General features: G+C 42.5%; 3 protein-coding genes across 4 annotated transcripts; 1 reads left to right on the top strand and 2 right to left on the bottom strand.

Annotated features, from left to right (window-relative positions):
• Window positions 1-819: 819 nt before the first annotated feature.
• Window positions 820-64,765, bottom strand: LOC125889953 (versican core protein-like). Its single transcript, XM_049578261.1, has 14 exons — window positions 64,746-64,765; window positions 62,699-62,903; window positions 61,070-61,133; window positions 59,221-59,604; window positions 57,938-58,112; window positions 57,715-57,842; window positions 55,117-55,410; window positions 7,333-7,446; window positions 6,645-6,758; window positions 4,884-5,042; window positions 4,578-4,660; window positions 2,406-2,550; window positions 2,094-2,276; window positions 820-1,990 (listed from the first exon to the last, which is right to left on the bottom strand). Exons 3-14 carry the CDS (start codon window positions 61,131-61,133, stop codon window positions 1,836-1,838), a joined length of 1,998 nt encoding a protein of 665 aa, XP_049434218.1. The 5' UTR covers window positions 62,699-62,903; window positions 64,746-64,765; the 3' UTR covers window positions 820-1,835.
• Window positions 64,766-74,467: 9,702 nt separating this feature from the next.
• Window positions 74,468-108,128, bottom strand: LOC125890844 (DNA repair protein XRCC4-like). 2 transcript variants are annotated; one of them, XM_049579673.1, is made up of 9 exons: window positions 108,016-108,128; window positions 107,390-107,511; window positions 101,616-101,757; window positions 100,123-100,319; window positions 86,387-86,553; window positions 85,542-85,691; window positions 83,770-83,870; window positions 78,784-78,916; window positions 74,468-75,192 (listed from the first exon to the last, which is right to left on the bottom strand). In XM_049579673.1, exons 3-8 carry the CDS (start codon window positions 101,752-101,754, stop codon window positions 78,792-78,794), a joined length of 879 nt encoding a protein of 292 aa, XP_049435630.1. In that variant the 5' UTR covers window positions 101,755-101,757; window positions 107,390-107,511; window positions 108,016-108,128; the 3' UTR covers window positions 74,468-75,192; window positions 78,784-78,791. The 2 variants fall into 2 exon arrangements, with proteins under 2 accessions (XP_049435630.1, XP_049435631.1); XM_049579674.1 differs by lacking the exon at window positions 107,390-107,511 and having other exon boundaries at window positions 74,469-75,192; window positions 108,016-108,125.
• A 41-nt stretch (window positions 108,129-108,169) lies between these two features.
• On the top strand, window positions 108,170-112,871 carry tmem167a (transmembrane protein 167A). Its single transcript, XM_049579476.1, has 4 exons — window positions 108,170-108,254; window positions 110,051-110,160; window positions 111,769-111,803; window positions 111,926-112,871. The coding sequence occupies exons 1-4, from the start codon at window positions 108,252-108,254 to the stop codon at window positions 111,994-111,996; spliced, it is 219 nt and encodes a 72-aa protein (XP_049435433.1). The 5' UTR covers window positions 108,170-108,251; the 3' UTR covers window positions 111,997-112,871.
• The last annotated feature ends 11,610 nt before the right edge of the window (window positions 112,872-124,481 follow it).

The following is a 124,481-nucleotide window of genomic DNA, read 5'->3' on the forward strand; positions in this document are numbered from 1 at the left end:
ATATAAAATGATATTATATGCACATTAAGACACACACACAGACATTCACAGACAGACAATACAAACTTTCCCAACATTTTTCCATTAAAAAAAATGCCAGAGACACACAACCATCCACATGTACAAATATTTGTTAATGTTACAGAACATTATTGCAGCCGATGGGGCCCTCCATATTCTTTGGTCCACTGTTGGCATTAAAGATGTAAAAATAAAATAAAATAAAAAGGAATAAATCCATTGTACTGTTAAGTAACTTTTCATCTTCAATGCATTCCATTTAGACAGTCTGTGATTGTGGCTGGTCTCCTGTTGCACATACAATAAAAATATATGAAGAGCACTGCTGGGACAGGTGACAGCATCATATTTTACCTGTGAGTACAGAACAAGTAAGGAGATCAAGAGCAGCTTGAAAATAAATTATACGCGTCTGTGCCTAAACAGCCGTTATGTTCAAGTCTTTTTGAGTGTTTCACAAAATACATTCCCTCAAAGTCTGATTTCAGTCGACCACAATAACAGAAAAGTTAAGAGTCCAGAAGAAAAGCATTAAACCGTCACAAGCTACAGCACAACAGCGACAGATGACAGCGAGACTCTTTGGCGTGTAATAATAAACAGCATTGCGTTTTTCATAAACATGCTGTAGCGTCTAATTGTAAGTTATGCGCTGAACACACATTAGCAGAAAATACAGGCTACTTGAGCCACACCTCCCTTCTTTCATTTGAACATAGTTGATGGGCATCGATTTCCATCAGTGGATAAAGGCTTTGTCGGTAAGTACTCAGAGAGCAACCTCTCATTTTAAATTGCAAAAAAAAAAAAAAAAAAAAAAATCACACAAAAGAAATATCAATATGTTTTTAAAAATTCTCTGTATAGAAATCTATTCATAAACATCTATCTTGACAAGACATCGATGACACGCATTGACGGCTGGAGTTAATGAAAGGTGGTAATTTGGTACTTTGAAAGCTGCTGCTACAAAGAAGCTCTCCAGCAGTCAATTGAGCAATTTGGTGAAATTCCCCCAGACATGGGTGTCTTGTTAATCCAAAATCAAAATAGCAACCACGAGCAAAGCTTAGAAACCCTGCTGATTAGGTTTGAACACTGGAGAAAGATTTGTTTTTCTTAAACAAAGGTTTACAGTTCTGAAAGAATGTGATACAATATTCAACTATAAGTCCTTTGTATGGTTAATTATTGCCACCAGTGCCTCCAATTGTGTACTGATCATTTCTTGACATAGAATAAACACACTTAAACATTTGAGGACTTCAGTATATATGCATATGCACGCATGCTCATTAAAATGAAGTCCAGCTTAAAACAGCACGACAACATAATGGATTCCTTTACACAACATAAGCGCTATGATTTCACAACACCTTTCTTTTTTCTATGAATAAGGAACACTTACGGTGATTTTAAATAGCACAGTTGGTGTATAAAGGTATTAGACAACAGGCGTGAGTGTATTATTTGATAAGCTAAGGACACAGAACAAACTCCCGCAGTTAAAAGAACAAAGAGTGTACTTTTTGCTCTTCCAGTAGCCAGCTGAAAGTTTTTTGTATCCGCGTTTGCATTGTTATAAAACAGTGCCCCTTGATAAGGAAAGTCATGTCTCAACATATATTTAAAAGGCACTTCATAAAATTCCATCATCATCATCCAAAATGCAAGAAAACTGCAGGTTATCCTCTTGGTTTCTTTGATGAGTTGTCTCTCGTGCTTTCCTTGGGGAATCCTTCTCCTCTTTCCACACAAGCATCAGCCATGTGTTCTCATCTCGGGGAAGCTGTGCCATGTCACATGGCATTTTACTATCTCTGCCGCTTACGATCAGTCCTGTCTCTTTTTCCCCGGTAGAGCGGATGGTGAAAGTGTAAGGCCTCATCCGGCCTTGGTTTGAAGTTGTGAATACTGTAGAGACTGTTGTGTTGATGTCTTCTGAAGAAGGTCCTCTGGTAGCTCGATGCTGTTAAAACAAAACCATGTGTTAGCTCTAAATCAATGACAGTGTTTGTCAAAGGCCTGTGCACCCAGAACAGTCTGTTGAGAGCAATACTTTTAGTACTTACGGTTCATGCAGGTGATTTTAGGGCTATCCCAATGTCCATCCCCACGACAACGGATAGTTGGGAGGTGCCTTTGAATAAAGCCGGTTCGGCACTGGTACCTCACCAGCGAGTTGATCTCATACCTCTCACGTTTCTTGCCAAAAGTACGGGCATTCTCCACCAGAGGGGGCTGGTTACAGGCCACTGGGAAGCAGAAGCGAAGAAGACTTTAGAGTGAGGAATTTTACAGTAACAGAAGACAGACAGAAGCATTTTTTTCCTCTCTAACCATGCATTCAGTAAAGTAAGAGATGATTCATGCAGTCTTTTTACCTGTGCCTTTTTTACATGTGTAGGTGAGGTGGTAGTTACAAGGAACATCATTCCACTGGCCGTCCTCATGCCATATCATCACGACACAATCCTCGCCGGAAGTGAAGAAGCTGTCAGGCTGGTTGGGCCTCCAGTTTTCATATTGCTGAAAGAAAAGCAGAGCATAAAGAGTGAGACGTCTTAATGACTTTGTCGTTTAGAGAACCTTCTTTGAGTGTAGATGTATCTTAATATACATGTCACAAAAAAAACACAGCGATTTGAACCCTAAGACAGATATAGATGCTATGATTTTAGTGTTTTATTTGTTATTATAACCTATTTTAGGAGCAGCATTTATCTGTTATGTATATTTAGCTTCCCTGATATAGTGCATGACATCACGCTGATGACATCAGTGTTGTAAAGGCTGCCAAACCAGCAAATGATTTTTCACTAGCATCTATCTCCTTCCACAGAGGTGATCCCAAAAATAGAGATCCAGTGCTGTTTTTGGCCGCAGTTTCCCATCACTGTGATTTTAATTAGTGGCCACAAGAGGGAGCAAGAGTGTGTTTCTACTAGCCAACTTAAACTCAGCAACCTAGTGACCTCATCATTGCTCAGTTCTTTAAGGACACTTGCAGGGTCTGTATCACTAACACAAGGTACTGAAAACAGCACATGTTTTAAAGCGGGCTTGTAAAGCATGTTCAACCAATCTCACACTAAGCTGCAGAATGAGCAGCCACAGTTGTGTTTCTAAAAGACAATGAGCAACAATACACTAATGTGTCACTTCATGTGCAAGACATGATCGCTATCCGGTAAATGCTACAGGCACTGGACCAGGGGGCTGCATCATTATGGAAAACTATAACTGTTATGTCATTACATCATACAGTCTGCATGCCGAGCAGTACTGTACATGTGTGATTCTGCACGCACAAAAATCAACACAAACACAGATGTACAGTATATTTACACATCATTACAGTATAGACACAGCTGGAGCGCTGTGGGGCATTCGAACAGGAGTTGATGCTACCTGCAGTCTTTCAGCGCATTCTAGGTTCAAACAGCTTCTTCAAAGCTGTGAACCCCCCACTCCTCCGATCGTGCCCTGAGGCTCTGCTGCTCTGTCATTATGGTTAAAAAACACACACGGACTTCCTGCTCAGCTCACTTCAAGTTAACAAATGTGTGACCCGTCAACTGCACAGCAGGCCTGCATCCTCCTCAAAATAATCAAACAAACTTTGAACACCCACACACCCACAATTAAAGATATGCCAGCTTGGGTGTTTTAGTGTCAGATATTAATCAATTTTCTTAAAATGTTTCCAAATATAAATACATCACAGTTATTTAACAGTAGTCCTATGTATTATAAGTAAACCCATTGGAGGTGACCACCCACCCAGACCTCCTGGGCTGCCTCTACCCAGTATGTTTCTCTTTCTGCAGCTGAGCACAGGTGCTGTCCATCTGTGTGTCTGCCAGACTGGTGGCCCTTCCCCCAGGTGGCTGCCTGCTGGCCGGACCTTCTGATGCGTGCGGGGGTTGAAGAGGGACCATACCTGTCTGCGCCTGCCAAACTCCCCTCTACACAATGTCACTGACACCCTCATCACCCCTCTATCTCCCAGCTGAGCAAGGGTCTCCATAGGCTTTTTTTTTTTTTTTACCCCCAGGCCACCAGTATGCTTCCCCTACCTCTGGTCCTGGATGATTATCTTTGAAGTGAGGGCATCAATCTATACGACACATAGCAATGCACACAGTAATTAGCCACTTTCCTGTCTAGTGAGGGGGATCCTCAGCAGCTACAACCACAACACCAAACACGCTCCCACTTGTGTGCATTTCCCTCCTTACATACTCTTTCACATCAGATTGTCATGTTCTTGCATTGTTGCAGCTATTGGTTTTTCTTGCGCTGGATTCACACTGAGTAAAAGGTGGTGCCTTAAAGTACATGCTACATCAGATTTATGGCCAGAGCACTCGCCCACCAGGGTGTAGCGATATGAAACGGAGAATAGTACGTCATGAGAAAGTCATCACAGCCTCTGAAAAGGCCGACTCTCCCTAGATGACTGTATCTGTCATCGGCAACTTTTCCAAATATTTACACTGCGTCTGTGCCACGTTTGTTGAGACAAAAATATGTGAGAAAGCAACCTATCTTACCACAGGGCTGCCGTCAGTCCAGCGGAAGTCACTGTCAAACATCTTATCATTCAAGCCAATCCACTGGTAGTCCTGTCCAAGACCTGCCATACAGGGTAGAGTGAAACACAGCAGATTATGTTTCTCTGTTGCCATATGTCCTTTTTAGGAATGGTCAGTTACGGAAAGTTCAAGAGGAAGACAGAGATAGCAAAGACATTTTCAGTGCTGTTAACACTGTTTTTATACTCATGTAGGTTTCATACAGTACGACTTGAATAGGTTCCTGTGCATATTGATTGTCTACTATTACGTTGTTTAACTTACGGTTGACAAACTGTTGCTCCTCGTGGGAGATGATGCTGGAAAGATGAGCCCCGTGCATGCGACACTCTCTCTCTGCATTGTCCCAGTTTCTTCTGTGGGGGAAGTACTTGTAGCAGTGGCCCTGAAACTTGTGCCAGCCATAGTCACATGTTTCTGTATCTGATGGGAGAGAAAGCAAGAGGGAATGAGGAATACAGGAAAAACAGTTTTACAACAGATTGACAAGGATTAAATGCATCAACTTCCATCCAATATTAACCCCAGCACCTCAATATTCATGACATTTAGTGTTCTCTTAACACCAGAGTTTACTAACCCTTCAGGCCTGCTATTATCTCTGACTACTGTCTCTTATCATGATGAAAGAGGAACAATGTGATGACTTAGTTCCTAAAGTCTCTGTTATCAGCATGAGACCAAAACAAGCAGGAATCCAATTAAGTGCCAATTTCTACTAAGAGGTGTGATTATCATGCTAAAGCAGACTCTTCTCAGAATACTTCACAGGTATTAATACATGCTAAGCCCAATCAGTAAATTAAGATTCCAAATTATAGTCAAGCAAATTAACAGAGCACGAGCTGTGCAGTGGCAAATAGGTCATTCATGCACAGGGAGTCGAGAGGCGATGAGAGTTAAAATGTGTTTGGGCTAAGATGATGTATTAAAATGGGTGTTGATTTTGTTATTACTGTTCCATAGTTTGAAGGTTTTCTCTGTCACACCTTGATATCACCCTCCTCTTGACCCTACTGATGGTATGTGTCCCAACATACACTGCAGTAACTCAGTCTACAGTCTTTTCCTCCTTCCCCTCCTCAATCCTGCTTCCAAACATTAACAGACAAAAACAGAGGCAGAACCGTTCTCTGGGTTGTTCCTCTTTAAGTTACTCTTTCTCCTGCCAAAAGTTTCCAAGACAGCAGCTGTGTCTGAGGACAGTGAAAGGGTGTGATTCACTGATGAGCGATCACGACAAAATTTAGGGTGTAGACTCTGGTTGAGAGAAATCAGCCAAGGCAGATGATGCCCTGGGTGCAACGCACTTGGGATGAAAGTGGGGCGCAACTGGGAAACTAAAACCTGAGAATAAATGTATCTATTTTTCACGAATGCCTTGATAGATAAGCGTGGTTACATAGAGAGTACCACAGAACGTCAATGTCTAGTAATTGCCTTCCCAAGGCAGACATATCAAGAAGTCACTTGATGTCTAGCAGTCTAGCATACCTGCAGTGCAGTGTGCACCGCATCTGACTTCGCACTGAGAAATGAATGTCTGCAATAGGGTACACTGAAAATGTGTCAACTGTCTGTGCATCTGAAGCTTGTGGAAACTACAGCTCAACCTTCAGGCAATATAAAAACAGACTGTTAAAAAGTGATTATCATGATAAGATAAATATGGCGTTTATGACTCAGATAATGCCCTTGAGAAACCTAAAACAATACTTCTTAATTATAATTCTGTAGTCTGGATGAAATTCAGATGACTCATAGTCTATTTTTTCGATAATTTCCCAGGGACTCAGGTGAGTGATTGTGATGACTGTCTAAACACATTACCAAATGTAAGACTTGCATATGAGATTGTTTATTCTAACATGCCTTTTAACGATAGTTTAAGCTGAGTCCAGACAGTTTAGATGGATAGTTGGAACTACTTACAACACTAATGAAATGAAAACTTTTTGTTAATCTGAAACAGAATACTTAGAAAGAAGTTAAGGAGAGAATCTATAAAATTAACCACAAACTTACCCTCCTCACAATACAGCCCAGAGTAGCTTGGGAGGCACACACATGTGAAGGAAGCCAGCCCATCAACACATGTACCTCCGTTGCGACAGGGGTTTGACTGGCACTCATCAATGTCTATGTAAGAAATGGTCATAATGAATAACGAGACAACCGAAACAACTCAGAGTCACTATGACATTAAAACCAATATTACGATTAATTTGATGCTTCCTGGGTGAAAGTTAAAGGAATAATTCAACCCCCAAATGAGCATTTCTATATCAATTAGTCATCCCATTTTACGTTGAATTCATGAATAAAACTTTGTTCTTCTAGCAAGAATCCAAAAATGGAGAAAAAATATGATGAAGTTCAGTTCCCTTCGGAAAGGGCTGTATTTTTTGTTTAGTACTGTGAAAACAACTGGATAAATGAGACTTGGATTATACTGCAGGAGTTGTGTGGTAGTTTGTAAATTGATCTTTTGATATAGTTTTGTTGTTGTTAAACTGGGACCCCTATGACTTCATTTTATCAAAAATTTTCTCCGCTTTGGATTCTTCTGTTCACCAGAGGCATGTGAGAAAACAAAGTTGTCTTAACAAATTCAACGTAACATGGGGTGACCAATTGACATACATATATTTTGGGGGTGAAGAGCTCCTTTAAGGCAATGAGATATGTGAGAGATATTCTTGATATGTTCTACCTGTTTGGCAGCGATGACCACTGTAACCTGGAGCACAGGTACATGCGTAGATGCTTCCAGTCCTGTAGCAAGATCCTCCATTCAGACAGATATTTTCTGTGCACGAGTAAATTCCTGTTAAGAGATAAAAAAGGAAAGGATAAAAGGAAATTTATTCAGAGCTTACACATTTTGTTGTATTCCAGTGAAAGCCATTTGAAGAAACGTACCTAAAATTTCAACAGTCTCGCCAATGACAGTGTGCCCCAAATCAAGTCCTGTGTCAGCTTTTGCAGTTGTTTCCTCCTCTCTTTGTGGTGTCTCTCCGTTATTGAGTGGTATGTCACTGTGTGGTTTGCCATCCTCTTCAGAAAAAGATGATGGAGTGGTGGCCACAGGTGTAACAAAAACTGGCAGGCTTTGCGCTTGAGCTGGTGTTGTTGTGAACTCTGTGTGAGTCCTGCCGGGTAATTCAGTGTGAGGAGAGACGTCTTCCTCAATTTTGCCCACAACTTCCTCTTTCCCAGAGGTGCTATCAACACTAGCAGACTCCATCTTTGAAGCTGTGGTAGCATCTACCTTAAATACAGTCTGAATTTCATCTGGGGACAGTGACTGTTCCTCCAAACAGCTCTTTGGTTTCTTTGTCGTATTCACCTCATTAGACATACTCTCAGAGCTTTCTGTGGACATGCCTTCTTCTGAGCTGCTGCTGCTTTCTGAACTACTCTCTGAACCACTCTCCGAACTAGAGGAGGATGGTGCAACGACTGGAGCTGCAGCAGAAGGCAAGACAGTGATAGCTGCTGCTGATAGTGCAGGTGGTTTGGTTGTCTTTTCTTCTGAGCTACCTTCAGTGCTGCTCACTGAGTAAACAGGCTGTCTCTCAGATGTTTGAGAAACAACAGGTGTTGTAGTAATGAACACTGCTTCTTTTGGTGTTTCAAGTCTGGGGTTTAGTGGATCGGATTCAACAAAACTGGGGTTTTTGTCATCATAATCTGGGGCTGTATAATCCAAATTATCATCGTATATATTCTTCATAGAAGGCGTGACTTGTACATCCGTATCTGAAGATGGTTCAGTTCTTGAACCACTTGAAACCTGATCAACAGCGGGTTCAAGTGTCCCATCTTCCACTGAAGCAGATACAGCTTCAGCCACTGAAGAAGAGCCAACAGTCGTTGATTCTCTAATCTGGCTTGCTTCATGACTTGTAAGCATAGGGCGAGTTGTTGTCAGTGATATATCCTGAGAAGAAAGATTAGCGTGAGGGCGGTGTGTTAGTGCAACCTCTGATCTGGCATGTTCAAATGACTCCTGGGGAGTTATTAGATGTTGTATAGGTGAAACTGTTGTGACATATTGGACCATAACATCAGGCTGTGATGGTACTGATGCTGACGGGACATTTGAAGTAGGTTCAAGGGAAATGTGTTCAGCTGGCATTGTGGTGACCACTACTTTAGTCTCCGAGCTTGGAGAGATTTCTACAGCACTTGTAGCACCAGTGGGTTGATGTGTGCTTGTTAGGTCTGCATCTTGTGTCTCCCTGCTTTCAGAATCTGTTGATCCTGATTCAAGGGAAGTTGGTGTCTTTGGTGACTCTGCGGTGCTGAAGGGGGATTGTGTTGCATGAGCTTCAGTGAAGACATCAGGTGATTTATGATCTGAGATTTGTTCATGTGTAGATGATTCAGGTTTAACTGTTTGGGTGTTTGCCAGCTCAGAAGATAAAGTGCTGCTGATAGTATCCAACTTAGTAGTGGGCAGGGATGAAACGACTGCAGTGACAGAGTCAGAATCAGAGATTCTAGATGTATTGTCACCTGAACCATCTTCTTCTATTACAATGATTATACTTGTTGCTGTTGATACAGGGATCTCCTCACTCTCTGATGATGTCTTTTCATAACTGGAACCGTCTTTATCTGTTGAAGTGTCTGTCTCAAGTAACACTGCAGTTGATTTCTCAGCAGCAGTAGGGGGTGTGGCAGTCTGTTCGCTCTCTCCTGTCACCATTTTGGTGGGTGACGTTGATGACTCTTCAGACACCACGCCATTGGTAACATCTGAAATGGAAGCCACCAATGGAGTCGTAGCACTGACCAGTGAAGACACAGTTGCTTCTAGAGTTTGTTCACTTGAACTCTCTGCAGATGTATCCACTGAGCTTGAGTCTGCAGAAGATGCAGTCTCAACAACTGCAGTTTCTTCTTCAGGTTTTGCAGATCTGTCAGTTGCAAGTTTTGGAGTTGTGTACTCAACTCCAGCAGGTTCTGTCCCTTTAGAATCTACTGTTTCATCTGTAGGATGGGAAGTTAATACAGAATCAGTAGATGTTTTCTGGATTTCACTATCTTGTGTGCTACCTTCAGTATTAGTTGAAACTTCTTTGGTTACAGGTGCTTGGCTTGGTTCCTCAGCTGTCTTATCTTCCAGTGATGTGGTTGTTGCAACAGTCTGGGGAGTTACATCACTAGGTTGCAAGCGCTGGCTTGACTCCTCACTTGGCAACATTGGGCTGGTTGTGGCCAACACAGTTTCTTCAGAGGAGATGTCAACGTGAGGATGATGAGTGAATGTGATCTCAGACCTGGCCTGTTGGAAGGACACCTCAGATGGTGTTGTATCTAGTTCTGGTACAGAAGTGGTGACAAACTGAACCATCACACCAGGCTTTGGAGTGCTTTGTAGAGAAGATACTGCCAATGTAGAAATTGATTCTTTTGGAGATATAGAAGTTATGTGGTCCTTTGTGCTCTCTTCATGTGCTGGAGTTGATGTTGCACCATCAGTGGGGGTTGAGACCGTTTCTGACAATGATGCTTTCTCTACCTCTGTGGTCATCTCACTTGTTTGAGTTTCATCCTCAGGGGTCATTTTAATGGGTTTCTCTGTACTGACCTGAGGAGATATTGGGGTGGCTACAGTTTTTTCACTCTCAGATGTGACTGTCTTGGATGATGCAGGTGAAGTGTCTGAGGTCCCATCACCAGAGCCCCCCTCACCTGCAACATCTGTGTTGCTTTCCAATGAAAATGTATGAGTGCTGTCGGGAGTAGATAACGTTGTTGTGGATAGCATTTGGTCTGTTTTCATTGTGCTATGCAGAGGACCAGCTCTCTGTGTCACAGGCTCTGTCACATGAGTGTGATCATATGATCCATCCTTCCCAGTAACATCCAGAGATGATGTGACAGTTGGCTTCTCTGTGCTATAAAGACTGGAAACAGCACTTGATACTGTAACTTTAGTCTCCCCAGTGGCAGATTCAGGAGAGGTAATTGAAAATGTTACTGGGTCAGCCTTCACTGTTGGAGTTGTTATTATACCAGAGGTTTGATCACTTGATGTGTCTGTATCAGTGATGTCTGTCCCTTCTGTATCAGGCGGTTTCACTGTGCTATAGAGAGAAGAGGAAGCACTTGTTGTTGACTTTGCAAACTCTCCTGTGGCAGTTCCAGATGAGGTAGGTGTGATGTGCTCTGCCTTATCGGATGTAATTATGTCCTCAGTAAACATACTTTGGCTTTGGTCGCCTGAAATCCCCTCATCTGTATGTCCTGTATCAGGGGCAACAGTTGGTTTCTCAGTGCTGAACAGTGAAGAAGTTGTAGGTTTCGCTGGTCTTTCAGATGCTGTCCAACCATCCATTGAGGACCCCGAAGTTGTCTCTGCAGAGCCTTCTTCAGAGTCATCATCACCTGAATATTCATCATCAAATGCTTCACTGGTTGATTTTACTGTCCCAATTCCAGTGGACACCGGTGTGTGTGCTGTGACAGCAGCTGAAGGTACAGCAGTGGAAATGGTGGATCTTAAGGTTTCTGTTGTGACTTGACTTATGGCTGTAATGGCTGTGGGTGAGGAGGCAATGGATTTTTCTTTGTCAGCTGTGTTGACCATGTACTCCTCACTGGACACAGGAGTGGCTGAGCTTGTGTCTGTTGTGTCATATAAAGTTTCAGAAGGCAAAGTTGAGGAAGCGTCAATCTCAGTGACAGACTCAGTGACATTATCAGGAGTGACCTCGCCTGAAAAATCAACCCCCACCATCTCTGGAACTGGTTTGGTTTGAGTCTCAACAGTGAAAACTGTATGTGGTGTGGTTAAATCATATGTTTCTTTAGAGCTTGACTTTGTGGACAGAGTAGTAGCTGGGGTGGCCTGTGGTGCGAATGTGACCATCTCTTCACTGGATGTCTTCATAGTAGATGCACCTTCGACAGTTGATGGTTTTGAACTGGATGGTAAATGTTCAGAAGATGTTGAGGCTATTGATGAATCAGTGGCTGAGGTTGCATGTAAAGTTACTGGTATGGGAGTAAAGAGGGAGGCATTGTCAGCCCCTGAACCCTCTGATTCTTCTGTTACCTCCAATGCTTGTGTCATTGTTACTGGTGTGACACCTCCAGCTTCCTCAGTCTGGATGGTTGGGTAAAATGAAGAAGAGGGAACTATGGAAATAGTATCTGCATCAATGATATTATCATCTTTGGTGACAAGCTCAAGAGTGGAGCTGTCTTTAGCAATACTTTCTGTAACTGCAGCGAACAGCCCATCTTCATCTTTTGCATCCTCTGTGAATATGATATTTGTGGTGGTTGATGGTTTAGACACATGCAGGACCATGGTAGGTGTTTGTTCAGTTAGGTCAGTCTTTGCTTGGCTGCTACTGGGAGTAATGATCATGACCTGTTGGTCTGTAATGCTATGATATATAATGGAGGGAATAGGGGTGGACATTGATATAAATGCATCTTGCTTCTCTTCACTGCTAGAGCTTACTGTGGTGACTGTGGGGTGCTCACTAACTGAAGTTCCAACTGTATAGGGGGACATAGTTGTGTAGGAGGACTGACTTATGTGCTCAGATACAGTAACTTCATCTTTCCCTATAATCGAAACAGAAGGTTCTGTTGCTTCAGAAGTGATGGGGCTTTCTGTACCTGGAGTAATTTCATCCTCTTGTGAGGAAACCTGCTCATCAGAGGTTGGTGTGACTGAAACAAAGGTTTCAGTTTCACCTGTTGCTTCTCCAAACGTGACACTATCCATCACTGATGGCTTTGAGCTGAGCATCTCAGTGGTTAGGTTACCAGAACTCTCTCCCTCGGTCAAAGTAAAGGCTGAACTTGGTGCTGATTTTGGAATATCAGATGGTCCAGTTTCATGTGATGCTGTTGTTGTTTTAGGTATCTCTGTGCTCAACAGGGAAAAGGCTGTACTCTCTTTATCCTCAATATCCAAGAAAGCTGAAGATGTATCCAATGTGAAAGCGGGAGACTCTGTGTTATAAACAGTTGCAGGTGAAATAGAGGACGACTGAGAGAACGTATAAGCTGGGCTTCCCTGAACTGTTGAAGTGTGCATTTCAGGAGACATTGCTGTTGGCTTCTCAGTACTATGAAGAGAAGAAGCTGTGGTGCCAGTAGGTGTTTGTGTACCTTCTTTGTCACTTGAACTCCTCTCAATGACAGCAGTGGACATCACGGGAGAACTTGTGACTGGTAAAAATATAGTTGATTGGTCAAAAAGGTCAACACCTGAACTCTCATCCTCGACTGTAGAGTCATCTGTGAAGACCCCGCTGCCCTGCTCAGTAATGTAACTGTCAGTGCTTGTCATGTGTGGTGATTGAGTTGATGATATGAATTCCGTTTTGAGCTGTGTACTGGAGTGAGTTGAGGATGCAACACTTAAAATGTCAGTTGTGCTCTCAGTGTCATCTGTTTCAGTCTCATCTGTGGCCACAGTATATTCGTCCTGGGGTTTTGTGGTAGTTTCAGTGGAAACCTCTGCAGATCCTTCTTGACCTGATTCTAAATCATCCTCATCAGTTGAGCCACCAGAGCTCTCCATGTCAATGAAAGTGGAGGTTTCCTTTGAGGCATACACAGTGACACTGGGGATTGCCATGGGCTGAAATGTTTCAAGTGTATAGGGACTTGTTGTGACTGTTGTAAATTCTCCAAAACTTGAACTGTCCTCCTCAACAAATGTGGATGTAATTGATGGTCTTGATGTGGTTGTTGCCAAGGTTGTTAGTTCAACAAAGTGTTGCTTAGACCTCTCTGTTTGATCTGTGACAATACTGTCTTCTTCCTCAACTGGCGGTACTGTTGGCTTCTCAGTGCTAAACAACGAGGAAGCTGTAGCAGCTGTTGCATCTTTGCTGGACACCTCAGTCTCCGCACCTGAGATCTCTTCATGTGTTGTTCCTAAAGTTGAACTTGCCTCTGGTGTTACTGATGCTTTGTCAGTCTGACTTGTGGTTACTGTGTCTTTTGTTTCAGGTGACACTGAGCTTGGTTTCTCAGTACTGTAAAGTGATGAAGCTGGAGTAACAGCGGTTTTTGAAGTACCACTTGTTCCAGTTTCACCTGATACTGCCACTGATGGTGACTCTGTACTCAGCATTGAAGAAACAGTAGTTGCTGTGATGAGTGACTCTTCAGCGAGCACCTCAGTGCCATCTCCAGAACCCTCTCCTTCTGTGGTCATGAGGAATGATGCTGTTTCAGGGCTCAAGGTTGCTCCACTGATGGAAGGAATGGACTCCACCATTGTAGACCTACTGCTGGTAACATCATCCTCAGTGTCTGTGACAACAGATATAATGGAGGCCAAACTTGGAGACACTGTTGTTGAGCTTGTCAGTGTCTCAACAGAAATCGGAGAAACTGATGGTTCTTCTGTAATTGATGGAACTTTTGTCTTATCTGTTTCAAGACTTTCTGTCATTCCAGGTGACATTGCTGTTGGTGCTTCAGTACCAAAGAGAGAGGATGTTCCTGTGACTGAAGAGGTAGGCGTGTCAGGGGTCTGGTCACCAGAGCCAATTTCATCTACTGGAGTAAAAATGGAACTTTGCTCTGTCTCATCAGTAATGGACGACACTGAGGACCTCTCTGTTTGATCTGTGACAGTACTGTCTTCTTCCTCAACTGGCGGTACTGTTGGCTTCTCAGTGCTAAACAACGAGGAAGCTGTAGGAGCTGTTGCATCTTTGCTGGACACCTCAGTCTGCTCACTTGTTGCTGAAGTTGAACTTGCCTCTGGTGTTTCTGATGCTTTGTCAGTCTGACTTGTGGTTACTGTCTCTTTTGTTTCAGGTGACAGTGAGCTTGGTTTCTCAGTACTGTAAAGTGATGGAGCTGGAGTAACAGTCACTTTTGAAGTATCACTTGTTCCAGTTTCACCTGATACTGCCACTGATGGAGACCCTGTACTCTGTATTGAAGAGACAGATGTTTCTGTGATGAGTGACTCTTCAGCGAGCGCCTCAGTGCCATCTCCAGAACCTTCTCCTTCTGTGGTCATGAGGAATGATGCTGTGTCAGGACTCAAGGTTGCTCCACTGATGGAAGGAATGGACTCCACCATTGTAGACCTACTGCTGGTAACATCATCCTCAGTGTCTGTGGCAACAGATAGTATGGAGGCCAAACTTGGAGACACTGTTGTTGAGCTTGTCAGTGTCTCAACAGAAATCGGAGAAACTGATGGTTCTCCTGTAATCGATGGAACTTTTGTCTTATCTGTTTCAAGACTTTCTGTCATTCCAGGTGACATTGCTGTTGGTGCTTCAGTACTGAAGAGAGAGGATGTACCTGTGACTGAAGAGGTAGGAGTATCAGGGGTTTGGTCACCAGAGCCAATTTCATCTACTGGAGTCAAAATGGAACTTTGCTCTGTCTCATCAGTAATGGACGACACTGAGGAGCTCTCTCTCAGACCTGTGACAGTACTGTCTTCTTCCTCAACTGGCGGTACTGTTGGCTTCTCAGTGCTAAACAACGAGGAAGCTGTAGGAGCTGTTGCATCTTTGCTAGACACCTCAGTCTGCTCACTTGTTGCTAAAGTTGAACTTGCCTCTGGTGTTACTGATGCTTTGTCAGTCTGACTTGTGGTTACTGTCTCTTTTGTTTCAGGTGACACTGAGCTTGGTTTCTCAGTACTGTAAAGTGATGAAGCTGGAGTAACAGCTGTTTTTGAAGTGTCACTTGTTTCAGTTTCACCTGATACTGCCACTGATGGTGACGCTGTACTCAGCATTGAAGAGACAGTAGTTGCTGTGATGAGTGACTCTTCAGCGAGCACCTCAGTGCCATCTCCAGAACCCTCTCCTTCTGTGGTAATGAGGAATGATGCTGTTTCAGGACTCAAGGTTGCTCCACTGATGGAAGGAATGGACTCCACCATTGTAGACCTACTACTGGTAACATCATCCTCAGTGTCCGTGGCAACAGATATAATGGAGGCCAAACTTGGAGACACTGTTGTTGAGCTTCTCAGTGTCTCAACAGAGATTGAAGAAACTGATGGTTCTCCTGTAATTGATGGAAGTTTTGTCTTATCTGTTTCAAGACTTTCTGTCATTCCAGGTGACATTGCTGTTGGTGCTTCAGTACTGAAGAGGATGTACCTGTGACTGAAGAGGTAGGAGTGTCAGGGGTTTGTTCACCAGAGCAATTTCATCTACTGGAGTCAAAATGGAACTTTGCTCTGTCTCATCAGTAATGGACGACACTGAGGACCTCTCTGTTTGATCTGTGACAGTACTGTCTTCTTCCTCAACTGGCGGTACTGTTGGCTTCTCAGTGCTAAACAACGAGGAAGCTGTAGGAGCTGTTGCATCTTTGCTGAACACCTCAGTCTGCTCACTTGTTGCTAAAGTTGAACTTGCCTCTGGTGTTACTGATGCTTTGTCAGTCTGACTCGTGGTTACTGTCTCTTTTGTTTCAGGTGACACTGAGCTTGGTTTCTCAGTACTGTAAAGTGATGAAGCTGGAGTAGCAGCTGTTTTTGAAGTATCACTTGTTTCAGTTTCACCTGATACTGCCACTGATGGTGACTCTGTACTTAGCATTGAGGAGACAGTAGTTGCTGTGATGAGTGACTCTTCAGCGAGCACCTCAGTGCCATCTCCAGAACCCTCTCCTTCTGTGGTAATGAGGAATGATGCTGTTTCAGGGCTCAAGGTTGCTCCACTGATGGAAGGAATGGACTCCACCATTGTAGACCTACTGCTGGTAACATCATCCTCAGTGTCTGTGACAACAGATATAATGGAGGCCAAACTTGGAGACACTGTTGTTGAGCTTCGTCAGTGTCTCAACAGAGATTGAAGAAACTGATGGTTCTCCTGTAATTGATGGAAGTTTTGTCCTGTCTATTTCAAGACTTTCTGTCATTCCAGGTGACATTGCTGTTGGTGCTTCAGTACTGAAGAGAGAGGATGTACCTGTGACTGAAGAGGTAGGAGTGTCAGGGGTTTGGTCACCAGAGCCAATTTCATCTACTGGAGTCAAAATGGTACTTTGCTCTGTCTCATCAGTAATGGACGACACTGAGGAGCTCTCTCAGACCTGTGACAGTACTGTCTTCTTCCTCAACTGGCGGTACTGTTGGCTTCTCAGTGCTAAACAACGAGGAAGCTGTAGCAGCTGTTGCATCTTTGCTGGACACCTCAGTCTCCGAACCTGTGCTCTCTTCATGTGTTGTTCCTGAAGTTGAACTTGCCTCTGGTGTTACTGATGCTTTGTCAGTCTGACTTGTGGTTACTGTCTCTTTTGTTTCAGGTGACACTGAGCTTGGTTTCTCAGTACTGTAAAGTGATGAAGCTGGAGTAACAGCTGTTTTTGAAGTATCACTTGTTTCAGTTTCACCTGATACTGCCACTGATGATGACTCTGTACTTAGCACTGAGGAGACAGTAGTTGCTGTGATGAGTGACTCTTCAGCGAGCACCTCAGTGCCATCTCCAGAACCCTCTCCTTCTGTGGTCATGAGGAATGATGCTGTTTCAGGGCTCAAGGTTGCTCCACTGATGGAAGGAATGGACTCCACCATTGTAGACCTACTTCTGGTAACATCATCCTCAGTGTCCGTGGCAACAGATATAATGGAGGCCAAACTTGGAGACACTGTTGTTGAGCTTGTCAGTGTCTCAGCAGAGATTGGAGAAACTGATGGTTCTCCTGTAATTGATGGAAGTTTTGTCTTATCTGTTTCAAGACTTTCTGTCATTCCAGGTGACATTGCTGTTGGTGCTTCAGTACTTAAGAGAGAGGATGTACCTGTGACTGAAGAGGTAGGAGTGTCAGGGGTTTGGTCACCAGAGCCAATTTCATCTACTGGAGCCAAAATGGTACTTTGCTCTGTCTCATCAGTAATGGACGACACTGAGGGCCTCTCTGTTTGATCTGTGACAGTACTGTCTTCTTCCTCAACTGGCGGTACTGTTGGCTTCTCAGTGCTAAACAATGAGGAAGCTGTAGGAGCTGTTGCATCTTTGCTGGACACCTCAGTCTGCTCACTTGTTGCTAAAGTTGAACTTGCCTCTGGTGTTACTGATGCTTTGTCAGTCTGACTTGTGGTTACTGTCTCTTTTGTTTCAGGTGACACTGAGCTTGGTTTCTCAGTACTGTAAAGTGATGAAGCTGGAGTAACAGCAGTTTTTGAAGAATCACTTGTTTCAGTTTCACCTGATACTGCAAATGATGGAGACCCTGTACCCAATATTGAGGAAACAGTGGTTGCTGTGATGAGCGACTCTTCAGCGAGCACCTCAGTGCCATCTCCAGAACCCTCTCCTTCTATGGTCATGAGGAATGATGCTGTTTCAGGGCTCAAGGTTGCTCCACTGATGGAAGGAATGGACTCCACCATTGTAGACCTACTGCTGGTAACATCATCCTCAGTGTCTGTGACAACAGATATAATGGAGGCCAAACTTGGAGACACTGTTGTTGAGCTTCTCAGTGTCTCAACAGAGATTGAAGAAACTGATGGTTCTCCTGTAATTGATGGAAGTTTTGTCCTGTCTATTTCAAGACTTTCTGTCATTCCAGGTGACATTGCTGTTGGTGCTTCAGTACTGAAGAGAGAGGATGTACCTGTGACTGAAGAGGTAGGAGTGTCAGGGGTTTGGTCACCAGAGCCAATTTCATCTACTGGAGTCAAAATGGTACTTTGCTCTGTCTCATCAGTAATGGACGACACTGAGGAGCTCTCTCTCAGACCTGTGACAGTACTGTCTTCTTCCTCAACTGGCGGTACTGTTGGCTTCTCAGTGCTAAACAACGAGGAAGCTGTAGCAGCTGTTGCATCTTTGCTGGACACCTCAGTCTCCGAACCTGTGCTCTCTTCATGTGTTGTTCCTGAAGTTGAACTTGCCTCTGGTGTTACTGATGCTTTGTCAGTCTGACTTGTGGTTACTGTCTCTTTTGTTTCAGGTGACACTGAGCTTGGTTTCTCAGTACTGTAAAGTGATGAAGCTGGAGTAGCAGCTGTTTTTGAAGTATCACTTGTTTCAGTTTCACCTGATACTGCCACTGATGATGACTCTGTACTTAGCACTGAGGAGACAGTAGTTGCTGTGATGAGTGACTCTTCAGCAACCTCAGTGCCATCTCCAGAACCCTCTCCTTCTGTGGTCATGAGGAATGATGCTGTTTCAGGGCTCAAGGTTGCTCCACTGATGGAAAGAATGGACTCCACCATTGTAGACCTACTGCTGGTAACATCATCCTCAGTGTCCGTGGCAACAGATATAATGGAGGCCAAACTTGGAGACACTGTTGTTGAGCTTGTCAGTGTCTCAACAGAGATTGGAGAAACTGATGGTTCTCCTGTAATTGATGGAAGTTTTGTCTTATCTGTTTCAAGACTTTCTGTCATTCCAGGTGACATTGCTGTTGGTACTTCAGTACTTAAGAGAGAGGATGTACCTGTGACTGAAGAGGTAGGAGTGTCAGGGGTTTGGTCACCAGAGCCAATTTCATCTACTGGAGTCAAAATGGTACTTTGCTCTGTCTCATCAGTAATGGACAACACTGAGGAGCTCTCTGTTTGATCTGTGACAGTACTGTCTTCTTCCTCAACTGGCGGTACTGTTGGCTTCTCAGTGCTAAACAACGAGGAAGCTGTAGGAGCTGTTGCATCTTTGCTGGACACCTCAGTCTGCTCACTTGTTGCTAAAGTTGTACTTGCCTCTGGTGTTACTGATGCTTTGTCAGTCTGACTTGTGGTTACTGTCTCTTTTGTTTCAGGTGACACTGAGCTTGGTTTCTCAGTACTGTAAAGTGATGAAGCTGGTGTAACAGCAGTTTTTGAAAAATCACTTGTTTCAGTTTCACCTGATACTGCAAATGATGGAGACCCTGTACTTAGCACTGAGGAGACAGTGGTTGCTGTGATGAGCGACTCTTCAGCAGCACCTCAGTGCCATCTCCAGAACCCTCTCCTTCTATGGTCATGAGGAATGATGCTGTTTCAGGGCTCAAGGTTGCTCCACTGATGGAAGGAATGGACTCCACCATTGTAGACCTACTGCTGGTAACATCATCCTCAGTGTCTGTGGCAACAGATATAATGGAGGCCAAACTTGGAGACACTGTTGTTGAGCTTGTCAGTGTCTCAACAGAAACCGCAGAAACTGATGGTTCTCCTGTAATCGATGGAACTTTTGTCTTATCTGTTTCAAGACTTTCTGTCATTCCAGGTGACATTGCTGTTGGTGCTTCAGTACTAAAGGGAGAGGATGTACCTGTGACTGAAGAGGTAGGAGTATCAGGGGTTTGGTCACCAGAGCCAATTTCATCTACTGGCATAAAAATGGAACTTTGCTCTGTCTCATCAGTAATGGACGACACTGAGGAGCTCTCTGTTTGATCTGTGACAGTACTGTCTTCTTCCTCAACGGGTGGTACTGTTGGCTTCTCAGTGCTAAACAACGAGGAAGCTGTAGGAGCTGTTGCATCTTTGCTGGACACCTCAGTCTGCTCACTTGTTGCTGAAGTTGAACTTGCCTCTGGTGTTACTGATGCTTTGTCAGTCTGACTCGTGGTTACTGTCTCTTTTGTTTCAGGTGACACTGAGCTTGGTTTCTCAGTACTGTAAAGTGATGAAGCTGGAGTAACAACTGTTTTTGAAGTATCACTTGTTTCAGTTTCACCTGATACTGCCACTGATGGAGACCCTGTACCCAATATTGAGGAGACAGTGGTTGCTGTGATGAGTGATTCTTCAGCGAGCACCTCAGTGCCATCTCCAGAACCCTCTCCTTCTGTGGTCATGAGGAATGATGCTGTTTCAGGGCTCAAGGTTGCTCCACTGATGGAAGGAATTGACTCCACCATTGTAGACCTACTGCTGGTAACATCATCCTCAGTGTCTGTGACAACAGATATTATGGAGGCCAAACTTGGAGACACTGTTGTTGAGCTTGTCAGTGTCTCAACAGAAATCGGAGAAACTGATGGTTCTCCTGTAATCGATGGAACTTTTGTCTTATCTGTTTCAAGACTTTCTGTCATTCCAGGTGACATTGCTGTTGGTGCTTCAGTACTGAAGAGAGAGTATGTACCTGTGACTGAAGAGGTAGGAGTGTCAGGGGTTTGGTCACCAGAGCCAATTTCATCTACTGGAGTAAAAATGGAACTTTGCTCTGTCTCATCAGTAATGGACGACACTGAGGACCTCTCTGTTTGATCTGTGACAGTACTGTCTTCCTCTTCAACTGGCGGTACTGTTGGCTTCTCAGTGCTGAACAACGAGGAAGCTGTAGGAGCTGTTGCATCTTTGCTGGACACCTCAGTCTGCTCACTTGTTGCTGAAGTTGAACTTGCCTCTGGTGTTACTGATGCTTTGTCAGTCTGACTTGTGGTTACTGTCTCTTTTGTTTCAGGTGACACTGAGCTTGGTTTCTCAGTACTGTAAAGTGATGAAGCTGGAGTAACAGCTGTTTTTGAAGTATCACTTGTTTCCGTTTCACCTGATACTGCCACTGATGGTGACTCTGTACTTAGCACTGAGGAGACAGTAGTTGCTGTGATGAGTGACTCTTCAGCAAGCGCCTCAGTGCCATCTCCAGAACCCTCTCCTTCTGTGGTCATGAGGAATGATGCTGTTTCAGGGCTCAAGGTTGCTCCACTGATGGAAGGAATGGACTCCACCATTGTAGATCTACTGCTGGTAACATCATCCTCAGTGTCTGTGACAACAGATATTATGGAGGCCAAACTTGGAGACACTGTTGTTGAGCTTGTCAGTGTCTCAACAGAAACTGCAGAAACTGATGGTTCTCCTGTAATCGATGGAAGTTTTGTCTTATCTGTTTCAAGACTTTCTGTCATTCCAGGTGACATTGCTGTTGGTGCTTCAGTACTAAAGGGAGAGGATGTACCTGTGACTGAAGAAGTAGGAGTGTCAGGGGTTTGGTCACCAGAGCCAATTTCATCTACTGGCGTAAAAATGGAACTTTGCTCTGTCTCATCAGTAATGGACGACACTGAGGACCTCTCTGTTTGATCTGTGACAGTACTGTCTTCTTCCTCAACTAGCGGTACTGTTGGCTTCTCAGTGCTAAACAACGAGGAAGCTGTAGGAGCTGTTGCATCTTTGCTGGACACCTCAGTCTGCTCACTTGTTGCTAACGTTGAACTTGCCTCTGGTGTTACTGATGCTTTGTCAGTCTGACTCGTGGTTACTGTCTCTTTTGTTTCAGGTGACACTGAGCTTGGTTTCTCAGTACTGTAAAGTGATGAAGCTGGAGTAACAGCTGTTTTTGAAGTGTCACTTGTTTCAGTTTCACCTGATACTGCCACTGATGGTGACTCTGTACTCAGCATTGAAGAGACAGTAGTTGCTGTGATTAGTGACTCTTCAGTGAGCACCTCAGTGCCATCTCCAGAACCCTCTCCTTCTGTGGTCATGAGGAATGATGCTGTTTCAGGGCTCAAGGTTGCTCCACTGATGGAAGGAATGGACTCCACCATTGTAGATCTACTGCTGGTAACATCATCCTCAGTGTCTGTGACAATAGATATAATGGAGGCCAAACTTGGAGACACTGTTGTTGAGCTTGTCAGTGTCTCAACAGAAACCGCAGAAACTGATGACTCTCCTGTAATCGATGGAACTTTTGTCTCATCTGTTTCAAGACTTTCTGTCATTCCAGGTGACATTGCTGTTGGTGCTTCAGTTCTGAAGAGAGAGTATGTACCTGTGACTGAAGAGGTAGGAGTGTCAGGGGTTTGGTCACCAGAGCCAATTTCATCTATTGGAGTCGAAATGGAACTTTGCTCTGTCTCATCAGTAACGGACGACACTGAGGACCTCTCTGTTTGATCTGTGACAGTACTGTCTTCCTCTTCAACTGGCGGTACTGTTGGCTTCTCAGTGCTAAACAACGAGGAAGCTGTAGCAGCTGTTGCATCTTTGCTGGACACCTCAGTCTGCTCACTTGTTGCTAACGTTGAACTTGCCTCTGGTGTTACTGATGCTTTGTCAGTCTGACTTGTGGTTACTGTCTCTTTTGTTTCAGGTGACACTGAGCTTGGTTTCTCAGTACTGTAAAGTGATGAAGCTGGAGTAACAGCTGTTTTTGAAGTATCACTTGTTTCAGTTTCACCTGATACTGCCACTGATGGAGACCCTGTACCCACATTGAGGAGACAGTGGTTGCTGTGATGAGTGACTCTTCAGCGAGCACCTCAGTGCCATCTCCAGAACCCTCTCCTTCTGTGGTCATGAGGAATGATGCTGTTTCAGGGCTCAAGGTTGCTCCACTGATGGAAGGAATGGACTCCACCATTGTAGACCTACTGCTGGTAACATCATCCTCAGTGTCTGTGGCAACAGATATTATGGAGGCCAAACTTGGAGACACTGTTGTTGAGCTTGTCAGTGTCTCAACAGAAATCGGAGAAACTGATGGTTCTCCTGTAATCGATGGAAGTTTTGTCTTATCTGTTTCAAGACTTTCTGTCATTCCAGGTGACATTGCTGTTGGTGCTTCAGTACTAAAGGGAGAGGATGTACCTGTGACTGAAGAAGTAGGAGTGTCAGGGGTTTGGTCACCAGAGCCAATTTCATCTACTGGCGTAAAAATGGAACTTTGCTCTGTCTCATCAGTAATGGACGACACTGAGGACCTCTCTGTTTGATCTGTGACAGTACTGTCTTCTTCCTCAACTAGCGGTACTGTTGGCTTCTCAGTGCTAAACAACGAGGAAGCTGTAGCAGCTGTTGCATCTTTGCTGGACACCTCAGTCTGCTCACTTGTTGCTGAAGTTGAACTTGCCTCTAGTGTTACTGATCCTTTGTCAGTCTGACTTGTGGTTACTGTCTCTTTTGTTTCAGGTGACACTGAGCTTGGTTTCTCAGTACTGTAAAGTGATGAAGCTGGAGTAACAGCTGTTTTTGAAGTATCACTTGTTTCAGTTTCACCTGATACTGCCACTGATGGTGACTCTGTACTTAGCATTGAAGAGACAGTAGTTGCTGTGATTAGTGACTCTTCAGCAAGCGCCTCAGTGCCATCTCCAGAACCCTCTCCTTCTGTGGTCATGAGGAATGATGCTGTTTCAGGGCTCAAGGTTGCTCCACTGATGGAAGGAATGGACTCCACCATTGTAGACCTACTGCTGGTAACATCATCCTCAGTGTCCGTGACAACAGATATAATGGAGGCCAAACTTGGAGACACTGTTGTTGAGCTTGTCAGTGTCTCAACAGAGATTGAAGAAACTGATGGTTCTCCTGTAATTGATGGAACTTTTGTCTTATCTGTTTCAAGACTTTCTGTCATTCCAGGTGACATTGCTGTTGGTGCTTCAGTACTGAAGAGAGAGGATGTACCTGTGACTGAAGAGGTAGGAGTATCAGGGGTTTGGTCACCAGAGCCAATTTCATCTACTGGAGTCAAAATGGAACTTTGCTCTGTCTCATCAGTAATGGACGACACTGAGGAGCTCTCTGTTTGATCTGTGACAGCACCGTCTTCTTCCTCAACTGGCGGTACTGTTGGCTTCTCAGTGCTAAACAACGAGGAAGCTGTAGGAGCTGTTGCATCTTTGCTGGACACCTCAGTCTGCTCACTTGTTGCTGAAGTTGAACTTGCCTCTGGTGTTACTGATGCTTTGTCAGTCTGACTCGTGGTTACTGTCTCTTTTGTTTCAGGTGACACTGAGCTTGGTTTCTCAGTACTGTAAAGTGATGAAGCTGGAGTAACAACTGTTTTTGAAGTATCACTTGTTTCAGTTTCACCTGATACTGCCACTGATGGTGACTCTGTACTTAGAACTGAGGAGACAGTAGTTGCTGTGATGAGTGACTCTTCAGCAAGCGCCTCAGTGCCATCTCCAGAACCCTCTCCTTCTGTGGTCATGAGGAATGATGCTGTTTCAGGGCTCAAGGTTGCTCCACTGATGGAAGGAATGGACTCCACCATTGTAGATCTACTGCTGGTAACATCATCCTCAGTGTCTGTGACAACAGATATTATGGAGGCCAAACTTGGAGACACTGTTGTTGAGCTTGTCAGTGTCTCAACAGAAACTGCAGAAACTGATGGTTCTCCTGTAATCGATGGAAGTTTTGTCTTATCTGTTTCAAGACTTTCTGTCATTCCAGGTGACATTGCTGTTGGTGCTTCAGTACTAAAGGGAGAGGATGTACCTGTGACTGAAGAGGTAGGAGTGTCAGGGGTTTGGTCACCAGAGCCAATTTCATCTACTGGCGTAAAAATGGAACTTTGCTCTGTCTCATCAGTAATGGATGACACTGAGGAGCTCTCTGTTTGATCTGTGACAGTACTGTCTTCTTCCTCAACTGGCGGTACTGTTGGCTTCTCAGTGCTAAACAACGAGGAAGCTGTAGGAGCTGTTGCATCTTTGCTGGACACCTCAGTCTGCTCACTTGTTGCTAACGTTGAACTTGCCTCTGGTGTTACTGATGCTTTGTCAGTCTGACTTGTGGTTACTGTCTCTTTTGTTTCAGGTGACACTGAGCTTGGTTTCTCAGTACTGTAAAGTGATGAAGCTGGAGTAACAGCTGTTTTTGAAGTATCACTTGTTTCAGTTTCACCTGATACTGCCACTGATGGAGACCCTGTACCCAATATTGAGGAGACAGTGGTTGCTGTGATGAGTGACTCTTCAGCGAGCACCTCAGTGCCATCTCCAGAACCCTCTCCTTCTGTGGTCATGAGGAATGATGCTGTTTCAGGGCTCAAGGTTGCTCCACTGATGGAAGGAATGGACTCCACCATTGTAGACCTACTGCTGGTAACATCATCCTCAGTGTCTGTGACAACAGATATTATGGAGGCCAAACTTGGAGACACTGTTGTTGAGCTTGTCAGTGTCTCAACAGAAATCGGAGAAACTGATGGTTCTCCTGTAATCGATGGAACTTTTGTCTTATCTGTTTCAAGACTTTCTGTCATTCCAGGTGACATTGCTGTTGGTGCTTCAGTACTGAAGAGAGGATGTACCTGTGACTGAAGAGGTAGGAGTGTCAGGGGTTTGGTCACCAGAGCCAATTTCATCTACTGGAGTAAAATGGAACTTTGCTCTGTCTCATCAGTAATGGACGACACTGAGGACCTCTCTGTTTGATCTGTGACAGTACTGTCTTCCTCAACTGGCGGTACTGTTGGCTTCTCAGTGCTGAACAACGAGGAAGCTGTAGGAGCTGTTGCATCTTTGCTGGACACCTCAGTCTGCTCACTTGTTGCTGAAGTTGAACTTGCCTCTGGTGTTACTGATGCTTTGTCAGTCTGACTTGTGGTTACTGTCTCTTTTGTTTCAGGTGACACTGAGCTTGGTTTCTCAGTACTGTAAAGTGATGAAGCTGGAGTAACAGCTGTTTTTGAAGTATCACTTGTTTCAGTTTCACCTGATACTGCCACTGATGGTGACTCTGTACTTAGCACTGAGGAGACAGTAGTTGCTGTGATGAGTGACTCTTCAGCAGCGCCTCAGTGCCATCTCCAGAACCCTCTCCTTCTGTGGTCATGAGGAATGATGCTGTTTCAGGGCTCAAGGTTGCTCCACTGATGGAAGGAATGGACTCCACCATTGTAGATCTACTGCTGGTAACATCATCCTCAGTGTCTGTGACAACAGATATTATGGAGGCCAAACTTGGAGACACTGTTGTTGAGCTTGTCAGTGTCTCAACAGAAACTGCAGAAACTGATGGTTCTCCTGTAATCGATGGAAGTTTTGTCTTATCTGTTTCAAGACTTTCTGTCATTCCAGGTGACATTGCTGTTGGTGCTTCAGTACTAAAGGGAGAGGATGTACCTGTGACTGAAGAAGTAGGAGTGTCAGGGGTTTGGTCACCAGAGCCAATTTCATCTACTGGCGTAAAAATGGAACTTTGCTCTGTCTCATCAGTAATGGACGACACTGAGGACCTCTCTGTTTGATCTGTGACAGTACTGTCTTCTTCCTCAACTGCGGTACTGTTGGCTTCTCAGTGCTAAACAACGAGGAAGCTGTAGGAGCTATTGCATCTTTGCTGGACACCTCAGTCTGCTCACTTGTTGCTGAAGTTGAACTTGCCTCTAGTGTTACTGATGCTTTGTCAGTCTGACTCGTGGTTACTGTCTCTTTTGTTTCAGGTGACACTGAGCTTGGTTTCTCAGTACTGTAAAGTGATGAAGCTGGAGTAACAGCTGTTTTTGAAGTATCACTTGTTTCAGTTTCACCTGATACTGCCACTGATGGTGACTCTGTACTTAGCACTGAGGAGACAGTAGTTGCTGTGATGAGTGACTCTTCAGCAAGCGCCTCAGTGCCATCTCCAGAACCCTCTCCTTCTGTGGTCATGAGGAATGATGCTGTTTCAGGGCTCAAGGTTGCTCCACTGATGGAAGGAATGGACTCCACCATTGTAGACCTACTGCTGGTAACATCATCCTCAGTGTCTGTGACAACAGATATAATGGAGGCCAAACTTGGAGACACTGTTGTTGAGCTTGTCAGTGTCTCAACAGAGATTGAAGAAACTGATGGTTCTCCTGTAATTGATGGAACTTTTGTCTTATCTGTTTCAAGACTTTCTGTCATTCCAGGTGACATTGCTGTTGGTGCGTAAGTACTGAAGAGAGAGTATGTACCTGTGACTGAAGAGGTAGGAGTATCAGGGGTTTGGTCACCAGAGCCAATTTCATCTACTGGAGTCAAAATGGAACTTTGCTCTGTCTCATCAGTAATGGACGACACTGAGGAGCTCTCTGTTTGATCTGTGACAGCACCGTCTTCTTCCTCAACTGGCGGTACTGTTGGCTTCTCAGTGCTAAACAACGAGGAAGCTGTAGGAGCTGTTGCATCTTTGCTGGACACCTCAGTCTGCTCACTTGTTGCTAACGTTGCCTCTAGTGTTACTGATGCTTTGTCAGTCTGACTCGTGGTTACTGTCTCTTTTGTTTCAGGTGACACTGAGCTTGGTTTCTCAGTACTGTAAAGTGATGAAGCTGGAGTAACAACTGTTTTTGAAGTATCACTTGTTTCAGTTTCACCTGATACTGCCACTGATGGTGACTCTGTACTTAGCACTGAGGAGACAGTAGTTGCTGTGATGAGTGACTCTTCAGCAAGCGCCTCAGTGCCATCTCCAGAACCCTCTCCTTCTGTGGTCATGAGGAATGATGCTGTTTCAGGGCTCAAGGTTGCTCCACTGATGGAAGGAATGGACTCCACCATTGTAGATCTACTGCTGGTAACATCATCCTCAGTGTCTGTGACAACAGATATTATGGAGGCCAAACTTGGAGACACTGTTGTTGAGCTTGTCAGTGTCTCAACAGAAACTGCAGAAACTGATGGTTCTCCTGTAATCGATGGAAGTTTTGTCTTATCTGTTTCAAGACTTTCTGTCATTCCAGGTGACATTGCTGTTGGTGCTTCAGTACTAAAGGGAGAGGATGTACCTGTGACTGAAGAGGTAGGAGTGTCAGGGGTTTGGTCACCAGAGCCAATTTCATCTACTCAAAATGGAACTTTGCTCTGTCTCATCAGTAATGGATGACACTGAGGAGCTCTCTGTTTGATCTGTGACAGTACTGTCTTCTTCCTCAACTGGCGGTACTGTTGGCTTCTCAGTGCTAAACAACGAGGAAGCTGTAGGAGCTGTTGCATCTTTGCTGGACACCTCAGTCTGCTCACTTGTTGCTAACGTTGAACTTGCCTCTGGTGTTACTGATGCTTTGTCAGTCTGACTTGTGGTTACTGTCTCTTTTGTTTCAGGTGACACTGAGCTTGGTTTCTCAGTACTGTAAAGTGATGAAGCTGGAGTAACAGCTGTTATTGAAGTATCACTTGTTTCAGTTTCACCTGATACTGCCACTGATGGTGACTCTGTACTCACTGAGGAGACAGTAGTTGCTGTGATTAGTGACTCTTCAGTGAGCACCTCAGTGCCATCTCCAGAACCCTCTCCTTCTGTGGTCATGAGGAATGATGCTGTTTCAGGGCTCAAGGTTGCTCCACTGATGGAAGGAATGGACTCCACCATTGTAGACCTACTGCTGGTAACATCATCCTCAGTGTCTGTGACAACAGATATTATGGAGGCCAAACTTGGAGACACTGTTGTTGAGCTTGTCAGTGTCTCAACAGAAATCGGAGAAACTGATGGTTCTCCTGTAATCGATGGAACTTTTGTCTTATCTGTTTCAAGACTTTCTGTCATTCCAGGTGACATTGCTGTTGGTGCTTCAGTACTGAAGAGAGAGTATGTACCTGTGACTGAAGAGGTAGGAGTGTCAGGGGTTTGGTCACCAGAGCCAATTTCATCTACTGGAGTCGAAATGGAACTTTGCTCTGTCTCATCAGTAATGGACGACACTGAGGACCTCTCTGTTTGATCTGTGACAGTACTGTCTTCCTCTTCAACTGGCGGTACTGTTGGCTTCTCAGTGCTAAACAATGAGGAAGCTGTAGGAGCTGTTGCATCTTTGCTGGACACCTCAGTCTGCTCACTTGTTGCTGAAGTTGAACTTGCCTCTGGTGTTACTGATGCTTTGTCAGTCTGACTCGTGGTTACTGTCTCTTTTGTTTCAGGTGACACTGAGCTTGGTTTCTCAGTACTGTAAAGTGATGAAGCTGGAGTAACAACTGTTTTTGAAGTATCACTTGTTTCAGTTTCACCTGATACTGCCACTGATGGTGACGCTGTACTTAGCACTGAGGACAGTAGTTGCTGTGATGAGTGACTCTTCAGCAAGCACAGTGCCATCTCCAGAACCCTCTCCTTCTGTGGTCATGAGGAATGATGCTGTTTCAGGGCTCAAGGTTGCTCCACTGATGGAAGGAATGGACTCCACCATTGTAGATCTACTGCTGGTAACATCATCCTCAGTGTCTGTGACAACAGATATTATGGAGGCCAAACTTGGAGACACTGTTGTTGAGCTTCTCAGTGTCTCAACAGAAACTGCAGAAACTGATGGTTCTCCTGTAATCGATGGAAGTTTTGTCTTATCTGTTTCAAGACTTTCTGTCATTCCAGGTGACATTGCTGTTGGTGCTTCAGTACTAAAGGGAGAGGATGTACCTGTGACTGAAGAAGTAGGAGTGTCAGGGGTTTGGTCACCAGAGCCAATTTCATCTACTGGAGTCAAAATGGAACTTTGCTCTGTCTCATCAGTAATGGACGACACTGAGGACCTCTCTGTTTGATCTGTGACAGTACTGTCTTCTTCCTCAACTAGCGGTACTGGCTTCTCAGTACTAAACAACGAGGAAGCTGTAGGAGCTGTTGCATCTTTGCTGGACACCTCAGTCTGCTCACTTGTTGCTGAAGTTGAACTTGCCTCTAGTGTTACTGATGCTTTGTCAGTCTGACTCGTGGTTACTGTCTCTTTTGTTTCAGGTGACACTGAGCTTGGTTTCTCAGTACTGTAAAGTGATGAAGCTGGAGTAACAGCTGTTTTTGAAGTATCACTTGTTTCAGTTTCACCTGATACTGCCACTGATGGTGACTCTGTACTTAGCACTGAGGAGACAGTAGTTGCTGTGATGAGTGACTCTTCAGCAGCGCCTCAGTGCCATCTCCAGAACCCTCTCCTTCTGTGGTCATGAGGAATGATGCTGTTTCAGGGCTCAAGGTTGCTCCACTGATGGAAGGAATGGACTCCACCATTGTAGACCTACTGCTGGTAACATCATCCTCAGTGTCTGTGACAACAGATATAATGGAGGCCAAACTTGGAGACACTGTTGTTGAGCTTGTCAGTGTCTCAACAGAGATTGAAGAAACTGATGGTTCTCCTGTAATTGATGGAAGTTTTGTCCTATCTGTTTCAAGACTTTCTGTCATTCCAGGTGACATTGCTGTTGGTGCTTCAGTACTGAAGAGAGAGTATGTACCTGTGACTGAAGAGGTAGGAGTATCAGGGGTTTGGTCACCAGAGCCAATTTCATCTACTGGAGTCAAAATGGAACTTTGCTCTGTCTCATCAGTAATGGACGACACTGAGGAGCTCTCTGTTTGATCTGTGACAGTACTGTCTTCTTCCTCAACTGGCGGTACTGTTGGCTTCTCAGTGCTAAACAATGAGGAAGCTGTAGGAGCTGTTGCATCTTTGCTGGACACCTCAGTCTGCTCACTTGTTGCTGAAGTTGAACTTGCCTCTAGTGTTACTGATGCTTTGTCAGTCTGACTCGTGGTTACTGTCTCTTTTGTTTCAGGTGACACTGAGCTTGGTTTCTCAGTACTGTAAAGTGATGAAGCTGGAGTAACAGCTGTTTTTGAAGTATCACTTGTTTCAGTTTCACCTGATACTGCCACTGATGGTGACTCTGTACTTAGCACTGAGAGACAGTAGTTGCTGTGATGAGTGACTCTTCAGCAAGCGCTCTCAGTGCCATCTCCAGAACCCTCTCCTTCTGTGGTCATGAGGAATGATGCTGTTTCAGGGCTCAAGGTTGCTCCACTGATGGAAGGAATGGACTCCACCATTGTAGATCTACTGCTGGTAACATCATCCTCAGTGTCTGTGACAACAGATATTATGGAGGCCAAACTTGGAGACACTGTTGTTGAGCTTGTCAGTGTCTCAACAGAAACTGCAGAAACTGATGGTTCTCCTGTAATCGATGGAAGTTTTGTCTTATCTGTTTCAAGACTTTCTGTCATTCCAGGTGACATTGCTGTTGGTGCTTCAGTACTAAAGAGAGGATGTACCTGTGACTGAAGAAGTAGGAGTGTCAGGGTTTGGTCACCAGAGCCAATTTCATCTACTGGAGTCAAAATGGAACTTTGCTCTGTCTCATCAGTAATGGACGACACTGAGGACCTCTCTGTTTGATCTGTGACAGTACTGTCTTCTTCCTCAACTAGCGGTACTGTTGGCTTCTCAGTGCTAAACAACGAGGAAGCTGTAGGAGCTGTTGCATCTTTGCTGGACACCTCAGTCTGCTCACTTGTTGCTAAGTTGAACTTGCCTCTGGTGTTACTGATGCTTTGTCAGTCTGACTCGTGGTTACTGTCTCTTTTGTTTCAGGTGACACTGAGCTTGGTTTCTCAGTACTGTAAAGTGATGAAGCTGGAGTAACAGCTGTTTTTGAAGTATCACTTGTTTCAGTTTCACCTGATACTGCCACTGATGGTGACTCTGTACTTAGCACTGAGAGACAGTAGTTGCTGTGATGAGTGACTCTTCAGCGAGCGCCTCAGTGCCATCTCCAGAACCCTCTCCTTCTGTGGTCATGAGGAATGATGCTGTTTCAGAGCTCAAGGTTGCTCCACTGATGGAAGGAATGGACTCCACCATTGTAGACCTACTGCTGGTAACATCATCCTCAGTGTCTGTGACAACAGATATAATGGAGGCCAAACTTGGAGACACTGTTGTTGAGCTTGTCAGTGTCTCAACAGAGATTGAAGAAACTGATGGTTCTCCTGTAATTGATGGAACTTTTGTCTTATCTGTTTCAAGACTTTCTGTCATTCCAGGTGACATTGCTGTTGGTGCTTCAGTACTAAAGGGAGAGGATGTACCTGTGACTGAAGAAGTAGGAGTGTCAGGGGTTTGGTCACCAGAGCCAATTTCATCTACTGGAGTCAAAATGGAACTTTGCTCTGTCTCATCAGTAATGGACGACACTGAGGAGCTCTCTGTTTGATCTGTGACAGCACCGTCTTCTTCCTCAACTGGCGGTACTGTTGGCTTCTCAGTGCTAAACAACGAGGAAGCTGTAGGAGCTGTTGCATCTTTGCTGGACACCTCAGTCTGCTCACTTGTTGCTGAAGTTGAACTTGCCTCTAGTGTTACTGATGCTTTGTCAGTCTGACTCGTGGTTACTGTCTCTTTTGTTTCAGGTGACACTGAGCTTGGTTTCTCAGTACTGTAAAGTGATGAAGCTGGAGTAACAACTGTTTTTGAAGTATCACTTGTTTCAGTTTCACCTGATACTGCCACTGATGGTGACTCTGTACTTAGCACTGAGGAGACAGTAGTTGCTGTGATGAGTGACTCTTCAGCAAGCGCCTCAGTGCCATCTCCAGAACCCTCTCCTTCTGTGGTCATGAGGAATGATGCTGTTTCAGGGCTCAAGGTTGCTCCACTGATGGAAGGAATGGACTCCACCATTGTAGATCTACTGCTGGTAACATCATCCTCAGTGTCTGTGACAACAGATATTATGGAGGCCAAACTTGGAGACACTGTTGTTGAGCTTCTCAGTGTCTCAACAGAAACTGCAGAAACTGATGGTTCTCCTGTAATCGATGGAAGTTTTGTCTTATCTGTTTCAAGACTTTCTGTCATTCCAGGTGACATTGCTGTTGGTGCTTCAGTACTGAAGAGAGAGGATGTACCTGTGACTGAAGAAGTAGGAGTGTCAGGGGTTTGGTCACCAGAGCCAATTTCATCTACTGGCGTAAAAATGGAACTTTGCTCTGTCTCATCAGTAATGGACGACACTGAGGACCTCTCTGTTTGATCTGTGACAGTACTGTCTTCTTCCTCAACTAGCGGTACTGTTGGCTTCTCAGTGCTAAACAACGAGGAAGCTGTAGGAGCTGTTGCATCTTTGCTGGACACCTCAGTCTGCTCACTTGTTGCTAACGTTGAACTTGCCTCTGGTGTTACTGATGCTTTGTCAGTCTGACTCGTGGTTACTGTCTCTTTTGTTTCAGGTGACACTGAGCTTGGTTTCTCAGTACTGTAAAGTGATGAAGCTGGTGTAACAGCGGTTTTTGAAGTGTCACTTGTTTCAGTTTCACCTGATACTGCCACTGCTGGAGACCCTGTACTCAGCATTGAAGAGACAGTGGTTGCTGTGATGAGTGACTCTTCAGCGAGCACCTCAGTGCCATCTCCAGAACCCTCTCCTTCTGTGGTCATGAGGAATGATGCTGTTTCAGGGCTCAAGGTTGCTCCACTGATGGAAGGAATGGACTCCACCATTGTAGACCTACTGCTGGTAACATCATCCTCAGTGTCTGTGACAACAGATATTATGGAGGCCAAACTTGGAGACACTGTTGTTGAGCTTGTCAGTGTCTCAACAGAAATCGGAGAAACTGATGGTTCTCCTGTAATCGATGGAACTTTTGTCTTATCTGTTTCAAGACTTTCTGTCATTCCAGGTGACATTGCTGTTGGTGCTTCAGTACTGAAGAGAGAGGATGTACCTGTGATTGAAGAGGTAGGAGTGTCAGGGGTTTGGTCACCAGAGCCAATTTCATCTACTGGAGTCAAAATGGAACTTTGCTCTGTCTCATCAGTAATGGACGACACTGAGGACCTCTCTGTTTGATCTGTGACAGTACTGTCTTCTTCCTCAACTGGCGGTACTGTTGGCTTCTCAGTGCTAAACAACGAGGAAGCTGTAGCAGCTGTTGCATCTTTGCTGGACACCTCAGTCTGCTCTCTCTTGTCTTGTTCCTAAGTTGAACTTGCCTCTGGTGTTACTGATGCTTTGTCAGTCTGACTCGTGGTTACTGTCTCTTTTGTTTCAGGTGACACTGAGCTTGGTTTCTCAGTACTGTAAAGTGATGAAGCTGGAGTAACAGCTGTTTTTGAAGTATCACTTGTTTCAGTTTCACCTGATACTGCCACTGATGGAGACGCTGTACTCAGCATTGAAGAGACAGATGTTGCTGTGATGAGTGACTCTTCAGCGAGCGCCTCAGTGCCATCTCCAGAACCCTCTCCTTCTGTGGTCATGAGGAATGATGCTGTTTCAGGGCTCAAGGTTGCTCCACTGATGGAAGGAATGGACTCCACCATTGTAGACCTACTGCTGGTAACATCATCCTCAGTGTCTGTGACAACAGATATTATGGAGGCCAAACTTGGAGACACTGTTGTTGAGCTTGTCAGTGTCTCAACAGAAATCGCAGAAACTGATGGCTCTCCTGTAATTGATGGAACTTTTGTCCTGTCTGTTTCAAGACTTTCTGTCATTCCAGGTGACATTGCTGTTGGTGCTTCAGTACTGAAGAGAGAGGATGTACCTGTGACTGAAGAGGTAGGAGTGTCAGGGGTTTGGTCACCAGAGCCAATTTCATCTACTGGAGTCAAAATGGAACTTTGCTCTGTCTCATCAGTAATGGACGACACTGAGGGCCTCTCTGTTTGATCTGTGACAGTACTGTCTTCTTCTTCAACTGGCGGTACTGTTGGCTTCTCAGTGCTAAACAACGAGGAAGCTGTAGCAGCTGTTGCATCTTTGCTGGACACCTCAGTCTCCGAACCTGAGCTCTCTTCATGTGTTGTTCCGAAAGTTGAACTTGCCTCTGGTGTTACTGATGCTTTGTCAGTCTGACTCGTGGTTACTGTCTCTTTTGTTTCAGGTGAAACTGAGCTTGGTTTCTCAGTACTGTAAAGTGATGAAGCTGGAGTAACAGCTGTTTTTGAAGTATCACTTGTTTCCGTTTCACCTGATACTGCCACTGATTGTGACTCTGTACTTAGCATTGAGGAGACAGTGGTTGCTGTGATGAGTGACTCTTCAGCGAGCACCTCAGTGCCATCTCCAGAACCCTCTCCTTCTGTGGTCATGAGGAATGATACTGTTTCAGGGCTCAAGGTTGCTCCACTGATGGAAGGAATGGACTCCACCATTGTAGACCTACTGCTGGTAACATCATCCTCAGTGTCTGTGGCAACAGATATAATGGAGGCCAAACTTGGAGACACTGTTGTTGAGCTTCTCAGTGTCTCAACAGAAATCGGAGAAACTGATGGCTCTCCTGTAATCGATGGAACTTTTGTCCTGTCTGTTTCAAGACTTTCTGTCATTCCAGGTGACATTGCTGTTGGTGCTTCAGTACTGAAGAGAGAGGATGTACCTGTGACTGAAGAGGTAGGAGTGTCAGGGGTTTGGTCACCAGAGCCAATTTCATCTACTGGAGTCAAAATGGAACTTTGCTCTGTCTCATCAGTAATGGACGACACTGAGGACCTCTCTGTTTGATCTGTGACAGTACTGTCTTCTTCCTCAACTGGCAGTACTGTTGGCTTCTCAGTGCTAAACAACGAGGAAGCTGTAGCAGCTGTTGCATCTTTACTGGACACCTCAGTCGTCTCACTTTGTGTTGAGTACTGACTGAAATATTCAGTGAATGAGGCCATTGTCGTCTTAATCATTTCAATGGCACTGTGGAAGGGGGATGTAGTGGTTGCAATCGATTCATGAAAGGGAGGAGTTGTTGTCTCATCATGTTTACCCTCGTCATACAAAGTTGTTGTTGTTGATGATTTTTCCAACTCATCAATGTCAGGCAAAGATATTTTATCTTTTCCTGCTGTTTTTGATGTTATGTCACTGTCCAATGGGGCCTGAACTGTTGTATGTGTGGCGCTTGATGTTAAAGTCCCTACAGAAATATGTGATGGTTGGGCAGTTGTAAACATGTTCACGGTTGGAAGCCCAGAACCTTCCTCGTCGGATGTAGGCATTGCATCAGACACAACTTTCTCAGAAGGAGAGACAGAAGAGATTTGGCTGGCTGTGATCCCTCCCAGACTTGTGACTGTATCCTCTGAAGTTTCAGCCAGGGTGGGTGCAAGGGATGCTGAAGAGTCAAGACTGCTTACCTCAATAGCTGGTGTTATTTCAGTCGTCATTATCTGTTCATGAGAAGGTGAACTGCTTGATACTGATGGAGCAGTTGTGCTCAAAGCTAATTCGTTGGGGGTTTGGGTCCCGGTGCCTTCTTCAACTCCTTGAGTGGAGGTTTGAGAGTCAATGCTTCCAGATATAAGTGTTTTCTCACTGGCGTCATCAGATGATATTGTTGATCCAGGCAAAAAAGATGCTGTTTCAGGGCTCAAGGTTGCTCCACTGATGGAGGGAATCGACTCCACCATTGTAGACCTACTGCTGGTAACATCATCCTCAGTGTCTGTGACAACAGATATTATGGAGGCCAAACTTGGAGACACTGTTGTTGAGCTTGTCAGTGTCTCAACAGAAATCGGAGAAACTGATGGTTCTCCTGTTATCGATGGAAGTTTTGTCTTATCTGTTTCAAGACTTTCTGTCATTCCAGGTGACATTGCTGTTGGTGCTTCAGTACTAAAGGGAGAGGATGTACCTGTGACTGAAGAGGTAGGAGTGTCAGGGGTTTGGTCACCAGAGCCAATTTCATCTCCTGGAGTCGAAATGGTACTTTGCTCTGTCTCATCAGTAATGGACGACACTGAGGACCTCTCTGTTTGATCTGTGACAGTACTGTCTTCTTCCTCAACTGGCGGTACTGTTGGCTTCTCAGTGCTAAACAATGAGGAAGCTGTAGGAGCTGTTGCATCTTTGCTGGACACCTCAGTCTGCTCACTTGTTGCTAAAGTTGAACTTGCCTCTGGTGTTACTGATGCTTTGTCAGTCTGACTCGTGGTTACTGTCTCTTTTGTTTCAGGTGACACTGAGCTTGGTTTCTCAGTACTGTAAAGTGATGAAGCTGGAGTAACAGCTGTTTTTGAAGTATCACTTGTTTCAGTTTCACCTGATACTGCAAATGATGGTGACTCTGTACTCAGCATTGAGGAAACAGTGGTTGCTGTGATGAGTGATTCTTCAGCGAGCACCTCAGTGCCATCTCCAGAACCCTCTCCTTCTGTGGTCATGAGGAATGATGCTGTTTCAGGGCTCAAGGTTGCTCCACTGATGGAAGGAATGGACTCCACCATTGTAGACCTACTGCTGGTAACATCATCCTCAGTGTCTGTGACAACAGATATAATGGAGGCCAAACTTGGAGACACTGTTGTTGAGCTTGTCAGTGTCTCAAAAGAGATTGGAGAAACTGATGGCTCTCCTGTAATTGATGGAACTTTTGTCTTATCTGTTTCAAGACTTTCTGTCATTCCAGGTGACATTGCTGTTGGTGCTTTAGTACTAAAGGGAGAGGATGTACCTGTGACTGAAGAGGTAGGAGTGTCAGGGGTTTGGTCACCAGAGCCAATTTCATCTACTGGAGTCAAAATGGAACTTTGCTCTGTCTCATCAGTAATGGACGACACCGAGGGCCTCTCTGTTTGATCTGTGACAGTACTGTCTTCTTCCTCAACTGGCGGTACTGTTGGCTTCTCAGTGCTAAACAACGGAAGCTGTAGGAGCTGTTGCATCTTTGCTGGACACCTCAGTCTGCTCACTTGTTGCTAAAGTTGAACTTGCCTCTGGTGTTACTGATGCTTTGTCAGTCTGACTTGTGGTTACTGTCTCTTTTGTTTCAGGTGACACTGAGCTTGGTTTCTCAGTACTGTAAAGTGATGAAGCTGGAGTAACAGCGGTTTTTGAAGTATCACTTGTTTCTGTTTCACCTGATACTGCCACTGATGGTGACTTTGTACTTAGCATTGAGGAAACAGTGGTTGCTGTGATGAGTGATTCTTCAGCGAGCGCCTCAGTGCCATCTCCAGAACCCTCTCCTTCTGTGGTCATGAGGAATGATGCTGTTTCAGGGCTCAAGGTTGCTCCACTGATGGAAGGAATGGACTCCACCATTGTAGACCTACTGCTGGTAACATCATCCTCAGTGTCTGTGACAACAGATATTATGGAGGCCAAACTTGGAGACACTGTTGTTGAGCTTGTCAGTGTCTCAACAGAGATTGGAGAAACTGATGGTTCTCCTGTAATTGATGGAACTTTTGTCTTATCTGTTTCAAGACTTTCTGTCATTCCAGGTGACATTGCTGTTGGTGCTTCAGTACTGAAGAGAGAGGATGTACCTGTGACTGAAGAGGTAGGAGTATCAGGGGTTTGGTCACCAGAGCCAATTTCATCTACTGGAGTCAAAATGGACCTTTGCTCTGTCTCATCAGTAATGGATGACACCGAGGGCCTCTCTGTTTGATCTGTGACAGTACTGTCTTCTTCCTCAACTGGCGGTACTGTTGGCTTCTCAGTGCTAAACAATGAGGAAGCTGTAGGAGCTGTTGCATCTTTGCTGGACACCTCAGTCTGCTCACTTGTTGCTGAAGTTGAACTTGCCTCTGGTGTTACTGATGCTTTGTCAGTCTGACTCGTGGTTACTGTCTCTTTTGTTTCAGGTGACACTGAGCTTGGTTTCTCAGTACTGTAAAGTGATGAAGCTGGTGTAACAGCGGTTTTTGAAGTATCACTTGTTTCAGTTTCACCTGATACTGCAAAAGATGGAGACCCTGTACCCAATATTGAAGAGACAGTGGTTGCTGTGATGAGTGACTCTTCAGCGAGCACCTCAGTGCCATCTCCAGAACCCTCTCCTTCTGTGGTCATGAGGAATGATGCTGTTTCAGGGCTCAAGGTTGCTCCACTGATGGAAGGAATGGACTCCACCATTGTAGACCTACTACTGGTAACATCATCCTCAGTGTCTGTGACAACAGATATTGTGGAGGCCAAACTTGGAGACACTGTTGTTGAGCTTATCAGTGTCTCAACAGAAATCAGAGAAACTGATGGTTCTGCTGTTATCGAAGGAACTTTTGTCTTATCTGTTTCAAGACTTTCTGTCATTCCAGGTGACATTGCTGTTGGTGCTTCAGTACTAAAGAGAGAAGATGTACCTGTGACTGAAGAGGTAGGAGTGTCAGGGGTTTGGTCACCAGAGCCAATTTCATCTACTGGCGTCAAAATGGAACTTTGCTCTGTCTTATAGGTAACGGATGACACTGACGACCACTCTGTCTGATCTGTGACAGTACTGTCTTCTTCCTCAACTGGCGGTACTGTTGGCTTCTCAGTGCTAAAATACGAGGAAGCTGTAGGAGCTGTTGCATCTTTGCTGGACACCTCAGTCTCCGCACCTGAGCTCTCTTCATGTGTTGTTCCTAAAGTTGAACTTGCCTCTGGTGTTACTGATCCTTTGTCAGTCTGACTTGTGGTTACTGTCTCTTTTGTTTCAGGTGACACTGAGCTTGGTTTCTCAGTACTGTAAAGTGATGAAGCTGGAGTAACAGCTGTTTTTGAAGTATCACTTGTTTCAGTTTCACCTGATACTGCCACTGCTGGAGACCCTGTACTCAGCATTGAAGAGACAGTGGTTGCTGTGATGAGTGACTCTTCAGCGAGCACCTCAGTGCCATCTCCAGAACCCTCTCCTTCTGTGGTCATGAGGAATGATGCTGTTTCAGGGCTCAAGGTTGCTCCACTGATGGAAGGAATGGACTCCACCATTGTAGACCTACTGCTGGTAACATCATCCTCAGTATCTGTGGCAACAGATATAATGGAGGCCAAACTTGGAGACACTGTTGTTGAGCTTGTCAGTGTCTCAACAGAGATTGGAGAAACTGATGGTTCTCTTGTAATCGATGGAAGTTCTGTTTTATCTGTTTGCTCTGTCTCATCAGTAATGGACGACACTGAGGGCCTCTCTGTTTGATCTGTGACAGTACTGTCTTCTTCCTCAACTGGTGGTACTGTTGGCTTCTCAGTGCTAAACAACAAGGAAGTTGTAGGAGCTGTTGCATCTTTGCTGGACACCTCAGTCTCCTCACCTGAGCTCTGTGTTGTTGCTAAAGTTGAACTTGCCTCTGGTGTTACTGATGCTTCGTCAGTCTGGGTTGTGGTTACCGTCTGTTTCGTTTTAGTTGACACTGAGCTTGGTTTCACAGTAATGTAAATTAATGTAGGAGGCGTAACAGTTGTTTTTGAAGTATCACTTGTTGCAGTTTCATGTGATGCTGGAAATGATGTTGAATCAGTCCTCAACATTGTAGACGTTGTGATTATCGATTCTGTTTCTAAACTTTCTGTGGTCCCGGGTGACATAACTGTTTTTTGTCTGTCAGTCTTGGATAAAGAAGATGTTTCTGGAGCAAAAGATGTCTGAGCAGACATATCTGGGATTGAGGAAGCTGCAGATGTTAAAAATTCTTTACTTGATATTTCAGTTGTCTGTTTGCCAGAGCTTTCTTCAAATGCAGATGTTGGTATTAAGAATGTCTTCGTTGCAGCAGTAGGAGCTGATGTAGTACTTAATGTGATCTCGGATTCTGACAGTTTTACCGTTGTTTCTGTAATTCCACTCTTTGATGTTTCAGGTAATTTTGTCTGGCTGTCAGAACTCACCTCATATGTGGTTGTGAAAATGGAGCTAAACTCAGATGCCGCTAATATCTTGTCAGTTGTTGTGATTTCTGACATTTCTTGTGATACTGATGTTGGCATCTCAGTGCTGAAAGCAGAAGGAGCTATCGTGCCAGCTGTGGTTGAACCATAAGCTGTTTCATGTTTTGTTGTTCCTATAACTGATTTCTCTGTGCTGAGCATGGTAGCTACTGTACTCGCTTCTGTTGGTGCTGTGCCAGAAGATTGGTCATCTGTAATTTGACCAACAGTGCTAGGATGTGATGAACCCGTCTTTGTAATGCCACTTACTGAGGTCACTGTTTGAGTTTGTATCTGTTTTGTGTCTTCAGTTATGCTTGAGATTGCAGCAGGTGAGAAAGTTTGATTTTGTGTGTCTTCATCTGTGACACCAGTGGCAGTCTCCTCAGGTAATTCAGTCATTAGTGATGCACTTTGTGTTGAGTACTGACTGAAATATTCAGTGAATGAGGCCATTGTTGTCTTGATAATTTCAACAGCACTATATAAGGGGGGGGCAGTGGTTGCAGTGAATTCATCAGAGGGGGGAGTTGTTGTCTCACCTTGTTTCCACTCCTCATCCATAGTAGTGGGTGTTTTATCTGTGCTTGCTGTTTCTACTGTTTGTGATGGTATTCCACTCTCCCATGTAGAACTTAAACTTGAAGATGATGTTGTAGTCCCTGCAGAGGTATGTGATGTTGGGCCAGTTGTAAACATGTTTACTGTTTGAACTCCTGAACCTTCCTCATCTGGTGTAGACATTGCATCAGTCGCAACTTTCTCAGTAGGTGAGACGGACGGCATTTTGCTGGCTGTACTCCCTTCCTGACTTGTGACTGTATCCTCTGAAGTTTCAGCCAGGGTGGGTGCTAGAGATGCTGATGATTCAGTGCTGCCTACATCTATAGCTGGTGTTATCTCAGTCTTGGCTGTCTGTTCAGGAGAGGCTGAACTACTTGATACTGAAGGAGCCGTTGTGCTGAAGGCTAATTCTTTTGGGGTTTGGGTCTCTTTCCCTCCCTCCACATCTTGAGTGGAGCTCTGTGAGTCACTCGTTGTTGATGTTGGTGTTTTCCCATCAGCGTCATCAGAGGAGGGAGTGTACACAGTCTGTAACGTAGACTGAGTGCTGTCTTCGGCAGCTGGAGTGGCAGATGTGCTCTTTGTGTCCTCTGTGGTTTCAGCTGTATCTCTGGCTGTGTAAAGCTCGGTTGAAGAAGTAACAGGGGTTTGGTCCATAGCCCTTTCTGTCTGAGTCACTTCTGAGTCACCTTTAGCATACGTGGGAGTCCTCTCTGACTCGCCTACCTCTTCTTGCTCAGATGTGGTGATGACAGAGGTGGTTTCCTTATCAGCTTTTGTAGTCTGGGTTTCTCCCGTTGCTTTGGTGATCTGTGGCTCAGCTGGAGTTACTGTAGGAACAAAGTCAGCAGAGGTAGCTCTGACATCGCTTATACTCTCTGTGGCATCTGTGGCAGCTGGGCCAGCTTCAGTTTTTTGTGTGGTTTTCGATTCCTCCGCTCTTGAGGCTGGTACAAAGGTTGTGTCTTTCTGTGTGGGGCCTTTTGTGGTCAGCCCATCTTCCTCAAGGAGTATGTGAGGAGATGTTGATTCAACTAGTGGGATTATATCAGGGTCATACTCATCAACATCTGGGACCTCTGTAGAGGTCAGTTTTGCTGTTGTTTCTTTTGTAGACTCTGTAGACTCAATGTAGCTATCAACAGGGACATCAGTCCAACTATAATCAAACACTGTGGTTACTTCATCGCTCGTTCCCAGAGCTGTCACATTTGTCAGAATCTGGGTACCTTTGACCTCTTTTTCGTCTGGGCTCTGTGGCTCCAGTGTGATCTCATGTTTGCCATTTACAAAGCTAACAGCTGGAGTGATGGTTACCGCAGCTTGGGAGGAAAGGTCTGGGTCTCCAGTCTGCAGGATGGGCTCCCCATCAGCTATGGAAGGGCTGGGATGGTCAGGCACAACTGGTATGGCAGGAGTCTGAGAGACTTGTGGCTGTAGAGTCAGGTCAACTGCAAAGAAAATAAATGAAAATATGGGCAGATTATGATTACAAAGCAACTGAAGGTGAAGTTTTTGAATAAAAATAAATATATAAAAAACAGCCTTTTATTTCTAAAGTCCTGGGAGTGGTAGGTATGACTTTCTATTATTATACAGTCACACTATCATGCACGTCACACTAGGTTTTCATTGCCAGTGTAAAAATGCCAAAATACATCAGTTCATGAGAAAGGAGCTTTGGGGAAGGCTCCTTTAAAATTAATTTTATGGGGGAACTCCACCATTTTTACACATTACAATTAATTATAGTAGACATGGCGATTACAACTGCGTGACTTTGGTGGTTCTGGACTGTTGCTCTGGAGCAAACGTTGTCAAGTCTAAGAAAATAAACCCCGGTGATGTCACCAGGATTTTCTTGGCTTGGACTAGGAGACAACAAATTCTGTAACAAACAGCCAGTGACACTGACCTTTACAAGGCAGAGAGGGCCTAATAAAAAAGCATAAATTGATTGGGGGGTTCTGTGTCTGCATGCTTGTGAAGCATAATGTTTAAACTACATATTAAAAATTAACCTGAATTTCGATGTTTTTAAATTGTGATTTAGAAAGAAAAAGTGATGATTGTCACAGAAACAGAGCATTTACTGTTCTTATGAGTATTCTCACAAAATAATTCCTTTAAAATTTCGAAATAAACAAACATTGCAAAACACTGCAAATAAATCTCTCTCAAACACATTTGTGTCTGAACTGCATCCAAACCATAATTCAAAGATTTATAGTCTAAAATGATGTGAAAAGAAAATATTATCAAGAGGCCACTTTTGCACTGACATTTCCAAGTCCTTCGACAATAGTAACAAAGTCAGATCAGTTGATTTAAAGGTACTAATAATAATATTTACAAGACTGATGACATCGGAGGTAAAATGGCCCTGTCTTCTCTGAATACAAATCTAATTTTTTGTATATCAGTATGCCGACAACATTTATCGCATATATCATAATGAACAATTTCAGAACATATCCTTATATATGCAAGATATAAAACATGAACACCTCACTGTGTAATACAAGCCCAAAACAACATAAAATCTTCCAAAGAAACAGTGTTGTCACGATACCAAAATCTTTGTTTCGGTACCAATACCAATATGAATTTCGATACTTTTTGATACTCTTCGGTACTTTTCCTAAGGAAAAGTCCTTTTGGATACAAACCTTTAGAACAACAAATAGTAGGGGTGTAACGGTACCAAAAAAATCATGGTTTGGTCAGTACCGCGGTACGGACATCACAGTTTGGTAACTCAAATGTTCCACCAAGTTTGTGTTGTCTCGTGTTGTCTCCCTTTGCGAGGCAGACTTTCTCTTGTCTTTTTTCACATGCGCCAGCTGCGGATGTTGATACAGGTGTTGTCATACACACCACTTGCGCAATCTGTGCTCCAATAGGAACAAGAAAGGCGTTTGTGTGCATAAATGAGTGAAATAAATTAACTAAATTAATGAATTGAATCAATTTCAAAGTACCGGTATTTTCCAAATGCAGTATTGTACCGTTTGGAATACTCTAGTACCGCAGTACTATTTTAGTACCGGTATACCGTGCAACACTACAAAGAAACCTTTATGTCCGCAGCTCTTAAACAAATCATAACCACCACAAAGGTGAAATATCATAGTAGGACTATTGATTGGGATAACATAACGTTTTGGAAGTATTTGTGTTATCATGTCCACTCTCTATATATTATCTTTATAGAGTTCCACAGAAGTGATTTCAGATGTCAGCAGCTGTCTGCTCTTAATTTCAAGTCTAACACAGAAGCAGCGTTCAATTCCCTTCACAGCATGCAACAATTTTATCCTCATCCACCTACGCTGTGTTGCCTAAAATGGGTTTATCTATTTCTATAAATAAACAAGATGTTGTCTGGCTGGATATAATCCATCTCCTCTAAAAGATAGCTGCCTTAAACTACTACACAAAACCAACTGTCAAGATACTAAAGCTGTTAAAGCTACATTTTGTGAACAAACAGATGCCAATCATAACCTTTGAAGATGTGAAAGGGGTTTAAGTCCATGCCCGTTTCTTTAAACCACTGACACCCACTGAATGTCCACAGAATGGGTCTGTAGAGAGGAACATGTCGAACATGAAGGGTGGCCCAAACAAAAGCCCTTCGTCTCTGGAAATCATTTTTCATCTCTCTGACTCACTTTGAACAGGCATTCCAGCTTTGTTTTCCCTCACTGATTGAAAAAAAAAAAAAAAAGTCTTGAGAGTGAGCCATGGCACCAAGTTTTTTATAAATCCGCTAATATGCATCAGACAGGTGGCAAAAAGAACAGAGCCATTATAGTTAATCCTAGAATGAACAGCGTGGTCCTATTGGGTCTGAACTATTTACCAGTGTTTGCATGAAACAGTACAAGCAAAGAGAAGGAAAAGATTATTCACACAACAATCTGAAATCCTTTGGTATACAAACTTTACTATTCTCTCTCTCTGGCTCTCTATCTTACCGCTGTCCCCTCTCTCTGTTTCCCACAAATGGTGATTCACAAAGATTACTGGTTGCAAACAAGAACACCTGCATCAGCTCAGCTCTGCAAAAAGACACCTGTTTAAAACCCGGGCCAGGCATGGGAACTCAGGCCACGGACCCACCTGACTGACTGACCCACACACACTTCATGCTCACACACTACCCTAATCTCTCTTTCTCTCTCACACATATACACACGTGCAAAGCTGTTTCCTATGGTCAGTTGGATGTGCTGAAGCTTCCAAAGCCACATTAAACATGAATGTCAAAGTCAAAGTAGCTCACAGAAGCACTAGCCTGTCTTATCTTCACTGTGGGGTGAGGCACAAACCCAGCTGTACAAAACAAATAAATACCTCCACAAGGAATTAGCTTCAGGTGGTTAATTATTAGCTAAGCTAAGCATAAAGATGGAAACAGCAGGAAACTGCTAGCCTGGCTCTGTCCAACGGCTACAACAAACAAACAGCAATTCACAGGGTGACATGCTGGACTATTTCCTGTGCAGGACCAGTTGCCAGGCGAACAATGGAGACCCCAGGAAGTTTTTGCTCCTGAGACAACATATTCTCAACCTCATCACATATTGATGTTTTGGTCATGGACTTTCCACGTCCACATATGATGTGCAAGGTACCCTGGGTGTGTTGGTTGTTGACGATGTGGGACACCGTGTAAAGTTCTGCCTGTTACATGCATTGTCTTCTTTCAACATACACTTCCATTTTCACAGGGAAAATTACATCGGTAAAACACCGTGAATAGACTTTTTTTTTTTTTCATTCAACATCAAACACACGTGGATGGGTTTAGGCAACAAAAACATGGGGTTAGGTTTAGGAAAAGAGAACAGGGCTTGGCTTTAAAATTTTACGGGATGTGAACACCACTCTCTCGGGTAAAGTCAATGTTTGTTGGACCCATCCACCACCACTCCCGCCCGCCCGATTTGGACTTTCACCACCTTAATTTTTGTCTTTGTCCCACCGTGTTTCCCCCTGACACCGTGGTGCACCGTTAAACTACAACAGCAACAAGCCGCATATCATGCCAATGTTAAAGGGAGCCTTTTTGCCATTGGTTTCTGACCCCGCAAGTCACTGCCAAGGCGCCGGATTTTGACGACTTCGGAGCGAGACTGGGCTCCCTGAGACAGTGAATAAGTGTATATCCCAAAATGTCAAACTGTTCCTTTAATGATCAGTTTGTAAGCTTTAGTGAGCTGAATGTTAAAGGGTTAGTCTGGATCTTTTGAAGTGGGGTATCCAGTGTCACTGTATTACATAAAGTCAATGTCAGTCCTCATGCCACCAGTCTGGAGAAGCAGGAAGTTAACCAACACAGAAGCCACAGCAACAAAACCGATTTTAGTCACCTAAAAAATTCCTACCTAAAAAGAATCAATATCAGTTTAAGTGTACGTTACATTTAGAATATTTCTGCCACTGAACATTGTTGTCAGTGTTTTCTGATGGGAAACTGAAGCCATTATATCGCTCTCTTCAAAGCCAGACTCCATTGAGAAAAACACAACTTTGTCATTTAAAAGGGCTGGCTCGCATTCACCAAAGTCACACAGTAACACAATCAAACAAACTGATCGAGAAATCAGTAGACCAGCAGCTCCTGTGTTCAGTTAGCTAACATAACTGTTTCTCTCAATGGAGTCTGGTGGCTTTGACAAGAGCAGATATGGGTAACTGAAGCTGGTAACTTCACCATTGGAAATAACTGAGCGTGGTAAAGTGGTGAAAATGTTCTCACAATAGCTTATGCTTAAACTGCAAGTGGTTTTTACTTTTTTTTTAGATGTCTAAAATATTGCTGTTGACTCCGTCCACAGAGCACATTACTGTACTCTGCTTCCGTGGTGGTGCTTCTGTCTGCTTTTCCAAACTGGGAGCATGCCGACCAACCTCTACAGTATCTAATGCACTGACTATGGATGAGTACCTCATGTAACCCCACTTCAAAGGATCTGAACGATCCCTTTAAATAGATGTTTTATTTACAGTAAGACAGTACTGTTGGTGGTTTTGTGTATTGTTTTGTAACATATGCGGTTTGCACGCCTCAGAAGATCGATATTTCATAATATGTCATATAAACACTTGGTAAACAGTGAATTTAATTGCCTTCATTTAATCAGAAACACATGGGCACTGTTCACATGACAATAACACTGACAGATTTCGGGCAACACTAAATATCCATTCATTGATATTATTGCGCATTTTGTTACCATGCAGCCAGACAACACACTTCTCCCTGTGCGACAATATTTTCCACAAGCTTTTCCCACACAAACTGGGAGGGCAGAAAGAGTTCTCAGCTGAGCCACATCACATGATGATGCAGTAAAAGTAGCTATAATCACTCGCTTTGGTCAGTCAGCTTCCAGCTGTCCTCACAGAGAGGTGAGACTTTGCGTTAGCGATGACATCACCTCTTGAGGTGGTGTCCAGTCTGTGCTGAAGACAGGCATCTGTGCTTACTCAGGTAGACTGCCAACATAACTCTGTCACTGCCAGGCTGGCTGTCAGTGAGCTGGTGCAAGCACGCACAAGGAGAGAAATTCTGCAAGTGCACAGTGACTTGCGGTACAAATACACATGAGGCATAAAAACACACACACACAGATTTTGTATCTCTATCACATGCATGCACACACAAACATACACTCCTAGCAACTAAACTGACCACACTGCATATAAACAGTGCTGATGAACACACCAGAAGTTTAGAGTGTGAATAACCTGGAGAACAGATTGCTGCTCTCTCTCAGGCACCTTTACCATGAATCCAGACCAAATTCCAAAAACTGCCAAATGACCAATTCATCCACTTGAGTCCTTTCCAATTCAACAGATCCCTCTCATTCAACAAGAGCTGCACTACAGGGACAAGGAATGAGTCACCGTGGCAATGTTTGCAGCTCAGATGGAGAGCAAATTAAAGGAGTACAAAATGATGCAGCTGCTTTTTGCATGTGAGATCATGAGCTGCTGACCTGAAAGTCATGGCCTAAATATGTACTTTAAAATTTTCAATTTGCTGTAACAAAATATCCCCAAGCCATGTCTACAACAACATAATTGGCAGAACTAAATAGGAACATTTTAGTCATCCATGGATCACCACAAATAAGTAGAAATACGGATTATATAATTATCCAACTATAAAGCAAGGAATCTCTGCGTGTATATGAGTGTGTATGTCCTTTGCATATTTCGAGAACTGCTCCTCTGATCTACTTCACACTTAGCAGGTGTATTGCTGGGGACCCAAGGACCTGCAGTGTTGAATTTAGTACGATTTAGACAATGTTAGTCAATGTTAAATAAACAACTTAACAGCGGTCTGTGGTTCTGTGCAGCAGCGGGGCGAGGCTTCACAGAAGTCTAATGAGTGTATTTCACCAAACTTTCTGACCACGAGTACTTGCGTGTATTTTTCTTTGCCATATTAACATATAACACCAATAATGTTACTGCTTTCCTTTAATAATAGCAGTGGTGCGAATTGAGTCAAGCATGTTTTCACCTGTGTGCATTGTGTAAGTTTGCCACACTAACTTCTGAATACTAACATTTCAGAAGGCAAAACACCTCTGCTAATTAAATCCATGCTCTGTTTTATAACTGCAGTGGTTACTTCAAAGCAAGCGACTAATATGCCTATTTGGAAATTAATATATCAGCTAAGTCGGTGGTTCCCAACTGGTGGGTTGCAGTCCAAAAGTGGGTCGCGGATCCATTCTGAAAAGACCGCAAGTGACTCAAGAATGTGTCCAGTTTGTAAAAAAATACACACTTTATTTTGAAGTAAAGTAAATTTCCAACACAGAGCTTTTATTTTGTGCAGTTTCCTGCTGTAGAGTGAGTGACTAACAGACAGCTACTTGACAGGGACAACAAACTAGCTTGATGACATGGCCAAACGCAAGTATGATGCTGAATCTATTAGACTGTGTGGACCTGTGTGAACTGTGGCTGGACCAATAGGGAACCACTGCGCTAAGTGTATTTCACCAGTGTTTCTGACTGCAAGTAGCCACAACGGGTGTGTTTTTCAGGGACAGGTTTGGTGATTTTGGGGCCCCAGACAAACACCATCTTGCTTACTTTTCACATTTTGTCCATCATAAATGTACCAAACATCTGTTCAAGGTGGAGCTTAAATTCAAATATAATGCTGCATAGTTTAATCAAAATAATTAGTCATATTTTACTTGTATTTTCTGAGCAGAAACTGAATCTGCAAAAAAAACAGTAACATTTCACTGTCAGGTAAATGTACTATTAAAATGTTTTCCTCTGCAGTAGAAGAACACATTTGGTACATTTGAATGGCATATTTTTTAAGTTCATTTTGTTCTACCTAACCACCATTATTAATCTATAGCTGTTAGAGGCCCAGGTGTGTTGCTCAGGACCAAAGGAAGCACAGTGTCGAGTGTGAAGTTGTTTGTATGAGCGATTGTCAGGAAAGCTGTAAGGAGCAGTAGCACAGGCCAAACTATCAGTCCGTTCTGAATAGAGATATTATGAACGGGCACTGCTCTAGTAATTACAATAACAGATTATAACAGCCAAGTTCTAAAACTTGTGTCTTTTAAATACTTTATTTGTGATATAATCCTGATCCCAATCTATCTACTGCTGTCTCCTGCCTTTCCCACATCTTTCTCTCTCTTGTCTACAGTGTGTCACAATTACTATCAGGACATCTGCTCAGCTGGACTGACTGAGGAGGTCCTACGGCTAAAAAGCCTTTCAGCAGCAGTCCACACTGAGAACACACACAAACACGAGGCAGAGGGAACCGGAAAACAACACTTCAACTTGTTAAATTGTGGAAGACCTTAACATGCAAAGAATTGACTCACCATGCAAACAGGAGCACCGGTGTGCTGTGGATTGCCATTTAATTCGGAGCAAACCTTAACTAAATCTTGTTGTTTCACATTTTAACTTATCTAGCAATAATAGTAAAGTCATACAGGGAAAAAAGGACAATAGCAGTTTTTGTTTGAGCCTGATTTGAGCTGGCTGAGTTAAATGACAAAAATCCCACTGTCCAACAGCAGAGGCCCTATGCTGTGTTTACATGACATTAGAGTACTCCACCCACTATACATTTCACTGGCAGACAAAATAAAACTTTCTCTCTACTTCAGCACCCTGGACAGCACAGCCTCCCCCTACTCCCAGCTACTGTACAATGCAACGTTATGATAAAGAATGCAAAAAGGCTGAGCGATGTCAAATTCTAAACAAACCAGCACAACTAGTAAGAAATAGCAAAACAATATAGACCAAGGAATTCTTATCACCCTCAAGTAAAATGGACACACAGTATTTTAGGATAGGCTGAATTGCAGAACTCATTGGACTTCAGTAAATTATGGGCTGGCCTAAAACAATGCCGTGAAAAGCTTCAACTATGTTCAACATGATTTTGTTATTTAGTCCAATTTTTCACCATTTCATTGTTGTGGTAAATGAAGATCAAGTCATGTCATGTCCTATTTGCACAACCAAATCTGAACTACATATAAACTACAACCATCTGGACTGAATATAAAGTTACCACATGAAACTCCAAAGGTTGAATATATTGTTGATGTGTCTTACCTGATACATTCTGCATGGTAGTGATGGTGGTGTCGCCCACAGCTGAAGCCCCGGGAGCAGATGTGAAGAACTCGGTGTCTATCTCTGCTGCTGTGTCGTCCTCTGTCGAGAAGTCACGGGCTGGCACTGGTACTTGAGTGGTGGTCTCATCAAAGACAACCACACTTGTTTGCGATGTCACGTCTTCGGCTGAGGTTCCAACGTCAATTGGGATGGTGGCGCCTGCCACATCTGCGGATGTGGAGTCGTCCTTGTAGACGACAGCCGGTGTCTCTACATCCTGCGTTTGAGGTGAGGTTTGTGTGGCAGTGCTGGTAGTTTCTGGCGGTGCTGTGGTGGTGGTGATCTCCAACTCACTGCCAGGTCGGGTGTTACACATAAAGGTGGTGTCAGTGGGAATGGCTGAGGGAAATGTTTCATCCATACTAGTGCTGTCTGATGGGCTGGATGAGAGGTCCGGTTGGGGTGGCTGAGCAGGTGGCAGTGCCTCTGGAGCAAAACCTGTCTCAATCTCATCATAGTCTAGGAATGGTACTGTTGAATAAGGGGCGGCGGTTGAGGGTGATTCTGAGGGGCTGACCACTTCCTCGCTGGTCAGTTCAGTTGAGTCTGTTGGGGTGTCTGTGAGGTCGGTGACTGTGGTGATGATAGAATCTAGAATGGTTTCCTCAGTGTTCCCTTTTGCAAACATAGGCTCCGTGCTGAGAGAGGCGTCTGGTATGGGGACATCAGGCTGGATTGTGCTGATCTCAATGACTGAGTGATCGTCTGGCTCCTCGAAGGGTTTGTCCACAGACTCTGTGGAGTCAGTGCTCTCTGTTGTGTGCTGGGGTTCTGGGAATGTGTCACCACGGTGGGGAATGGATTCTATATAGGTTACATTACTAAAGTCATCAAAATCAAAGTCGGGTGCAGCTGTTACATCATCAGTGTCTTCATGTTCCTCTTTGATGGTGGGCGCGACTGTGGTGATTAACTCTTCTTCTTGGCCTTTCGGTGTGGGGCGAGGTGGAGTCATACTGGTAGAAAACATGGATGGATCATCTGTTGACTCTTCTGACTCCAATACAGTCTCAGATGGTGGTGTTAGCATAGTGGTGCTACTCTCGAGTAAAGGGATGGAGGTGGTGGAGCTGATGGTGGTGGTGGTGATTCCAACCATAGCCATCTCCACAAAGGAAGTCTGGTTGATCACCTGTGTCCTTCCTAAGAAAGCACAAGCAGATAAATTAAAAAGCAAATAAGATCAAAATCATCTGCCAAAAGGTATTACTACTTGAAAGGTACACCATGCAGGATTTTCTGTATATGTAGAAACGTAATCCCTCTCAATCATCCCTTATGAGCAACTAGGCCAAATATAACAAACAAGACTAAATCTGGGTTTGGCTTTTACTTTCACTTGCGCTGGCAATATTGTTTCCGAACAGTAAGTGAAAATGCCTGCACAGTATACCTTTAAATATAAAGCAGGATTGTTTAGAGACACGGACAAGATTTGCACAAAAATCCAGTGGTCAAATTTTCAATCACCTCGCTTGAATCAAATGTTACACATGCATGATGTGTAAAACAGACACAGCTATTAAATGTCATTTTCTATACCTTACATTAATGTATGCAGCAGGTGGTTTATGAGCCTTTTAAGCCAAACAGCAGTCAAAGAGCAACATGCCACAGTGGCAGCTAACAGTGCAACACTTAAAATAAATTACCCCGAGTTAAAGGTTTCCTAGAAACCTCAGAGCGAAGGACTTCCTCTCTTAATTCCTAATGTTGTTTATAACCTACACTAACACTGATTCATTCAATGTTCCCAGGAGACAGTGGAACCAGTGCTAAGTTATGGAACAGTTTGTATCTGATCCGCAATTGTTGGCAAATAAACTAAACTATCTAAAGGTTTCGGCGAGGCCAATATTATCGGGCTGATTTTCCAGTTAATAGTCTGCTTCTTGAACCTGGCTAAACTGGATAGTTTGTTGTCAGCATGGCAGATGAGGTCATTTTCAAAGTGTTCAAAAAACCAAGTGCACTCTGAATGTTTCTCTAAACATTTCCGGATCTGCCTGAAAGGACTCACATGACTGTAACAGAAGAATTAAACAGCATATAAACTTTAAGGAATCTAGTGTTGTGGTTTTGAGAGAGTTTCCCTGACTATTTTTGTCCTCTCTTGTACCCTGCGCACTGTCTCTTCTCCAACAGTTTGCTGGTCGAGTGTTTACGTGTATTTTGTCCTGTCATTGAGCAGCAGTCCCTGATTTCATCCTCTCATCTCTCAGTGATTGTCCTTAAATGCTCGCTAATTAACTTGTCTACATTTTCGTAAGGTTCCACTGAGTTAAATCCTTTAACTCCTTTATGTTTGGCCCGTGTCCTCCCATGCTCTCTCATTTACTCACACCCATAAAAAGAAACTTCGAACGCTGTCCTTGCAGACAGGCTGTGTAAAGCCAGCTGTTGACCATTACGTACTAGCCCTCTCTCTTCATGAGACTATCTCTGATGTAAGGTGTGAGACACATTTTTCCCTAACAGGAAAAAATAGGGCCTGCTCTCAGAGAGTGCATTATCTCACCAGTGCTGTTACTGGGGCCTTTTTTTCCTAAAGCCAATGTGGAGACCAATCAGAGACTAATTATCCCCCTTTTCCCTCTGCACCACCTCCTTTGCCTCCAATTTCCATGTAGTCTAACTGATGCAGGTTTACATAATTTTTTGAGATATTACTGAGAGTGGGAAAGCAGGAGTGATGGAGTGAGTCCAGCCAAACAAGGGTACTTGAAAAGCACTTAGACCGGGGCGTAAATACAACAGGACTGAGAGAGCTAATGTGGGATACACAAAGCAGGAGATGAGGGTGGCCTGTTTGTGTGCCCTCTGAACTCCATGGGGACTTATCACCGCGAGAGCTAGCATAGCTCTGGGGCAATATATGGCCGGGCAGGGGACGGCTTATCTGCCCAACCTCTCATTTGTAAAGATGGAAAGGCCAGGTCAGGGGTCACCGAGGATGACTGAATTTAGAAGTCCGCCAGTAGCTTTGTCCATTATCCAAACGTCTGCTCTGATAAGTACAAGTGAGAATGACGGAGGGCAAACTCTGACAGCGGAAATAAGATGAGAAAGGCGAAAAGGGAGTCAGATAGTGAGACTAACAAGGCTGAAAGGTGAGGTATTAGTTACTTTTGCTGCTTCTCTAAATGGTGACTGTGATCTGTCATTAAGTTTCAGCCTGGGGATACTGATTAGTTAAGAGCACTCACATTTTGAGGAGGGATTAACAACATTCTGCTAACTTCCAGTGAACCATGACGTGTCACTATTTATAAGGATCAATAGCTATATTCTCCTGTCTTCCCATTGTCAGCAATCAACATGGAGTTGTTTCCATGCTTATCTAAATGTTTCCTACAAGCCACAGAAAGATATTACAGAAAGATGAATTTCCACCATGACATTTACTTGGATTTCATAATGATGGGATTAAAAATTAATTTGTCTTTTTCCCTTTAATAAATTTGAAATTATCTAAATAAAACATTTGAATGCTGAACAGCATAAACTGTTTTAGCTGTTTCACATCATGAGTGAGGTTGTATAAGGATAGAGCTTAAGGAGCCTTGATTAGCGCAGCTGGAAGTAATAAAGATAAAAAAAAAATTAAAAAAACACAGACAGATACTGACTGTTCACAAACTCTCAAGCAAACTATTGGTCATTAATCCCCTCCATTAGAATAGGAACTGCCTCATCCATTGCTTTTAAAGTAAACACAGTTTACCACTACGATTTTACTCTCCTCTTGGCTAATTTTTTTTTGTCACAGAAACAGGCAGGAAACTTCACTGTGAGATAGTGAGGTCAACTGGACACTGCAGTCTGGACGACTTGTCTGGCACACAACATGCAATGCTCCAAGGGAAAATCTTCCCTCTAGAACAATAGACAAAAGATGAGACAGGTTGTAAGCATTTCAAAATGTTGGTCTGGTTCAGATGTGGGAATGCGTACAGTGATGCAAAGAAGCAGAAAATCAAAGGGTGGGGGAGCAGAGGCAAATAGGAGATGAGATCATAGCTCCTCACAGTCCAGGCCTGGTTTTGACAGGGAATGGTTTGTGCCTTCGACCACTGTCTGTCACTGTCGAAACCACAGTCTAAACACATACATGCAGGCAACACTTTGCTCCATGACATACTATAAATATACTAAACACTAACAACAAGACTGTGAGTGAGTTTACCTTTAAAACAATAAGCTCCAAGTTTCCTTGTCGGTTCTGGAAAGCCAGTCTGGTTTCTGTAGCGGTACATGGTCCTGACGCCGAGTAAACCTCCCCCGCATTGCATCCTGGCTCTTGCAACAGGGTGTCGTACACTGCCATCAGAGAGCCAGCCATAGTCGCATCTGTCCAGACCTTTTCGCCAGGCAGCGTGGAGCTGGCCGGGGCTTGCCAGGACTGCATTCCTCTTCTTACACTCTGCACTGGCCTCCTCCAAAGTCATCTTATGGGTCACGGGAGCATAGAACACTTCACCTGAAATAAAGATGGCAAAATGCAATGAAGAGTTAGCAAAAAGCACGAACTCAAAGGCAACAAATCATCTGCGATCATGGCAACAAAATATGATTACTCTAACTAAGCAGACACCCAGGGCAGAGGATTCAATTGTTTAACCAATCCCACAAACACTGGCATGAATCAGTGTCGTATCACTAACAGATGGAAAGTCATTCCTTATTTCATCTTTAGTTATCTGAGCTATAATCAGCTTAAAAGACTATCATAGATAGTAATCTCAAGATACAGATTTTCGGACCATTTTGACCTTTCAGAAGAAACGTAGCCCAAAAACAGCTGACCAAAGTCACAGCTGTGCAGGGCACAGACCCAAAATATCTCCCACCGATCATATTTAGGAAAACAGTAGTTCATTCATTATATTAATCTGAGGTGGGATAGCAATGCAGACAATGCGCCGAGCCTGTCAATGAATGTGTCTGTACTTCAGGACATTATGTTTCCCCCCCAGGGTGAGTGAACAAGATTACACCTTCTATGTTTCCTTCCCTCAAGCTGTTCGTGTGAGGGTCTTTTCCTCAGAAAGGTCACTGCACTGTGACAATTATGAGGATTGGTCTTTGCCTGCAGGATAACATAAGTGAAAGACTACAGAAGGGCAAGATCTTAATTGAAACCAAACAACATTACAAAAAGGGATGTCTGACTGACTACATGTTTTCAGTTAGTCTTGGGCGTAACGTTTCAAATATCCAGTGTTGGTTTCATCCCATTGATTTACAATGGCACTGAGATTAGGAGATGCTTTCCACCCAGACATGTCCTCCTTCTTAAAAGTAGAAAACAACATGAAATCCTGCACAAACATTTTAACAACCAAAGTTAACTGTTTTTACATGGTCGTTTTATTGGACATTGTCTGCCCTTTAAAATATATCAGTGTTTACCAGAAAGTTATTGGTTATAATAATAAACTTTTTTTTTTTATCTACACCTCAAACTCTTCTAAACTACATGATTATAAAACCAATTTTAACTCATCGTGCATCCTAAAGCCACCATAGATTTAAACTAAATTGCTATGGTTAGCTAAAAGCCTTTGCTATTTCCATCAGCTTCAAACGACATCAAACCACATCAGCCAAACATGTCTGTTTTCGTACAACATATAAAAGGACCAAAAACTGAGCTGACATTAATTAACATTACTATATTAAATATCCAGGGCATTGTGGTGTGCCGGCATAATGATGTAACCACAATGTCCCCGGGTCATTTCCAGAAGAAGACCTTATAGCACGTCATTCCCCTCCATGATTTGGGTCAATCTCTGCTTTAAACTATCTATTTAAGGCAAAAAGTGCATTATGCAACTTTAAATCACTAATTAATACACACACTAATGATCCAAATCAGTAAATCAAAGCAGTTAACTCTTAACTTGAGAGTTTTCATGTATCTGTGTGACACAAAAAAGGGATCAACTATCTGTCATGCACAACTGGTCCAGAATACAGTGAGGTCAAAGCTGCATGTATAGTTTCTTGGAAAGAGTGAGGCGCTAAGTGGAAGACGTATGTGCGTGTCCCTGGTGGCTGTGGGGCGGGGTGACGTTCCCTGGCTGACACCATTGTCTACATCTGCTTAATAACCCAAATAATACAAATGTCATAGTACTGACTGATGGCTTCACATTCAGAACGAATAGATTTGAAACTTGTGCCGAAATAATTGAAACTAATGTTATGGGCTGTAGCAGAGCTGCACTGTATGAATCCCAGATAAGACGAGCAACTACAGAGGCCTGACTGGAGTTAAAGATGTGTCAAGAGGGATGTTAACGCTCATAAAACGCTTTAAGTGGAGTTGAGTCCATCAGCAGTAACAAGCTGGATAATGAACACAGACGGAGGCTGCTGGCTTAGATGTGAGGACTTCCCATAAACAGTGCCAAAGAAATTTAAAACCCCATTATCACATTTTGGTTGCAGACTTCTTCAAAAAACCATTATGGTGAAGAATGAATTTCACTTTCTGCTCTAGAGTCAAATTATTAGGAGCTCCTCTTTAACTCCCTTTATGCAACACATGGAACAGTTTGGCACGACAAAATATTTAAAAGATCACACATTGTCACCAACGCAGTATTCAAACAAAACAATTAAGCTTATTTTCACAGTGGTTTTATGAGCTATTAAAGTCATTTGCTTTGGCACTGTGATCAGTTGGAGGTTTCGTCATCTCAGAGGGCGTGCCAGCGCCTCTATGCAACACCTCATCGCTTAGAACAAGAAAAGCCTCATTTTGTGGCTGACTCACCATCAAGTCTGTCTACGTAACAGTATACATCATAGGTGTCCGTGGGTTTCTTGGTCCCATATGACCTAACGCCAGGTGCGGTCTTTAGGTTGCCATAGCAGCCCTCCCTTGGCCTTCTAATGGGGTATCTGTACAGACAGAAAAGCAAACATTTTATGATTATAGCACATAGGTATATTATAGAACTGTTTTGTCTGAAAGAAATGACTTTATGGCAGCTAACCTCACTGTCTGGTCGGCAATCCAGCCAGCATCACATTGGTCAAAGCCATCCTCATAGGCTGCTTTCAGTTGGTCATATGTAGCAATGGTTGCTCCAATGTTTTGGCAAGCCTTGACAGCCTTCTGGTAGTCCAAAGTGTACCTGCTGGTGTTTGCTCGGTAGTGAAACACAACACCTGGCAACAAACAGAAGAAAAAAAATGACCATCTAAAAGTGAAACTTAATGAAGTGTCGTATAGAAACAAGAACATAGTGATCTGGAATTCATCAGCATAATTTCAGCGCTGTAAATTATGTCAAATGTCTTATAAAGCACACACCATGGGTGAAATAATTGAGTCTCCCAGCTTCTTTGGAAAGAAGGAACTTTGCAATAAACCAAAAGGATAAGCAAAATAGTCTACAGTTCACCACAAATGAACAAGATAAGTGCAGATGATGCCATGGCCCTGAAATCCCCATATTTGTGGACAGCAAACAGACGCAGAAGATATGATTGATAGACCTAATTAACATTGCAGATAGTTGGAAAAGAGGTTGTGCAGATTGTAAAGCAGTGAAAACCAAAACTATCCCAGTGTCCCCCCACCCCACCCATGTTTTCTACATCCCCAAAACATGAGTTATATCTCCCAGAATACTTCTCAAGTGACACTTAGAGTGCACATAATGACACTAGGTAAGGGCCCCCCTCCTCCCACGAAGAGTGCTGCACTAATGTTGCATCATCATATAGATAATTTGACACTTGTGTAAATTTGAGGAGGGATATTGGGGAATGTTGTTATCACTAAATAAAGGCGAAGTAAAAAGGTTTGGTAACACCCACTGAGAGGAAAGTCCCCACTGACAAGGTGGCACCCAAGATGACAGGGATGGGTGAGGTTATAACACAGCTTTTCTTCTGCCAACATGTGGAATACCATCCGTATTTGGGCTCCAATGGCTTATTGGGTTAGATAGCTGAACACTGGAATTAAAACACTGCAGTACTTGGTATGGACAGGGACCCAGATTCTCATCTCTTCTTAAGAGTGTGTCGGCTCTAAAATAAGAACTGCAAACTGTGGTTACTCTGCGTAACTACCGGGTAGCTGCTGCTATCAAAGTAAGCAGAAGGGCGCCCGTAGTTCTTTCATATCGTTTACATTTCTATCACCACTTGTATTGCGTTTCACTATTATTAAACCCTTGCAGCAATCCCCCTCTACGTTCAGAGAATGTTGGGGAAGCAAGTTTAGATTCTTTTGTATGACGGAGGAAGGATATCATGAATGTCTCACCATCCACATCGAGGTTAACTGTATCCTGGGTGTCCTCAATGCCGTACATGACCTCACATCGATAGGTGCCAGCATCGCTGGCACGCAGCTTGACCATTGTCAACGAGGCGTCACCTACATCCTCAGGGTGACTGGGCACTGATACACGGTTCCTGTAGATGGAGCCTATTTTGATGACGCCATTCTGCGCCACCAGCACTGTGGATTCATTTTCTCCATTTATTTTGGTCCATTTGATCCGCAAGTAATCTCTGCTATAAACGACAGTTCCATTGGGACTGATCACCGGTGCTGAGGTTGGGATGATGGAGAAGAAGCAGGGAAGACTGACCTTCCCCGAGAGCGACCCAGTGACCGGTTTGATTATCGATAATGTGTTGAAGGCTGAAAGAAGAAAAGCAAAAGGGTTAAATGCATTTTCAAATCATACAGACACACTCACTACTGTATTATTACTGTATCATACTGTAAATGTCTTCTGTTAACTCTAATTCTACCATATGCAAGTAGACACTATAAACTGCCCGACTCATTCACCGTACATTGACGGGGTGTGACAACTACACCCAGCCTAATAAAAGAAAACATGCATCATGGCCCACAAGTGGCTCTTGGAAAGTCAAACCTCATCCTTAAAATGATGGGTGTGGGAACACATTCAACACTGACGGCAGTGTATGTTCAGCATGTCTGTATGGAGATGAGTGGTTAAAAAGTGGAGTAATGGCTGCATCAGTTCATGTCAGGCCACTGCTGAGTTCTGTGCATGTTAGTTTTCTTTCTGCAATAATCCCTCCTTCACCTACATGATGATGACAGGTAGACCCACATAAAACAAAGTGAGATATGTCATCAGCGTGCTGCACACTGGGCATTATTACGTATCTCCCATCTCGTGACCTCCTACTCTATTCTCAGTTGAAGATTACCGATGTTCCGCACCTACGTCGCCGCTCTGAGTAAAGATATTTAATCTATTCCCACAGTCTGAATACACTGCAACCAGTGATGAATTACACTACGGCTTAACCAGACGTGGTTAACTGATACTGTGTGTAATCCCCCCCCCCCCACCGTGGTCTGTCCGCAGTTAAAGCTGACTGTATCCGAGTCTCACGCCACTTCTATGTGATGAAGCAATGCAGAGGGGATGTCAGACAGGACGCCAGACACAAATAAATGGTAACAGGCTGAATCACGCTTGCCCTGCAGAGGGGCAGAATTAACCTTTTTCTTTCTTCGAGAGGGGGGTTGCGGGTGTCACAGGGAACAATGTGGGGAATGCTCTAGTCTGGAATCAGCGGTGGGACAGCCCCAGAGGCATGTGTGCTTTAACAGAGGGCCTTATTAGGATGAGGGAAGAAACCAGCTGTTATTTCCAGCCTGGGAGTCTAATTGAAAGGTGTCCATCCATACCCAGAGACCAGAAGGGGGCCAGGATGTCCAGGGGGACCAGCGGGGCCCGAAACGCAAACCTCATTGGCCAACACTGTCATCTTCACCTTTGAGTAAAGTGTCGCAGGTTTCACAGGAAGAAGACCGGAAGGGTCTTATCACAGACTGCTACTTTAAGAGCAGAGTGAAACCGTAATGCTGCGAGGCACCGCTGACACATCAGTCAGTTTGCTGCAGATAAGCCGTAGAGTACGGACGCCAGCTGAATGTGAACATGTCAAATGACTTTACTTTGGCGGAACTTACTGAGATGGACAGGGTACGAGAATAAGTGAGGGTTAGGGAGAGAGGGAGGGAGATAAAGAAATTAAGACAGATGGGGAGAGTTGGGGAGGAGGAGGAGGAGGAGGAGGAGGAGGAGGAGGAGGGAAGCATTTACTCATTCAAAACTTACCTGTCACAGTTGCAGCTTCACAGAGACAGTATAACCACAGGATATACTTTATATGGTGTATCATCTGTGGGAAAAATTAAAAATGTGCATTAGGAAACAACTCATACAAGGTCTTTACATTTTATGGTATTTCTTTTACATTTACTTTCTATTTATTTTGTGCATCCACATACATTTTTCAGTAACAAAGATAAGTATAAAGATCTTTTCAGTCATGTACAGGCTAGAGAAGAATTAAATGGTGTAACATCTATTCTTAATCTGAAAATTGCAAAAATAAATATTAAATATACAGACTTCCATCCTTTATTTAACAAATACATACATAATCTTAACTTTTACCAATATAAATAAACTTTTATAAAGATTTTTTTCTACTATAGTTAATAATACAACAAATTAAAAATATGCTAACACTTTAAAAAGCTCCTAAATGCAAAGGACATCACATTTACCTGTGATAATGCATTCACTGGACACAGATTTTCAGATTTAGAGATAAGACGTGGATGCAAATAAATAAATAAATAATAGCAATAATTAATGACCCAAGCTTGTGTTTTCAGTGATTTGAGGTAAAACCTCCTGTGGGGTCGGACTGCAGAGCTTCTGGAGACAGGAGGACAGGAGCAGTGAGCCCCCTGTCCTCATTTCCACCCCACTGTATAAACACAAGTGGTGGGTCGCAGTGTGAGCTGCAAACTGTTGTACTCCATTAAAACGAGACACTCACTCTATATAATGGCAATGGGTGATGACAAAAGATCAAAATATTTTGGTGTGGAGTCTGTGATTGTGACTTAGTCTATCCCAAGTCAGCGGACCCACCCTAATGGAAAGTAAATAAAATGATTGGGGAGACAGTAAGAGATGGATGCCCAGGTTTAATAATGCTGCATCTGCTACTGCATGTGTGTTTCAGATTTATGTAAAAGTATCTTTTATACTGGAGGAGAGGTGTGCGTAAACTGCAGGCAGTGGCAGAAGGGTTTCTAGGAAATCGAAAAAAAAGAGTCATTCAAAGAAAGAGCACTAAAGCATCTCACTGGCGTGTAATTGATAGCAGATTTTTGGAGCCAGTGGTCCTTTATGTGCAACTCGGAGATGCTCAACAATAAATATCTGCTATGGGAATTAAAATGCTGATTTTGTCATAAAGTTAGGAGCTGACTGAAAACTTTTTTGCTTCGGTGCCGTTTCGGAGACTTTTTTCCTTTTTTCTTTCCTCCACAGAAACACTTGTTGCTTGTTCAAAAGAAATACGACTAATATGGTATTAAATAATCCAAATTTAAATTGTAAAGTGTTAATTTGTCACTTAAACTGTGGAGTAATCCCCGATTCGCGGGGCAGACTTCGGAAATTCACTTGCCTCACTCGGCAGCAACAGTGTAGGTTATCTGAGGACAACACGGCATCACTGGGTGCGACCATGTTAAACAATTTCTAGACTGCCAAGTTAACCGAAATATATTTATTTGTTTATGTGCCTCTATATCATAATGTAATATATTTAGAAAACACTCAACCAATTATCGCATCCATTGCCAGTTATCTGGTTTACAGCAATAATCTCAAATCATAGTTCATTTCAGACTGAATAAAAAAACAAAAATGAAAAATACTTACGTTGACATGTGTTTCATTCCATAAAATACACAAATATCGATATATGTCCTTAAATCCAGTTAGTCCCAGTGCGTAACATGGGTGCGTAAAAAGTGCCCAAATATGTCCACTCCAAGTCGGCGCAGCAGCACTTATCTCCCCGGTGCGCCTTTCTCTTCCTCTTGATGCTCCAGAGTTGCAGTCCCACCTCGGGATGATCCTGGTCCTGAGCAGAGCGAAAGAAACCGTGAAGTGCTGGCAAGGAACAAGTTCAATTTTGCCTAACGCACACTGTTATTTCGTCAGTGTCAGAGAGGAGGGGCAGAGTGCCCATCTGAAAAGTGAATGAGACACCTTGGAGAGGAGGGCGGGGGGGGACTTAATTTGGTCCTGTGTCTGAAAGGTGTACTCTCATCCAATCAGACTGATCCGAAATCACGTGGCTCATTTGTGCAGGTAATATGTCATTTTAGAGTCAGTGCGTCTTCACTCCAGACAAGTTCCAAATCTGATGTTTCCACATGAGAAATGACTGATGCCAAACACAAACCTTTATCATAAGTGTGTCATTATATATTATCTCGTTATATGGCTTGCTATATGAGCTACAAATATAATCAACAACCTTTGATGGTTAGGTTTCTTGTTGATGCCCTGTGCAGGGCGCACCAATCGTCTCCAAGTGTGCGCAATGGAAACGGGGTGGTGCAGACATGTCTCTGGTTGAATTTGAGTCACAGCCGACTGTTTGTTCCAACAACACATTTCTGTCAATAATATGAGGGAGTGCTTCCCATCCACCCCATTCAGCCACTCTGGACAGTTTGGGACAGTTTGTGTGAAGAAAAATAGAGTTAATCTAAAATGAAAATGGGTGCTCTCTGATTAACACGACTACCTGACTGCAGTCAGGAATCAGTGGTTAACTGTTAATTGTTGGCTTTTCCACACGGGGGAGAGGCCGGACAGTTTATCAACTCTTGCCTAATAATCACTACGATTGGCTACTGCTACATAGGTAGGAGGGCTCAGCTGAGGGAGTTGTGTGTCTGTGTGTGCGCGAGAGCGTGTGTGCATGTCTTTGTGGTAGGTAATCTTTTGCCTGGCAGTGATTATAACTCCCAGCAGTGTGGCATGAGACGTGTCTCTTCCGGTTTGTCTTAACAGGACAACAACTAATTTGAATGTGCCTGATAAAGAGTTAAAGTCTACATTATTAGTGAGACAAAAAACAATGACACAGAAAAATCCGATTTGTTGTTTATCTATGGGAAAAGGCAAAATGGTGTTCAGTGCAAACATTGCTTATGTAGTATGTATATATTTTTTTAATTTCTCTGAGGTATAGCAACCAGTTTCACCGACTTTAAAGATCCTGGTGATCTGATGATGATCTATGTTGGGGGTTCAGTGCATGAGGAATTCTCTTTGTGCCAATGACAGTTTACTTACCTTAAATAAAATATTCAAAAGTAGACTTACCCATGCTTGAATGGGCCTACTAAATATTCTGGGCACTCTGTAAGATTGAAAATGTATAGCTAGCTGTGTGAAATTTTGCTATCATTTGGTTTACAATAACACAATGCAGCAACTGTGTGGTAATACTGCATAGCAAATGGCACTTGTCAAGGTAAAAATTATTGACTCTGAATCAATTTGTTCAGTGCATAAACTAATCACCATTTATCTCAGCTTAGTTCATTTCAAGAATGATGGGAAAAATATTTTTTTCCACCATCATACTTGGCAAAGGAGCCTTTTTTTAACAGCTCACTGTTAGGTGAGGTTATATGAGGTTATACGATGGCACCATGTTTATAGTGTCCCCTAATGACAGCCTGAGAGACATACAGGCTTCTGCATGTGAATCAAACTGATGTGCAGGTCTGGCTGCCGAGTCCAGCGGGACAGACTAATTGTTCAAAATCATGGTGTTGCCTTCTGAAGGCGTTCACGCCAGCTGAGAGCCGGAGCAGAGGTGATAAGCCTCTAGCACAGAAGATGGCCCTTGAAGCCCCAGGGCCCTTGTAAAAAAAAAAAAAAGTTGTAGGTGCCTTTTCCATACCTGTGTGCATTGTAATCATCTCAGGGGCTTTGCACCGGTTACCCACAATACATCTCTCCGCTGCAAGGCTGGACTGGTCTGAACAGCAGGACTCTGAGAGAGAGAAGAGACGAGAGCAGTGCTGGGTGAGACGGAAAGGAAAGGCTGGAGATAACAGGTTGTCAATTTCGACTCATTTCCTATCTGGCATGTACAACCTGCCACTTAGTGTGGCATTAAGTCTCCATTAGACAATTGGAAAATGACATGAACACACCGTGATCAAAAGCGGTTTGAGACATGTTTGTACTCTGTGCATGCAGAGAAACACAAAGGTGCACGTATCGCAATCACTAACTCTGACAAAGACAGATTGCGTTCAGAAGTCACAGCTCCAGGAAACAGGTTTTATACTTAAAGACCTGACAAAGAGCTCAAACTGACCTGATTTTGAGTGGAATTTGCCACCTGACCTCGCCATAATTAACAAGTACTCCGTTTTAGAGTTACGGGAATCATTTAATCACTTTACTACCTTACCTCCTTAACTGAGTCATCGTTAAGTTAAAAGCTGCAAGTCACCGACTGCCGTGTAAAACATCCCTACTGTATGCGTAACGGTGGAACTCCTGTTGCCTTTCACTACCCATAAATCAATGAGTCAAAGAGCCAATCAAAGAGTGTTTGATCCTGGTGATCTGCTGTGCGGGCCCCAAGATGACCCACATATCACATGACCTATAAAGGTGGTCTACCTCCGGCCCCATGCCACCTCAGACAGCATAAAAGGAGCATCAAATTTCTCTGACCCCGAGGGATGTGTCTAACTGAAACTCACTTGCTGGAGGCCAAAGCTGCTCCGATTTTTTTTTTGTTTTATTGATAACATGCCAAATAATTTCCATCCAGAATGGGATGTTTTTTCAGTGCTGTAAAAGGTATTCATCCAATATTTACACAGTGACATCACCTGATATATTTGCAAAAATATTTGCTGCTTTATAAATAAACAAAATTAATAAATAATGATGTAAAATAAGATGTACAATTCAAGTGTCAAACATAAGCCAAACCGGTGACATGCAGAGAGAAAAACAGCTTGCTGTGATTTCCCAAGGTGCAGTGAAACAAGCTTGTGTGTGTGTGTGTTGTGTGTGAAACCCTGTTTAGAGCAGAAAATGTGGGAAAATGAAGTTGCCTCTGGACAGACAGGAACCTTGATCCTTTGGAGCCAAGTGTGGAGGCCCAGACCACCAAAGCTGATCCATGCAGCTTTAGTAAGAGGCCAAGCGAGGTGAGCGACAGCACAGGAACTGATTTTAATCATGTTTATTAGGACCGAAATCAGGTTTTGCTTGTTTTTTTCTAAAACCATATTTAGGGATATTGTCTAAGGAAGAGGTACCGTAATGGAAGTCTGATTAATAATTAACTGTGCACACAAGCTACAGTCAGACTGATTTGGGATTTGTGAGGCTGATGCTGGAATTAGTATTTGAGGGGGACAGAGATAAGATATATCATCTAATATTCATTTTGTGGCATTGAGCCCTAAAATTTGGTTATTATAAGATTGTGACAAAGAAAGTTTATGATAATGAACTCTAATAATAAAGGTGGCATTAGCAGTAAGCTGAGTGTACATTATTAACAGTAAACCAGTAATAATAAGTTAAAACAAACAGCAAAAGATAGTAATATTAAACTTGAACTGGGGGTAAAAAGGTCAAATACTAAAAACTGCATATGAAAGATTTCCCCTCTGCAATTTCTATTCATATACGGGCCAACATAAAGATGAGCAGTCTAACTGGCGTGGTAATAAATCAGCCAGGTTCAATTACAGGCTGTTTCTGTGCTGATGGTCAATGAAATCTGAAATGTAATGTTGTCTTATTGGTTATTCATGTCTCAAAGGAAAATGTTAGGTACATCGGCACAAAACGGATGGCACCTAACCTTGCTTGCCAAGTCTAACGTGTTTTACATCAAGAATTTTAGACTTGGCAGTGTTACAGTAAAATATGAACTGTGTTATAATAGGAATACAATCAGCTGAATGAGCCAAGTTTTACTCCGAAGTCGTCGAAATCCAGTGCTTGGGCAGTGACTTTCTTGAAGGCGTCAGAAACCAGTGAAAAAAGGCGTCCTTTAACGTCAGCATGATACGCGGCCGGTTGTGCTTATAGTTGAGCAGTGTCCAGCTGCATCAGGGGGAAACGTGGCCGGACAAGGACGAAAGTTAAGGCAGCGAAAGTCCGAATGGGGCAGGTGGGAGGGGTGGCGGATGGGTCCAGCAAGCACAGACCTTCACCCAAGAGAGTAGTGTTCGCGTCCCGTAAGATTCTAAAGCTAAACCCTGTGTGTTTTCCTAAACCTAACCACTTCCTTTTGTTGTCTAAACCTAATCACGTGTTTTTGTTGTTGAAGGAAAAAAACGTCAATTTGTGGTGTTGTACAGTGTTGTGAATTTCCTGTGAAAACGAAAGTGTATCTTGAAAGAAGACAATGCATGTAACAGGCAGAACCTGACACAGTGTCCCAGAACGTCAACAACCAACGCACCCAGGGTACTTTATAAGTCGTATCTGGACGTAGAAAGTCCATGACCCAGACGTCAATATGTGACGAGATCAGAGTGAGAATGTCCGAACATCCTAAGAACTGAAAGAAAAAAAGAAAGAAAAGCTTCACACTGTCATTGTGAGGATGACTGCACTGGTGGTACAACTGTCTGTAGTCCTCTGTGCCAGGTGTCAATCAACAGGCAGGTGTCAGTCATGGCGGTGACAGCTGGTGGACCGTCAGTCCATTTGACAGGTTTTATAGGGACAGGTTTGCCCTGCTGTCCACTAATAAGTACCTCTAGCAAGAGCCAGCAACCTGCTCTACCTTTTATTTCTTTATTAATCTGGTGCTTCTTTTTTTATCTCCACTCTTCTGTCTTTACAACCTCACATCTCTTTACCAGGGCTCCAAAACCTTGTCAAACATCAAACTAAAGGAATTTTCAGGCCCCATTTCCCTCAGATTCAAGGACTTAACTAGACATACTTTGAATCAAGGTTTATTGCTGCTACAACTGAGGATTTACATAATGAGAACTAGCAGGCTTTACTGAAGCTCAAAGTAAACAATTACAGAGAGAGAGGGACTTAAATGGATAAACACTTCTCATTCATGCTGTGTTACAGTGATGACAGAGTATGTGGTGTCTTGCTTTCTCTAACACAGCACAGCAAAACAATATAGAGTGTGTAAGTTGGGCAATAGAGACAGGAAATTTCTATTCTTGCACAAAATATATAAATTGAAGCACTTTCGATGACCCATGTCTATTTATGTCAATTATCAAAAACTTTCAAGGCCTTGATTTTTTTTTACCTCCCCTTAAATTAAAAAAAAAAGATTGCCTTCAAAGACTTATGGGAACCCTGCTCTACTCTTCAGTCCTGTGGTTTTGGCAAACTCCATATGCTACAAAACCAGATCAATCTCAATTGATATTTTTACCCCTACTTCTTGTTTTCGAGTGCCACCTTGCCTATCTGGCTAACCCTTCAAGACCCTGATACACTATCAGTATTCTGGGATTTACATCAACAGACGCAACAAGTATTGCTGGACATTGTGAATATGCCATCTTCTGCACTGGAGATTTCTCTTGCCTGGGCTACAGGCATCCTTTTGTGGTTGTCAGGACGCTCATGATTCATCAACAGCTTAAGTTTCACACTATCAATCAAACAAGTCATGACATAAGAAGAAACACTGCTTCATTACAAGGCAACTAGCAGTGCTCTGTAGGCTGACGTTAGCAAACTGTGCTCCTACCCTGCCAATCTGCACCGATAATAGAGGAGCGGTAACAAGTGCAGCAACTTTGCTGCTGGTCTTTAGTTAACACTTTCCCCACCAGAATATCATTTTTAAGTTGTCAGCCAATGGCAGCATTTTTAGAGACAGACAACCATTCACACTGACATTCACACCTGCGGGTAATTTAGAGTCACCAATTAACCTGCATGTCTTACCCTGAGAAAACCCACACTGACACGGGGAGAACATGCAAACTCCAGACAGAAGGGCTCCCTCCAGGGATCGAACCAGGAACCCTGAACTAACCACCATACCATTCCTTTTTTATCATCACATTTACATTTTTTTTCTCATTTCCTTTCTTCAGTTTGAATTGAATTAACGAAAATAATATTCTCCTCAAGGGTATAGTGGAACACATTGCCACGTTCAGTGATTGCTCAGCATTCTGTTGTCCTCTGTGGTGGTCTTTCACGGTCACTGTCATGGAGATCCCTGTTTCATGCCACCAAACTTGTTTGCTTCTTCGTCCAAATCGGATTCAGAATGTTGATCAAAACAGGAAATGTCAGAGTCTGAGTCCATCAGCATCTCCACGGCTTGCACAGCCATAAACTTTTCCATTGGCACCGGCATTTCCGTGCAGTTTACAAGCTGCTACATTTCTGTAAACATCTTCTTACGGTTTGCAGCGGATCTTCTTGTCTTCTTGAATATCTTGTCAATGGCGGGAAGGCGTTGAGTCATAAATGATGATCGAGTTAAATCTAAGGATTGTCACTTACAAATCATCAATAACGATGTAAGTTAACGTTAGCTAGCTGGCTAGTTTGCTACCAAGACCTCAGCATGATAGCAATTTATTTTGTTATGTTTGTTATATAAAGAAGGACCAAAATACATTAAAACGACATTAAACTAAGAAAATTTGTTGGTTATCATAGTTTTTTAATCTTTATTAACAAAGAAAATACATTAGTGGGTTTATTTTGTTGCTCGTACAGCCATCATGTCAATGATTTCTCATAACACTTGGTTTGAAGTGTGCCTCTTAAAAACTTCAGTTTGGAGGGCCATGTAGCCCTAGCACTTCGCCCTACCCCTCTATTCCAACAAGAGTTGGGCACCCTACCTCTAAACATGAACATGTACAACAGAGGGGTAAGGGTTAAGTGGTAGAGGCAAGGGATGTATTGGAATTAGGCCAAAGTCTCTATTTCCTACACCAGCTCCACTACAGAGTCAGTACATTGGATCCTAGTGAAGATCAACTTGCAGGTTGACAAGTGTCTCTGTGTCTCCAAGTCAATTCAATAAGCACAGGTAAAATGTAACACAGATCTGTTTAAAGTACATAAACCGTCACCCTGAGAAGTGAGAGGTACATCACAGCACATGAGCTGTGGTGAGGCTGAATCATTAGGACAACAAGGCCTGCCTGTAAAATGTAATACACGTAAACACATTTTTCTGTGAAACTCTGGCAAATTGATTACAAGATTTCATCAGATTGTTATTCAACCACCCAACCCAAACCTCAGCGTTGAAAGGATCGAGCTCTGATGGTGACTGTTTGAGAGGCCCAGCCGACTGGAACCTCATGAATCACCGCATCTGCCACCTTCTAGCAAACCACTTTAATCTGAGAGGATGGCAGAGGAACAAAGACAGAGGAAGTGAGTGAGAGAGGGAGAGAGGTGGTGGTGGGTGGGAGTGGGAGGGATGATAACCAGAACCAGACCATTCCCACGTCACAGATCTTTGCCAATTGCAGTTAACATAATGCAGAATTGTGGGAACCATTTAATTCTCTAACCTCATCCCTTCTGCTGTAATCACCCTATACATGACCTCTGGGGACTCCAGCTTACAATATTTCACATGAAGTTTGTGTCATATTTGACAATTTAACACCAACGTATTCAAAAATATGTGATCTATTTGCGTAAGTCCCTATGGTAAGAATTCCCAAAGGAGTCATGCCTCTTACTGTACTTCAACCACAGAAAAAAATGGGTGTATGAGACAGTCAGTTATTAAACCAGGCAGCAATTAGGCCTATACACGAGAGAAGGCAATGTGGACGGCCTGTCGATCCTTTGGTCCCTGACCAAGAGGAAGCCGGGATAATCACATAATGCATTCCCAGCCATGAGAGAAAATCAAGTCAACTGTAGAAAGTCATTTTGGTTTCTTTGGTTCCAATTACCATTTTAAAGGATGTTTTGGTAAAGCTGCAATAAAAATCTGTTTCGGTCATCAATTAAAATACTTGGGTGGCATATACACTGACATTTGAAAAGGCTTAGTGGTCGCTATACATTACTGTATATTTATGAGCAGCGCTCGCAGATGTAAAAACATTTAAAAAATATGTGACAGTGACACAAGCCACCAGCACACTTGCAAACATCACAATTCATTTTCAGCAGCCTTTTTTTATTCGATGGGTAAATAGACACATTTTGTGCTTTAACTTATCATAATGAAGTAAACGTTGATTGCACAATGTAATGGCTATAGAATAATGGCACCATGTCAGCCACTGGTACAGTCCCCTGGGAAATTTAAGGCTTGATTTACAGCACAAAGAAAGCGTGTCATCCATTGCGCAACTTGGTAGTTATTGGTAGCCATCCCCAGTTACCACAGAGTATCAATGTACATTAGAAAGCCCCCATTGTTGTGTAATACATTTGCCTGTCTATTATATTACAAGTTCGTTTGCTTCGTTCTGATAGTGGTACTTTCCCACCTAAGTGACGTCATCGGAGTTGCCACGGTAGCAAGTGGGCAACACGAGGTTTAGTTTCAGGTTTGTTTGCTGTGGTTGATACTTAGAGCAGAGGTTCCCAACTGGTGGGTTACGGGTCGCATTCTCAATGGACCGCAAGTGACTCCCAAACGTGTTAAGTTTGTAAGGAAAAAGCACTTTATTTTTAAATACAGAGAATTTCCGAGTTTTAATTTTGAAGTGCTGTTTCCTGCTGCAGAGTGAGGAGTAAGGGACCTCTTTTTGACGACATGGCCAACTGCAAGTATGATGCTGTGTGGACCTTGAACTAACGACTAAGGAGAAATCTGGACTCTGTGGCTGGACCAGTTAGGAACCAATGGTGTATAGGACAGTGTTTTTCCTCTCACATTTTTCGCCATTCACCTGTGCTTCCTTTGTTGTTTGTAAATGCTTTACTGTAAGTGTGATGCCATTGGCCCACAGTGGCCCCAACACTAACACTTGGAAACGCTAGCGAGGGAAAGCTGTCTGTTTCCACTTTAAAGGGTAATAAAAAAACAGTGGTAAATGTTATCGTTAAAGCTTGGATGAATAGTTTTATCTATGCATGAATTACTTGAGAAGAAAAAAGAATTGCATATTTATGTAGAGCCTTTCGCAAGAAAATTACAAACTACTCTACAATGTGAAAAAAGAGAAAGTCTGCCTGGAGCACAGTGCAGTCGGGTTGTCATTACCACACACTAAATGTTCAACTACCATCCTCTTTAAAAACCTGCAGAACATTTGGTTTAATTCAAATAATGAGGCCAATCAGTTTGCACCAGCATCTCTAGAGAAACCACTCATTATTTGTAATGATCAAAAGGCTGTTTTAATGACTAGGTTGAAACAAAGCGGATACTCTTTGCCACTGGCAAAACTTACAGACCACTGCAGAAAACACTCAGTGACTGGAAGACAAGTCTGCACTAAATGTGGTGTGGGGATTTTGGTTAGGTTCAGCCACTGAGTTAAGTTTCACCTGTAGCATGCAGTGTATGTGGCTTTTATGGTATATGTGTAAGCAGTGGATGCACCTTACACTGTATACTTTAGCACAACATCAATGGTATTCAACATCTGGAAAGTTTTTGTATATGTTGACTATAATATTAGATAGAGGCTGTGCAAGGAGTCAAATGTATGTGTACTGTTAATATGTATGACCTAGCTCTTGGGTCTCACACCTGGCTTACACACAGATCAGAAGCTTACACATTTAATTCAAAGTGGTCCAGCAGGAAGGCTCACTGCTGGTTTTGTATTGCCCTGAAATATATTCCCTCAGCTTTAAACAGCCTGCCCACTGCTTTACTTCCATATGTGTGCCGCCCCCAGCAGAAACAGCGGTACTGCCCACTGTGAGCAAAAGGAGTAACAGATAATGCAGTCTGACATGACTGGTGCAATAAAACTCATATTTCTGAGTTTTAAAAAGAAATCACTGGATAAAGATGAGTTTTGAAATTGTTAAGTGTTCATCTGATTTTCTTGAACGGCAAAATTTGGTTGATTGATGCAGCCGGGATGCTGCAGTGCAGTAATCAAAAGTGAAAAACATGTCTGAGGGGTGAGGAAACAGTTACTCATGACAAATTTCTGATTATGTATTCTCAAGAGGTTGTCATCTTAAGTTCTCATAGCTGTTTGAGTAAGGCCAAGTTGTTCAGACATTACAGTGTAAGGCGGAGAGCAGTGAGAGCGCAGCACGGCTTGACAACACACAAAGCCCACTCTGTCTCACTCCAGTTCCATGGCGGGAAAGCAGGAAGACTTCTGTCATTTCCCTGGATGATGGGAATCCTACAGGTGCATGCAGTAAGTGAATGACGATGATAAGCAAGTGACTGAACATTTAATTTCAGCCCGGCACAGCCATCATCGCTCTCTCACAAACAGTGCTAACCCTTTAAGCTGCAGGGACCGCTGTGTAGCCCCACTGATCTAGACTGTCCTTGCTAGAAGGCCATGTGGTTGGAACCTGACATTTTTATTCTGAAATGCTATCAGACGCAAAGATTAATACATTGCAGGAATTCAACATTTACCAACTTTTAATTGTTGATATTGCTGAAATTTAATTGAAGCTCGTATGACGAGCCAACACAAAGTAAAAGGGAAAAAAAAGAAAAGGAAATTAAAGTGAAATTATTTTATGGCACCTATACAACAGAAACTTTCACTGCAATAGCCTGACATGTTACCGCATTATAGTGCTGATTAACTGGAAGCAGGATGAAGAAGAAGGATAATTAAGATTTTTATCTATTGAAATTCAGCAAACTGATATTTTATGAGGAAATACTTTCATAATTCTTAATTATTACTTTCTTATTAGGATCAATATCTTTCAGGCAACACTGTCTCAATAATAAAGACTTGTAGTGTACATTATTATATTAAAAACATATTTATTATCTTATGATTTACCCTTAAATTTCTACAGTTCATGATTTCACTGTATAAAACCAGACTGTATAAAATAATTGACACAGTCACCGTGACATCAACCAACGGTTTGTGGACTCCCAATCTGAAGCACTGAGTTTGGCATGCTGGCCGTCACAATCTTGGAATTTTGGAGCCATTAGCGACCATATGTGGACAAGAGGGTGGAGCTGTGGAGGACCGAGGGGTGGATCTGACTGAGAGCCCAAGGACACTATCCACAGACAGCAAGCACACCCTTAATTATGTGTAATTTTAAGCCTTCACAAAATATTAACAGGGGAGTTGTATAAAAGGTCACTCTCTATACAGTTGTCATGAACGTTAAAATTAGCTATAGAGAACAAAACTGTTTTTACCAGGTTGTAAACACGTTTATTTCTGCTGCAAAATTGGGTATTTTAACATGGGGATCTATGGGGATGACTTGCTTTTGGAGCCAGTCTCAAGTGGCCATTAGAGGAACTGCAGTTTTTGGCACTTCGGCGAAGGCTGTATGTTTCAGCCGCTTGTGTAAAACCTCTCATCACAGAAACTCGTCCCATGTAAAATCAATGACACTTCATGGTTTGCAGCTCAAATCATGTGATTACTCTTAATCACAAAATGGATGATCCTCAAAGCTGCATGCTGTTTGTCTCTTGGGTAATAACGTATGATAAAAAACACTGATCAGGCAAATATTTTGCAAAGTAAAATCTTTATTTAGATCAAGTTGAAATTAACGTGCCTCATCTTGTGAGACACTTCACAACAGACATTTACCCAGATAATGTTTGAAAAACATTTACAGTGGTTCGCACATTAAAATTAATTATTAATCATTTTCTCCTTTGTGTATTTTTAATACATTTCTGAGGGAGCATTTATTATGTGTAAAATCAAATTAAATATTTATTCTTATATCAACTGATTGTCTTTAAAATAAGAAAAAAATGTAAAAAAAAAAATAAGGAAACAACACATATACAAATAAGCCTTTTAAGAATATTCTGCATTCAATAACTAAGCATGTTATCGTAATATTCTAGATGAAACCACTGACTGAAATATTCAGGATAGTTTCCTACTCTTTCACACTTTGTTTCACCCCCCATCATACGACGTCATGCACTCATCTGTAAATTATTTTCAGAAACTGATCTAGGCTTCCCTTTAAAGTACACCTTATTTATGGGATGTATAGAGGAGAGAGTGTGACATTCCTGTGGGGATTACTAAAGCAGCAAGCGCGTGTTGTGGGATTATCCAGGCGGCCACCCGTGGTCTTCAGCAGACATTTAGGTATCATCAGAATCATAAAAGACAGCAGAAAGGTCCAGATGTCAAAGGTAGAATGGTCAGATGAAGATCCTGAATAGGTCTCCATAGGTTCATTACTGTCAGTGTGAAGACACACTGTGATGACCTCAGGACCTAAAGCTGGTAGCAGAGGTAAAGGAAGAGGTGAGGAGGTGAGGACAGAGTGACAACATAACCTTATTAACCCTCTGCAAAAACACCCCTCAGGTAGTTTGAGCAACAGAACATCTACGGAATAAAAGAGCAGATGAAAAGGAGAGACGAGGGGGAGGTCAAATTATTGTTCGCAAAATGCTAGTTTAGAAAGTGGAAATGAAAGAGATGGCGCATAGTTTATTTTCGTAATGAAAAGAGGGAGGAAAACATCAGCAAGACATGATGAATAAGCAGCAACAAAGCAGCTTCGGTTCGTTGTTGGTGACACCCTGTTTTCTGGGTGTAGCCTGTTGTCCCTCAGTAGTTGTTACTCTTTCTCTGGTCTCACACAGAGCCAAGGCCGAGGGGCCTGGCAGCCAAATTCGAGCTCAGGGCGAAGTCAAACCCTTGAGAAATTGCTTCCATACTCCTGGTCCAGTTTCTCTACCATGATCTCCAAGTCATTAGCAGCACCAGCAGTTCCTGAGGAAGCACTGGAGGGCGTTAAGTGCCTGTTATCACATGACTGCTAACGCATGTAGGCAAAGTCTTAACAGCAGCTCCAAATGGAGGACGCAGTTTGTGAAAGATAGGGTCATTAATTATTCATCTTTTGATTTATTGAAGACAAGAGACAAGCAGCAAGTCTCCCATGAGAGCTGTGGCAGGTAATTGTCACAGTTAAAGCAAACCAGATGGCAGTGACATGCTCTGGCTTTCTGAGAATTGCTTTCTCAATCTGGGACGAAATCTGGCATCAAATCTGGGGACACCTCCAGGACACTGTTGCCTGGTTGTAACTGTTTTGGTTGTGTGTATTGAGGATAGGGTTGACTGGCCGAAAGTAGCTTGCCACATAGCTGGAGAGGGATCAAGAAAACCTGTTCATCAGAAAAGCCTTAGATTCAGGGCTTTAATCATGTTCATGATGAGTCCCGGATGTCATCTTTTCATTGGAGAGGGTGAAGCCAAGACAGAGAGACAGAGAGGCAAAGACAGAAGGGGAAACGAGAATAGACAGAGGGGGAAAAAGTGAGGGTGTATATAATTTGCACTAATAAAACAAACATCACATTTCAAATTCAATTTTTCAATCCTCAAGATGGAGGTGCATTTTGGGAAATACAGTTCAATATCTGAATATGAACCAAGGCTGAATAATGTTTCTGTGTATTTCACCCAAGAAGTTCAAGAAAAAGATGTGTGCAACAAAAGAAATCAGATACAATGCAGAGGCGAGGGTGCAAATGACAGAAGACGTGCATGGAACGAAAAAGCCACTGCTGTCAGTGCACAGTTGGACCAAGCGACACTACACACTGCAGTAATTTTCTGTCGTGTTTATTTGCCAGCCAACACCCAAATGTAAGCGGTGGGAGGATGTTCTGAGGGTTTTAGATTTAAAGGAGCTGTATGCAACATTCAGCGCATGTCTATGACTCAGAGTGTGGGATGGGATTGTCTGCACACGGCTCTCAACATGGAGGTGGCTGAGCTGGCGGCTGGCAGCTAACGGTGCTAACAGTGGGGAGGGGCAACAGGGTGGGTGTTATGCTTCTGCCACCATGGGACGGGACGGTAACCACCATATAAGCACAGTGTAGAGCATCAGTGATTAGTTTCACATGCACTAACATGCACATGTAGCCACACTGGCTGCCAAAACAAAAAACAGAGAAGCTCAGATTACGACAGAAAGAGAGGGAGCATGACTTCATTATCTGCTCAAAACACCATTACTTAACTGTATTTTGACATAGCAAATAGTTGTTTGCTGCCATATTAATGCTCTGAATGTCACATATAGACCCTTTCAAAGAAGTATCACTACAGCAAATGTAGGACAGGTACTGCCCGACTGCAACCACTGAATCTGGAGAAGCTACTGCAGTGTTAAAAATACTTCTAAGTTATTTGTGCATTTTCTGAATATACAGTAGATGTTGCTTTTAGACTTTTTTGCAGCTGAAGCGTAATGTACAAACAACATGCAATGTTAGTCTGAGCCCATCTATTCTGCTAAAAGGCAGCAGTCCAAGAACCTCCGGTCGTTCTATTGCAGTGCGTCAGTATGAGAAAACATGCAGCTGTTGAATGTGGAAAGACCTCACAACATTGTATGTATGAGCCGGATGTTTGGGAGACACCTCTGAAAATCCAAATATTAACAGAAGCTGATTCATATCTGCAACTCTGTCAGACCCACCAGTAAGTCCATCTTTCCAAAAGTCATGTTGTTGAGATGTTCACACCCATAGAGATGAACTCTAAATTCAACTCATGCTCCCAAAGGAAACTCAGAAAGTGTAAGACATTAAATGCCATAAACAATATATTAATACTTATTTTCTTTCTAGCTGAGCATATTATGGCATTTAACCCTTCCTACTTGGAGAGGAGACTATTCTTCTGCTGTGGTCAGAGGCAGCAGGAGGAGTATTTCATCTTCCAATCAGTAAGGCAATTAATGCTATAAGGTGTAAGATGAATACAACCATAATTGTGCAGAAATGTGCAAGAACTCAGAGCTTAAACTGTTGGATGCTGGGAAACGTGCATGTGTGGGCTTTTCTGTAACACCAATGACGACGACAAAATGATGATTCAACCTCCTTTAATGGGAACAGAGGAAGGAATGGGGATAAAAATTCGGTAGGGCACCCCACATCAGTTACTGTGGTGGTTTTTCAGAAGTTTGTCTGAGTGCAGAAAATGAAAAAAAAAATGATAGTTTAGGGGAAAAGAGAGAAATGTTTCACAGGGCCATAAAACAAAAAAGCTTGGAATGATTTCCTTGTATTGTTGTTAAAATCTGGTTTGAGGCCACATGGAAAAGCTTATTCTTCAATTGAAAGAGGAGCTGAGAGATTGTGTGTCATGTTGACACTATCTTAATATGAGCTACTTGAAAATCTGCAACATGTAATCTCGCTTTCCTATCTAAACTCCTCCAATGGTAAGTTTTGTCCTTGTTCTACTACTGTATGTGAAGAGAAGCTCCACAAAATTCCACTTGAAAAAAAACCACTGATACCCACTACCATCTGGCTTTTGTATTCAATGGGAAAGGTTACAATCTGTAATCACTCCCAGGACAAACGACACCACAGTAGCCTTGGGTATTATCAGCTCTAACTCTGATCGGCTTCGATCTGCAGTGATGGAAATACGTCACCAGGTCGCATGTGCTAATTTTGGTTCGGTTGTCGGCATGATGCAATGACAGGCTGCCACACATCGTCCGTCCCTATACAAATAGTTCTTGAACATCTTCAAAGTATAGTCAGCTCCGAGTTAGAAAGAGAGAGTGAATGGCTTCTACGCTGCTTTCTACTGTTTACTAACCTGTCTTCCAGCCCGTCCCTCTACCACAGAGTCATGTACACGGCTCTGGTCTACTGGCAATGGGAAAGCAGTCTATCACCTATTTTTAATGTGTTTTCCTGCATTTAAAAACCAACATACACAGGCTAATTTTGGTGCAAAAGGGGTATTAATAAACTAAAAAAGGTTAAGTAGGGGAAGCTGTGGCAAAAACAACTGATACCAAATAAGGTGACACAGCATTTGACTGACCTGCTGTTTTAGTCCTGATCAGAAGCCTCTGGGCTCGGGGTGGGAAGAAACCTACGCTTCCGCCTTGGTTGTTCATCTTCGTCATCAGAAAAAGTCCGGTCCAAAGAGATGCCCTGGCTCACCAGATTATGACCTGCATACAGTATGAACAACACACACACAGACACACACAAACACAGAACTGTTCAGAAACCACCTCTGATACCATGGGCCTCACTATACCTTTACTTTCTTTACAGTTTCTATGCATCTCTGATTAATGATGTCACTATAGCACGTCATTAATTTCTAAAAATCATGGCTCTGTAAATCAAAGGTACTAGATGATAATAACATTTCTTCTAAGGCTGGACCAGAATATTCAACTATTCATATACTCATCCATTGGGTGGGTATTAGGTTTTGAATTTTGGAATTAAAATATTTGTTGTATTTTTCAAGGAATGACAAAGATATTCTAAATAAATATAAATCTTACGAATATAAATGTCAAATCTTAAATTTGTTGGAGTTAATATGCTGTTTCTGCACTTCTGTTTCACAGCGCTTTGTCAGGCGTTGTGTCAGATTCAGAGCCTTTTATTATGAGCATTTATGTCAGTCTATAATTTATCCATGATAAGAAAAGTTGTCACAAGCTGCCCAACTGAAGGCAAAGAAAATAAATTATTTTATATGGCACTGAAACACTGAATCATAGTGCATATTAGACGTAGATGTGAGTGACTGCAGAATAACAGGATCCTTAAAAATTACTGCCTTTAATCAAACTGAAAGGCATGTTGTGGCCTTGTGCTGACCATCTTATAGCTGAGAAGGGAGAGGTGTCTGGCTGAGTCCTTCCTGAGTCATGTTAAGCATCCCCTGGAGACGAATGCCCCAAAGTGTCTGCATGCTTATGTCTTGTCTTGTTCCGCATTTTTGGGATTTTTGGTCTCATTACCAAAGCCCAAATTGTCCATCTTCATCGTTTAACTCCATCGTCCATTAGTGTCATTTGTGGCACTTCTGTGGCAGTCTCGGGGCATACTGCCTCAGATAACCTCTGTTAACCTTGGTCAGCTCCACACCTAAAGTCCCTATCAAGAATAGAGATCTGGCATTCCATGCAGGCACGGTCAGATACAATCGTTTCTATTCGGACGGACACTCAAACACACCTGTTTGCCCTTTCACACCACTACTGCTAGATTGATAGATTGAGCAGTTGTGTTGCATAAAAAGAAAAGCTTGGACGACTTGATTAGCTTTCTGATTAGGAGATAAAACTGTGGATAGGGAAGTTAAAGCAACCATTAATATCCACAGTGAAATATAGAGAGTGAGTCTGATATTACAGTCCACTGACAGTTAAAAACCCCCTTCTTACATTTCTATCCATTCCTTTCTTCCCTCTCCAACACTCCCTCATCCCTTCAGTCACACTGCCTCACTCCTTTCCATTCACTCCCCTTCCTCCATCTCTATCTCTTTTATCTCTAGTCACCCCATTGTGAGTGATATGTTTCCTGTGTTACCATCAGATGCTAAACCGGAGGGGATAGGTCAAAGAGAGAGTTTCTTCTTTTGTGTCCAGTCCTACTCTGTCATTACTCTCTTATCAGGCCTCGGCTATATGAAAACACACCTCGAGGCACAAGGGTTAACTGGGGCCAAGCATGTCAAAGGGAAACTGAGTAGCCCACTATGTCAGTAGAGTTTGGGTAGATTTCTAAATGCAAAGGAAACATCATTCTGCTGTTGTGCATACAATTTCTGATCTGGGTCAAACTTTGCAACAGCCAAATGGGTGGGGACCCAAGTTGAACACAACACATGCCAGTGAGGTCTCAAATTCACCATAGTTTACTGAATCTACTTACTGTATGTGTTTAGTGAATCTGTAAACACAAAAGATTGTTGTGTCTCATACTGTCTGTTTCACGTCCTCAGATCGTTGCAAAGGTGGCTATGGACTGATTGGTTGCTGGGGTTACCAGACTAAGGCTGTGCAATATCAACAAGAAGGAATAACAATGCATTAGGCAGCCATTAGCATACTGTAACAGCCATTGACATGGATTTATGGCTTGTTTCCACGGCCAAGTGATGACCAAGAGAGAAACGCCCAGAGATGGATTTGTTGGACAGCTGAGTTAGTGTAAATACTACAACAAGTTTAGGAAACACACCCATATTGTTAAAAAAACTGCAGACAGAGAGAAAATATGGGGCCAAATTCATGAGGGCACAAAGATAAGAGATAAGTGCCGACTAAAAACACAACAAAGCATTGTAAAACAGTTCTGGACTGCTAACAATAAAATGCTTGAGCCAAGACCCAACTGCGCAATCTACAACCTCCATCCATCTTCATTGAAGGGGGGGTGTGTGCATGTGTGTGTGTGTGTGTGTGTGTGTGAGTGTGTGCAGAAAATGAGAGCCAAACAGAACCTGCTGATGTCGCCATAGCATCAATGTGTTTTGCAACTGGAGGGGCTTGAGTTTGGCTTTGGACACAAATGTCTTTTGAGAGAGCGGTCAGCAGGTTACCCAGCGGATTGCAACTCATAGTACGTGGGGTATGACTCAGCATGATGTGACATCACGCCCGCTCTGCGTGATGCAGGAAGGGGAAGACCACCTCATGGCTGGCCGTGTTGAAGCAATCACAGCAGACTTTGCTGGGTGGGTTTATGACTCACTGACAAGTGTTTCCCAGAACCCGGCTACCCGAGGGTATATTCTCAACTTGTGTGTGCTTTTAAGTTTACATTCAAACCCCCTGCTTACATAATCAATTACGCTCAACTGTCAAGTTTATTAGACAGTAAAATCAGTTCAAGGAAAGCTAAAGCTCAAGAGTTTCACTTTAAGTCTGCATCAATACTGAGTCACATCGTGACCTATGACATCACAGGGAGTACCGGGAATGGGCGAAAAATTGCCATCGTTAATGTCTGCACACCCTGCTCCACCAAATCATGGTGCATGTATGTATGAGGAACACTGGAGCATGATGAGTTGTTGGTGTGTTTTTGTAACAGTAAATTTCTACAATGGTGACCTATGAAGGAGTCCCAAATAATGAAGCCTCTGAGGACTCCAAGGTTCGAAAGGGACAGTTCATCCCAAATTTTAAATACATATTTTTCCCCCTACCAGAAGTGCTATTTATCAGTCTAGATCGTTTTGGTGTGAGTTACCGAATGTTCAAGATGACGGCCATAATGGTGTCTGCCTTCTCTTGAATATAATGGAACTAGATGGCACTCTGCAAAAACAAACAGGTTACTCAAGATAATCCAGAGACCTTGCTGTGAGCAGTTTCATGGAGGAACTATTTTCTTTTTTACTGAACTACATCCGCCAACCATGTCACTGCACAGAAGGATGTGTGCATCTACTGCTAGCTCACATTGCACCTGCAAATTAGCTAACATTAAGACTCAGCTGAAGACAACACATCACTGTTTACATCTCACACTGTCGCAAGCCCCTTGTTTATGAGTAGATGCACACTACCTTCTGTGCGGTGATACGGTTGGTGGGTGTGGTTTGGTGGAGAGAAAGTAGTTCCTACATGAAACTGCTCACAACAAGGTCAGTGAATTATCTTTAGTAACCAGGTCATGATTTCTGGACAGAGACATTAATGTTGAGATTTTATTGCTGCTTTTAGCACCACAAGCCGAGTGCTAACTAGTTCTATTTTATGTGAGAGAATGCATCCATCTCTGTGACCGATATCTCCAACACTAACAACAAAACAATCAAAGAAAAATATAGCTTTGATTTCAAGCCCAGTTCAGACCAAAGATTTGCAACACGATGAGTTTAAACAGACAAATTCCTGCAATGCACCGTTCTGCAACGTTCTTAAAACCTGGCAGTATACACCAATGCAACTATGAGACAGTGTATCATCTCTATGCAATAACTCTCTGTACTTCCATTCTGATTCTAGCTTTTCAGGCTTTTTTTGTGGTTGAATCTGATTTGTAGCTTCTTAAAATGTGAATACAGATGTATATTACAGATACTCCACAGTAATATGAATAACCAGCGCCAATTAATCAGTCAATAAGAATGTGTGTGTGAAGGTGCATAAGAACATACAGCGAGCAGCAGCACCGTGAGGACGGAAACAGAGGGCTCAGAGGGGACAGAGCACCTGGTGCAGCAAGCGAACACACCGTCTGCGGTCATTTTGACTTCACTACAAGCCGATTGGCTGTACAAACAGGCGAAGTACTCCACATTCTAAAACCAGCCACCAGTAATTTGACCAGCGGAGTTGCAGGTGACACCATCAGCCAGCTTGAGTCGAGCCTTGACGGCCAGTTCTACCGCTGCAACTTTCTCTGCAACGTTCTAAAATAGTTCATCTCGTCACAAATCATTGGTCTGGACTAGGCTTTAGGGTGACATGTCCCTTTAAATTACTTCTGAAACATCCTAGTGTGTATTAAGCCTACTGTATGTGGCCCCATCCTCCACCCTCTCTAACTTACATGTGTTGTCTGGCAGCTTTGCATTTTATGCTTAAATGTGCAGCACTATCATCATAACCCTGTCACGTGAACCCAAATATCACTTCAGCTTTCTCCAGCTCACATTTGTGCATGTTGACACAAATACACAGCTAACTGCCAATTCTTCTTCTTCATGTTATGAATTGCATTGGTTAGGCTCAGCCTTACCCCAAGAGAAAAGCCTTTGTTATTTCTTTCTGAGTAATTGGAGGGCAAGGAGATGTTTCAGTCTGGTTATTATCATTGATATTGCTGTTGCAACATATTCTGACGCAGGCAAAGATTAAAACAATTGATATTTTTTTCTTTTTCATATAATTCATCTGTAATACCCAATTATTCATTCTGAGTTGGCAGAGAATTGTTTATTTAATTGGCTTTGGCGCAGTTTTCCCTCTGAAAAGCAAAACACTTCACACACCACACACACACACACACACACACACACACACACACACACGCACACACGCACCTGAGATGAGAATAGTTGGCTCCTGAGATGGATGGAAGCTCTGAACTGTCTCCTCTCTTCTGTCCTGACTGTCATCTTCACCATGAGTTGTGTCATTGTCACTGAAGGAAAGGACACAAATGGTTTATGTAGAACAATTAGTGTGTGTGTGTGTGTGTGTGTGAGCGTGAAAAAACAGGAAAGAAAAGTTAATGCGCATTAATGCTCTGGGAAACACAGTATCTCATTTTACTATGCTGGCAAAACCTTTAGATAATCATCTTTTAATATTTTACATTACTGACCACAGGGGACGGTGACAAAGCCAGACACATGAGCAGCGATTACTGCATTAGTAAAATCTTCCATCTTTATACTGTGGTCCACTATGGTGACAAATATAATAACACAGGCTTATAAAGAAACAAATTAGACACCATCTCTGTTCTACAAAAGCCAAAAGTGTGGCAACATATACAGATCTGACAGCGCTGTGCTCTGACCCGCCTGGAAACAAAACTTTGTGTGAAACAATGACCTGAGTATGCTGATTTACTCTTTATACAAAAGTGCTACACAGTAAATAAGCTAGATTGATTTCCATGCTTTAAGTCAGTGGTTCCCAACTGGTCCAGCCATGAGGTCCAGATTTCTCCTTGGTCATTAATTCAAGGTCCACCCAGTTTGATATATTCAGCATCACACTTGCATTTTGCCATGTCATCGAGCTAGTTTGCTGTCTCTAATAAGTAGTTGTCCATTAATCGCTCACTTTATAGCAGGAAACAGCCCTTCAAAATAAAAGCTCTGTGCCGGAAGTTCACTGTACTTAAAAATAAAGTGTGTTTTTTACAAACTTGACATTTTTGCGAGTCACTTGCGGTCCATTCAGAATGGACTCGCAACCCACCAGCTGGGAAAAAATTCATCAGCATCTTTTCTGATTCATGTCAGTTTTCATAAAAGAACTAGATGCTGTTTCTTGCATTGCCTTACAGTAAATTTAATATTTTTTATTTCAGGCTGTGGGTCAGAAAAAACAAGATTCCTTATGACATTACGATGGGCTCTACAAAGTTGTGATTTGGCCAGTCACGCTAAATATGTAATCAAATTATCATGATCGGCAAAAATTATCGTATAATATTGTCCTATTGTCCTTTACATGCACGTTTGTTTACATAATGTCAACAACATTTTAGCCAACATGATGCCAGAGTAATCATAGTGCCTAACCACCTAATAAACAGAAATAAAACATGCTGAGACATGTTTTGCAGTCATTTCAGGTCGTGCTGCTCCTGTCCTCTCATGTGCTCTCTGTTTCGGATTTTTCAAATATTTTGCCAAATGAAGAATCGAGAAAATAATCGGCAAATTAATCGATAATTATAATAACAACTGTCAGCTGCAGCCTTATCCATCAAATCTGTTGCTTTGTTGTTGTTTTTTTGTTTGCTTGTTTGTTTGGTTTTCCTTTTTGGATTTTAAGCTAGCATAATTTTTTGGTATGCTTCGTAATCATAGTCATATGGGTTGAAATGTTAATTAGTCAATCACATTGTGTCTTGTGAATATTTGACATAAATCCCCCAATGCAAAAGACAACAAATCATTGCTGTTGGTCCACACTTAAAGGTTTGACCTGGTAGCTAGGTCTTTATCAGACCCAGAGGTTCATAAACAGATGTATTCAAAAATTAAAATATGTGAGAAACACGAGCAACAAAGCTAGCCACTTACACCAGAGCATCACAGAATTAGTGAAAGTCATGCAAAATCAATCTGCTGACCTCTGTCTCCGCTCCTCATTAGTCTGTTGGAGCTGGCGGACAGCCCCCTGCAGGCCTCTGATCTTTGCCTTCTTCTCATTCAACACCATGACGAAACGTGAGTACAGCGCCCCCTCCGACATCTCCTTATCCTTAACATGCTGCTCCAACCTGGTGAGAGAAACACACCCATGTATGTGCAAAAACACGCATGCAAGCAAATGGACTTTTACTTGTACGTATGCGCTCGCACATTAACACACATGTACATATGCAAACACAGACAGACCAGTGCATGTTTTTGCAGCTGTTGTTCCTTGTTTCTTTTGCCCTCTGAGAGTAATTTGCTAAGAGGGATGATGCTGACGCCTCCACCCAGTGCAGACATAAGTCACCCCCATCCTGCATCTCTGGCAATGCTCCAGTCATTGCCATCAACAGGAACTAACAAGCTGATAAACAGTTACACAAACAAACTGCTTTTTGAAAAAATAAAGTCATATTTGAAATGAAAGACATACAAGTGAATCATTTGAAGTCAGTTCCCAGAAATCACAAGCCCAGTTTGAAACACTGGGTGGAACCCTTAATGCTCTCGAAAGGGCGACCAGTGATGATGTCATACTGGTTGATTGCTGTGCATATAAACAGCTGGCAGCGCGACTTAAAAAGCAAAGAGAGCTTGCATGCAAACAAGACAAGCAGCAAACAAATACCAGCGAGGAACATCTTAAGGAAATAATTTCATTCTGTCGGGGTATTTTCCATTCAGACTTGACCTTTGCTCTGCATCACATATTTTCTCAAAAACACACATTTGAATCCATCGGCACAAAACACTGAGCTGCGTTCCTCCAAATCCTTACTCTCTGAGTATCCTCTGGTGCTCCCGTTTCAGTCTACGGTTCTCCTCCAACAGCTGGTAGTTTTTTGACTCCAGATCTGCACTGCGCTTCAGGGACTGGCCAATCATCTCCCGGTTCAGCTCTAGAGGATCTGGAGCTGGCTGGAGCTCCACCGAACCCAAGTGCACCTGCAGAAAGAGGAGTAGAAAAGAAAAGAAAAGGAAAAGGAAAGCAAGATCAAATAAGACTACAGACTGCACAAGCATTTATATCTAAGGCAATAAATGTTTCTCTGCAGGTTGGCTGGCCTCATCATTCATGAACAGTATATGGGAGGATCTTAGTACTCTGCACTGACAGGTGGTGGTTAAGATAGTTCATGCCACATGGTAAGCATAACTTCTAGCTGCCTTTGAGCATGACCGACTGGGAGGAGACAACAGGACCAATTCAAAACTACATCTCCCAGCTGCCAAGTGATCCTCGGTAAGGAGAAGCTGGGGGAAGTTGGAAGTAAGAAAAGCACATCTGGCGCTACAATTACAAACGGATACACAGATGAATGGATTAAAGCAATGACATCACATTTCAAGCAGCTTCCAAAACCTGCTTACAGAAAAAAAAAATGAGTAAGCATTCGCACCTTATCCCGAGAAGCTCCGCAATATAGAGGTGCAACAAACCATTACATCACATTTTCTCTGATGTGAGAGATTTTTTATGAAGTTGAGGTGTTTTCTTCTGTCTGGGAGGAATACAGGATGAATTCATTGGTCACCAGTAAAATATGCAAGTGAGCACACAGTTTCCTCTCTGTTGCTTCTTCTCTGTGACTCTCTGGAATCACAGACATACTTCAGATGTAATAAAACATTCCTCATTTGGTTTGCATTTGGCATTTGGTCCCACAGTGGGGCTGAAGCATTGCAGAGGGTGACAAAAAAAGCACAGAAGTTTTTAAAAATTTAGTTGATGTGTCAGATTTTGAGAATTCCACCACAGCACAATCAAACGCAGAATACCCAGAAGCATGGGAACATAGGTCAACCTGGAGTGCGCTCATTAAAGCTGCCACACCAGACATATTTTCAAATACCTACCCAATCTTTGTTTGCTTGTTGCCTTGGAGATTCTCCCATGCACACACAGAGGTACAGCTCATGATGCGCTGGGAAACCAGAAGGTGACGAGGTGCTAAATCTTCACTGGGCTGTGTCGAGGTCACAGACCCACTGTAATAAAGCCGCCATCTTCAAAAGCTCTCATAAAATACTTGTCATTTTTGTCCTGGGCCGATGCTGTCCTGGCAGGCCACACAGCTGTTTTCCCCTCCACTGGTGAACCTGCACACGTTGAGTGGACATTCGCTTCACATTGCTCCCACAGTTTCACTACCTCAGCCTTATCATCTCGGCTTTGGAAGTTTCTTTTTGTCAATGTCAGACTTCCTTCTCTATGTTTTCTCCCCTCCCTCTCACTTTGTCTCTTACAAAACTAACTTTTCTGCAATGTTTTGTAAATTAAATACACTATTGCTATTGAATGAAACCAAGAACAATATTAACTCTTTAGTATCTTCCGTCAAATCCTTTTTGATGGCTGAATTAATAACCAATAACTTTAGAGATCCCCTGACTTTTCCTCTAAGGCCACCTGCAGATCAAACTTTTCACTAATCCAGTGAAACGTCTAAACATCTACGACGCAGATGGATTGGCACAAACTTCTGAATGTTCTGAGACCATGTATCCTTATCACCGATGCCTCACTTCTCTCTATGCGCATCAGCTCAGAATTCTAATCTTCCATTTACAACCAAATATCTGCAAAACGAATGACAGTCCCATCAGCCTGAGCAGTACTACCTGTTTCGTGCTTATTAGCAGATCTTAGCATGCTAACAGGCTAAATAAGCTAAACAATACAACTGCTAAACATCAGCATTTTAGCATCGTTGCTGTGAGCATGGTAAAGCTAGCAGTTAGCTCAAAGTACCACTGTCCCTACGTACACTCTCACTGAGCCACTAGTGTGACTGCAGACTCTAAGGCCACATTCACTCTGATATGTTTTTATTCAACAATCTCTGTGCACACAAGTGTCTTAGCAACATTTCAGAAATAATCTCTCATACTTTCACGCCTGAAAACACATATCAGATGTCCATTTGCGTGTACAAGGAGGCATGCACGTGTCACTGTAACAGGAAGCAGATTGTCTATCCTGAACTTGGTTGCTTACTTACAGAAAATATTACGCAGATGGCAAAAAAGTGAGACCAGAGATTTCTTTGCTTGGAGCCGGAATTGTTACTGAAAATAACAGGCGTATAAGGCAGTCAAGGCGATGGAAAAGAAATGAGGGAGTCGCTGCAAAGCAATTCAGTGACATATTGGAGTGGTACCATCCAGGAGCTTTATCCGTCACCAGAGGAAACCCTGGCATTGGCTTGGCACGTCGTCACTGAGTTAGGAAGCCAACATGGGTGTCTGCGTTATCACTTATAATAGTTTCAGTTTCCTCCTGTCCTGACTGAAACGCAACCCCAGAGTTTTTAAACCATAACAGGGTCAGCAGCATTTTAAGAGACCATTTTACGGATTACAAAATGTAGTAGTATGGACGTTAGGCTAAAATGTAGCAATTATGCATTTAAAAAATAAAACATGTATGTAGGCCTAGACTTAGTCTTGTTTACATGGGATCTTGTTTTTGTTTTGGGGCTTGAAAGCCACCAACCTTTAATACATTACCTTCCTCTGCAAGATACAAAATGCACGCCATGAGCACAAGGGCCATGTACATCTTTGAGTGCATTGGGAGCATGAGATAAGAAAACAGACTGCTTGTCTGGTCAAAAACACTCCTCAGTGAATTCAAATATTATTGATTTCCTCAAAGATAACGGCTCCATTCAGTGCCAATCCAAAGTTAATTGAATATAGATAAAGAGATAATTCTATAAAAATCTCTTTGAATGGTGACACACTTATTCAGTGCCAGTGCTGCTAGTTTGATCAAAACAAGGAAATCAGCGATTTAACAAAAGTCACCTTAATAGGATGGGGACACAGAAGAGACCACCCAGGATATAAGGCGGATGAGGTTCCCAAAGAGCTCGTAAAAATCTAGAACATCAGGATGTCACAGTGATACAGTGCAGGCTCCTCTCGGGGATTAAGAGGACATCTGTGACACTGAGCTTCGTAAGGAATCGGCAAGACGCCATTGTGATGCAGTGTTGTGCAAGATGGTCAACCATTAATAAGAAAGGGTGAGACTAGTGTAGGAAGACACCCAGTAAGAACAGCTGATGTTTGTCCATGAGAGCATGTCTATACATTCTATTTAAGCCCGGCAGATAAAGATTAGGCTACACTCATATTATTAGTATTCTCCTATTTGTAGAACTAGATTTTAGTAGCAGCAGCGTAGGATTTTTACGACTTGTGTGAGTTCTATTCAGTCCAAAGGTCAAATTTTTCCAAAATTTACAATATGTTTTATCTCACAAAATATTCTGCTTCAACTCATTTTTGTTGGCTTTTAGACTTGCACACAAAGCGGGGTACACACCTGTATTTAAAGGTGGCTTAATGGCAATCTAATAGCAACAGCATCCCCAAATTAAGTTCAGTTGTTAAAGAAAGTTCCAAGGACTCCCTTTATTCAAACTGAGAATTTAGTTTGAGGATTTTTTAAGGGGTGATGATGTCATTAAATATGACAATAGACATTCAAAAACCTCAGTAGAAGCTTCTCATGTAAAAAACTGACATTGAATACAGCCCTGCATGCATGCAGAGCTGCACAATGTGTGAGGTGTAAAAGCTGTGAAAGCTTTAATCTGACCTCAAACCCTTCCTCCACCTCTCTCTACCTGCCCTTAAATCTTCGCTGTGCTTCCAGAGGGAAGCCATTTGGCAATAAATCAGCCACATTAGAAAGGATAATGTGAAGGCTTCGGACTCTGACACGCTGAGTACACTAATATTTCAACACTTTAAAGTGCCAGAATGACCTACATTTACTGTACAAGTTTTACTCCATTATAAAGTCAAATGTCAAACTTTGTCATCAAAGTTTTACCCGACGACGTCGTTCGAGCCCATGAATCTTCCTGACCGGCGAGTTACCATGATATTACCAGTTTAAGACACCAGATACAGAGATCTAAACTGCTGGAAGCACAACACTAATTAACTGGATTAACATTGGAAATGAAACTGCAGCTGCTGTTTATTTATTCTGCTCCTTCCTTTAAAAAACCAAAGGATGTGTCTTTACTTTCAGGGTTTCTGCAAGTAAACATGCGAATTCCAGATCATCAGAAGTTTACCTTCAGTGTACTGAGCAACACGGAAAAAGGAAGAATGCACTAAGCAAAATATAAATCTGGAAATGTTACGAAGCAGCATGCTTTGTTAGTGGTAATGCATGATTTTTTTCTTTTAAGTTCCTTGTTGAAGGACAGAGAAGGGCTAAAAAGCTCCATTTATTTTCTTGAGCCTCTGCCTCCCTCCTGAGACACAGAGATAAAGCTAAAGGTCAGTCTACACACTGCTGTCAGCCTCTGCCAAGGTGTGGGAGGTCAGACTGTTTGACTGTGATCCACGACCCACTGCCACATTTTTCCACTGCGTTAATTAACTAAAACAACAATAAAAAGAATACATTGTGTGTAGCTGTCGTTTCAGCCTCTAACAGTATTAGACACATGGCTTTAATATGACAGTGGGGTGATTTATGACATTAAAAGATAACGACAAGACAGATGGAAAACTAAAAGCCCTCTACAAAGCGATGAAATGCTTCCTCATTTCTTCGCAATAAATATCCCGACCTGGAAAACTCGTAAAAATCTCCATTTTGGGATGAAACATAGCATATTTAACATCATCAAAAAAGAAGAAAAGATTTAGCAAAAAATGTAAATGTAAAATATTTTAGGTTTCAGGATGTTTGTTCATTTGCACACAGTCTGATGTGTGTGTGTGGTCTCACTGTTTGTTTGCATGTGTGTCTCCAGACAGCTAGCCAGACCATAAGGTCAAACCCGTGGAGAAGGGGGGACGTAGGTGTGGAGGACAAAGCCGAAAGAACACAGTCCCAGTGAAAAAGATACCATAACACACTGTGGGCACAGAGGACACAAAGCTTCCCTTATCACACCATCCAACACATCGCTGGAGACCAAACCCACCATTTATTCCCATAGATCAGAGGTGATTAAATAAATAAATAAAAAATAAAAATAAACAGTGATCAATAATATCACTGTAGGTTACCATCATTGAAATTCATAGATTAAAGATATCTAGCACATTAATTTGCAAACAGAAAGTACACTTTATAATAATACTTTTTCACAATGACTATATTATATGTCATATGAGGACAAACATGTAGTGATTTTGTCTCTTTTTCCATTTCAAAACAATTGGTTTGTCCAGGGGGAACAGGGAAGTGAGTGGGTGAGCCCTGTGTGCCCGATGACAAAGAGACAGTGTTCAAGGTTGGGCAAGGGTGCTCAGTATGGGAAGTGTGGGCACGGAGCGGCCATCAGCTCATCCCATCAGCTCCCTCGTCTGCCCTGCAGAGGCGTGAGGACAGATAAAGAGCAGGAAGTGAGGGGCAACTGCGCTTCCCGATAACATGACTGTTCCCATAAACATAGGGCATGCTATGGCACTATAGCAGATAGTGGGAGAAAATAGTTCAAGTACTTTATTTCCTTTAGGTATCGGCCTAGAACTGGGTGCAGAGATGTTTAAAGCAAGGCAGGAAGTCATTATTAAGAGTCACACTCAACGAGAGAGACGAACTACTGTGATGTGGAGCTCGCAGCAGGAGAGATGCGTCGGTGGATCAGCCTCTTCAAAGGACAAAAATCTGGCTTCCAGCTCTACCAAAATTTCCAACACACTAAACGCAGAACAAAAACTTAACTAGAAGTGTAAAAGTTAAACACATAATCGTGGATGATTACACATTTTGTTTTGTTTTTTCAGAAACCACAAGAAAAGCTTTTTGGCCGCTTCACAGATTTGAAATTGCATCACCAACAATGGGTTTAGTGGGCATTTCGTTGGCCAAAATATGGAAGACAAAAATCAAAAGAACATTGAAGGAACATTCATCTGAAACTATTTAGATAATCGATGAATCATTTGAGTCATTTATTAAGCAACAATGACAAACACTCTCTGGTGGCAGCTTACTAAATGTCAGGATTTGACGCTTTTCTGTGATTTACTTCATTGAATTGTTTATCTCTGGAGTTTTGTGACTTTTGCTCGGACAAAACAAACAATTTGAAGCCATTATCTTGGGCCCTGGGAAGTCATAATTGGTATTTACTATTCTATAACAATTTATACACTAAATTATTATTTTTTTTAAAAGAATACACAAATGAATCAATGATGAAAAATACTTATTAGCTAAAACCCTAGATGCCAGTATCACAACTGCGTCAATTAAGCAAAGAGTAGCTTCATAATTCCTGGGGAATCAAAGGCTGAACATCATCACACTGGGAATACTTCTTTTGTAAAACCAAAAGTAACCCTTATGAAGGCTCTTCTGTCCTGTCATTTATCTCCAGTTTGCAGTTTCTCTAGTTGTTTTCCAACATGTTATTATAGCAAATTATATGCACAATCAGTGAACTAGATGTTTGTATTTAAAAACTGTAGAGGTTGTTATTAGATACATGGCTTGATGATGTTTGGTGTAGGACACAAAAATAGAGAAAGAAAAAAATAAAAATTAAACAGCTTTTAGATCTGCCACCAAGCATGGAGGAAAAACTTCACAGAAGCTTAAAACAAATCAATCAATAACACACTTGCTGACGAAACAGCAAGGCCTTGCACAGAGAAGTTTGATTTCTCCTGCTAACAGTAAATGTGAACTATAGGAAATAACAAAAATAAACATGTTAAAAAAGATTTGAAAAAATAAATTTAAAAAAAAGCATTAACTAACCTTCCTACTTACTTATGGAAGCACAAATATTAAAAAAAGACAAAATTAACAAAATCTGCGAGTCCACCAAATCAGGCAGGCAAAAAGTTGGCTTCTGAAATGCTGCCAGTGTGATATGATGCCATAAGGTGGACGGAGCAAAACCGGGTCACAATTAGACTGCAGAGAGCTGCGGCCAGTGTAATTGCCCCTCCTGGCTCCCTTATCTTATCAAGTTAAGATAACAAAAACAGGGACAAAATCATCTCATCTCTGGATGTCACGACGAACTATGATGAAGGCCAAAATGTGGCCTGCAACACACTGGGTGAGGCTTGCTGTATTTAGACGAGATGATTTACAGAAAGTGCCCCCCACTGGTCAGTTCAGAGGAGCGAGGAGACAGTAGTCAGTCAAACTGTGATCCTACGTCACACAGTAAGAAAGATTCAAGGATGGTCGTCATCATGGTCGTGCGATCAAAGACAGCCAGGAATAAAAGACATTTAGGATGACCATCTCACTGTGTGACTGCTGTTATGACCATGTCTACTATCCAGCCAACAGAAATGCAGCATGAAATGACACCCTGGTGCTAAACCCAAACAAAGAGACAGATAGCAGCTCACCATGGAGGTCAGCTCAGTATAGGAAGCTATTACATCATACATCATGGCGATTCAGTAGGCGCTGTCATCATATAGTCTGCTAACATACTTAACAAACTTAATGTCGTACCCAAGTTTATTAGATACATGTCGCACAGTGTAGCTTGCAGTAAACTTAAAAGACTGCGAATATATCTACAGTCTGTAGGGGGCTTAACACAAGCACAAACACATACACACACACAAAACCAAATGCATGATCCCCTCTAGGCTTACACCTGGTGGACATAAAAAGACAGATGAGATAATCAGCAAATAATGAGAACACAAACCTATGAATGACAATGAAAGTTGCTAAAAAGCTGCTAGGACAGAAACAGGTCACCTACTAATGCAACATCATTATTTTATCTGTTTAAGTTTTTGCTTTTGGCCCACACACCTTAAAATGATCACGCATCATAACTGTTAGCATTTGTAACTAATGTTAACAAACACAGGCTGTGAATGTACAAACACACTCATTATGTGCAGGCACATATTGTATCATTTCACACTTCAGAATTTGGAATGATTCAATCAGAATAAGACAAAACATGAACTACTGGCGTCATGCTGTGCAACTCCGGTCCCCAGTGAACCATAACACAAGTTCTATTCAACAAACATAAAACATCGACAATCAGTGTCACATGCATCCACACAGACTCATCCAGAATCCTGCGGCTTCAATTACCACAACTGTCAGCAACAAGAGTCTCAATCTCCCTGGATCCAGAGCTGGTCTGAAGTAAGAGCTGAGCGGAAAGTGGAACTTTTAGAGAGAGTGACAATTTTGCCATGCTAGAAACTAAAGTAACGTACTATAGTTGTGTAATCAACTACATAAAAAAATAGATAGTTAGCTCATAAGTTTATTCAGGATCATCTAATTCAAACTTGAAAGTAACAAAGGTATGAATCTGCGAGAACATTAAGTGTCTGTATCAGCAAGTGTCAGCACTAGAATATTTATTCTTCCATCACTGACAGATAGGTACTTAAACACACATTAAGGAGGAGTTAATGTCCGACTTACCATGTAAAACACCTGCTTAGTAGCAGTTTAACTACAAACACCCAAATTACATTCATCATTACGACTTCTGGGGTCATATTCATAAAATATTAATGTCAGGTTAAGTTCACCACCTGTTTTGTCTCTAGCCTCCTTTCTTCTATTCCCAAAGGAAACTTCCCTCGTTTTTGGTCATTTCTGCACCCTGAAATTATCCAGCTGGGAAAATATGTTCCACTTTTCAACCTCTGACGTGTTGTAGAAAAGGCAAACGAGGGAGAGCGAGGGGGGAAAAAGAGAGAGAAAAGAAGCAGGTGTTAGACAAGAGTGGTAGTTAGCACTTAATGCAAATAGCCCCCCAGGATTCTTTCATTTGTGTCTACCACACACATACCGCACACAGTGGTGATTACTGTCAGCAACAATGCGAGCATGGATTACAGTTTAAAAAGCGCACTTGGGGCCGGACAGATTTGGGCCTGCTGTCAATCATTTTGTGTGGTCTAGTTGCTCCTTTTGGCAGCAACTTTTCCCTGCGCTACAAAACAAATCCCACCTACACAAATGAGAGTTATGTCATTTTAATACCAGTGAAATTGTTTCATTTGAGAATACAAAAGTCAAATGATGGCTGCTGTTTATTTGTTTGTCTCTCTTGTGGTTCACTCCCTGGTGATGACATGCATTTGGAGGAAGTGTCAGTGATTTGATGGAGTGTACTGAGGCACAAAGAGTTACAATAATCAAGTCATCAGAAACACACTGTGAATTATTGTCAAAATCGATGATCTATTATTCCATTTAAGCTGTAGTTGGTAACTTCGTATTTACTTCAATTGTCGCTACATTCACACAGCACTAAATGAGACATATAACCTGTGACTGGTGTCCATAGATCCGCCTAACCAGACTTCCAACCAGAAGTCCATTCATTCTTAGGGAAATCTCTGTGATGTCCAATGTGCCTGCGAAACTCTTCCCCTCTGTAATATTTCAGTCCAAGTACATTAAAAACTGAAATTTCGCAGTGGATTTTTGAGAGACTGTATGCTAGTTTAGCTAACAGGCTGCTAACTGGCTAACAGACTGTTTCCTTAAATTCAGTTGCCTGTGTTGATTGTCAAGCGAGTTTGTATGATTGAAAAGAACTTGTTTATCTAGTCACTGTGAATCTGAGTAATGTTATTCTGCTGAAATATGGTTATACATTATTTACAGTCAGGTCATCGTTCAGCCGTTCATACATCTTTTTAATTAAATATTTCACATGCCACGTACCTGGTCGTTCCTGTTTTTGTCCCGATAATGTTCCAAAAAAAAAAAAAACCGGACAAAATTAGCCTCTCCCCTGCGGCTACAGGTAGCTTCTATCAGACGTCTATCCATCTGTAAAGAAATGCACTTCCTTGCATTGGACACTAGAGGCATCATCCGTACAGTTACAGATCTACGGACACTAGTCACATACATAAGTGGAAACGAGGCGTAATGGCCTTACTGCATGTGAAGGAAAACAACCAATCAGAGCTAAAGAGTCTCTAACGCAGCTGTCAGTCATGTCAATCACTGCTTGTGAACTTCGGTTAATCTGTCAAACTAGCGTTGACCAAATATGAACCAAGATATTGTTATTGCATTGCCTATTTCTCTTTTCAAATGTTTTCAGAAACACATTTTAGTGTACTGTTTAGCTGTAAAATGAGAAAGTTGGCCCGGCCAGTGGTCAGTGAGCGGTGCTTGATACTTTAAGCTATGTTAACTATCTCCAACATGGTGGCTAAGTCACAAACTTTTTTTTTTTTTTTTTTTATTTCATTTAATTTTATTTCACTATTGAAACGTGAGATGTAGTTACATTAGACAAGTCCCACACAGGAAAAATAACGGTTTTGTCAAGCATGTCAAAGCCTGACAGCCTGGCTGACTCGTCTAAAACCAACAGTACGTCTGCACGTCCAGACAGACAAATGTGCACTTAAACACACTTGTATACACGGCCCACACTCCAAGACAAAGAAAGCCAGGGGGAGTGGGAGAGAGAAAAGAACAAGGCTCTAATAAACTGTTGTTTGACATTGTTATATGGGGACAGCCCTGTCCATAAATCAGGCTTTATGGTCTCACTCTCTACATTGTCCCAAACCCTCAGGCCTTCTCCCTCTGCTCTCCTCTACCTGCACAGCAGTCCCAGGACCCCAAGTGACCTGCTCCCTGGAGGCAACAGCATCCTCTCACAGTTTGGAGGAATAACCACAAGATTCACTGAAAGCACCGTGACCTGTTCTCCATCAAACCTGTCACTCAGTGTGAACTATGTGAGAATCCAGCACAGCACAGCAAAATACACGTCTCTGTCAGTGACTGCTGTATACATTTTAAAAGAGAACTGATTGTTTACATTAATGCAATCTAGCTCTACCTTACTATTCAAGAAACCTTCAATCAGCAAACCTTTTTCCCCAAATGTTTATGAGCCAAGGCCGTTAGACAACTGCTTTAAATTGTTGCTGTTGGATGAGTGAATAATTCGTCTGGCTTTTTCCACAGTGGCCTGAAGGAAACCACTTTAAATCTGCTTTAATGTGGGGACACTATAAACCTTATCTATTTAACAGCCCCCTGTAAAAAATTAAGACTTCCTTTCTATTTTGTTGTATGTCGTTAGATGCATTTATCCTCAGGGGACAGTGACAACAGGGAAGTGCATGATGTGGAATTCAAAGGTGAACCACTGACTGGTTGACATAATTAAGAAACTTTCTAAAATTGAACCTCAACAAATGATTCTTCAACACTTGGGTTTCCAACTACATACTTCAGTTAATGAGTTTGTAAGACTTCTTTAGATAGTTCATGACTAAACATGTCCCTGAGCAATGATGCAGAGTATCTGACTTCAGAAAGTATTATCCAACTACAGAGCCTTAGTTCCAGCTGTTCAGATTTGCAGTTCCAGTCCACCCTTGTGCCTTATGTCTGCCAAGTTGTGCATGGTATGAACAGAACCACTCCATTGCATCCTGTTTTAAAGGCGGTGTATGTAAGAATGTGGCCAAAACGGTTACTGCACTCAAATTCAAAATACTGCCGTGAGTCATGTCCGCCCCCCTTTAAATGCGAATATTCTGGCTGTACTATTGTTGTCAGTGAGATCAGTATGTTACATGAACATTATTCCTTAGTCTCTGTGACATATTAGGAGGATTTTACAACTATTTGCTTTAGATTTCTTACATATAGCTCCTTTAATGTTACCCCTCTGTTGAGGTACGTAGTACATTGTTCTGATACTAAAATACCACAGTCCATTGACTTTTCAAGAGAGAATTGTCACCCTTGCTCTACAGGGACTCAGTGCACCAAAACACTATTTTCAAATATCCCATCAGTTGCTACAGGCTGTCAACAGCCTGTTCTTTTTTGTTCTGAAAATGTCAGCATGCAACCTTATTCAAAGGATAATCAGTGAGGTGCAGACATTCCTCTGCATTGCCCATGAAGCAGACATACAGCAAGAGCTGGACGGAGCAGTGTTGCAGCTACAACGCCATTTCCACCAAGCACTACGGTACAGCACAATTCAGTTTGGTACGCTGTTTAGCCAACAGTCACTCTGCTCAGGGCTGAGTTGTGGCTGGTTTTGAGGCTCATGTAACCACTGTTCATGATGTGGAGAGTTTTATTAGACTGTAACTATAAAATTAAATGATGTTTTGCTGCCTCTTGCAGCGGCTGGAGTCTGAGAAAAATGACTTAATTCACTGGGTTGACTGCCAGTGGAACGTTAACTTATGTTACTCAATGCATGGGGTGACGGCGTGAATCCATCAACCCATATGACATACACTTTTAGTAATGAGTGGATCTTCAGGCGTTCATATAAATTAATTTTAACCAGGTTATGTGAACTGCATATATTCTAATCCTCACTCAGAGTAAAATAAAGCATTGTGGAGTGTCGGGCTCCGGCAACACCAAAGCCCGAGCTTGCCTAAGAAGGACCAAATGCACAAACCCGCTATTTTTAAATGTTCCATGAAGACTCTCAATGCAGCCTGTTGTATTTTGTTTTGAACATGTTCGGCATGCAACCTCATTCTGTGGACGATAAACAAGGTGCAGACTCTGTGTCACAGGTAATGAGGAAATACAGTGAGTGCTGGACGGAGCAGTGAGTGACAACAACCCCGCCCACATTTAAGAGTACTGTTTGTGGTGAAAATGCTAGGGTCTAGGTACCATGTTTGAAGGGTTACTTTTGGTTCCAAAAATACCATACCGAAAGTGTTTGGTGGAAACAGGGCTTATGACTATCAACGTTGGAGGTCCTGTTGGAGGCACATTTTGTCAGGTACTGATGAGATGCTGAGATACATTTCAGAAAGACCAGTCTGAAAAAAATACGTATCTGTAGTCTGAAGGTTTGTCAGGTGGCAAAAAGCTTTCATCTCCAGAAAATACAGCCTCCACATAACAAAGAAATCTGAAATGTGAAATGTGGACCTGCACATACTTGCTTGTACAACATGCCAGATGACTTTACATTGCGTTATAGCAAAAGCTGAGCTTCAGCTTCAACATTTTTTTTTTTGTTTGTTTGTTTTGGGACAACCCTGCAAGGAACCCTGTCCTTGGGGCGGCAGTAGCTCAGTCGCTGGCTCAAGTCCCCATCCGAGCATAATATGGAGCATGGACTTGTAGCTGGAGAGGTGCCAGTTCGCCTCCTGGGCACTGTGGATGTACCCTGAGCAAGGCACCCACCTTGACATCTCTCCATTTAATGCATGTATAGGTCCAGTTTGTGCATGTGTGTGTATTTCAGGCCTGTGTGTATATGACAACACAGTGAAAAATAAATTGAATTTCCTCTCAGGGATTAAAAAAGTATATCTTCTTCTTGTCTATGCTGTGCAATGACAGCAGTCCTACTGAAATAAATGAGGAGGCTGCATTTGTTAATGCAGCACTGTTGTCTGTCCAAACACGGCCTTGAAGTGGTTACTTATGAGTCTGTTTAAAGTTTGTTATATTACCTTTAAAACCTGAAAATATCTGAGACTTCACTAAACAGTGAGGATTTCACAACAGAGTAATAATTAAATCAAACCAAAGCTTTTGCTTACCGAGATGTCACCACAGGTCTTCTGATATGAGAGATGACAGTGATCAGGAGTGACGTGGAAGGAATACACCTCCTTGTCGCCCTCTCTTCTTCCTCTTCCTCCATCACCTCCTGTTAAGGCTTGAAGAAGATCCTCAACATATCTTTCCCTTGTGACTCCCATATCGCTGGCTTCCTTTGACACCTCATCTTCTGAAACTGGACACAAAGATGGCATTTTTCTAATTTTTGTATCATTTTTAAGTTGTGCAGTTGAGAGAAGGCCAAAGAGGTGATGGCAGACTGCAGAGCAAAACTACAAACATTAATTATGTAGCAACGCATGGATGCACGTGAAAGCGTATTTAAAAGGAAGCATGCAGGGTAACCGAGGGGAATGTCATCAGCTGTTGCACAGCTGCTCACACGGGGCTGAGGGTCCCAATTAACACATCAAACAGAGGAACACTGATGACCCAGAAGCCCGCACATAGCTGTCACAACCTCATCGCTGCCTGTCAACTCTGCAGATGGACAGCAATAGAAAACTAGGGAGCAGTTATGTTCCAGGTGTCCTTCCAGAGAAAATGTACTCACGTGCATATGTAACTACCTACACACACACACACACACACACACACACACACAGAACACTGACTTGCACATACAAAGACAAGCCTTGTAGAGTTTAATCTGCCTTCTACACCTGTAAGCTGCAGCAGGAGCAAAGAAGAATGATGAAACAAGGTCACCGCTGTCCCTCTGGTTGAAGGACCAACAGTTACAATATTGTGAGGTTGGGTTCAGCCAGGTGCCTATACACACTTCGGATGGTCTGATGACTGGGAGACCTAGTGACAACCCAATGGTCAAAAGAGGTTACTCTTTGTAGACACATAGGCTGAAATTGTGGGTTCTATCACGACAAGCCTGACCTGAGACTGTCATGTCAACACATTCTCACTCCGACCTCATCACGTATCAACGTATGGTCACGGACTTTTATATAATGTGCAAGGTACCCTGGGCGCGTTGGTTGTTGATGCTCTGAGATGCCGTGTCAACTTGCATTGTCTCATTTCAAATACACTTTTGTTTTTACAGGAAATGTACAGTTTGCATACAGTCTCTTTCAAAATAAACGCACTACGTTGGTACAACACCACAAATTGATGTTTTTTTTCCTTCAACAACAAACGCACATGGTTTCGTTTAGCCAACACAAGCACATGACTGGGTTTAGAAAAGAGAACAGGGTTTGGCTTTACAATCTACCAGGAAGCAGACACTGGCCTCCTGGGTGAAAGTCGATGGCTGTTGGAACCATCCACCACCCCTCCTGCCCCACTGGGCAGCGTTAAACCATAATGATGACCGGCTGCGTATCATACCGACATGAAACTTTTTTCATGGGTGTCTGATACCAGAAGTCACTGACCGAGCGCCAGTATTCGACGACTTCAGAGTGAGACCGGGTTGGTTGTTTTGTACTGTCTGCATATCTGAAATCTTTACCTTCTCCAATCCATGCTGAGTTGCCATCAGTGAGAGCCAATGTGAACCCAGCACCCAAGTCCTCGGCCCAGTCCACTCGCAGGAAGTAAGGGGTGTCTGGATCAGTAACTACAGTGATCTGTTGGACTGCACCACTCATGACCTGCAGAAAATCAAAGACAGGAATTAAGATACACGTAACAAGGTGCCGTGTATGATTCATTTTTCCAGCAACAAGCTCATGTATTGTATTCAGGAAATTTTCGTAGAATCTACTGTTCCTAGCACCTCTTTTGAAAACAGCCCTCCAGTGATAAAACCATTTTGATGTTGTAAGGTTGTGTTAATCTCCCAGTTGCATCAATGACCCTCATTGTTTTACTTCTTGGATTTGGTAATAAACATCCCCGTGTGTGTCTTTATGGGGGTCTCTCTGAGTCAGTGGAACCACACAGAGATTTTGGCAGATTTCTGTGTGGGAGTGTGGGCTCCCTGACCACCAGCAAGGTAATTACACGCCGTTAAAGATAAATAGAAGAATATCACCAAAAAGGCCCAGTTGTTGCCTGGTTTTAGTACAGTGTACATTTATTCAAAGATCTACAGTACTTTGAGCTCTGAAAGTGAGTCTGAATATTGAAGCCTCACACAGCCAAACATGAGTTTGTACAATGAGATCTAAAACTGGAAACGTCCACTTGAGAATGAATTAAGCTTTGATGAGTTCCTTAACCTCAAAAATGTTACACTGTAGAACAAAAATGAACCATGGTTTTGCAGCTGCATGGACTCTTTGTCAGAACCAAGTCAATGTTTTGCAAGTCACAAATCTCTCAAGTCTTGGCACTCAAGTCCCACATCAAGTCCCAAGTCAAGACAAGCAAGTCCTGAGTCAAGTCGCAGGTCCTAAACTTTTGAGTTTTGAATCCTAAACAAGTCAAAAATGTGCTCTTTACCTAATTTAATGCCATTTTAACAACTGAGTTAAACGTGGATGCTTTTAAAAATCTGTAGCCTATTAATTAGTTGAAAAAGTTTGCTGGAAGTTGTTGCATCTCTATTTGTAATTTTCGACCTGCGTGTTTTGCATACTGTAATTTGCTTTTTGTTGACCAGTAGTTTTTGTAAATAAATGAAATTATCTATAATTTTCTACAGCTGGTGCTCAGCAATGTAACATTGGTTCTTCATGGTGCTCTCCTGCAACTTGAATGAATAGCATTAACATCGGTTGATTCAGGAAATGAAGGGAAATTAATTAATTTGTCTTACACTCTTATACAGTCCTCACTTCTACTACTACTATTTTATCACCTCAAATTTATTTAGGTCTTCGTGGACAGTTTGGGTGAAATATAACATCTCCAGAAGAGCCATGAGCCAAGAGCATGTTTGAAAATAAGAAGCAAAGACCATGGACAGCCCTGCAGCTCTGCATTGATGTGAGCGAAGGAGTGAACTGCCATTTACCTATTTCCACAGCCTGACACATCTTAAGCTAATCCATCCGTGTCAATGCCAGAGCACAATAGCCAAAGCAAAATCTGTGGGATCCATTCCCTTAGAAACAAATCATTATTCGCGAATACTACTTGTCTCAATAAGTTTGCTGAGCAAGCTTGTTTAGTAATGTCACCTTGCCCTCAGGAAGATGTCTTGGCTAACTGATTCACTGCTGCAGTTAAAGTTAAGTGTCTTGCCAGAAGCAGCCAATACTCAACAGATCAGTTACCAAAGATGTTATCTAAGGATTACAATATGATCCATGATTGTTACTAAAATGTCCTTTTGGTTTACTGACTACACATGTTTTTTTTGTCTCTTCCTCTTCTTCTCAGAGGCCTTAAGAAACTTTTACTTGATTACGGATGTCCAGGCCAGAACATGTGATTACTGCTTCCACGTGAAGTGAGAGGTGAGTTGGACATCTTCCCTGCTTAACTACAGGGCAAAGAGTGTGGAGATGGAGGGAAAAGGACAGCTAAATTGGCAGTTAGCCAAGCTGGACATGTTTGAAAAAATGAAAATGAGCGCTTTCAGACACTGTGCTATAAGTTAGAACGTGACAGCACGTTTTTTTGTTTCTTTTTTTATTGTTCTTTCTTTGCATCCCCCATCATACACACTGACAGAGCAGGTGGTCAAGGTTATTCAAAATGAGACATACAGCTGAGATCTGACACACGTACACATGTGCACTCTCCACACACACACACACACACACACCAGAGCACGTACATGTGCACACGCACAAAGCACCCTGCAGCAGATTAAAGTTGACCCTTTGTGCTTCAAAAAGGGGTGTGGCTGGACGAAGGGGCCGAACGAGATGAGGGAGCTGAAAGGTTCAACTTTAACCTCATAAAGTGAGCCCAGCTACTCATTAGTTACTGTAACATCTGTTGTGCAGGGACGATGACCCTGTGGTAATGACAGAAGGACACTCCAATTAAATAAACAGCGCTGTCTGTCAGGAATGGAGAGCCGCGCAAAAACCTTCAAAGTCACTCCCAAAGTCTTCCTGTTCAGTTACTCGATCGGTGAACAATCACTGGAATGCTTAAATCATCGACTAAAGTTCCCCTATACAGCTATGACACACAGCCGTTATACTCTTCTCTAACTCCCTCTGTAATTTTTTTTGCTCAACCTTTTCATTGTCATTTCTTCAGCACATGAAAACTGCAAGACATAACTGTGCAGGAAGTACTAGGCAAATGAGTCACAAAGAGAGCCTCTAATTATGCATCTTGTGTCTCGAAATGAGGAGTTCATGCAGAGTAGAAAAAGCCAAAGCAGTTAACTGTCTCTTTAATGGGCTCGGACAATTAAGCCAGTCCTCTCACAGTCCTTTCACTGGACTTTCCCCTCACGCTTTCCCCAAAACAGTGGTTTCAAGATGAAAAGGAGAACTCTTTAGCAAGTCCACTAATATGATCAGTCAGGGACTAAAGCAGTGCTGCCTTAAACAGCAGCAGGCTGTGCCATAGGCTTTTATCAGTATTGTAGTCAAGAAAGACCACCAAAACCAAAGTCATACCCAAGACCAGAGTGTATCGAGACCAAGACAAGACCAAGACTTTGAGGGTTTGAGACCAATCAAGACCAAGACACAGGCAGGGCGAGACCAAGTCAAGACCAAGACCAGACGAGAGGGAGTCCCACACTGCATGACACACTTATGATTAAATGTGGAACATGCAAACCATAGACACTCCTCAAATTGATCTGAAACATCCACATTCCCATAAAAACACCCACAGAAAAAAAATGAAGATTCCCCTTTATCCACCTCTTTACTCTGAGTGTACCACAAGAAAAATCTTAATAAAATAATCAAAAGGCATTGCAGATGTGACTGTTGTGTGCGAGAATATTCCTTTGTTTTCTCAGAGCAAACACATACAAATCTACTCAACCATCTTTATTCTGCACTCCTGTTTTGCACAGACCATTTAGAGATATCTCCACAGCTGTGCTTTTGGCCAGTCTTGAAATAAAATGTCTGGCCTTGCTTGTCCAAGACTGAGACCCTGGAAAGTCCTGGTATTAACATGAGTTTCTTCGGTTATCCAAACACAAGTGGAAAGCAAAGACACATCGCTGTTCATACCTGTGCCTATCATGCGCCTATCATGCGTCTCTAACTGACCATGTGTGTTCCGATTTTGTTACACCCCCGTGCACAGTTATAACAACCACACACTTGCTAGCTGCTCTGTAGTTTGCTTGCTAGCCACGTTAGCAGTTGTGTCAGTACAGCTGGTACAGCAGTGTCCTTCCATGGGACAAAACTATGGATGGTCACGCAACACTTAGTCCAACTCAACATAAAATACAGCATTAGCCGCTGTTACCAAAATCACCACATGCTGCACTGATGACATAGTCCTAGCTGGGGATGCATTAGTGTTTGCAATACAAAAGATATGTGGTCACATGCATCCCAAACCGCCTCAGCAAGTGGTTTAAGTGATCGGATCACAATGCATCTTGGTGGTCATTTACACTTGTATTTAGCACTGTCCACTTGTGATTGGAGCACCCAAAATGCATGTTGATACCAGGTGTTTGCAGACTCCGAGACGTTGAGACAGAGTAAGGTTTCAGTTGAGTCCAAGACAAGACCGAGATCTTCAAAGTGTGGTCTTGAGACCGGTCTTGAGACAAAGACTGATTTGGAGTACTGCAACACTGCCTTTTATTCATTGTTCTTTCCAGGTATTGGCTACCTTAAGCCACTTGACAAATAGAAACAGTATTAGCAAATAAAACACAGTCACCTACAATGCAATAAATCAATACAATGAATCACGGGCTAAAGGCTGGCGTGTGTGTGTCGCCATAAATTGACTCACGCATGCCTCAACATAAAGACCAGGTTTAAAAAACTAGTGTATTTAACCATGGACACTTTTATGACTCATATTCTTGCTGTCTGCAAAGGTGACTGTGATGTAGTGGTGATGGGTCTGGGTCATGCTCTTTCTCAACCTGTATGACAACAGGATGCGCCCTCTCTTACATGCAGATTTAAAGATTTCATATCCTCATAAGGTTGCAAAGGCATTTGAGATCGGTGACAACAAGTTTCAGACATACTGTATAGCTTATATCAGTGACAATGTGTGTTGTTAGTGGATTATGTGGTCAAAACAGCACTACTACAATGCATTTGTGTCCCTACTCCTTAGACTGAAAATTCTCCCTGGTATAATTTTAACTCTACTGCTAGCTGGGATGACACTTTTAAAATACTAGGCAAAAAAATTAAATGAGAGCAGAAACCAAACACAAAAGTACTGCTGCTGGCAGCTTAATTTAGCTGAATAAGTTATACACCAAAAAATCTACGCTAGATATTGTAATGCAGTAATTTAAATTCCACTGAAATCACACAAGGAATAAACATAACTTCAGTTAACAACACATTTCAGAATAGAAGCTGCAACACTGGTTATTTAAAGAAGAAAAAGTAATCTGCAATCTACTGGACCAAACAAGAACAGCGATCACACCGACTTCAGCTCTGCACCCAAAGCCTTACAGAGATGACTAATTTCAACAAGAGTGCAGTCCTTTTAAACACACATACATTGCTAGTCTGCAAGGGCTGCCCTCCTGATCTCAGCTCTCATAACGGTGTATACAACATCTTGTTATGTCTGGATTCTGCCACACTGTAACAGGTCATTTTCACATCTCCAATATTCACACAGGAGTACGTGACAATAGTGAAAAACTACGCTGAGCTCTGTTACAAATGTAAGGCAACTTTCACTGATTATGGCTGTGTACAAGTATAAAGACCCAGGCATGATACAACTTGTGACAGCACAACATCAATGGGGGTGTAATTAGGCTGACTTTCCTTTTCATCTGCTCTGCAGTTTACCGAAGTCATATTTTCTTTAAGGGTCACAACCATGTGACAACATAGTTACTCCGACAAAAGTTTTACTCTTGGCTTTAAATTTTAATTGTTATTCTGAGTTTGGCCCCATGTCCACTCTCGTATAAATCTAAAAATATTGCACACTGAGGCTACGTCAAGCCTTGATTTGACTGCAGGGATCAGGCATGCATGTCCTACTGTAGCCTAAATTGGTCAGTGCACTGTAAACGATAAACTTAATCACATTAAGAGGCAACTTGACTCTGTTTAAAGTACACTTGCTCATCGCCTGCTCTAAGACACCAGACTCTCCATCCCAACACTTAAGTCTCTTTCTACAAGATTTCATCCACAAAACATTATTTATGAGTGGTTTACAATCTGACAGATTTCTTCTTACATGAAGAGCTCCCCAGGAGTCACCAAGTAGGAAGGGTTCAGGGGGATTTATGAAACATGGTTTCAATGCAATCAAGATGCTGTCGTGGCTGGTTGGAGGGAGGAGACTTCATTGTGAAAACTCTGAGGGAAAAGTGGACCACAAAAATGTCAGTCTTACGTCACCATAGAATAGACTAGGATCTATTAATCTATAGTCCTAAAAATATCAGACAAGATTTTTATATAGAAGATTAAAACTAAGTATTTTTTAATATAGCCTGCGTCCACCTCAAGTTACCAGTTACTTTCAGCACTAGCCTACAATTGCCTTATGATAAGGAAGTTCACTTCCTTCTTCTACCCCTTAGATTTTATTATTATTCACAGCCTAATTACCCTAATATAACATTACAGCAACTTTGGGTTCTGCAAGTGCTGTCTACCTATCCTCCAACTACCGTTTCTGGTGCACCACAGTGGAATAAAGCATGGTAAATTATCGGTAACGTTACGGTCAGATTAACACGCCTTTGACAGAAAGGCGCCGAGTCTTTGGGTCCGTGCAGCTCTTACACTCGGACTAATTTCACTCCATGTTTTGTGTAGGTACAACCCTTAACGTATATATTTCCTCAAAACACTTACGGTAACGTATGGGCTAACTACTGCGATGTCCAAACGAAGGCATTTTTGTCTAAAACTGAAATCATTGCAGCTCTCTCTGTTGACACATTTTGACAGATTCAACTGTTGTGCTTTCAGCCAATCAGAAAACGCAGTTTCGCGACGCAGTGCGTGATGACGTTACGTAAAACTGTTCGGTGACGTTACGTATGTTCCGGAGAGCAGGAAGTGTGATGTGGCTTTGACTACTAACAAAAATGGTAAGCGGTGTTTGTACTAATTAAGTGCTTTTTCTCTTTCACAGCGTATTTTGACCAATATCTATAACACTCATCCAACATCAAATCTGTCTCGGAACAACACTATTGCAACAACACATGCTTGCATTCGTTTTAAAGCCGGACGTAGAGTTAATGCTAAACTAGCTTGTTAGCATTGGCTAGCTGAAATAGGCTAAAGGGTTAGCCAACCTAGCTATCACATGCATATTTCTGCCCATAAGCATCATTGCATTATGCTTTTATATCATCACGTAAGTTGTGGTCGTGTATCAACACGAGTCGTGTGATAACTAAGGCTTAAGTTATCATTATCATAAATTAATGAGTAAGATGAATGCGTGCATCGCAATGTTTAGGGGTGTGTGCCACGTAGCTGCACTGTAGTTCAAGGAGCATGCATTGGCATGTGTGTGCCGTGCGGCTACATACTGTGGATTGGCATTATGAGGTTGTTGTTTATAAGCTTGCAATAACGGAAGTATTTGAAACAGAGGTGTACAAGTCAGTAGATAACTTACGCCTAATAAATTACCTTACCGAGCTGAAAAATAAAGGATAAGCTGACAGTTTTTTAGAACGTTATTCCTGATCAAAACATGCAGCAACAACAAACAGCAAAGGAAGTTGGATAATCGCTGCAGACAGAACTCATGTACATCTCACTTTGCAAAATTATGATGCAAAAGTACATGCACTTAAGGCTCAAAATGGTTGTAATGCATCAATTGTGCCAACATTAAAATTGTTGTAATAGTTTTGCTGTGGCAGTAGTGGAATTAGTGCTATATGGGGACAAAACCAATACAAATATTATGTCCTTGCTGCTTTTTTTAAATTATTTTTTTCTGTAATTACTATATACTACTTTATATCATTTTGTTTTTTATTTTATTGCATTATCCTTCAGAAAATGCATGTTTGTCACAAGATATCACACATTTCTGTACGTAGAAAGGGAAGATGCCAGAAGGGGCTGCATCAAATCATTACAAAGCCCCTTGGTAGCTTCAGAGTGCCTGGTAGTTGATAAAATCTATCAGCATCCTTGTCTCTGTCTCTGAGGTGTCCAGTGATGTTTCCACCTAGCATTTTAACCACTCTTCAAAACTTCACATGACCGATCTGTGTAACAACAGAGCCACACATTTATACCCAAACAGGGAAGGGATAAATTAGCCAATATAGTGGATGAATTATGATTTCACTATAATCCTCATTTAGAATTACGCACCATTTACTTACCAAAAAGCTGAAACAATATGCTTTTAATACAAAAACAAATTCTAAATCACAAATCTACAATTCAGTCTGATGTGCTGTGAGTATAATAAAGTGGGGTCCTACAGCTTTTAAATGTGCCACATAGTTTAAAGCCATGTAGGGCAATCTTAGGTATCTGTTTTGTTACACGGCAGCATGAGATTGTGATTTATCTTATGCACCAATACCTTTTTAAGGCAGGTGGTTGAACTTGTAAATTGTATGTATAGTATTGTAAGATAATTTTGACTGTCAGTCTGGAAAAACATGCTATCTGCAATCTGTTGTAGTCTTTGACAGTTCTGTGACTAACTGGGTCTTCACTGCCAGCCCACTTTTTTGTCACACAGAATTAATAGCTTGTACAATAACATTACTTGTGACAAGTAGCTTAACATCAGTGTTATTAAATTAACTACAGTGAAGGCAGCATCTCTAATATTTTTTGACGTATTGCTTGTAAGCTGCACCAGATCGTGTCTGTACTAAATGTATCATTCTCTTTCATCCTGTAGTCGGCCATTTTCAACTTCCAGTCACTGCTAACAGTGATCCTCCTCCTGATCTGTACCTGTGCCTACATCAGAGCGCTGGCTCCCAGCCTGCTAGACAAGAACAAGACCGGGTATGATCAGATACTGTTACAATGAAGCTGCCAGTGGGGTCTTCCGAGTGATTAATTGATGCCTCAAATACCTTCCATTGTCTCTTTGAATGGGACACGATGTTATATCAGACTGCGTTAACAAATCATTGGAGTGTTAATACAGTCACCATCAAAGGCAAAGCCTCAGGGTGGGACATTGGGTGGGAAAGGACATTGGAAAAGACCACATCCCAATCTCATGGTCCCTGTAATTTCAGTCAGAGCTTGCTACTGTGTAGTGGCACCACAATTACTGACAATGCTAAGGCAGTTCTAAGACAAACAAATGATTTGTGTTTCCTGTTAGCGCTGTACATTGTGCTCCTTTGCTGTCACCATCAACTTTCCACTTTCATCAGTTGATTCCAGGCAGTTTACTTCTGTATTGCAACTTTTATTGGAGCTGTTTGATTAGTTTCTGTGGTAGAAAACCAAATTTTTACCAACAAAAAATGTCTGATTCTGCTGGAGTGTAGAATCAGAATGGAGTGTGTGTGTATATAAGGGTAAGGGTAAGGGGTCTCTGTAACTCTCTGTAGCCGCGAGGGACTCTTGCTTATTTTTTCAGCAAATGTGAGGCTCCTTTTTGAGGCAAGCAAAGTAGCAGAATGCCTAAATGTTCATCATTATTCTTGGATGTAGAAACTCCATGATTCACTTCTAATAAGTCTGGCACAGCCCATGAACAGCCAGACACACTCTCACACACTTACACTCCTCTCTCTCTCTCTCTCTCTCTCTCTCTCTCTCTCTCTCTCTCACACACACACACACACACACACCATTAGAGCAGGGAGGGACATCCTCTTCAGACAAACACATGAGAGTGAGTGTGGCAGATGGGATGATTTAATAGTTTTCCCTCTTGATTGATTTGTTGACTGAGACATGAGCTGTTATTTGTGTTGATTTGGTGCCACATATTATGCAAATGCTTCTTGTGTGGTAGGGATAGGCCTCAAATCTGAGGGGAAGAATTTGTGTTTTGTACAGAAAAAACATCTGTATGTTGTTTGAAAATAATATTTTGTTGGAAAAAAAAATAGTCTGCTCTAACTGTAGAAAATGCAACTTTAAAACCTATCATAAGTAAATAAAAGATGATTTCACAATGGGATGCTGACACCATCTGGTCAGTTTGAAACTTGAAGAAAGTTGGCTCTTATACATGTACACTTGCAGACACACACACACACTCACACAGGCCGACAAACACATCAGAAAAGTGAAGGCCTGGAATGCCACATTCGCCTCAGCTGTCATTAGATAATAAGACGTGCCTGCTGTCCCCCTCTCTTCCAATGTGTGCACCCCCTTGCATGGAAATGGACATCTGATGGCTGCCTGAGTTTTGCAGGAGAGCAATTACAGTACTCTTGTAAAATTATAAGAGGTCAGACTAACAGTTACTATAGCTACGAGCTTGACTTATCAACACAGCCCTTATTTTAGCTTTTAATATCACCACAAGAGTAATTTCTGTCTTTGTATTTTATTGCAGTTAAAGGACAATTAACTTTTACAAAGCACTAATAAATGGAGGCAACTGTTCAAGCGTGTAATTTTTCATTTTATTTTATCTTTTAGGCTTCTAGGAATTTTCTGGAAGTGTGCCAGAATAGGTAAGCTTATGAATGCCCCATTTTATTTTATTTTCCTTGACATTAGGTCATATTTTTTCTTATATGATTAATATGCTGCTTCACGATGTAGCCTTGAACTTAACACAATTTATTTTCTCCAGGTGAGCGGAAGAGTCCCTGGGTGGCTTGCTGCTGTGTCATCATGGCTTTTAGTATACTGTTTCTACAGTAACAGTCCAAAGAGAACGACGAATGGAAATACCGGGGAAATGGACAGACAACAAGGCATGGACAGTACGATCCTAGAAGCACAACAGGACTTCCGGTGGTTGTCACTTAGATAATGTAAAAATGGAGACCCGTCGCCACTCACTCAGCCACGGAGAGAGAGAGAATGTGTCTTGTGTAGTCAGAGGGATGAGCTGATAGCCCCAGAGTGTGTCTAGATCCCTCCACGGGCTTCCCAGGTCTGTCCTTGTGTTTGCTAATGTGGAATGTTTACTCCGGATGTATGCAAGTGTGTGTGTTGGGGGGGCAATGCTTTCTGTTATCTGCCATTTAGTTTAAAGGAAAGAAGTCACATTCTGGCATCATTGGTGGGATCAAAATAATACATTGTTTGTCCAGGCATTTCAAACTGATATGTTTTCCCCTCGAGTTTGTCACAATTGCATCGAACAGTTTGAAATGCTCTCCTAAAAAGGACCTTCATAAATGCTCATAACTGTTTTGCGCTCACATGGAGGCTGTTTGTAAACTGAGGTATAATGAGGTGTGACTTCAGATCATCTCAGTGCCCTCTTTGTAACCTGTTCACTTTGTTGTATCTAGAAATGGTGATCAAATTCCACAGCAAAACAAAATGACAGTGTAGCTCTTCAGGTGGATATTTGTCCTGCATAATTGCCTCAGAGAGCTACTGATGTTTTTTAAAGTCAGTCAGTTTGCCACTATTTATTAAAGAACCTTTTTGGAAATCTGGTTTGAGAAGGCTGATTTTTGTCATTTTTTGCTGTCGACACCTGTTTATGTCTGTTGTAATAATGCCACACTGTAAGGTGAAGTGTCATTGATAATGACTTTGAACATGCAAAATACATGATGATACATGAATACATGATGTCAAACTTTTGTCAATCTTCTCTCTTTACGGGCTTGATTACACATACCATACTTATGTGACTGTTACTGCAGAGTTAGACAAAGTATTTCTTGATTATTTTTAGGTTAAAGGCGCTGTATGTAAGAATGTGGCCAAAACAGTTACTGCACTCAAATTCAAAATACTGCCGCGAGTCATGTCCACCCCCCTCTCCTACAGATTTGAGGTTGCTGGACAGCGGCACGCTGGAGACTGATTTGTTTGCCCACAGGCGGCTGCCGTGGCAGGGCCACGTCGCCACATCCTCGATCTTCGGTTTTCCAGCGGACCGTTTGAGCAAGTCCTGCTTCTCTGCTGCTAACGCTGCTGCCGGGATACAGCTGAGGAGACTGCTAATGCTACGTACTGGGACACTGCTAATGCTGCTTGCCGTGCTGCTGTAGCTCAGTCGTAACTGTAACTGATGCTGAGACTCTACTGACTGTGTGACTGGTAGACGGCGGTGGGTGGCGCAACAGGCCAAAACACAAATTCAAAACATAAACATGATTTGCGGACTGTAAAATTTTTTTTAAATGCGAATATTCTGGCTGTACTATTGTTGTCGGTGAGATCAGTATGTTATATGAACATTATTCCTTAGTCTCTGTGACATATTAGGAGGATTTTATGACTATTTGCTTTAGATTTCTTATATATAGCTCCTTTAAGAGGAAACTATAACCTTAAAGGAACAGTGTGTAGGATTTAGTGACATCTAGTGGTGAGGATTGCAGATTGCAGCCAGTCTAAACTTCTCCCATGTGCCAAGCGTGAACTCACAGTTAGGATCCCTTCAGTGATTATTGTTCTGGAGGTTTTTTACTGGGAGCCAAATCATCCAGAGGTCTCTTCCACTTCAAAACAAATGGGTGAGGTGATTAAAATCGGTACAAACATCAAAAACATGTTACAAATGTGTTTCTGGCGCTGTTCGGTGCATCTCAGACGGATGGCTAGCCCAGCACCTGTTAATGTGTGCCCACCTTTTTTCCTCTGATAACTTAAGATCCAGGTATTCAGGATGTTCTTACAGGAAGTCAGATTATCTGCAGAGGTCTCATCCGTTTGTCCGTTCTGGGCTACTGTAGAAAAATGGCGGTGCAACATGGCAGACTTCACACCCAATGTAGACATAAACGGCTCATTCTAAGGTAACGAAATACAAGGCTTCTTGGTTTCAGGTGATTATACATGAATGAAAAACTAGTTGTGTATATTATACTCAGTTTCTGCCAATATATCCCCTTAAATTCTACACACTGGACCTTTAAGTTATCGGTGCATTGGGTCACATCCGCAGTGTAGTGCTCATGAAGTGAGCTGGACAGTGAAGAGTTTATGATAACCTCGTCTATAACCTCACAGTCAACACTCATCCTCACAGGGTTTCCTGCACAGAGCTGTTAGCTGACTGTACCACACAACATGACATCCCCAAATACTGTCTGCACTTGTAGCATAAGCTGTATTCGAATTCAGAACAGGGTTTACAGACCATTGATGTAATGCCTTGAAGTATTGGACGAAATTCAGGAGACTGTGGAGGACATGAGGAATGTTTATGAAACGTTACAACCATGTGTAATTGCTGATTTAGATGACAAATCCTCTCAAATTCATATTTTAACTGTGGATAACTGTGGCAGCATAAAAGCAGAATTCCAGATAATGTGACATTATTTCAAACACCACATCTAACAAGCTTAAATTATATGATTCCTATGAAAGCATTGTGGCAAGTTTTGACTACAGAACATAATGTCTGACTTGATTTATATGGTCAGCCACAAAAAATGACCAATTTATCAAATCTGACATGTGCTCTTTGAGGAAATAGTACAACTGCATTATGGGTTTGTCATGAGGAGCTGGAAGGAAACTCATAGAGGTAAACACTCTGTTATTCAGGATAAAAACAATCCCACACACATTTTTCTGTCTTGTGTGTGGCACAGATTTAAATACAGGAGGTGACTTGTTGACACACTCACCTCTGATACTGTGATCACTGATGAGTGTCCAGATCCCAACACCCCCACACACAGCCCCTTGTTAGGGAACGTGGATCCCATATTGGTGTGCATCCGTTTTGGCTCTCCCAGGTTAAGATAAAGCATCAAGTGAAGGCTGCCGGTAAAGTTGTGATTATCAGGCAGTGACGCAGATACAGGAGACACAGAGGAGCAGGAGGCTCTCAGTCATCTGCTGCTATCTTGGGAAACAGAGATACTGGTGAACTGGAGAGACTGGGTCAATGAACCAAGCTAATGTCTTGGGTGATGATGAAAGGAAAATGATACCGAAGACCTGAAGTCACTTACTGCAGCTGATGATAGCAGCTGTTATCACCGGTCTGGTTATTTGCACAAAATTAACAAACATAAGAATATTGAGTCATTTTTAGTGCAGTGATGAATAATAATCCTACAAAATAATGAGAAAGTAAACAGGTGGTTGGAAACTGCAGCGTCCTCGGCCTTGCTTAGAGGCTTTTTGAGGACAAAGTCAAACTGACTAACTTCGATTACTTTTTGAATCCAAATGAATTTTCCTAATCTCCCTTAAACTCTGGGCGCAGTTGCAATGACAAAGACTGTCTGGCGGTGAGTCAGCAATTGCACGCCTAAAACAACATTTGGACTGTTCCTGCTGTTTCTGAAGTGACTGGATGCATGTCCTGATTTCTGTGTTTGAGTTGGCTCATCAGAAAGTGAAGTGAATGCCAAATGGCTAACGACATATAGACTTTTATTTTCAGTGTGTCAGCACACTGTTACACATGTCGTTATTACCCTCATCCTTTTTGTTTCTTGCTCATGGGTCCCACAGGTTTTCAAATGGTCTTCCCAATGAAGTGTGATGTGCACTGTGCATGTCAAATATGTCTTCTTTTTTTTACTACTGTTTAATTTGTTTCACAATTTAAAAACAACACTTAAAGGGACAGTTCAACCCAATATCAAAAATACATATCTTTCCTGTTACCTGTACTGCTATTTATCAGTCTAGATCGTTTTAGTGTGAGTTGCAGAGTGTTGGAGATATTGGCCGTAGAGATGTCTGCCTTCTCTTGAATATAATAGAACTAGATGGCGCTTGACTTGTGGTGCTCAAAGTACCAAAAATAAATACATTTTTAAAAACTCAGCAGCAACGTTTCTATCCAGAAGTCATGATCCACTTACTCAAGATAATCCACAGACCTTGTTGTGAATGTAGGAACTAGTTTCTCTCTACTGAATTGGACCTGACAACCGTATCACCACGCTAAAGGAAGCGTGCATCTGCTCATGGATGAGAGGCTGAGCTGTAACGTTAGCTAGCTCACTGGTGCCTGTTGAGCTAGCAGTAGATTAGGGCTGCCCCCTAATAGTCGATAAAATGTTAGTTGACCTGAAAGGACAGATACAGGAAGTTGCCACACTCTGTAGGCAGACATTAGTCAGGTTACAAACCAATCACAGCCGACAGATATCTTTCCCTTCTTCTGTAAATATTCAGTCTGATAAATACAGAAAAGTTGATCATGTTAGTGCAGGGCTACCCAGAGCTTTACATCTGTCCCACCAATGAGGCCTACACACTTATAAACAGCGCCTGGAAGAAGATCAGCTCTGCACTCAGGATTTCAGGTAAATAGGCTATATGGTGTTTGATGCAATTTGCCACTGTGCTCTTGAAAGCTGGCCCAAAAAAGGCACACCCGACCTCATGTTTTCCTGGTGGTTAAAGACGTGGCATTTGCACGGCCCCTAATTTACAGGGCTGGTACCTGCGGTTATTCCACAGGCTAGTTAATAACATGTCGGGCAGGAAATCCAAAGTGTGGGATCATTTTGAGAAGGTGAAGGACGAACCCAAGCTGATATGTAAACTCTGCAGGCAAATATTTGCCTATCATTCATCGGCTACAAACACGTCGTATCATCTGAAACATGGAAGTAGCTACATGCCCATTAGCCACTTAGCACAATCATCACTGCTTTGCTGACAGCGTCATTAACAGGCGGCTCGCTCAGTGTGTGACGTGCACTTGTAGATAAAATATAGGCCTATATTAATGAAGGTTCATTTGTATGGTTTTGTATTTCTCTGTAATGTAGCACAGTGTTAACAGTGTTACTGATACTATTCTTCCTCACACCTTCAACTCAAACCATTGTGTTGCCACACCCCAAATATATAATTTAATAATTAAATCAATATCGTCAACATGCAGGTGACTAGTTGACTTATGGCCCTAAATGACTACTATCGGTCGACTAGGAAAATTCAGGGGCAGCCCTAGAGTAGATGCACACTTCCTTCTGTGTGGTGATACGGTTGGTGAGTATAGTTCAATCGAAAGTCTGTGGATTACCAGGTCACGATTTCTGGTAAGACACATGACTATTGAGTTTTACAAAAAAAAATTGGCACTTTGAGCACCACAAGCCGAGTGCCATCTAGTTCCATTATATTAGAGAGAGGCTGATATCTCCAACACTCAGCAACTCACACCAAAAAAGAAGAGATTGATAAATACGTAGTCCTAGAGGTAAGAGGAAAAATATGTACTTTTGATTTTAGAGTGAACTGTCCCTTTACATTTGACTACCTTTATGCCAACTAATAGGGAATCAATATTCCACCCACGAGATTTGTATTCCTGGCAGTCTGAAGAAGGATTTGAAACACCATTTCGGCCCTCATTGAGGACACTAATATTCACAGACAATCTAATTTAACAGTTAACCAAATTAATAAAATATGAAAACTTGGTGTTTGTTCAAAACTTTCTGTGGTTTCGGACTCAAGACCTCAGCATTTCTAAAATCCCGGCTATGACCCTGTTATTTTTCATGCAAAAATATCGATCATCTTTCATAACCGAGCTCCACTTGAGACTCACCAGGGAGCCTTTCTCCATGAACCTTTAATTTTGCAGGGATAAGAGGACCAGCCAAAGATGTGACAGCATGAGGTGGCATGAAATTTAGACATCTAATCCAAAACACCTCATCTAATACGGTGTGGTGTTTCATGCATCATTAATTTTGCAGGAGTAATTGCAGCAAATGTCAGCTGTGTCATAAAGAGGTGAGTATGATGGATGCAGATAGTCGGGGATCATGTCGACCTCACTGATTGGCACAATACTGAGCCCATTCAGTTTAATTTCCTGATGCCTGTTTTTTTTTCTCCTGCAGCAATGATGGAAATAATTCTCAGATGAGCCATAAGGATGTTTACATTGAGGTTAAACCAAATGCTCAGGACATGCTCATGTATTTACACATGTTCCTTCAGCAGGCAACTGGAAATTTGTAATGCTCCTTGTGCAGCTCTACACTGTAAGATACGACAATAATGTCCACAATGACTCAGTATATTTATGCAGTATACACCAGCAGCTGCACAGTTCCAGCAGGCGAGCACGTTATTCTGATTTCCTTGTCTGTTTCCTCCTTTGATCAGGCAGGAGAGTCTCTTGCAGTCGTTTTGTGGACTTCAAAGGCAATCAGGCTAATAAAGTCTCTGCTGTCTCCTGCTGAGCGGACCAGAAGTGTCCAAATAGACCTTGACCCTTTAAATGATCAGTGGAGCCTGCTTGAATCACCACACGTTTTTGGAGTCGGAGGGAATGAAAGATTAACAGAGGAAAAGAAATACCTGGACAGAGTGATAATGACAAGGAGACAGAGAAAGAGGAGAGAAAAATACATGGATAGAGTGGATTATTACACCACTGCTGTATCTCAGTGATCAACCTCCCAGTGACCTCATATTTTGCTCCTTGCTTATTTATTAATTTATTTAAGAGCTTGTGGCGTCTTAGTTTACTGATAGCGCAAGTCCTCTCTTGTTGCTGCTCCTGGTTTCAGCTGCAAGCCCAAACTCCTCTTTAGAGGCTTACAAAGGCCACAGTATGATAAATTGAAAACGCTTGACATCACATCCATACTGTAAAGCCTTTGTTCTGTCCTCACTTCCTCATTAGGAAAGTGCAACCTTTGTTTTCAGCCTTTGATGGAACAAATGACAAGAATAATGTCGCCAGCTGAAAGACACCAATATCCTCCGTGTAGGGCAAGTCTGGGTCGGCGAGCCTGACGACAATGCGTGTGATTGACTTTAGATGCTGGATAGTTTAAACGTGTACACTGTAAGATAGTTTAGTCGCACCCTGAGACCCCAGCCTTCTAGGTTGCTTTAACTCCTTCCACATGTAATCTTTTACCATGAATTTTATGGTAACAAGAGAAATTTTGAAGCTTGGTCCTGGCAGACAGCTCCCTGTGGCCACGAAAACTGGGGCACTGCATGTTTCCTTTGAAGGTGGCATTTGCAGTTTGTTCAGAGGACATCTCACTCCATGCTCATTAGCCCAAGGCAAGAGTTGTTTCTGCGTAACAAGGCAGTTCCACAAAGCTGGAGAGCCTCAGGTTTGTGCCAGCAGGGATATGTCTGCGGTAGAAATAGATATAAAGTTACTGTGATCTGAATTAATGATGACCCTGAGTCAAAATGTAGACGCTTTGAAATATGACTTGATACCAAGGCAAATGAGACAAAGCTTTCTTAATGTGACAATTTGGCCTCGGATGCTCTGGCGTGCTCTGGCTATCAAATGTCACTGATAATGAGTGAGTACTCCATCATGTCATTAAAGCCACATTGGGTTTGTACAGGTCCTTAACTTGTCTGTGAGCACAGTAGCAGTTTCTTGTAAACTGTTTGATGAACACACCTACATTTGGCATTGAATTCATGTGAAAGTGTGGCAGTCTTAACAGGTTGGTTTGAGTCATCGTTTTATCTTCTGATCATCTCATGATGTGTTCAAGTCTGCAGTGAAGGTGTATGCAAATCCTCAAAACCGGTTTTGGCCTGTACCTAAGTCCCAGTCTTACACAGAGCACATTTTATGTAGCCTAATCATTTAATTGTTAATTCTTGTATTTAAAATTGTTTTGCTTGTTGTTGCCTGGATTAATTGAAGGTAAAAAGAAAAATAAAAGAAGATGAAAATCATTTTGCTTTTAATCTGATCACCTTTTAATATGACACAGCGCCTCATAATGCAGGGCCATGTAAGGATTCCACATTTTATCATGCATGTGTGAGTCCGTTGTGGGAAGCGTCTCTGACTATCAGAGTTTTAAGTTCCTCTATCACTTCCAGGAAGACCAGGGATTGTTTCCACTCTGGCAGCTCAGATGGCCACCCGAGTCCAACAGGCAGGCTTCCAGACATGAGCTGGGACGTGCTCTCCTTTACTTCATCTCTCGGAGCTGCCATAGGAACCGTGCAGTTGATGGAACAACACACATACAGTAACAGCTTGTGCTTGTAGAGCTGAGTGAAGCCTGCTGATGAGGTACAGTATTATAAGGCATCAATAGTGAGCATGTTGAGGTTCTGTCACTGAACACATTGACACCGCACGTATTGATATGCAGGTATGTGGAAACATCCGGGCTCCAATGGCTGAAGTACTGGGGAATACTGTTGGTGGTTTTTCAAAGGAATAACTCTGAAAAGACGATACTGACATGGTAATGGTCAACAAAATGTCTTAACAGCATGTCAGCTGCTGTGCAGGGTATGAGTTAATACCTTTAAATAGATAAAATAAATTCACTTCAATTCAGTTAAAATAAATGCATCTATTTAATGTGTTAATGCAGTAATTTGGTGTTTGCTTTTTCGTCAAGACAAAGCTAAGCACTCAAATTACATAATTGCTTCATACACAGTTCTTTAAATAAAAAACGTAACATCTCTGCTGTACAAGAACACCAACCAAAGGTCAAGATGTGTGTCTAGCATTGTCATTACAACTCCAAATACAATCATGAAGAGTTTATAGACTCTTGTAGCTGCAGCTCTCAAATTCTGAATGAGAGGAAACGTTGGCTTCAGATGCACGGACATGCTCTTTCTATCAAATGTCATCAATGATGCGTGAGAACTTAATCGGTGCGTCATTAAAGCCATGCTGGGTTTGTACAGGTTCTGTACCTACTATAAACAGACTCACAGTTTCTTAGTAACTGTTTGATGATCGCGCACATTTGGCACATAAATCCATGTGAAAGTGTGGTTTAGTCATTGTCTTCCAAAATTCCCATGATATTTACGATCTTGCAATTCAGGGCGTATACAAAACATCCAAACCAGTTTTGGGCTTTGGGCTTACTTACTTAGAGCACATTTTATATAATTACTTTGATGTCGATTCTTTTTTTCAAAATTACATACTTGTGCATTAGTATTGTGATTATTACCTGCAGGTAACAACCACAGACATGAGCTGGGACATGCACTCCTCTGCTTTGTCACTCAGAGCCACAGGAAACGATAGTGAACACGTTGAGCTCAAAGTGGACAACACAGTTCTTTTGTAAAGCTTCATCACCTCTCTTTCTCTGGCAAAGTGTTTCTCCTCCAGACTGCTTCATCAAGCTTTCAGTTCAGGCTCCACCTCTGGGAAACCAAAGACAAATAAACGTGCATCGTCCATTAAAGCTGTAGTTGGCAACTTTAATGGAAAATAAATGCTGAAGCTGTCTCAGCGCTAAATGAGACAGATAATCTGTGAAAAAATATATACATATATACTCCTCTGCATATTCTATTGTCTCGTTTCTGATGTCTTCACCACACGTGAATGAAAACAACTAATCAGAGCCGAGGAGTCTCAAACACAGTTGTCTAGCAAGTCAATTGCTCGATGAACTGCGGTCAAACTGTCAAACTGGGCAGCACTGATCAAATATGAGACAAAATTCTGTTACGGCATCACATCTTTCTCACCTAAAATGCTGTCAGAAACAAACTTTAGTGTACTGTATAGCAGTGAAATGAGAAAGCTGGTCTGGCCAGTGGGCGGTGCCTAATACTGCAGTTGACCAGGTCGCAAATGTTCTCATTTTACAGCTAAACAGTACAATTAAAGATGTTTCTGAAAACATTTGAGGGGTGAAATAGGCATTGCAGTAACAAAACCCTGATTCATATTTGATCGGCGTTGCCTGATTTGACCGTTTCAACCACATTTCAGGGGCAATGATTAACATGACTGACAATTGTAGCCCTTTTTTACGCTGCCAGATTTTCCGCGAATGTTGGGCTGTTTTGCCGGCAAGCTGTGAGCGTTTAGACACAAAGAGCCGGATTGGTGAGTCGATCTGAGGTGCCCAATTTTCCACCTCGTAGGGTAGTCATATTGGTGTAACCCTTTTAGTTTAAACTTGTGCGAGGAGCTGTTGATGACGCAGCACGTGCATCCCACTGGCGGTGGATAAACAGGAAACAGCTGATAGCAGGAATTAGCGAGCAGCTAGTAGCAAGAGGGAAACCTGGGTGGGACATGACTTTTTCAACGATTCTGTCTCAGGTGCATCTTTCAGAATATAGTGACAGTGTGTATTTAAACAAAAGTGAAAAAGAATGACATTGTAAGCACTGACAGTAAGATTTATTCTACACCAGCAGGTTAGAAATTATTCTTGAATCCACCTGCAGCTGCTTTTTTTGTAGGATGAAATCATATAAGCTCATATAAGTCTGATATTAATAGGGAATGGTCTGCTCTGAAAATAAAAGACTCACTCAGGAGACAGCTGATTGTTTTTGCAGGCTTTCTCCTCTATTTCTGCAAGGGAAGTTTATGGCTGTCAGGAGTCATTTTAAACTACCTTTATAGCATATTGCCTTTCTTGGATAGCAGGCAAGATATCATGTCAGAGTCATGTGGTCATTCTGTATCCTCTGTTAATCACTTTTAAATTGCAATACATTCTCAGTCTAAATGCTATATAACATTGAGTAGCAACAGACTTTGATCATTTAATTTAAAGAGTTTCCACAGTGCAGTGTAGAAAGCAGTTTAATATCATATAGTGCAATTAGCTTTTTCCTTGTTCCACAAAAACAGTCTCTGTAAACATCTTTGATTCATCACAACCCGCCCTCATAACCATAACTCACTTTATTAGTCTGTGATCCTCTTTGCAGGGACACATCTCTCTCAGTCTGCACTAAGTTTAACTGACTTTAACTGTTTCATCTGCTTTGCTGGTCTCCATAAAAGCAGAGGCAGTGCAGTGTTATAATCCATGTTGGACTAATGCATCGTGTGCCCACAGTTGTTGACATCGCCAGGCGCGTCCTGGCACAACAACACGTATGACAGCAGTGCTATTCACAGAGCCATGGTGAGGAACATCTGGCCAATGTAAACATGCCAATGAGCTTGAAATCATTAGTTTGAGAATTCTGTCAGATGCCCATCTGAGAGCCACACTCATGGGTGTAACCTCAAATTGAGAAATAATAACATGAATAATCAGTTATATCAGAGACTGTACACAATGCCATGGGTCTGCAGGGAATTAGAGAATAAACATCTTCATAAGACAGATGGAAACTTTAACAGGAAAGACATGTTTCTAATTACTCTACATGCGTGTCACTTGATTTTATTTATTGGACCTCCACATTTTGGCGGGTTGGTCCAATTTACAGTAAATGGTCTTTGGCTGAATGATGGCAACAGCAGTGACGCAACAGAACGGTGACGATTTTCACACTCAGCTGATGACAGGATTTGAGGCTGTGCAATGAAAATAATACTCCCCTCTGTTGAGTAACAACAGTCTGCTTTGCCGAGGCTGTTTTCTGTAGAACAATTGTGCAAATGTGTTTGAATAACACACAGTGGGTGATACACTTTGTGGGTGTTACCTTTTAAGATAACAAAATCACTTATTTGTGCCAAGGTTGGTGCAATCAGCATGTATATGAACCAATGGGTCCAACCCCTCCACTGACTTTAGCATTAAACTAACATCTGAACCCCTCCATGTAAAATGTAAAAGATACTGAGTGTGGTTTCTCGGAGTAATTGGTTGGATGGGCCTTGAATGAGTCTCATCAACAAATAAAGTCTTCCTATACAGCGCTTCTGTGATCGCACTAATCTGCAATTTGTTGTTGATATATATGTATGTTCAGGCAGGGATGTAGGACCAAATTCTGGGCCAACACATTCTCACTCCAACCTGGTCATATATCAACCTTTGGTCATGGACTTTCCACGTCCAAATACGACGTGAAAGGTACCCTGGGTGCGTTGGTTGTGGACGTTCTGGGACACTATGTCAGGTTCTGCCTGTTACATGCATTGTCTTCTTTCAAAATACACTTCCATTTTCACAGGAAATTTACCGTTTACATACAGTCTCTTTCAAAATAAATGCACTACGTCAGTACAACAATGCAAATGACGTTTTTTTTTTCCTCCAACATCTAACGCACGTGGTTAGGTTTAGGAAAAAACAACAGGGTTTGGCTTTATAATCTTACAGGTCTGGAACATCACTCTGCCGGGTGAAAGACAGTGTTTTTCTTCAGTGTCTAACGCTGCAAGTCACTGCCCAAGCGCCAGATTTCGACAACTTGGGAGTGAGACTGGGTTGTCTGGGCCCTAGGCATTCTCTCCCCGCCCTTCCTCTCTCAAGCCATCTCTCCTCCTCTTCTCCATCTCTCTCTTTTTTGCAAAGTCAGTTTTCTTTCTTTCTTTCTTT

The sequence above is a fragment of the Epinephelus fuscoguttatus genome, linkage group LG6 (assembly GCF_011397635.1).
Source record: "Epinephelus fuscoguttatus linkage group LG6, E.fuscoguttatus.final_Chr_v1".
Classification (NCBI taxonomy): Eukaryota; Metazoa; Chordata; class Actinopteri; order Perciformes; family Serranidae; genus Epinephelus; species Epinephelus fuscoguttatus.

Excerpts from the sequence above, each read along its gene's own strand:
- LOC125889953 (XM_049578261.1), bottom strand. The coding sequence starts at position 61,133 with ATGATACACCATATAAAGTATATCCTGTGGTTATACTGTCTCTGTGAA. Across the intron at positions 6,759-7,332 it reads TGGTCATCGCTGCCAAACAG|ACATTGATGAGTGCCAGTCA; the intron begins GTAGAACATATC and ends TTTCTTACATAG. Across the intron at positions 2,551-4,577 it reads GGACTGACGGCAGCCCTGTG|CAATATGAAAACTGGAGGCC; the intron begins GTAAGATAGGTT and ends CTTTTCTTTCAG.
- tmem167a (XM_049579476.1), top strand. Across the intron at positions 110,161-111,768 it reads CTAGACAAGAACAAGACCGG|GCTTCTAGGAATTTTCTGGA; the intron begins GTATGATCAGAT and ends TTTATCTTTTAG. Across the intron at positions 111,804-111,925 it reads CTGGAAGTGTGCCAGAATAG|GTGAGCGGAAGAGTCCCTGG; the intron begins GTAAGCTTATGA and ends TATTTTCTCCAG.
- LOC125890844 (XM_049579673.1), bottom strand. The coding sequence starts at position 101,754 with ATGAGTGGTGCAGTCCAACAGATCACTGTAGTTACTGATCCAGACACC. Across the intron at positions 85,692-86,386 it reads CACCAGAGGATACTCAGAGA|GTTGGAGCAGCATGTTAAGG; the intron begins GTAAGGATTTGG and ends TTCTCTCACCAG. Across the intron at positions 83,871-85,541 it reads AATGAGGAGCGGAGACAGAG|TGACAATGACACAACTCATG; the intron begins GTCAGCAGATTG and ends CCTTTCCTTCAG.